General features: G+C 41.5%; 9 protein-coding genes across 17 annotated transcripts; 6 read left to right on the top strand and 3 right to left on the bottom strand.

Moving 5' to 3' along the window:
* The first annotated feature begins 3,243 nt into the window (after positions 1-3,243).
* Positions 3,244-5,897, top strand: socs1a (suppressor of cytokine signaling 1a). Its single transcript, XM_054760460.1, has 2 exons — positions 3,244-3,480; positions 4,762-5,897. Exon 2 carries the CDS (start codon positions 4,813-4,815, stop codon positions 5,431-5,433), a length of 621 nt encoding a protein of 206 aa, XP_054616435.1. The 5' UTR covers positions 3,244-3,480; positions 4,762-4,812; the 3' UTR covers positions 5,434-5,897.
* Positions 5,898-7,646: 1,749 nt separating this feature from the next.
* clec16a (C-type lectin domain containing 16A) lies at positions 7,647-43,475 on the bottom strand. 2 transcript variants are annotated; one of them, XM_054760414.1, is made up of 23 exons: positions 43,257-43,475; positions 42,716-42,844; positions 42,319-42,452; positions 41,190-41,338; positions 40,478-40,583; positions 36,897-37,020; positions 36,447-36,621; positions 36,306-36,356; positions 34,999-35,115; positions 28,457-28,700; positions 25,189-25,300; positions 25,014-25,114; positions 23,840-23,959; positions 23,634-23,743; positions 21,141-21,185; positions 18,082-18,132; positions 17,883-18,011; positions 17,661-17,781; positions 16,259-16,410; positions 14,815-15,019; positions 14,355-14,525; positions 14,138-14,275; positions 7,647-13,130 (listed from the first exon to the last, which is right to left on the bottom strand). In XM_054760414.1, exons 1-23 carry the CDS (start codon positions 43,328-43,330, stop codon positions 12,613-12,615), a joined length of 3,276 nt encoding a protein of 1,091 aa, XP_054616389.1. In that variant the 5' UTR covers positions 43,331-43,475; the 3' UTR covers positions 7,647-12,612. The 2 variants fall into 2 exon arrangements, with proteins under 2 accessions (XP_054616389.1, XP_054616387.1); XM_054760412.1 differs by having other exon boundaries at positions 28,391-28,700.
* A 239-nt stretch (positions 43,476-43,714) lies between these two features.
* dexi (Dexi homolog (mouse)) lies at positions 43,715-49,766 on the top strand. The gene is made up of 2 exons (XM_054760467.1): positions 43,715-44,535; positions 46,212-49,766. Exon 1 carries the CDS (start codon positions 44,181-44,183, stop codon positions 44,448-44,450), a length of 270 nt encoding a protein of 89 aa, XP_054616442.1. The 5' UTR covers positions 43,715-44,180; the 3' UTR covers positions 44,451-44,535; positions 46,212-49,766.
* ciita (class II, major histocompatibility complex, transactivator) lies at positions 48,726-64,175 on the bottom strand. 4 transcript variants are annotated; one of them, XM_054760397.1, is made up of 20 exons: positions 63,845-64,175; positions 61,756-61,818; positions 60,486-60,533; positions 60,313-60,375; positions 58,956-59,057; positions 57,948-57,995; positions 56,882-57,079; positions 55,581-55,631; positions 55,386-55,448; positions 55,076-55,308; positions 53,669-54,948; positions 52,291-52,785; positions 52,031-52,210; positions 51,886-51,957; positions 51,731-51,811; positions 51,580-51,663; positions 50,546-50,629; positions 50,360-50,443; positions 50,169-50,252; positions 48,726-49,206 (listed from the first exon to the last, which is right to left on the bottom strand). In XM_054760397.1, exons 2-20 carry the CDS (start codon positions 61,808-61,810, stop codon positions 49,131-49,133), a joined length of 3,381 nt encoding a protein of 1,126 aa, XP_054616372.1. In that variant the 5' UTR covers positions 61,811-61,818; positions 63,845-64,175; the 3' UTR covers positions 48,726-49,130. The 4 variants fall into 4 exon arrangements, 3 of the variants coding, with proteins under 3 accessions (XP_054616372.1, XP_054616374.1, XP_054616375.1); XM_054760399.1 differs by having other exon boundaries at positions 62,391-64,175; XR_008566815.1 differs by lacking the exon at positions 50,169-50,252 and having other exon boundaries at positions 50,299-50,443.
* Positions 64,176-64,378: 203 nt separating this feature from the next.
* On the bottom strand, positions 64,379-95,011 carry nubp1 (nucleotide binding protein 1 (MinD homolog, E. coli)). The gene is made up of 11 exons (XM_054760449.1): positions 94,975-95,011; positions 69,673-69,772; positions 69,039-69,143; positions 68,829-68,962; positions 68,611-68,679; positions 68,381-68,413; positions 68,074-68,164; positions 67,689-67,843; positions 66,338-66,448; positions 65,849-66,035; positions 64,379-65,339 (listed from the first exon to the last, which is right to left on the bottom strand). Exons 1-11 carry the CDS (start codon positions 95,005-95,007, stop codon positions 65,287-65,289), a joined length of 1,071 nt encoding a protein of 356 aa, XP_054616424.1. The 5' UTR covers positions 95,008-95,011; the 3' UTR covers positions 64,379-65,286.
* emp2 (epithelial membrane protein 2) lies at positions 84,620-98,955 on the top strand. Of its 2 annotated transcripts, none has more exons than XM_054760465.1 (5): positions 84,620-84,813; positions 94,716-94,926; positions 95,004-95,112; positions 95,185-95,325; positions 96,362-98,955. In XM_054760465.1, the coding sequence occupies exons 2-5, from the start codon at positions 94,849-94,851 to the stop codon at positions 96,529-96,531; spliced, it is 498 nt and encodes a 165-aa protein (XP_054616440.1). In that variant the 5' UTR covers positions 84,620-84,813; positions 94,716-94,848; the 3' UTR covers positions 96,532-98,955. The 2 variants fall into 2 exon arrangements, with proteins under 2 accessions (XP_054616440.1, XP_054616439.1); XM_054760464.1 differs by lacking the exon at positions 84,620-84,813 and adding an exon at positions 85,489-85,673 and having other exon boundaries at positions 96,362-98,954.
* Positions 98,956-99,795: 840 nt separating this feature from the next.
* Positions 99,796-104,655, top strand: atf7ip2 (activating transcription factor 7 interacting protein 2). Its single transcript, XM_054760452.1, has 12 exons — positions 99,796-99,880; positions 100,232-100,317; positions 100,393-100,524; positions 100,688-100,753; positions 100,839-100,870; positions 100,959-100,990; positions 101,077-101,123; positions 101,772-101,817; positions 101,890-101,939; positions 102,030-102,101; positions 102,175-102,362; positions 103,637-104,655. Exons 2-12 carry the CDS (start codon positions 100,246-100,248, stop codon positions 103,845-103,847), a joined length of 948 nt encoding a protein of 315 aa, XP_054616427.1. The 5' UTR covers positions 99,796-99,880; positions 100,232-100,245; the 3' UTR covers positions 103,848-104,655.
* Positions 104,656-104,862: 207 nt separating this feature from the next.
* Positions 104,863-111,520, top strand: LOC129171595 (E3 ubiquitin-protein ligase RBBP6-like). Of its 4 annotated transcripts, none has more exons than XM_054760423.1 (12): positions 104,863-105,144; positions 105,357-105,447; positions 105,558-105,597; positions 105,987-106,114; positions 107,024-107,193; positions 107,359-107,462; positions 107,548-107,703; positions 108,933-109,018; positions 109,103-109,212; positions 110,473-110,577; positions 110,807-111,036; positions 111,310-111,520. In XM_054760423.1, exons 1-12 carry the CDS (start codon positions 104,985-104,987, stop codon positions 111,478-111,480), a joined length of 1,551 nt encoding a protein of 516 aa, XP_054616398.1. In that variant the 5' UTR covers positions 104,863-104,984; the 3' UTR covers positions 111,481-111,520. The 4 variants fall into 4 exon arrangements, with proteins under 4 accessions (XP_054616398.1, XP_054616396.1, XP_054616400.1 ...); XM_054760421.1 differs by having other exon boundaries at positions 109,103-109,510; positions 111,310-111,463; XM_054760425.1 differs by lacking the exon at positions 109,103-109,212 and having other exon boundaries at positions 111,310-111,463.
* Positions 111,521-111,591: 71 nt separating this feature from the next.
* On the top strand, positions 111,592-116,780 carry LOC129171597 (zinc finger protein 12-like). The gene is made up of 3 exons (XM_054760428.1): positions 111,592-111,908; positions 112,184-112,540; positions 113,280-116,780. The coding sequence occupies exons 1-3, from the start codon at positions 111,737-111,739 to the stop codon at positions 114,245-114,247; spliced, it is 1,497 nt and encodes a 498-aa protein (XP_054616403.1). The 5' UTR covers positions 111,592-111,736; the 3' UTR covers positions 114,248-116,780.
* Positions 116,781-143,285: the final 26,505 nt, after the last annotated feature.

The raw sequence follows: 143,285 nt of genomic DNA on the forward strand, positions 1-143,285 counted from the left end.
ATTTGAATCCAACGTAGTCATAAAAAATGCATCCAGTTATCCTGCTCTTTCTATTCAAAGGGAAATTTGCGTGAAATATTTCGCTCCCTCTGCGAGCTGTGACACGAAACACGCGCAGCAAACTGAATGTGAAACTTTGAAACAGACGAGCACGCATCCTAAATCCGTGGTCGTCAGAAAGTAACCGAGTCGCAGTGACAAAGCCAAACACCGCAGAGTGAAAGCGGAGGCTTCCAGAGGCCACGCCCCCTCGCAACAGTCGTCCAAGTAAACAACGCATGAGGGACGGGGGGGGGGGGCATGCTAAAGAAATCTGACCAAAAGGGGATGCTGAAACTGGACAAACAGAACCCAATGATGAGCTGATGAGCGTACAGAATGCACCTCCAGACGCGGCTGACGTCAAACCCCGGGAGGAAGCATCGACGTGCGCGCAAATTTCCCTGCGGTGACGGTGCAGGTTTTGTTTGAAAAGCTCACCGAACTTCAAAGACTTCAAGGAAGAATTCCCATTTCCAAACCAGGAAATGCAAAACCTTTTCAGTTGGTCTTGACACACACGCGCCAGCACAAAGGTGCTTTGTTTGTCCTGCTGGTGGTCACATGACAAACAATAAACAGCGTATAAACTGTTAAACATGCAAACCACTTCCCACTCTGATTTTTTTACACTCTGATTTAAGTCATTTTCATTTATTTGTATTTTTTTTTCAAAACTTGTATTTCAGTCATTTTTATTTATTTATTTTTACAATCATTTTTAATTTTCACTTAAGTAATTTTTATTATTTTTCACACTCTGGATTTGTCATTTTTTATTTGTATTTATTTATATTATGTTTTACACTTTTATTTGTCATTTTTATTTTTTTTACACTTGTCATTTTTATAATCATTTTTAATTTGTATTATTTTTTGTACACCTTTATTTGTCATTTTTATTTTTATTTATTTGTATTTTTTAACATTTTTATTTCCATCATTTTTATTTTTATTAATTTTTGTTTACACTTCTGCCATTTTTATTATCATTTTTTATTTTTATTTTGACACTTTTAAAGTCATGTACTTATTTGTTTATTTATTGATATTTGTATAATTTAACACATGAACCAAGCAAATGCATTTGTTCATAAACATAATGACATGTCCAAAGTGCGTTTTAGAAGAATGAAGGCATGTTGTCAAGGAAATGAGGAAGAACTGCATGCACACAAACAATGCATGAAGTCAATTCAATCAAAATCAGATCTTTCATGGATGAACAATATTTTTTATGAGAAACGTTCTTTCGGTGAGAGTCGGGCCTTCTGGAGCGGATGAATGACGCCAATCGAGGTTCCACTGTATTACTCCTCTCACTGTGACTCGTGTTTCTGCTTAAGTCCCGCCTTCCAGTGCTGTCGTGGGCTCTTTTGTTCCTTGTGTCTCTTCTTCAACAGACTAATGAAACATTACTCCATCGCCATGACTGAAGCCTGCAAGCCGGCCCAGGCGGTGAAGCATAATAATGGGCTTGTTTCCTCGGCCAGGTCGTGGCCTTTGATGCAACCCGACGTCTTTCCATCTTCAGAGATGCTTAATGCGACGGGGGGCCGTGTGTGAACGCATTCAGCCCCCATTGACATTTTCTATTTTGTTTTCATTGGTTTGAAGTACACCCATATGTGCTTATGAGATCCAAATTCATCGTCCAATACAAGAGTTGTAGGAATGATTCTGCCTTTGCAAAGATAAAGATGCTGAGTTTTGATTGACATGAGTTTCTTTTCATCTGCAATGCTTGCTTCTGCCCTGCTGTGTTTCACTGATAGTCCACCGCACGCTGCTTCCACAAGCGCCTCACAAACAGACCAAGCACACAAAGTTTGTCTCGCTACGGCCGGGTCTCTCCCCGTTTCACAGAAATGAAACCTAAGGAATACACCATGCATGCTCACAAACACTGTGCACGCAATTGTGTACATGCAAAACACACGCTACACGGCAACGGCGGCCCCTGGCAGGCGTACAAGTCTCACTGTTTCTATTGAACTTTTATACATAGCAGAGCCGTCAAACTGGTTTTCCCTTCCTTGTGCTTCATGATGATGAAGAAAATAGCAGCTTGGCTTCACATATGCAGTGAATTATGGATCAACGAAGCCATAAAGTACATAAAAGCAAGTTTTCTAAAATGAGAACTCTCACAGACAGTTGTTATGGCCCTAGCAAAAGTAGGTGTGTCTGTGTGTGCATACTGTATGTGTCTGTGTGTTATTATGACTTTGGCCCCACTTGACACTCTTATTTTCTCAAACATGAAACTCTGCAAGCTTCATGTGGTCCTGGACCTAGACTAGAGCTGTCCTACCTAGTCTTTGAGCACAAACTGATGAAGCCATCCATTCAATGCCCTGACAATACGCCTTGAGATGACTTATAAATGTAAATAAAACTGGAGCGATGTGATCAAAATCATGTGTGAAAGTTATGTCATCTGAGCCTTGCAGAGTGTAGACTGCCAGATGATGCCAGTATTGGCCTCGAACATGCAGTGGGGCCTCGCGAGTCAGATGCGCACACCTGCAGTGGTATGCTCATGAAAGTCGACATTTCTCTGTTTCTATTTCATTTCTACAAATCTTAAATAATACTGAAACATACTGAAAAAAATCAAAGGCTGTGCAAGGCCACTTTTTTGATATTTTTACATTTTGTAAAAAGGCTATATATACACACACACACACATATGCACGTATATATAATAATAATTATTATTATTATTAGCAGTAGTAGTAGTTGTATTTTTTTAAAGACTTGCTTTGTGTTATTAATATTGGACACCACTGGCCTAGTTTGGGATTTTGATTCAAGATTGGAGCCTCATGCTGTTGCAATACAACAATACACCAGTATGGGGCGCACGTATCAGTCAAACGTTTGGACGTTTGGAGACACTTTAAGGTGTTATTGTATGAAACCGTGACCCCAAGTTTTTTGCTGCTCGTGTAAGGGACGATCGACCAAGATGAGGCTATTGCTAACTGAAAAGAAAAAAAGGTTAAAATACCTTATATTTCAATGATGTGTTATAACGTCAACGTGCAGGACTTGAACATACAAAAATACACCAGCGAAGACAAGCGAGTCATGTGTCAGAAAAAAAACAAAGAGGAATATTTATCAAGAGCGCGTCCATGATAAGAACGTATCACCTGTCCTAGGAGCGCGCAGCTGTCATGTGGTACTTGCGGTTGAAAGTATTCTTAGAACCAAGCCGCTTGATGCTAAATGAACAGTTTTAGTTTCGTTTCTCTGCATAAGTGGGCGGGGCTTAAGGACGCTTTAAAAGAACGTTCTGCTCCACAATGCGTTTATTAAAGGAGAGTGTGTCTACGGCTAGCACTCACGCACACGGAGGCTGACAGCTCCCTCTGCGCTGTGGACACTTTCACCTTCACTGGATTGCACATTTGGGATTAAACTGAAGCAAAAACGGTAAGACCTTTTCACACTGCAGGTTTTCACGGTGGCGGCGGGGCGAACTAGTTGGCGTCACGTGTTCACTTTGTCGCTTTTGTGAAACGGCTCAACGGTGAAATTAAGCCGCGTTGGCCTGCAGTATTCCAGCTGTTCAGTAAATTAGTTAGAATATGCGAGGGCACGTGCGGGAAAAGACGTGCACCCACTTTAATTTGCTGAGATGAGCCAACATTTGGAAGGGACTGTGACGCCACCATTTCCACTTATTTTTAACGTACTCAAGTTCAAAGCTCCAGACTGCAACACTCACACGTGCCAAAGTCAACATGGAAGGAGTTGCTTATCGCAATGGTAATAACGCTCAGTTTTGATTGACAGCTGTCACAGTGCGGCTGTTATACCATCAAAAAATACTTGAAACAACGTTTACTTTGATAAAGTACACTATACGGATTGGATGGAGGGCTGCAGTTGGCGATGATTTCTTTAGTTGATTAATCTGAAGCGTGTTGTTTACATTAATCAAGTAATTGGTTATGCCAGACCAGAGGTGTATCCAAAGTGTGGCCCGGTGGCCATTTGTGGGAAAAATGAGGAAAAATGTCTTCCATGGAGCATTAAGTTGAAATATTAAAGAATGATGTTATTTTTTTTTAACAAAACAATGAATAAATTCATAATTTTTTAGAAAATTAGGCTATGGAAAAAGTTGTTACAAGAATAAAGTCCTAATTACAATAATACATAAAAGAAACATCTGTAATTTTTACAAGAATAGTCACAATTTTATGAGGAAAAATGTGATTTGAGGAAAAATTAAGTGGTAATCTGTGAAACAAAACAAAATAAAGTTGTAGTTTTTGGAAAATGAGTTTGGGGAAAAGTTATAATAATATTGGAATAAAGTCCTAATATTACAAGAAGAAGGTTATTTAAGAAGTTGGGGGAAAAAGCTGCAAAAATGTGGAGGAAAAAAAGAGCGAAGATCATACTAATAATACGCTTTTTCACCGATACCTCAAAACTGAGATGCCGAGTTTTTCCTTGAAGTACTGCACATATAATTTCTTAACATAGATAACAGCAGTGGTTAGTGATTTGGTTTGCAACATATCAGAAACAAGGCGAAAATGTCCATCACTGTATCTGTAGGAGCATCACAAAAAAGCTTCCTAATGTTTGCAACATTTTAGGACGATGACTTCAAGTGAGGGTTAAAGAGAAAGTGTGCTTGTTTGTATAAGAGCTAAACATGGTGTGATTCCTGGCTTGTGACACTGACCTTCTTTCCTCTAGGGTGCCAGTGTGGTGGTCAGAAATGGGAGAGGGTTTGGGTCCTTCTGTAGGATGGTAGCCAACAGCGCAGAGGACAAGCATCACTTGTCAAGCTCCTCAAGCTCAGCATCACCAGACCCAGAACTGCTTCAGCACCAGGAGGATGCTCCAAACCCCAAGCAGAAGTCTGCATCCGTCACCTGCAAGTACCGCACCCACTTCCCCACGTTCAACTGCAAGGAGGACTGCAGCATCATCACGGACACGGCGTCCCAGCTGGAGCTCAGCGGCTTCTATTGGGGTCCTCTGGGCGTGGAGGAAGCCCACCGCATGCTGAGGGACGCCCCCGTGGGCAGCTACCTCATCCGGGACAGCCGACAAAAGGATGTGTTTTTCACGCTGTCCTATCACGCCAAGAGCGGGCCGGTCAGCGTGCGCATAGACTACAAGCGACAAAAGTTCTCACTGTCGGGCAACGAGCGCACTTTCCCCACACTCTTTGCCCTCTTGGAGCATTACATCAACGCCTCCAAAAGGCGCTTGAAGGCCCCCTACAGGAAATGGAAGCCCACGCTGCAGGAACTCTGCAGGAGGCGCGTCATGGAGCTCTGCGACGGAGGGGGGCAAGTCTCGGAGCTGCCACTCAGCAACGTGCTGCACGATTTCCTGATGGAGTTCCCTTACAAGTTATGACTTTATGTGTGATCAGTGTGACCTTAGGAGGCTGCCGCCTAGAGGCCCCGCATGGCATTGCACCATCCTCCTTTGGACACACAAACTGCCTTTCAACCTTGAGGAAACATAGAGACACAGAATTAATAAAGGACAACTTAACATATTGGCATACAGTGTCAGGTCTTGGAAGGACCTCAATAATAATAATCATCATAATAATGTGTGCCTTCTGCAGGACACAAAAAAAAGTGTGGTGGAAGGTGCGCTTAAAAGTGTTATTTATGTAGCCAGTTGCAATACTCTGAATTATTATTTGAATGTTTACATCGCATATGAATGTTTTCTGGTACTGCAGAAGTTCACTGCACTGTATCACAGAGGTAGCCCCTCTAATTTAACCGTCTCTGCTAGGCAGATACATTTATCAATAACTACTATTTTATATCTATATTTGTGTTTTTTATTAAAAAATATTCAAACTATTTACTTGCTCTGTACTCTTTTGTTTGTTTAGTTGCACACAAGGTTAAAATAGTGAGTCATCTATAAAGAGGACAAAGTCAAAGGTGGGTGGGGCTGCCTTGGTAGTAAAAGAACTATTACACACACAGACACACACACACTTACCAGAAACAGGCAGAGGTGACACATTGCGTGTGTGTGTGTAAACTGTTTTATGAATGAAATGAGAATGACATCTCAGAAGGAAGTGGGAAATGTTGGGGGCTTATGGACAGGCGACAGACAAGGTGCATTTTGAATAATGGACTTTTTCTATGTAGCGCACATTTCCTGTAAAAACGCTGACTTGAATACGACAAATCGGTGATTCTCAACATTTGGGTCACCTGGGCAAAAAAATATGTTGTAAAGAGCTGATATCTGTGAATGCACCTCGCGCTCCCGTCTGTGCTATTCGCTTGCTACGCCGCCACGAGGTGCATGCCTTCATTTTAAATGGGGTTTGGCAACAAAAAAAATAAACATTGGGTAAAAATTGACAGAACAAATGTATTTTTTGAAATGATCATGTAATCTAAATATATAAAATATTTTGAAAATAAAATAAATGCTATTAATATATAATGAAATACAGTAGTAAAAATAAAATATAATAAATCATAATTAAAAAGTGTCTTTTTGATGTGCGTTAGTTCCAGGCCACATAAAATCGTGGTGGGCCGAATCCGGTGCAGAGACTTCCAGGTACATTTGACACCTTTTCTCCTTAAAGTATAAGAAAATGGAAGCTCCAAAGTCAACCACAATCTGAAAACATTGGTCAGAACTAGAGCTGCAACAACTAAATTGATGAATCGATGATTCATCCATCTCTCCAGTCATTTTCTTCCGCTTTTCCAGGTCCGGGTCGTGGGGGCAGCAGTCTGAGTAGGGAAGTCCAGAACTCTTCCAGTTCTTCCAAGTTCCACTGGGAGGACACAGAGGTGTTCCCAGGTCAGCTGTGAGACATGACCCCTCCAGCGTGTCCTAGGTCTGCACCAGGGGCCCCTCACTAGGAAAACGTCCGGGGGGCATCCGGGCTAGATGCCCGAGTCACCTCAACTGGCTCCTCTCAATGGGAAGGAGCAGCGGCTCTGCTCTGAGCCTTTGATCTCGTTCTGTCGGTCACGCCCCAAAGCTTATGACCACAGGTGAGGGCTCTCTGCTGCAGGCCCTGCTATATGACCCTGTTAGGGTCTCCCAAGGCAGACGGGTTCTGGGTGACGGGCCAGACAAAGTGATTCAGAAGACCCTATGAGAAAAGACAAAAGGAGAGATCGCATCTAACCTGAACGTGGGACACTAGGGAATAACCCTGGCGCCAGCCCCGGGGAGAGGGGCTTGCGGGCCTTCACCCGTGGGGCCGCCTGACTGGAAGAAGCCACACGGGATCTCCCCCCTGTAGACCCACCGTCTGCGGGGGCAAGGGTCAGGTGCATTGCGTATTGGGTTGCGGTCGAGGGTGGACGTCTGGGCGACCTGGTCTTTGGTGGCCAAGTCTGGTTCTTGGGATGATTAATCGAGTATCCAATTAAATCGACAACTATTTTGGTATTTGAGTAATTGCTTTTTTGATTTGAAAATATAAATATGCGGACATTTTAAAACTTCTTTATTCATCCATGAAAGCAGACTGATTATCTTTGTGTTTTAGGCAAAACAAGATATTCACACACATCAGCTTTTACTTTTGGATAGAGATGCACACTTTCGCTTTTTTTCCTGCTTGTTGTAGACTGTTTGTCTTTGGTTGATATTGATTTGGTCCGTCAAGGGCCTAACCGATTACTACATTAATCAAAACAACAAGCTTTAGATTAATCGACTAAGAAAATAATTGTTATTTGCAGCCCTAGTCGGAACATTTGGGATATTCGACTTTGGAGGTTCCACTGTTTAATAACTTGGAATTCAACTTATTACAAAAATATGTCTGGCTCCTTATTTGTCCATAAATACCAAGAATGTTTCCGCTTTAAACGAGTCAATCTTTTAAAAGTACTTCAGCCTGAAATATACTCCAAAACACGCATTTTTCAATAGCGACACACGCCTATCATTTCTCTAGCAAGGCGGGCAGAAAAACCTTTGCAGAAGAAGGTGCAAGGTGAGACATTTTGCTGCATGCTTTGAATGGGAAAACACAGCACAACAGTATCTAGTGAACAAATATGAAAAATGAGGGTGAAAATATTAACAGAAAAGATTGCTTGAGTTTATGTTAAGATGAATACTGGATCCAAAGTTATTTTGAAAAGGACATTTTTTTCATTAGGAACAAGTGTGTCAGTTTTGTGTAGCTTGCAGCTTGTTCAAAATGGCTTGAAAGTAAAAAAAAAACAGTGAAAAGCACACAATGTCCCTGGGCTCTCCTGAAGGTTAACATGTGATCAGTAACTAGTGTTGAACAGTGTCACAGGCTGAGAGTTAAGTATTGACAACAGCACAAATGCGTAGCCTATCAAATGTTTTTGTCTTAGACTGAGAAGGACATCTTGGACGTGTATTGACGACAGTACAAATGCGTAGCCTATCAAATGCTTTTGTCTCAGATAGACTGAGAAGGACATCTTGAAGGACGTATCAGAGAAGGTCTTTCCGAAGGTTGTGGTGAAACAAGATAAGACAAGACATTCTGTGCGTTGGCAGCATTCAACTTGAAACTTGAAAGCCGGGCATTCACTATTTCCAGAATCTTTGGCCTTTCTTAGTCAAAGTTTATGATTGGTCTCTGACTCCCGGATTCTCTGTAAACTCACAAAGGAACTCAGAAGCTGATTCACCGAAGACCCTTATTAGTCACCATTTATTCTCCCGCAATGTCCAGTAAGTGGAATGTCCAGGATGGACGGGAAAGAAAACATCATTGAGGTCAAATCATTTGCCAAAAATGGGAAAGAGCAGAGGGCCGTAGTCCCTATCCAAAAGAGAAACCTCTTTGAAACATCAAAATGAAAGTAAAAGGTGTAAGGCGAGATCTTGGCTGCCAAACAATTTACAGTTTAAGACGAACCTCCCAGGTAATAAGGAAATCATGGAAACAGAAATCATCCATACCAGGATCAAACTGTCCCCATCATACAAACTACGTACATCTTCACGCTAATTTCCACTGCCAACTGGTTGTGATGAATCCTTCTATCAAGTACAGCCATCCCTCGTTTATCACGCTTAATCGGTTCCAGATCAGATACACTAAATGTATCTGGATTTATTGGTTATAACTAAATGTCGCATTTTAACACATGCTCTTCTCTGGGGGACTACTTTTCACTAAATCAGCTTTTAAAAAATTGTATTTTATTATTTACATTTATTATTTTATGTATTCTTTTAAATTATATTTCATTTGGCAAATCAACTTTAATGCACGCTTATTGAGACGGTCAGCCAACTTTCCTTTGGGTTACTTTCAACTGGAAGGCTTTGAGCTCAGACTTCAGAATCCCCAAGTGGGATATTTACTTGCAACTTTTAAGCAGCGTTCCAATGCACTTTTCCCAGTAGTACTTTGGATATGTACGACTTCCAGGTAGTCCAGAACGCAGTATTACTGCTTTGATTTCATGTACCTTCCCGTGTATAACGCATCCTTTTGAGTAAGTGAAAAACCCCCACAAAAAAGCCAAAGAAAAAGTGGCGCACACACACACACACACACACACACACACACACACAAAGTTAATCATTTGATGCTCAGTAAGATGATGACATCAAGCCTTTAAAGGGTATTTTCAGCCAAAAGTTTGGTCAATTATCTTGTGTTATCTCAAAATGAGTGATACATGAGGAAAAACTATGTTACGTTACGTAATTTGAGATTTTTTTTATTAATCTGTGACCTTAACAGTTTGGAATCTCATGGTGTCACCATCAGCACTGATATAGACACGCACACACACGCAGATGTGTCCGTACATAATGTGTCACCGGTGTACCAGGAACACCTTCGCACGTGCACACACCGACTTCCTCGAATACAGGAAGTGCAATACAATAAAAGAAACGTTACAAAATGCCACCATGTCCATTGACTGACATGAATCCATCATTACATACACAAACGGTCTCTGTGTTGTTAGGTAGAATAATTTATTGCGGCTCTTTATCTATTTCTCTGTTTCAAAGTCATTAACAATACTTACATGTTTAAAAGCCAGAAGCATTTACATCGCACGCACACACACACTACAATCAGAGACTAAATGACAGCAGCTCGCCATGGACATTTGTAAGTAGAGACATCTAAACGTGCCTCCAGACCCGTCTAGTCCTACCCCACCAATGCTCCTTCTGCCTGGTGCACTGAAGCGTATCCTCGCTATCATTCTGGAGTTATTTACAGCAGCGAAATGGGTACGGTGGGGTAAAGAGAGTATTGCTTTAAATGTCTCAGTTACCTAACTAGGTGGAGTATCAGGTGGCTGATGATGGCACGGGTTGGTTCTGCTTTTACAAAGAAAGTCGTAATCGTAAAGATGGCATTCGTATCGATGGAGTTAATGGAGCGAACGCTGCGATCGTGAGCGAGAAGTTGTGCGTTACATTCATATCTGACCTGGTTAGTTAGCACTTCCGTTTATTGCAGTGGAAAAGCTTGACGGAAAAGACACAAGCTACAGCGGAACCCCGGTTTAGCGGACAAAATGTACGCCAATATTTTGCCTCGATTTGCGTCCATTTTTCGGTTAGCACACAATATGTTGTGTTATGAATATGCTGCATGAGTCCAACCGTGTTCTTTATGTATTTTTACCACGAAACGCCTCTGTTAGCAGCTTGCTAATGCATGCAAACAGGAAGCAGAAGTCATCTCTGTCAGCCATCTATCGTCATCAGCGGTTGACTCATGATAACACATGTATGTGAGCACAGCACACATTTTTATAGTTTTAAATGCATAAAACAATTCTAAATGCATATGAATGAGGAATGAAAGGGATAAATCAACATTTAAGGTTACTTTTACCTTCCCTGAAGACGTGATTGTTGCCAAAGACACGATGTAGCGGCACGATCAACCACCTTCCTGTTTTGCCATGAGTTATTTTGGGCACGATTATTTTCTTAGTCGCTTATCTGAAGCTTGTTTTGAATAATTGAGTAATCCATTAGGCCCTAGATGGACCAACTCAACATGAACAGTAGTTTAGTATGCAACATAAAAAAGAATAGGTCTGCTTTCATGGATGACTAGGCAAATTGAAAAATATTCACATTTGAGAGGCTGAAATCAGAGGTAATTTACATTTTTACATCAAAACATTAATCGTATACCAAAATAGTTGTCGACTGATTCGATTTGTCAAATAAATGTTTTACCTCTAGAGTTATTACTTTAATTTAATAGTGTTTCTTCTTCTTTTTTTTTTTTTTTTTAATCAAAATGCCTGCATTTGCAACTTCCTTTGGCTCCATTTTGGGTTATTTTGCAGCCGGGCTCAAAGGAAAAGCAGGGACTTGAGTTGAGAAACACTAATGAATTCAAGAAATAACTCATTGCAAAACAGGAAGGTGGTGTCCGCTTTGATTGTGTCAATCACGTCTTCAACGACGATAAAAGTAACCTTAAATGTTAATTCAGCCCTTTCATTCATCATTTATATTCATTTAGAATTGTTTTATGCATGTTTAGAAAAAATTGATTGGGTTAGAGTACGCTTTGGTTAGAGTCGGACCTTCTGGACACTGACCAAGGTTCCACGGTATTTTGTTAAATAGTGGAGAGGATGACACCTGCTGTGATCAGGTCTCATCCTCTCAGTGTATTTCCAACCGAATTTGGGTTGGTGTAGTGAGCTTAAAATTCAACTCCACCCGGCTGGAAAGATTGGGCAACGTGAATGACTAACAATCTTCTACTGTAGTATGCGCTCCATGCGTGCTCTTTCGCACGACACTGATCACACTGCTGCTACTTGATCTTATCCCTGCAGGCTTCCAAACAACGCATGTGAGAAGGAAGCAACTGCAAGAAAAAAGAAAAACTAAAGATGTTTGATTACTTTTAACTACTGAGTCATAATACACTCAGGCAACTGTCTGTAAACGCCTCAAAAGGTCACGTTTACAGGCCACTCTAATGATTTGATCTTGTGATGATGTTCACACAAGGGAATACGTATTTGAAGCATACTTGTATCAGCAAAGCAATTTTAAAGCAGAAGAACAGGGCTCCCTACTGCAGGATTCCCTATATCCACATATGATGTATCACACATCCTCCTCAAAAACCAAATCTTTTGAGCCTGCACACACATAACTAGTGCATACAAAGTCTTGTGCAGCTGACAGTATGGGCGAGTGTGTGTGTGTGTGTGTGTGTGTGTGTGTGTGTGTTTGAGTGTTTTTAGCATCGTAGTGACTTACAGCACAAGTGGCAATGTGAACTTAAGACATAAAAAATAGAGATCTTTTAAAACATCACATCTGCAGTGTGACTCACTCAATAAAAAAATGCTGCTGGTTTGCCGATCCGAGGAGTGCTAAAAACGTTCCTGTATGTGTGACAGATGAACCCAAATGTGCTTTGAGACTTCCTTGAGTTCCATCACGGTGTGTAATGTCTCCTATTGTTCTTTGTGTGCAAACACACACACCTAAAAGGGGCCTTTAGAGGCGTCACACACACCCTGTAGCATGGAAACACCCTGCAGCCAAGCTGGGTGGGGAGTGTGAGGTTGGGGATGTGTGTTGTCAGTCCAGTTCAGGGGAATCTGGTGAGTCTGTGTGTTTCTCTACATCTTCTGTGTCATCTACAGCTTCCCTTTGAGGTGAGTTTCTCTCCACAGACTCTGGCTCATCTCCGCCCTGCGCATCCTCTGGTCCTTCATCAGTCGGTGTCACAAACTCCGCTGTTTCCTCTTTGACTGTTGCATCCTCCACTGGAGAGCCTTCCTCATCTCTTTGCTCTCCATCGCTCTCCTCGTCTAGTCTCTGGAGGAAGGAGAGCGTGGCGGGGAGGTGACTGGCACAGGGGTGGAGGTGTGGAGAGTCTGCAGGGGGTAGCAGTGTTAGCGACTCTACGCTCAGGGTGTCTGCGTTGCTGTCCGTGAGGAGGGAGATGGTGGGTTGGGAGGCCGGGGTGAGGCTCGGAGCCAGGGCCGGCGCTGAGCTTTGGGTGGAAGGAGCGGAGGTTACTTCCTCTACACCTCCCTCCGCCACTTCTCCACATGATGAAGCGAGAGGGGTGTGCTCCAAGAATGTGCCATCATCTTAAGAAACAAAATGAATACTTTTCTTTACTATTCTTTGTTTAGTTATTTTATCATTTCATTTTAGTTCAAGTGAATAAAAGCAGGCAAAAAACACTTCAATAAATGCTAGAGTACATTTAAAAATGCTTTGTAAAGATGATTTTTGCAATTTTATTGCATGCTACCAGCAGTGCATATATATATATATATATATATATAATTAAAAAAAATACAAATACACATAGAATCCCATAAATATAAACACAATTATATATCAAATGAAATATTATGTATTGTTTATACATTTATTTTAAATATAAAATAAAATAATACAAAATACAAATACACATGGCATCTCATAAATATAAACACATATATGTTATATATGTTTAAATATTACATATTATATAGGTGTGTGTGTTTATACACACACACACACACACACACACACAAACGTAAACATTATAAATAAATAATAGAGACAAAATTATATATTAAATATTATATAAACACATTTTTAAAATATAGAATAAATATAAAATACAAATACACATGGCATCCCATACATATGAACACAAATACAGTGTATATTATTCATTAAATATGATGTATTATGGGGTATGTAGTTTTTTTTTTTTTTTTAAATCAAAACGTTTTTTTAATGAAATAAATAAAAGTAAATGTAATTAATGCAAAAATATATATGTATTTTTTGTCCCTGTATAGTTTTAATATTTCTATTTCTTCTTTATTATTGCTGCTATTAATAGATAGTCGATTGACCTTCTGAAATGAGCTCTATTAATAAACAGCCCTGCGTAAAGTTTAGGAATTAATGTATCAGAGAACATTTTATATGAATAGGGTTCTAGTTTTGATACTTAAAAAGAAGGTTTAAAAGTTATGATCTTTGACCAAAGCGACGTTGGGAAATAATACGTGAGTAATATGTTTCCTACTCAGCCAACATGGGGAAGTAGATGGTGTTTGTACCTGCAAGGACTGTGTGCATATGACTGGCGTACCTGTGGGGCTCTGAGCTGAAATGGAGCTGGCGGTAACAGAGTCGCACCTTCCTGTGCTCCCACTTCCACTGGAGGGAGTAGACGGGGAGGACAGGGGGGAGGGACTGTGTTGCGACACACAATGTGCTACCGCAAAGCCTAGGGACGATGCGCGTATACATTAACACACAGACACATGAACATGTGACATTTTGGGTCATGGGAGGCTGACAATTACCTGGGACTTTATCAACTGAGGCAAAGACAGCTCTGCTGGCCGTGGGGTCACTGGGGGCTCGTCTCGACTGCTCATAAAAGCGGAAAGGGAGGCCGCTGGGGGAGGCATTGGCTGTCTGACCGAAACCCAGCACCTCCGTCGTACTTGGCTGAACAGGCAGGTCCAGCAGAGCTGAGTAAAGAAGCATGAGCGGGTGTAAAAGCTACAGCAAAGGAAAAGCATCCTTCTAGGCAAGTTGTAAACCGCTTGAGGCAAGAGGCAGGGTACACGCTAGACTGGTTGCGAGTCACATGAGGCTTTGGGGCCACAAAACCACCAGATTTGACAGAAAGCCAACAGTAGTTTTTGCTTTTGCTTTTATTTTTCTCAACCGATTTTAAATACGAGATTTAGATAAGTGATGCTTTCACTTTCTGTACAGCTCACCCTGTCAAACGCTTGATTGCCCGTGTATGCTCACCTGCAATCCTCTGCATTTTCATGCGTCTGGCTTGGATGCGACCTTTGGCCAGTCTCTGCTTGGCGATAATGCAGCGGATGTGGTCTGCAAAGATGAAGTTGGCCTGCAGGATCGGCAGCGGCTTGGCGTGAGGGTTGGAGCTGGGCTTATGTATGACGATGTTTAAAGCTCTGCTGTCATCTTCAACGCCAGACACCTGCATGTCCTGGAGTTGGGGGGGAGGGAAGGAAGATGAAGGAGTTTATCGGAACAGAGTAAAAGGTGCTTTGAGATGAAAGGGAAAGAGAAAGCATCGCTTGATCCAAGTGAAAGAGACCAACAAATCAACAATTTCCAACAAAATTTGAAACTAGCTGAAGCAATATCAGCAGAAATGACATGCGACTGCTGAAATGTTGAAATATCCGAGAAATGTGTTGAAATCTATTAATCGACTGATGAGCAACCCAGCAACCATCATGTTGGGAGGCGACCACTCTACGACCTGAGTCATGCTGCCTTACACACAATAAGCATGTAATGTTACATGTAAAATACATTTCCACCAATAGGGGGCGACATTGAAATTACCCATTCAGTTTCAATAGGGAAAAAAATGTCAGCTAACATATTGAATTTCGGAAAATGTGGGAATTTTTGGAAACGTCCTGCTAGATAACCGACATGTCCTGAATGTCGGATTGGAATGGTTTGAAGAGGAGGGGAAATGTGGGAGTAGTTAGTGGAATTTGAAATGCTGGAATGTAAAACTGGAGAATGATTGCTGAAATATATGTGTAGTTATCTTGACGATAACAAAAGGCCTGAAAGTTGAAGCAGCAACCATCAGGTTGGGAGACAACCAGTCAACCACCTGAGCCATGCCACCAGCGGAATCTTAGTCAATTGATGAAAAATGGTGTACAATTAAATTCATTTTCAAAATATACAAACTTTCAATAGATGGCCGATTTTGCAATCGACAGTGAGGGTTGAATACATTCACGTACAACTGTATTTCCTATGAATGCTGACTCATGCATTGCAAGTCACTGAGTTGAAATAGCAAATGAACCATTCAAGAAAACTGGGAGGAGCATTTGGATTACAAGGTCCTACATGGAAACATTCCAGTTCATAGTAAATTAAAAAAAAAACATGGCAAGTCACTTTTTCTTAAAAGTATTGATGAAAACGAGTGCGTAAGCTGACAAGAAAGCCGATGAACCAATTTATCAATAAATATAGATGAAAACATAAACATAGTTTATAAACTCTTGAAATGTTTGGGATTTTTTTTAATGGTCTGGGATGCAAGCACACATCACAGCATATCATAGCAGAAACCCTGCAAATGCCTAAAGCCCCCATTGGACAGTCTCAATGGACACTGCAGTGATACCATGGTATCATTGGTGCATCCTTTCTTATGATAAATGACACACACACACACAGTTTCTCCTACCTGCAAGAGGCCAGCAAACTTGACAACACCCCATCCAAGGCGTTTGGTTTCCGGTTCAACCAAACTCATCTGGTAGACGTCGACAGCAAGGAACCTTTGAGCCTGGCCGCCATCTTTGCTGACCACCATACACGCTATTAGGTCGCTGTTATCTGAAAAAAATGTGAATAGTGGCATCATCGTTGATAATTTCTGGTTAAAGAAACTTGACAAAAATTCTTGTGACCCTTGACACAATCAAACAATCAATAAATTGGGACTGGGAGAACAACTTTTGTTTCTTTGTTCATGGATGTTATTTTCCAGGGGCCTCAAGACTTATATGGATGCTTCAAAGCACAGTGACACAGCGGCATCCTCGACTACGCACACACGCGCTTACCAAGGACAAAACGTTTGTACTGCAATTACAAACAATGAGTTCTCATTTCAACACTCTCACTTCCTTTTACCAAAAAGCCTGCTGCTGCTCGGTAAACAGAGTGCAGCCGGTGATTACTCCACTCTGGTTTTGGTTACTAAGGCTCTAAATATAAAAGAGTAACTTCAGACTGACGTACTGCAGACTCACGCATGCCACTTCCTGTTTACATGGTTCCTTTAATTCTGGTACCCAAATAACTGGAATTTTCCCATCTTTATTTGTGACTAATGTAGCTTTTTGCTGCACAGTAAAAAGAGAGGCGACTTGGGCATCAATTGAAGCAGTGTCAGCTGAAAAGCAGCTGGAGCTGTAGAGATGCCAGAAGTCATACTGGTCAAAGCGAGGGAAAAGTTTGACAAACAAGGGGAAATAAACCTTCACCCATTTTCAGCTTCACTTAACTTCCAAAGAAGGGCGGAGTGCGTTGTTGGTGTGACTATCAGATGTTTCTATAATAGATGTGATTTTTGGACATGCTGAGTGATCACAGTCCCACTGGGCAGGGTTTCATCTGGAAATAAAGGTTGACAATGGAGGGACTGTAGAAAAACAGAAACTGAAAGTACCGTAAAGTAAACAATGGAAGGGCTGTGTTTCCTAAATGTGAGAAACAACAACTCCACGTGACTACTGTTTTAGTTGCGAAGAAAGTCAATGTGCACAGATCAATTCGAGTGAAAAGTGATGCAAACCAGCACTCGACCCTTTGAGAAAAACACCCTCCCTTTCAAGAAACCAACTTTATAAATGACAGTTGTGCAACAGTATTCCTTAAGTAAGTCTACTCGGCGAAAAATTCCAAACTGAACATGAACAAAAAATTGAGAATGAAAAATACTGGAAATTAAATCATTTATCGCCATTAATTGGTTCCAAACCTGACTGTGATAAGTGAATTTTTGCAAAATCAACAAATCAAAAATTTTTGTAGTTAGAGCAGAGAGAACTGGTTTACAATGTTCTGTTTGTGCGTCTTACTGAGGTCTAAGACGTCATCAGTCTTAATAAGATCCTCAGGTCTGGTCAGAGGCAGCTGCGTCTCTGGTTCTCCTTGAAGCTGCAGTGATAGCGATCGCAGCATGAAGAACACACGTATGGCCTGGAATGCAGAGGAGGGGAGAGAGTCCACACAAACACGGGAAACATTAACAACACATAGCATCCGAGTTGAGATCAAATCCGTTGGGTGAGTCAACGTACCCGGCGCGTCTTCTCCACATCGCCACAAGGTAGCCTCTTGACAAAGTCAATGCCAGTCAGAGGTGTGCCGGTGGGTGGCAGCAGTATGGAGGCATCCATCATTAAATACTCCACATTCAGCGGTTTACTCTGAAATGATCACCAGTTTAACATCAAACAAACATCTACCATTTTGCTTTGAACAGAAAGGCCAACTTACCGTCATGCTCCTGTATTCATCTTCAAACATGTCCAGAAAGATCTCCTCACCCTGCAGTACAAACATGTCTTTTGTCTTAATGCAGCAATGTACACACAGCATTCTATTTACCATTGGTGTTCAAAGGTCAGTCAATGTTTAGCATAAAGAAAGGTGATTTTTATATCAAGTTCACCCAAATAGGCTGAAGAGCAATTGCACATACTTTATGTTGAGTTATGCAAGTGATGATTAAGAAATGATGGACAATGTTGTGTTGTTCATTTTTTTTATTTTTTTTTTTAACAGTGTCACTACTATCTAACCTACTTACAAAACAAAGGAAGCCACTAATGTGCTGCACGTTAGGTTTACCACAACCATAATGTTTTCCTTTATGGGCTTCCATTAATATGATGCCCTATACACACAGTAATCCCTCGTTTATCACTGTTAATCAGTTCCAGACCCGACCGTTATAAGTGAATTTCTGCAAAGTAGGATTCCTTATTTATAAATAGAATATCTCATGGTCAAGAGCACAGAAAACCTGTTGAAAATCACCAAAATATGCTTAAAAAGGCATATTTTTAACCAATGTTAGGCAGTATTCAACCAGGAAACAGTGCTGATTTATTTATTAATATATTTTTGAAAAACGGTGATAGAGTGAAGCCACAAAATTCAAAGCGGCATAATAAAATCAAAACACGTAAAAACATACTGTAAGTACACATTGCACATAAACTACATATCAATAGAAAAGTCATACTGTACATGAATAAGAATTGCTGTGAATTTATTCAAATAAAAAGCAAGCACTAACTAACATAGGAGTCCGAAATGATGTCAGAGATACACAAGTTAAAATAGAGTATATACAGCATAAAATATAAAGTTTCATACATACATACATATAAATAGTTTCACGTTATATACATGTTAGGATGTGATATGCTCGGTATGATAGATCATAGATCATCTTCCGTTGCTTCTAAGCAGATAACAGCTATTGATTTACGTATATTTTAAATATTTTGCAATGCTTTTACGAGAACAAGGAAAAAATGCACAACCAAGAAGTATTTTTTAAATGTTATTGCCATGCATAGTAACCTTTATGAGCATAAACAAATGTTGGCGCACTCTGGCGGGGAGTGAGCACACTTGTTTGTGATGAAGGATTTATGATGCCTAAAATAACTGTGATTGAATCCACAACTGATATCCAACGTGAAGCAGAAAGCAAGCACAGAAGTGAAATTAAAGTCAGTGTGTGATTTTAGTAACGTACACTTTAAAGACAAACTCAACTTCACACTGATATACTGTGTGTGTGTGTGTGTGTGTGTGTGTGTGTGTATAATACACACACAGTATATATATATATATATATACACACACATACACATACATATATATATATACACATATACATATATACACACATACACATACATATATATATATATATATATACATACATACATACATATATACATAGATACACAGTATAGCAAAAGTCTTGTACACGTCAGATTTTGTATACCAAAATAATGTATGCCAGAAGTTATATTTTCCTTTGAAAACACAAACATCAGAAGATAACATCAGGGTGCCTTGGTAAGCAGAATGAATATTGTGTATGACTCCCACGAGCTTGGAGGACTCCATCCATACGTCTCAGCAATGACTCAAATAACATGTTGATAAAATCAGCTGGAATGGCAAAGAAAGCACCTTGCACAATTCCCAGATCCCAGACTTCAAGAAGATTCTTGGGTTTCATCTTCCAAACCTTCTCCTTCCTCTAACCCCAAACATGCTCAAGAATGTTCATGTCTGGTGTCTGGGCTGGCCACTTGTGGAACATCTTGAACTTCTTCGCTTCCAGAAACTTTGATTTGGAGGTTGGAGAATGAGAAGGCGTGCCATCCTGCCGAATAATTTACCCTCTGATTTGGAAGGTAATGGGCAGCATGTACTGTATTTTTTGATACTTCATGCTTTTGATGTTACCATCAAATCTGCAGATCTCTTTCACACCCCATACTTGATGTAACCCCAAGCCCTGATATTCCTCCACTAAACTTGACTGTTTTCTGGGTGAATCTTGGCCCCATGCAGGTTTCAACAGTATTTGCAATGATTGGAATGCATTTTTAATGAATGATTCATCAGAAAAATCAACCCTCTGCCACTTTCCCATTGTCCACCCTTTATGCAAGCTGCGGGCTTTGGCAGATGCAACATGATTGTTTCGGTGTCTCAAAATGACCTTGCAAATTACAAGAGAGGGTAAATTCTTCAGCAGGATGGCGCTCCTTCTCATACTTTAGCCTCCACATCAAAGTTCATGAAAGAGAAGTAGTTCAAGATGCTCCAGAAGTGGCCAGCCCAGACACCAGACATGAACATTATTGAGCATGTTTGGGGTTAGATGAAGGAGGAGGAGGTTTGGAAGATGAACCCAAAGAATTCATGAAGTCTGGGAGTTGCTTTCTTTGCCATTCCAGATGACTTTTTGTTATTTGAGTCATAGCTAAGACGTATGGTTGAAGTCCTCCAAGCTCATGGGAGTCATGCACAATATTAAGTCTTCTTACCAAGGCGCCCTGACTGTATGTTCTGATATTTTTGTAGCATGCTTGTGATTTCAAAGGAAAATTTAATTTCTATCAGACATTATTTTGGTGCGCGACGAGACTTTTGTTCAAGCAAAATCTCACCTTTCTGTTCTAATGAAATGATAAGTCAATGAAGGATGCAAGATTTTATTTTGCTATAAAAGACTTTGTCTTTCATATATATAAGCTATTGCTTAATCCAAATGAGCGACTAAAAGTAAAGTTGTTATTTACTGTTCCTACATCTTGGATAAGCGCTGTATACATAATATATGCAATACATTATTCCCTGGTGTATGGTTTTCTGTTCCAAGATTGTGGGAAGCTTTCCAGCATCTGACTGACTGCTTGCCATGCTCTTCAAACTTGCACTCTTTGTATGTTAGTGGTTTGTGAACGTACATACAGTATTGCATGTGTACTACTTTATGGAGTGTTACTATGCACACTCACCTTGTAGAATCGCCGCAGTAAATGCAGACTTTCTTCCCTTGCCCCCTGTGAGACACATGGAAAGAGGTTTCACATGGAGTAATACAATAGAATAGCAATAATTGAAACAGGATTCACCTGCTTTAATTTCAGCAAATCGCCATGCTTATGAACAGGATTTTGTTTTCTCCATTTTCTGTTACGCCCTTTACAGGCAGACAATGCACTTTTTCCGCGAATGGTTGATTGTGCACATTCACACACATCCCAGGACATATTGTCAGCGGTATTGTACTATAAAGTTTTATAACTAACTGACTATGCAGAGATGTGCAAAAGAAAGTGAAATCAAGTCAAGCCAGGAGAAGAAAAACAACCCAAATCATCCTTAAACAACACTGACTATAAATGAAAGCAATCACAATACAACAAAAGAAAAGAGGTGGTACCCTACCTCAAAATGAGAGAGAAAGTAATTAAAAAAAAAAACTGATGAGGAAGGATTTGAGAGAGCCAAGAAGATCAAAGTATGTTGGAAGGTTGGATAACTTCCTGCTTCTCAAGCCCAATAACAACACTGATAACGTATTTTTATCTGTTATTTTTTAAATGTTCATTTTACTGTTTACGACTGCAAAATATGGTTGTAAAAAAATAGCGCTGGCTTAGAAGTATAAACCAGTGCTCCAAGGTCAGCCCGTCTCTGGCAAACTGTTCGCATTTTTCAAACGCTGCAGCGATAGAAACAAGTCCTGAGCGTGGCTGACTTTTATATGTATTGAAGCTTGATGTTTTTTTTTCCCCCCTTCATCATGGAATGTTCCTCTTCCTCTGAAACGGGGAAGAAGACCTACATGATCGACACCGTGCTTGTTTACAAGTGAGCTCACGGGAAGTTACGACAGGCCGGTTTCAGCACGTCACAGAAAAGGAGCACTGGAATTGCCTAGCCTAACCCCTTGGAGACTATGTGTCTGTAAGTAATGTGCAACTGTAATTATATCATTGACAAATGTGGTATTTCAGAGAGCAATGTTGTTTAATTAGCCCACTAATTATGGCGAGCTTGGAAATTGTAGCTGCATCAGCCACTGACTAACTAAACACACTGATTTTCAGTCTAATTTTGGTCTATTTTCAGTCTAGTTTTGGTGTTAAACTATAGCTGTGTGATCCATTTCTAATAATAAATAATATCAATAGATTAGATTTTATATAGCACTTTTCAAGGAACCCAAAGCGCTTCACAACAAAGTGAACAATTTGTTCATTCACAAGCTGGAGGTGGTAATCTATATCTACATCGGATGCCCTGGGGTAGTCTGATGGAAACGTGGCTGCCAATTTGCGCCTTCCACCACCAAACATTCATAGACCAGTGTGGGCATTGTGGAGGCAAGGTGGGTGAAGTGTCTTGCCCGGGGACACAACACTGGATTGCTTTGAATTTATTTAAAAAAAAAAAAAAAAAAAAAAAAAAAAAGGCAAGCACTAATTCTAATACAGGGGTCGGACATTAGTCAGAGCTATACTAAGTTCACATGGAGTATATACAGCATAAAATATAAAATCATATACATACACATGTATGTATATATATTGATCTGTCCATTTTCTATGCCGCTTCTCCTCATTAGGGTCGCGTGGTATGCTGGAGCCCATCCCAGCTGACTTTGGGCGACAGGCGGGGTACACCCCGGACTGGTTGCTAGCCAATATGTATGTATATATAACGTGTACTGTAAAAGTCCTCCTGAGCCACTGCCGCCCAAACTGGGATGCGTCCAGGCGTCATGCCACGTATTAAGGGTCTTCTTCGACAACATTTTCATATTTATTAAACAGGTATGTTTTTTTTAATCCATATACTTCAAAAAATGACTTATTTCACCTTCTGTCGCTTTAGTTTGTGCTCTTATTGGTGTAGATATTGTCCCCTCGCTTTGGCTTTGTCTTCTTCTCTTGTGAATTTATGGTGGTTACGAGTGGAGCCATGACACTGTAAAGGATAACTTATAGTCCAGTGCAATCTTTTATGCGCTTATCCTCACTAAGGTCACGAGTACGCTACAGCCTATCTTAGCTGACTTCAGGCGGGAGGCGGGGTACACCTGGTGTACGCCAGCCAATTGCAGGGCACATATAGACAAACAACCTTTCACACTCACATTCATACCTATGGACAATTTAGAGTCGCCAATGAATCTAACATTAATGTTTTTGGAATGTGGGAGGAAACCTGGAGAACATGCAAACTCCACACAGAGATTCGAACCCAGATCTTCCCAATCTCCTGACTGTGTGGCCAGCATGCTAACCACTAGGCCACCGTGCGGGCCCCAGTGTGACTTCTATATGTTTTAATTCATTTATTCATTGTATGCCTCTTATCCCGGGTGAACTGGAGCCTACGTCAGCTGACTTTTAAGTCAGGATAACTGTCTGGACAGGTCACCAGTCCATCAGGGAAAGATTAGTGTTAATGTTACACATTGTGTGTTGTTTGAGTCATACCTCCAGGCAGGCCAGATGAACGTCTTTGATTATACACTGACTTCCAGACAACACAGCCTGTTTTAATAAAAGGCAGCTAAGCTCCAGGGTAGCAAGGCGGACCCTACCATCTAAAAACACAAGAAAAACACATAAATAAACCATGAATGCATGTATGATGCTAGGAAGGCATGTTTAAAGGTGGAAGTCCAGACAGCGGATATTACCAGGCTGTGCTGCCTGGCTCATTACTCTGATCAGCCTCTCTGCAAGCACCAAACTGTAGGAGCTTCGTTCCTGATCGGGGACCGGCAGCTGCAGCCTCTCTAGTAGATCACAGTTTATACCTGAACAAAGACATGCAGGATGTTCAGACAAGGAAAACATCTTAATAAGACATGCAGGGTGTTCAGACAAGGAAAACATCTTAATAAGGATGGCTGAACCCCCTTAAACTGCCTAAGAATCGTATCTTAACAAGGCATTTTGGACTGTTGTATGCTTGACGTGAGTAGATATCAGCTTTGTGATATAAGTGGAATGCTATACAATTACATTATTTTCCCCCATAGAATTCCATTATTCTCGTAAAATGGAAACTTTTTTCTCATTCAATTACGACTTTATTCTCTTAAAATTACAGCTGTTTTTTCCCCCATTTCTGCTGTTTTTTTTCCAACTATTCTACAGTCCCCTTAATTTCGTGTTAACTGTGACTTTATTGCCATAACATTTTTACTTTATTCTAGTAATAATCTTTCTCCCGAACATTACAACTTTATTATTTGTTTCTCATAATATTACATCTTCGAAAAAATATTTTTTTTTTGTGAACTCTATGCTTCTAAAATGTAATTATTTTACCTCATAATATTACAAGTTTATTCTCGTAAAATTGCAACTTTCTCGATTGAGTATGACTTTTTTTTCATAATATTTTTTTTTTTTTATTCTCGCAAAGTTTTTGCTGTTTTTTTTTTATTTCTACTGTTGCTTTTTTTTTTTTTTAAATAATTTTCAAAATATTTAAACTTTCTTCTTGTATTTTTCCTTCTCATATTATGACTTCCTGATAAAAAAAAATTTTTTAACTTTATATTCATTTGTAGTCATCATGAAATTAAAACTATTATTTTTCTTTGTTTGTTAATATTTTAAAAAATCATTAATATTTCAGCATTATGCAAGTAAAATTAGGCTATATTTCCTCATAATATTACAACATTCTTTTCGTGAAATTAGACTTTTTTTTCTAGTTAGATTACTTTCATCTCTCAATATTTTATTCTTGTCAAATTGCTGCCGTTTTTTTCTCCCCAATTTTTGCTGTTGTATTTTTTTGTTTGTTTTCTTGTTAAATGAAGAACATAATAAATGAATAAAAGGGAACAAAAGGACAACCTTTGCTATGTGAAACCGCATAGAGCAGGCAGAGGACAAACAGGGCATGGTAGTCATCATCGGTGCAGTCCAGGGCGCTGTACACCATGTCTAAGAACGGCCTGCGGGATGAGAGAAGATCAAATCAGATTTCTTTCCCTTTATTTCTTACCACCGTTGGTATGTGAACATGTACCTGCTTCTGTGTGTGTGCGAGCGGGTGGCTGCTGCGGTCTTCTCTTCATCCGTTATGTTCTGTTCGGTCAGCTCCGTCACCTTACACGTCTCCATCACCACCATCTCGATCTCTATGTGCGCAAACACAGACAAGTTGCATGCACGTGTGATATTGTCTTTACATACACGCCAAATTAAAGGTGATATTATATATCACCTTTATATAACACTTTCACTGATAACTTAGAAAATTAAAAAATTAATTAAGTTAGAAATTAAAATCTTTTTTTTTTTAAATGCTTTTAAAGGGTCCCTGACATGATTGATCACCTTTGCTTAAATATGTTATATAATGTTTGTAATTATGTTCTACATTGTTCAATTTTTGAAAGTGAATGTTACATTCGCAAAAATGACATTTACAGTTCAGGGCGCCAGCCATGACGAATTTGCTCTCGCTGTTCAGTCTCATTTCTGAAAGTGATGTCATTGGGGGGACGGGTGCACGACAAATATAACTTAAATCAGCCTATAAAGACCCCTTTAGGCTCATTAAGAAGCCCATTTAATACAACAATGGAAGGACAAGCAACTCCAGAGGAATTTACACTTCCCATTCTGTGTTTTGAAGGCAACCAATCAACCAATCTTCATCTCCCTGTCTTAAGGCTTACGTTCATGTTCTGCAGGTTCTCTATTTCATCTTCAGATGTTTCCCTCTTCTTTTCTCCCCAAAAACTATTGACACATGGCTCAAATGTTCGCTACAATCACTGTAAACATCCTCCGTCTCGTACGCCGCTATGTTTGTGTAGCTCAGTGATAGCACTCCGAACGCGTCACTTACGGAAATGAGACTGAACAGTGAGCGCTAGTTCGTCTTGGCTGGTGCCAGGAACTGTAAATGTTATTTTTGTGAATTTACTGTTCAATTTCAAAAATTGCACAATGTAGAACATATTTAAGCAAAGCTGATAAATCATATCAGGGACCGTTTAAAGCTCATATGGCTATGAATTGACAAGTCTTATACATAAAGATAATTTTCCACCATAAAAGGAATAATCCACATTCTGAAACTTGTATCACGTGTTGCTCTCAAAAAAGTATGTGTTGAAAAACATACGTTTCTGTAGAGAGACGCAAAAAAAAAGTCATCAGTCAAAGTGAAGGAGGACTCAGACTTGGATGAACAGTGGAACCTCGAAAGTCAGCCCATTGGGTGCACAAGTCAGAATTCAACCAACATTTTCAAGAAGAAGATTTTTCCACTTTTATACCACATTTCCAAAGTCGCACAAAACTTCTATAAACAGCCGTCATGTCACACAAGACAGCAGCGTACCCTCACAGTTCAGCAACCATTAAAAGATTAACGCAACTTGTGTGATTTGAGCAACAGTTATGAAAAATAACAGAAGAATATACACTACTCAGGTTACGACTAAGTTAACTAGAGCTGCAACAATTATTCTACGAATCAATGGTTAATCGCTTATCCAATTAAAGGACAACTATTAGTGTTTTGATTTAACACGTAAATATCCTCTGATTTCAGCCTCAAAAATGTGAATATTTTAGAATTTCCTTAGCCATCCATGAAGACACGACTATTATCTTTGTGTTTTAGGTAAAACAAGACATTCACACACAGTTTTGACTTTGGAAAACAGCGATGGACATTTTTGCCTCTTTTCTGATATGTTGCGGACCAAACTACTAACAGTTTGTGTTTGCTTCATATTGGTTTGCTATGTCGAGGGCAGGTGGGTGTAGGCCGGGGGGCTTTTGCGGCCTGCGGCACATTCTAAAAATATAATTTAACGACAACAAAAAAGTCAAAATATTAACAAAAAAAAGGTGTACTTTAATGAGAAAAAGTCATAATTTCACGAGAATAACGTTTCTATATTAGGAGGAAAAATAATGTCATTTAATTTAATAAAAAGTCGTAAGATTATGAAAAACAAACAAAAGAAAATTAAGTGGTAATTTTTGGAAAATTTGCTTGGAGAAAAACTTGAAATAGTAGGAAATTTAAAACGTAAAAATGTTATGAGACTAAAAGTAAAAATATTAAGAGTTAAAAAGTCTTCTAACGAGAAAAAACATTGCAATTGTAGCGAGAAAATATTAATAAATATTAAATAAATATTAAAGCACCAAATATTATTAGCAACAAACAAAACAAAGTTGTAATTTTTGGAAAATTTGCTTAAGGAAAAATTATGAGAATAAAGTAAAAAGTCATAATCAAGAAAATTTGCAAAGATTATTTCAGAAGAAAGTTGAAATATCACAACGCTCAGATGCAGTTTTTTCCTTTCATTTTTTAATTATTTTTTTTTTTTTTTAGTATGTGGGCCCTGCTGGAAAAAGTTTGGACACTCCTGGTTAATCAAAACAGCAAGCTTCAGACTGATTGACTAAGAAAATAATTGTTAGTTGCACCCTGATATTAACTGGGCTTACATTATTTGTACACTTTAAACTTTAAAAAGAAAAAAGCCTGTACTGGTAATGCAGGTTTCATGGTGGCTACAGTAGGACTTATTACTTTGTAAATCCATTATTTACGATGGAGTAAATTGTTTTGAAATCCAAACTAATCAGAGGTTGACTAGCATCCCAGCAGGAAATTGACTTGACCTTTAGAGTTTCCACTGTATTTGACTGCAAACACACAAACGAACAAACAAACACACACACACACACATACACACATAGACCCATGCACACAGAGCAAGAGTAAGAGACAGGCGGACAAGTGAGGAGCACAGGATGGATGATATGTCAGTGTGGAAATGGACAGCTGACTTCTAATGAAGGACATGATTTATGATAAGTGGTAGCCATGGGAACCAAAAGGAAAAAGTGCCAAAGAAGGGAGGCAGGAGGGCCTCATCTCAAAACTAGGCAAAGAGAATGTCTGAATGTCATATTTTTGTTGCAGGGGTTTTGTCCTTATACTGTATATGGAACTGCTGTATATGTACTGTATACTGTATATGGAACTGTTCACCACTGCTTCATCTGCTATCACTCATTGATGTGGCAGAAAAAGTCGACACAAGAGCACTCGTTTCTCTTTCTCGTTTGGAGACGAGGGCTGCTGCAAAGGTGGCTTTTGGATAACCAGGGTGGCACACCATGGCAGACTGCATCAGACTAATGGAGATTAACAAAGACAAAACAATCCTGCACTGCTGTCTCACACTCACCTTCCGCCGCATCCCCACTCGCTCTGCTTCCCTTAGAACTCCCACCTGCTCCTACAAGCTCTGTACCTTTTCCCTTCTCCCTGTCTCGGCCTCCCTCTCCTCCTTTGCTGTTATCGTCCCAGCCCTCCTCTCCACCTTCTCGACTGCCGCCGCCGCCTCCCCCAGCACCACCATCATCGTCCTCCTCGCCCAGATTCTTGTAGTTTGGCCTCTTTTGGGTCCTTTTGCGACCACGGTGGCGGGAAAGCTCCAGCGAGCGCTCCAAGGACTCTGGTGGCTTGGTGAAGCGACGCACCCCTCCTGAACTGGCCTGCGAGGGTAAGAGACATTGGAATTAGTACATTATCCTTAAATGAAAATAGCTGACGATATCTGGAGCTAGATGTTCTGTCATGTACTTCTGATGTAAGGTATGCATTAAAGTGCTCATGACACCATAACACAAACTCATTCAATACCAACGACGTATTTATACGTTTTTATAAACTTGAATGCCCGATCCCAAAGACGCACATATAGCCAAACAAGCATTCACACTGACATTCATACCTATGGACAATTTAGAGTCGCCAATTAACCTACCATGCCTGTTTTTGGAATGTGGGAGGAAACCGGAGTACCCGGAGAAAACCACCACACACACGGGGAGAACATGCAAACTCCATACAGAGATGCCCAACGGAGATTCGAACCCAGATCACAGAAACAATAAAACGTTGTTCGAGCTTTTCTCTCGTCAGAACGCACAGAAAAGGGAAAGAAATATGTGTTCATGTTTCACATGATTGCGGCTCAAGGGCAAAATAAAAAAAAAGTGCTGTTTTCTTTTAACATGTTCGACAGCAAGGAGGAAGAGAGAGAGCATGGAGGAGTGCATTGTGCAGAAGGTTACGCATTGTAGGCACATTTGAACGCATGCACACGCACACACGTGCGTGCACACGCACAGTTTAGTTCTAAATGTGAAAATTGTAAATAGTTCATGGTGTTATATTTGTAAATAAATTCTTATTTTGATGCAAAACAACCTTTGTGTTGTTTCTATTGTGGTGCAGTTGTTTAGATATTTGAGCTGTCACAAAAGCAAAACATTTGTGTCAAAGTGAAAGTTGTTTGATACTTGAAATGTATCTTTTCACAAAAATCTGTTTGTCCCTTTTTTTTGTTGGCAACTGATATTTCCCTGAAACTTACCTATGTTCTAATGCTGATTGCTAAGGAACGGAAAAAGGTAGAAACAAACTTTTTTTTCTGATGAAAGATGATAGTCTAATCTTTCTTTTAATAGGTTCCATGTTTATGTATAGACCAAGATAACAGCAATGCAAGACCACATTAACACTTACTCAGACACTCTCTTACAGTAAATTGCTACTGATGTGTCAGGTTGTTTGCAGTCAGTTAAAGCTTTCACGCGACATCAGTGATGCAGAGACACTGACCGGCAAACACTACACTCAACAACACGCACACACAAAGGAAACAGCTGGTATACCTAGATAAGAATTTGGTGAGAGGATATGACGTGTCTTACAGTAAAGTCAGTCATGCTGACATTAATAAAGCCAATTATTGCTTTATATACAGTATGTACTCTCAGTGGTCTTAAAATAATGTGATGTCAAAGGCAAGGCGATAGTGAGTGTGCATGTGATGAACCTGTCACTTCACATGCTCATCAATAAATGATATGCTGATCAAGCACAACCCCACAGTGACTGTCCTCAAAAAGTTAAAGAACCAAAAAGAGAATATTACTACATATGAGGAGAGAAGGGTTTAATCTTCACCTTCTAAGTACCATGATAGTGTCTGCCCTGTGCTGGCTTCTGTGGATAATGTTTTTATACTGATTAAGGTAGCTCAAACTGAAACTCAGATGGCCTATTTCACCCTACCTCTTTAGCGAACACAAACCACCGAGCACACATATACAAGAAATCATGCAGCACATAAAGACATGCATGTACAGTGTGCATGGGTGTGTGTGTGTGTTACACTTTCTCAGCATACACGTGCTGGAAGCAGTAGATTTCCGAATGCATTCAAACAAAAGATGAATATGTTGGCTTCATTTGTGTAGATTATCTTGAGGATGAGCTTCAAGTGCTGCTGGGAACCCAAGTACAGTCATCTCTCCTGGTCAACAGGTTCCAGACCCGACCATGATAAGTTAATTTCCACAAAGTAGGATTCAATATTAGTAAATGGAACATTTTTGTACTTAGAGAGCATAGAAAATAGGTTTAGACATGACATGAAATAACAGCCCTATAATCACATTTAGACTCCTATTATTGTTTGTTTATATCACATTGCTCAAGAGATGACCATGGCTTTAATCATTAGCAAGCTGACTAGTTTGCCTCCAATTTATTTACTGTATTCTAAACTTAAGTAAGGGTTTAAAACGGAGTGAGGAAGAAGGACAAAGAAGCCAAAACACTTCCACACTGAATGTGAGGAGAACTTCTTTTCAATCTATCATGTCGGACATGCCATGGCTGAATCCATGCAAGGTGACGGTAATCCGATGTCATGTCTCAATAATGGAACATTACTGACGCCTAGTGGCCAGAATACCACATATACCCATGTCTTTTAATATTTTCTGACTAATACGCGATAGTCAACCATGAAACAGCCGTCATTTATTAATTTATTTTTGATAAACCGCAAAGAGCAATAACTGCACCGCAATATTGTAAGGGATGGTATAGTGGAACCTTGGTTAGCATCCGCCCCGGTTAGCATGTTTGTCGGTTATCGTGAAAAATTTACGCCAAAATTTTTCCCTGTACATTCCCTGATTAGTGTACAACGTGGCCTGCATCTTCTGGAGTTATTAATGCACTGCATGAGGCCAACTTCTTCATGTATTTATTTTTTAATCACAAATGTCCTTGTTAGAATTTTGGTTTTTCCTGGAATCAGCTCCATATCCGATACCAATATCGAGTCGAGACACCCCTATCTGGAATGGACTGGTTCTACGGGAGATGCGAGCTGATACAATTCGCTACTCGTTCTATGTTGATATCAGAGCGACATCCCATCGCAACATCAGATCAGGACACTCTTTAGCAATCTGCTGATGTCTTGCATGTTCAAACCCCCTTTTTGTGACTTTTGAGAAATATTTTTGCTGACAATTGTAGCCAGGGTTGGAATCGTTCATCTTTACACCCTGTGCATCATAATACACCACAGATTAGCATGCTATTCAGATGCAGGGAAACCTACATGTAGGGTCATGGGTGAGCTGGGAGCTCAGTTTGGGAAATGGGACACCGGAGCAAGACACATTCATTGCCAATCTGCATGTCAATAAAAACTATGACAGGACTTATGTAAGTATTAGCACGTGATTCCAAACAACCCAGTATGTCTTTGTTGAAAGCGAGGTCATAGAGCCGATAACTGAAGTCGTAGGCTTTGAATGCTTCCGGAAGCAAGTGAAAGAGAGGCGTGAAACCTGTGGGATTGCACTGTAGTGGCTGCAACGTGCACATAAACCGCAGACTAGTATCTTTGAGAGGGTGCGTGGGCTACACCTGTTAGATGACTATGTTCTGGTAAACCGCTCACGCTCTTGTGTGGATGCTGAGAAATTAATGGAGGTCATGGTGCATTAGAGCCACACACTGCACAAGCACACACTAATCTCCTTCTGGGTACTGAGGCACACAACTAAAACATGGCACAGCCATATGTCTCAGTGCATGTTGACCGTCCGCTGCAAGCACATGTGTTCAAAGGCACAAGAGAAATTTCCAGGAAAGGCGTCTGGTGTGATACTAATTTCATCATGTGATCTAGTTTCTTGACGCATTGCAGGAAGTACAATGTGACCACCTGCACTGAAGCAGATCTCACACGTCTGCGAAGACCAAATCATCCTAATTTGGTCATTATGATGATCAATTAACAAAAGGATTCAAATTTAACATTAATCAAAATGTAACTGGTTCTAGTTGTGCAACTAGGTTATGTTTTTTTTTTGTGTGATCCTGCTCATTAGCCGCATGAACATACTAAAAACATCTCATTAATGTAACCCCAGGAAGGTAATGGCTCCAAGTTCAAAACCGTTTAATAAGGACAATTAGCATCTGTAAATTACATATGAAAATGCATTCTACATAGCAATAACATATAGTGACAGGAATTATCTGAACTAGCTGGTATATTATGTCGGGGAAAAGGTAATATTACCAATGATATAGGAACTACATGTACGTGTATACATATACAGTATATGCGTATGTATGTAAATATGAGTTCTGATGCAGTAGTAATATTAAACGAGGATAATTAATGAAAAAAAGTATAATAAAAATGATATAATAATAGGTAATGATAAATGTTATTTACCTTTGAAGAGGAGTCGCCGAGCATACGTCATTGTGGAGGAGTTGGAGGAGGAGATATTGAAAAAAAGGACAAGTCGTCGTCGTCGTTAGACTCTTCTAAAAGAGGTAGTGTTCTGTGGGTGGTGTAGAACTAAGCAGGCCTATTAACTCTTCATAAACTTTAATCAAACGCTCTGTCCGGGTTGTACAATTTAGCTTTCCATTTAGCTTTACACTGTATCTCCCCAGCGGCTAACTCTTCCTCTGTTGGTCTCATTAGCTCTAAGGCTGCATTAGCAGTGTCACAGTGCCCTGTACTGGTCAAGCATGTACAGTAGCAGTATAAACACTGATTGAGCGACTGACTACAAGGCAAAATAAAATAAAATATAGACCAGTCGGCTTGTGTTCGTATCTGCGAGTGTTCGCAAGTTGGGGACCTAATGTATATATATGTATTTCGGCTTAGGTACACATTAATGTCACACTGACCAGCTATGATTATCTTGTCTCTAAAACATGTCCTGCACATCCTTATCACTTTGAGTGTCTCGGCATGGGAGTCTGACCTTCACCGTCTCTGTCCCGCCTCTCATATTTGTGGTTTCCTATATTAACTACAGAGAATGAATAGTCCCCTTTCTGTCAAAAACTATTTATGGCACCTGTCGTGACTCATTTATGGCCCCCCTCATAAAACAATAAAACGAAATGTATTTCTTTGTATTGGTTTGCAGGATTTAATGCAAAAGAATGCACAGGCGGCATGCATATTGTGTACTAAACTAAAATGTTCCAATTAAAAAATGAAATTAAAAATTCTAAAACTAAAATTGAAAATACTTCAAATGTAAAAAAACAAGGAATAGAAATAAAAAATTAGAATTAAAAATAACATAACAGAAAATTATTAAAAAAATAACTGAAAATACACCAAAAAATGTTTTAGTATATGTATGTATTAATCAAATGTGGTTAAAAAGGACACATTGAAAAATAATATATACACCTAATACAAAACATCAAACCGGACACCTGCTGTTGCAGGCGAGACTATCGTCTTGACCAGCAATTGATAGGTCATATGACTTTGTCATGGGGTGACAAGACAATTGGCCCTTTGTGGACCCCCGACTGGGCCTGCGTCTGTTTTTTTAACAAATAGTTAATGGCTTCCTCCTCTTTTGATCTTATAGTTTTGTTTTTTATGGCTTCCTGAGTCTTTGATGTTATGGTTTAAATGGTTAAACTACATTTTTGACAACATGCATTGAGAGACACACCCACTCACACACGGTGAGACACACCCAGAAAGGATGTCTCCCTCCTTCCTTCCTCCTTTCAAGTACTGTGCAGTGCACTGATGAGGCCTTCAAGTGCACTGTTTGTTCCTGACTGTTGAAAGAAGTTATTTTGTGTGTTATTTTGTGTTCGGTTTGTGTCTGAACTTTTGGAATGGATCAATGACAAAAACGGATGTTCCAGTGTATGTTTGAAACTGTCCACAAACTTTTCAACTCTGCTGCTGCTGAATACAGACATACAATAGGTGTCTTAGACTCGTGTTTGTGTAGAGATGCTCTCTGTTGTGGTCAACCCGAACAGCAGTGTTATAACGCTTAGCGCCTCGCATTCACTGAAAAGGTAGGCTGCTTCTGAAAAAAGCAGTGCTAGCAGACGCAGGCAACGCAGAGGACCGCAAAGGTTCTCAGAAATTCTCTCTGTATACTTGGCTAACACCCACCCTACTACAAAAACAGATGGTCAAAACCAAAGAAAGCAGAGGTGGGAGGCTGGTGGGGTCTAAACTTGTAAATGACAAAAGAGGGGAATCAGTTAGCAAAGTTGAGCTTTGGCAGAGAGAAAGAAACATGAAGGAACCTAAGATTTGCATATTTCTGCATTGATTAGGAACTATGAATTAGGGAGAAAACCAGGACAGCACCCCCACCTACAATCTTATTACCAGCTTTGTTAGTGTGTATTAGTATATTTTAGTGGTTAATGCCCCTACCCACAACGTGAATTTCTCATGGAGATTAATAAACCATCTATCTATCAGATATCTTTGGAAGAAAGCAGGCGTTACGGCCACCTGGAGGACATATGTTCAGCCTTGCTAAAGGCTAAACTCTACTCAGTGCTGTTATTAATCACATGTCTGTAATTAGCTTATCTGTTTGGTTTAGACCATTTAGACTTTGCCGTGTGTATCCATGTGTCAACTATGTCTAAAAAATAATGCAGATGACCTACCGTGTTCTTGTGTGTGCTATGAAGGTCCGCCTGCGGGATGAAGACGGACAGGTCTCCGTTAAGGATTACGTCGGCCAGGGCGTTGACTAGGGGCTGATAGTGGATGATCAGAAACACCTGGAACATCAGAGTGTAAATAATGTGTTAATTCACCTGCCACCGTTATTGCGTGATACATTATTTTGTCTGTTAATAATTTGCAGCAAAATTTGTTCCCTGCATTTTAACCGACCAAGAGGAGCAGTGGGCAGATGTAGCGGCTGACAGCCAATCCTGATCCTGACTTTGGACAGTGCAACTTAGCAACTAATTGCCCTTAAATCACTGACAATTTGTCAGACAATTACAAAACTCTGAGGATATCTGTACTAGGGATGTCCTGCACGGGATGTCCAGGATGTCCTGTAATGTCCTATTTCCCACACGGTATATATTTAAAGTGAGGGACAATCTGGCCAAAAGAGGATGAAAAGCCAAGACATTTAAGTATAGGTTGTAAAACCGAGTATATATCGGAGAGTACAGGCAACAACAGCTGCCTGTCTGTGTCGGTGAAGTGCAGAGGCAACTGGGACCCAGTGGATCACCTCAGCTAGAGTTGCGGTGCGGTGTACCTATTTTTGAACACTTCACCTGAGTGCATAAAATAAAGCTGCGTGCTGCCAATGTTCAGTATGAAAACTGTTTTGCAGGATGCACTTCAGTACGGAACTTTACTAAAAATAAAATAATCATTACCCTGTTCAAACTCTGACTGTTGCCCTTGAACCTTCCTAAAACAAAACGCTGTAAACCAGGGGTGTCCAATGTGCAGGCCAGGGGGCCATTTTCAGCCCGCAGCTTGTTCTTTCCTCTTTATAATGAGATATATTATGAGATATTACACCAATTTGCTTTGTCACCTATAAAAAAAAAAAAGCTTATATAGCTCATAGTAAAATATACCACAACTGCATTTAGCGTCTTTAAAGTGGTCCCCACGTCCTTCAATATCTTTGGGGATTTAATTATTGGACAGTTACCTGCCATTAGATTGCAATTTCATTATTATGCTTCATTTAAAAAATAAAATAAATAATAACAATAATAAAGAGAGAATTTTGAGAGAAACTCTCTTTTTGCACAAAAATGTAGCAAAACCAGAGTGACTAGCCTAAATACAGAGGTATGGACTGTCCCGTGAGTTACCTGTACTGTTGCAACCCTAATCAAAGCATTTTGAGCAGAACCCATGGGGGCGCCAATGTCATTTACAATCCTACAACATGACTAAGTGCTGCGTGCGCACTCATGTTTGTGTTGCCTACTTGAGAGAGCAGGTAGAGGGACACCTGAGGGTTGATCTTTCGCTCTTCAGGCTGAAAAAAAAACAAACGAAAAAATCATCAATGGCGGTCACACATCTTTTTTTTTGTTTTGTCCAGAATAGCACTTGGGAACCAGCTTACTGTTTCATGGCTAACCAACGAGTACACATAAAGAGGTAAGAAGAGGCGGTTTAGGAGGTGGTCAGTCAAAACGTCATTGAGGAATTCACAGTTGATGATGAGGATGTCGTTCAGGTAGTGAAGGTGGTCAAGGTGCTCGGCTACCAAGTCACTTAACTTGCCTCGGTTCTTGTGCCTGAGAAATAGAGGAGCGCATTTTTTGTGTGTGTGGTGAAATGTACCAAGTATCTTTAAAATGCACAGATCATTTAAGAGTCATCTTATGTCATGTTCAGGGTGGTTCTGCTATAAAAAAAAGAAAAAAAAAAAGCAGCACAAGCAGCACAAATTGCAACATAACCTCACTGAAGTACTTCTAGATGATTAAAAACAAAGGGCAAGGCTGACCCCTACAGGCCAGTAGAAGACACATACAATATCTCAGCCATAAAAGAAGTACAGTCTGCTTACTCTTCGTCTGTCTGCACGCACTTGTCCAGTTCAATGACATGGCTGCCGATGAACCAGACCAGGTTGCTGAAATATGGCACTGCTGTCTTATCTCGGATGTAGTGCAGCATGTGCTGGTTGTCCACTGAAGAAAGGAGGGGGTTACGGAGACTGCTTGTTACCACCAGTGTCCACACATGCACACGTTTTCAACTTCGCACACGCACGCAAACACACACACACACACACACACACACACACACACACACACACACACACACACACACACACACACACAGTGCGGTAAAAAGGACAACAAACTCACAGTGACAAACGTAAAAAGCCCCCCAAAAAAGGCATCAAAATAACTACCGACTACCTATTTTGTAATGAATGTGTTGTTAGTTGGCTGCTTCACTACACATCTTAAAATAAAACCTAGAGCTCTGTCACCTATCAGTCAGCCAGCTACAAATGTGGGAGCTGTAAATTATATAATTTTGCTTTTCTTCAGTGAATAGGCTAACTCAGCACAATGTTGCTGTTAAAATGGGAGTGTAATGTTAGCACTCTAGCTCATAATAAAAAGGGGAAAAAAAGTGGATAAAGTGCACAATAGTGCTTCTTGGTGCCACACACACTGTTGGAGATGAGCGTGGACAAACACAGCTCACAAACACACAAAACGGCGTTAAAAGCACTTTCAAACTGTCTGAATTTCAGCATCAAAGCAAGATTTTGGGCAGCACACTTTGAAAACACCATTGAGGTTGAATAATAGTATAATGCGAGACCTTCAAGCAGCAAAGTGGTTGAGAAACTGAGAAATGAAGCACAAAGGAGAAACACTGCAATATTATCACCAGAGGAAGAACCAATATGTGGAGCAACTGAGGGGGGGAAAAAAAAGCCAGAGGAGCCACTGTTCCACCAACAACTGAAAAAACAAATTAGTAAGGACAGCATGCACATTTTTCTATATGAATGTAGGTGGGTGATGCCGAATGATTAACATACGTAGAGATTGCAAACACACAGTCACACATTTAAAAACACACACACACACACACACACACACATAAATGAATAAGACAGGGCTGGGTATTAATAAAACTGACCCGTGAGGTTTGACTTTTTGTTTTTAGAAAGCCATGCAATTCAGTATCATTTTTCGTGGGACAATTGTGACTTTATCGGCCAAAGCAAAACAAAGCTGGTTTCAGGAATACCCAGCCCGAGAATTAGACTGAATGAATGGAACCAACTTACATGAGACTGGAGGTAGGCAGATGGGGCGCGCAGAGGGAAGGGGGCGGGAGGGAAGGAGGAGAGAGACAAGGAAAGCAGGAGGAGGAGGTGTGGTTGTTGTGGAGGAAAAGGAGGGAAACAAACACACAGTGTTAATGTGGATACTGGGGTGGCTTCGAGGGGGTAGAGTTTGACAGGGACCCCATCAATTTGATTTGTTGAAACATAGAAAACCGCAAACAAGATCACATCTGGAAAAGGACCCTTTGTTATCGTAGCTTTCTTTGAATTGATGTCAATATTTTGAAAAGCTAAACAAAATCCTTTTCCCGGATGTCGTGTTGCAGAATTTATTCCAAGGAATTAACCAGAAGCATTAAAGCAGCGGAGTCCTACGGCCACTTTAATATTTTGGAAAGCAACACATGTAGATATGCTAAAGAAATGATATATACTGTATTTCATGAAAGAATGCATCTCAGTGATTGGTGAAAACGCAAAACGCTGCAATTTGGACAGCTCTGCATTAAAGATTCAAGATTCAAGATTCTCTGCAGTTTGTGTTTAACAGTACAATGATGAAAAAAATAAAAGTGTTACAAGCTTAAATTAGTATTTAGCAACAGTGTGCAATTTTTTTGCAACCATAAAAGGACAAGTACTGGATAAACCCACAATGCAATAAATGAGCACATTCTTGACTAGACCTTTGCCATAATACTGTTATGTACCTTGCATTACTACAATGTTGGGGGTGGGCGATAAATGCAGGTGTCGCGGCACAGTGCAAAGGGTTACATGCAGGACAAGACAGACCATTTCAGTGATATCAGGACAGCCATTGCTAATACTGTATATTGCAGTGCCTGTATATACTGTATATTGAGGCAATGGAATGTTATGCAAAGTGAGGAAATGTGAGGAAACAAGCCCAACCCTCTCAATGCACTGCCCATCTGAGGCAGCGAACAGGCAGAGAGAGTAGGGACGAGACTGTGAAGCTGACACGGCAGAAAGCAACACTTTTCCGTTGTTGGCACACTCGCAACATCACTGCTGCACTGTTGCACTCTCTAAATGAGTTTTGTCCCACAAACAATCCCACAAACGTGCTTTGCTTTTTTTTTCCAACACACAAGGTTATCAGTTATGCCAAAGCCGAAAAAGTTACAGCGACCACAGAAACAGAAATGCTAAATATTATGACGTTGTACAGTGCTACACACGCTTCTGTGTTGCCTATTTTGCTTTGCCTGTGTGAAGTGTCAAAGGGTTTAGTATTTTTATACAGCCGTCAACTTATTTTTACACTTGTACAACATTTAATGTTAATAACTGGCCTTATTTGTGCATAATACAACAATGTCTCATCATCAAGTTGATTCTATATTAATCCTATGATGAGCTTATCTTAATATATTTAAATCTAAAATAAAGTTGGGAAGAAAAGATGTGTCATACATTTGGGGGAAAAAAAAAAACTACTTAGTCGGGGTGCCACAAGATCTCGCGAGATTAAAACGTGACAAGATTTCTCGTTCGATCACGTGGGCCTGTAACAATAATAAATTAATCAATCACACAATAAATGAAAATGAGTGATAATTTTGCCGGCTTCAATATATCACCATGTGCATGCATGTCAGTTTTGTGGGTTCACTCATTGTGCACTGCTTTCAGCACCTTGGTGCGTTTCTTCCACAGAACAACAGCATGAACGGAGTGAGCCCTTTTGTCAGTCATACAGTCTCTTTGTCTCGGTGGGTGGAGGCGGGGCCGCTAGCATACACACAGAGTGCAGAAGAGTGTGATGTACTACAAATTCTATTAGTAGATTGCAACATGTGACATTTTTTTTCTATTTTTTCATTGTACTTTTCTTAAAAGTGAAGTTAAAATCTCATCTCGCACTCGTACTCACAGACCCAACCTCGTGTATCGTCTTGTCTCGTGACACCCCTACTAGTTAGTGCAGCAGTTAATATAGCATCGTATCGTTTGCATGTGCATGCAGTGTAGCCATAAGTAAAGTGAAATACTTCTACAAAAAGGTGCACAGTATCAATCAAAAGTGCAAATTTAGCGATAGTTGCATTTCCAAAAAGCAATTAAAATTGCATGTGCTGCAACAAGCTTTCACACAAAGCTCTACACTAGTGTGCAGATCTATTACATATTTGATATGACACTTTGTGTTGATAGCATTTTGGCAGAGGGTGCATGTGTGTTTACCTGGCAGTCATGCTCATGCATCATAAAAAGCATCAGGAAAACAAAGGGGGAAAAAAAATAACGTGTGCGGATGTTGTACGCATGTCTGCGTGTGTGTGCACGTGCGGGCTCTCGAAACTCACCTTTGTAGACGTTGAGCGTGATGGTGCGGACTGCGATGCGGACCATGCTTTCAGGGTGGTTGAAGAACTTAATGGCCTCAGTGTACAGGGCAAAGTCATTAGTGTGCTGAGTGTGGGAGACAGAGAGATGTGCCTGTTAGCAAGATACCAGAGACACACAAACGCACACACTGGACAGTATATTGGGCGGCGGTGGCTCGGGTGGGGTGGGGTGGAGCAGGTCATCCAGGGGCTGCAGGGTTTCCGGTTGGGCTCTCTCCCTCCACCCAGTCGCTGCTGTTGTGTTCTTGGGCAGGACGCGTCACCCACCTTGCCTCCAGTGCTGCCCACACTGGTCTATGAATGTAAATGAATGTTTGGTGGTGGTTGAAGAGGCCGTAGGCGCGAATTGGCAGCCACGTTTCCGTAATTCTACCCCAGGGCAGCTGTGTCTACAGATGTAGATTACCACCACGACGGTGTGAGTGAGGAGTGAATGAATAATAGGTTCACTTCACAGTGAAGCGCTTTGGGTACCTTGTAAAAAAGGTGCTCTAGAAAAATCTATCCATTATTATTGCTATTATTATTTATCACAATTTGAATAGTACGTAATAATGTGTCTCAAATAACGACTTCCCTTCATGTACAGCAGCAATAGCACCACAGGTTAAAGTTGTTTGTGGTAAACGAGGAACACCACAAGGCATCTCAAGAAGACGCCTGGCCTCACCTCGTTGTAGAAGAAATGCACGGTGTGATTGTTGAGCTTGAGTGACAGCGTCTTGAGGAAGGAGATGTAGTAGGCCATGATCTCCTCATCTGAAAAATCAAACTTGTGGACGATGATGGAGTTCACATGGTTGTTTGATAAAAGGTAATCTGCAGAGAGGAGGGGACACCTTTTTACCTTCAGCAAGCACTAAAAAGATTAGGTTTTAAGAACATTTCATTTGATTTTGGACAACTGATTTCGAAGAAAAAAAAAAAAAGGAGGTAACAGACAACTTCCACGAAGCAGGTTTCTTTATAAATCTAACATTTTCATAGAGCACAGAAACCCTGTTTACTCCTAAATGTGTTTTTTAACATTATTAGAGCCCTCTACACATGAAATAACATCCCATAGTCACCCTTACACTCATATTGCCCAATATAGTAGACATAATAAAAGAAAGTAAGACATAAATAGACTCGTGCTCGTGTGTGTCGCTGTAAATGTGTAGGGGAGCTGTGTGGGGGGTTGAGTTTTAGCTTGGCGTGGGTTACGGCCGCAACAGGAGCCTGTGTTTGGATTACTGTGCCTGTTGTGAGAGCATTCAAACCGGCAATAAAAGCCTGTTGTTTGGTGCTTGTGTGCCTCACCCAACATTACAAAAACATGACTGACACCTGGCGAGAAGTGTACAATGCTACATATGATCCCAGCATCTTTTAACGCGTCTTCTGAATGCCTTATATTTGTACTTCATTTAGTGATTTTGATGCTTAAAAATGCTTCATTTATGGAAAATGGCTTAAATATGCAGTCGTTTTCCACATGTAGTCGGCCGTTGTCAACCACAAAACAGCATGATTTGTTAATCAACATATTTTGAAAACCCAGAAGCAACAGAACCAATATTGTAATACCTGTACGGAGCAAACTGCTCAGTTGCTGCCATCTTGTAGAGTTAATAAACAAATAAAAAAAAACACTACATCAGGAGGTTGCCTACAACCACAGCTGTCAATGCCACTGTTTTCTACTTTTAGAGAAAACACACCCAGCAACTATCGGAAACTCTGTGGGTCATCGAATGGAGGAGTTAATTCAATATAAAATCATATATACTGTATGTATAAGTATGTCAAAAACTTACACAGAGACGTCTCATGGCTGATGTTCTCAAAGAGTATATTCAGGGTCTGAAGAAGCTGAACACACACATAGCGGCCGGACTTCTGTCGCAGGATGTTCAGGAAGAAGGCAAACATGTTCTTCTCCAGGAAGAAGCTGAACACATGAGGTTCACAAGCTAATCGTCAATATAAACAGGTTTTGGTGCTTGTATATTGTAGTAATCTGCTTGTCTGCTTGTTTAATTTGCCCACAACTCCAACAACTGTTATACACTTGTTACGACAAATGACAGTTAACACAAAGCGTATTCCAAAAATGTCATCAAAATAGCGCCAGTGCAGCGTAAGGCCATCAATGGATTAGATCATTTCAAAGTGAATTTCAGAAATGAAGGGCCTGCATTGATGTTGACCTACTCAAACACAGAGCTGTCATTCTGGTCCCCCCAGATGAGGATCTCTGTGATGGAGCGGATAGTCTCCACCAGGAGGTTGCGGTTGTGGTCTGTCACTGTGGTGTTTTTGGTCAAGACATGGTACATGTACCTAAAGACGACATGAATAAAATACATTAAAGTAAGGGCAAATCTTGAGGCCTTCAGCAAGCAAAAGACCACCACTGGCTTTTCCCAAACGACACACTTAAGCGAGGTCAAGGTTCAGTTCCAGCATATTGTGACAGCTATCAGGCAACTTATGTGTGCAAGTCTGCATTACAAATAACTGTAATCAATCAGTATTTAAAACACAACTCATGCTATTCTACGGTGGAAAACCAGAATACGATCAGATACACATACTAGACACCCGAAGACTTCTGGATGACGACACAGTGCCAGTTACTTTTTTTTAGACGATGTCAAATCAGTGAGCAATATTGCAAGTATGTCAAGAGGGTATCGTTATTGTTATCGTGTTTGCTAATGTTAGCATATATATGTTCATGCTAGCTACTCACTTTAAATGGTCCAAGGAATGGATATTTTTCGATTTCCCCTGTCCTCCAACCCAACTCCGTGACCTGCCAAACATGGCTGTGGTTGCAAGGGTGCTGATGCTTTGACGGGTCTATTATTTCGCTGATGTTAGTGGCGTCTGCATCTGTCCATTTCACCCACTTTTGGTGGGTAGCTACTTAGCACACAGACGGCGATAGGCTGCGACAGGAGGGAATGAAGAGTCGTTACGTAACTGCGGTCGTGTGTGGGCTTTCTAGGAGTTGTAGTTTTTGTATGGTGGTGTGTCTATAAAAGTTAACGTGTAAAAACTACACGTACGTCCTCGTGTTGTTGACGTATTTAGCACGTGACAAAGAACCAGCTGCAATGATGATTGACACATTACGCAACCAATCAGAGTGAAAGCTGTTGAACAGCGAGCCAATCGGGAGCCGAGAGCTCTGGCGTCACTTGCTGGGGTCCGCAATGTTTTGATGCAGTTGCTAAAAATGTTGACAACATACGTGCGGTGGTTAAAAAGAACGAGGACGTGTATTTTTTTGTGGGAAATGCTTGTTTTCACGGTTCGAATGGAGACAATACACATGTAATTACTGTATGTACTTTGTTCGTGTTTTTTTGCTGAGACTGTTTTTAATCTTCGGCCAGCTGGCATGGCTTGAATTCCGCTAAGAAGCAACGTGAAGCCATGCTAGCAAGGGAGCTAAGGCGATATCACGATAGTGTTTATTGGTAGCTATGATCGTGAGGCTTTTATACGCACACGCGTTTTATTGTCTTTATCCGTCGTGAATGTTCACATATCATAGTGCTTATCACTTTCCCCATTCGGGACGGACAAGATGGCCCTGACAGATTTGTGTGCAGATCAGTGACAACTTTAGTTGTGCACTGCAGCGCCTGAATCGTGGCTTTGTTTCTCTATGACCCACACCATTTATGCACAGCTAGATTCAGTGGAATCGCTTTTGGACGAGCACCCCTATATGTTTTATCTGGGCCTATTCTTTGTGAACGTTCTCATTCTCTACTATGCCTTCCTCATGGAGTACATCGTCCTGAATGTGGGGATAGTATTTCTGCCAGAGGATATGGATCAGGCCCTGGTGGACCTTGGGGTTCTCTCTGACCCGGCATCCCTCCCCTACGACGCGGACGCGGACCTGGATGTGTTTGAGGGCTACCTGGACTGATGAGGCGGGTGCTGATGAAGGTGATGAGGATGCAGAGGTCATGGACAAACTGGGCCTGCTTGGACCTTCAATGGAGAGGCAAAAGGTAATTTTTGCAGTCCAACTGAACTGAGATCCAGAATAGCATTTGTCATTTTTGTATGCATTAAATAGTCTTGGCTGAGAACGTTATGCTTGCTTATGTCAGAAAATGATTTTTGTTTTATGCAATGTCCTTTGAAGTGGACTACTCTTTTCACAAAACGTATATACAATTAATACTTTATCTACAGTACCTTTATCACAGTTAATTAGTTCCAGATGCGCGAATTAGGAGTTCTTATTTACAAGTGAAATATTTTCACAGTTAGAGCATAGAAAATCAATTCAAAATGTGTGTTTTTTTTTTTTACATTATTAGAGCCCTCTAGACATGAAATAACACCCCTATAGTCTACACTTGTATTATCCAATGTAGTGGACTTAAATGTGTAGGGGAGCTGAGTTGGGGGCAGACAGGAAGTGACGAGTTTTAGAGTTGAATTTTAGCTTGGCGTGGGTTACGGCTACAACAGTAGTCTGTTCATTTATTCATGTTCTATGCCACTTGTCAATGCTGGAGCCTATCCCAGCTGACTTTTGTTGACCATTCATGCTCTGATTCATACCTGTGGACATTTTAGTCGCCAGTTAACCTAACATGCATGTTTGTGGACCGTGGGAAGAAACCAGAGTACCCGGAAAAAACCCACGCACGCTCGGGGAGAACATGCACACTCCACACAGAGATGCCCAACGGAGATTCAAACCCAGACGGTGTGGCCAACATGCTAACCACTAGACCACAGTATCCCGTGTTAGGCGAGACAATTCAAACCTGCTTTAAAAAGCCCAAGTCTTTCGCTTGTGTGTCTCACCGAACATTACTGACACCTAGTGACCAGTGTAGAATACTACATGTCCTTGAATGCGTCTTCTGAAAGCCTTATACTTGTATATGTATTTTAGTTAATGTAGTCATGTTATGCTTTAAAATGCTTCATTTAGGGCGAAACAATACACAAAATTTGCTTAAATATGAATTTCCTGGACTAATAAGCCATTTTCAACCACAAAACGGCATTATTCATTAATTAATATATTTTTGAAAAAGAGTGAAGCCTCGGAATTTGAAGCGTGAACCCAAAACTACCTCAAACTATTGATTAGACACTTATTTTTAACCTTTAAAAACACAGTATGTGGGTAATTCTTGTGCCAATAAAACATGCTGGTCGATATGGCATGACAACACCCCAACAAATCACACATCTACAGTATATACTGTATATCTATATGTATATATACACTGCTCAAAAAAATGAGAGGAACACTTGGAAAACACATCAGATCTAAACTGGGGGAAAATGATGTTGAATATGTTTCCTGATAATAAGTGGGTGATGTATTAGTAACAAAATGATGCCACATCATTTGATAGAAATGAAAATGATCACCCTATAGAGGGGGGAAATCAAAGACACCCCAAAAATGAAAGTGAAAAAATGATGCAGCACACTGGTCCATTTTGCTAAAATGTCATTGTAGCAACTCAAAATGATTCTCAGTAGTTTGTGTGGCCCCCACGTGCTTGTACGCATGCCTGACAACATGAGTGTTCCTCTCATTTTTTTGAGCAGTGTATATAGCGTTGATAAAAATGTAAAAATGTCACCATGCACATCTATTTTATATTGTAATTATCTGTAACATTGTTGTTGTTGTTTTTTGACATGATGACAGGTTGTCTGGGTTGAAAAGAAACCAAAGAGCACCTGCTGGGCTTCTGTCCCCTGGGGAAGACTCACTCTACCAGCACCGGACGCTGCACCGCCGCTTCAGAGGCAGAGAGAGGGGAAAAAGGAGGCACTATATGCTGCAAACAGAAGAGCTCGCTGTGGATTAAAAGTGGTTTATCCAGAGATGAGAAGCATGCCCATTGCACCATCAGAGCCCGAAGCTGTTGAACAGCATCCACAGCGCAGCATGCCAAATTAGTTCACCCTTAATCGCTCACAGTGGAAGTTGATGTAACAGGAATGTGTTGCTGGCTCTCACGCTTTGAGAGGTGCGATTTAGTAAGTACAACGTGAGTTTATTCACTTCATAAGTCAAACATTTTGCTCCCTCTTAAAGTCCGCAGTGTATCTAACAGAGGCTGTTTGTACAAGACAGTCCAAACTCACTGCTTTCCAGGTTTTACACACAGAAAATGAAATGGCAATTCATTAGAGATGACCTGAAAAGGAAGCTGAAAAGAGCCACTTCAGTTCTGCATACTTGTTTTTATCATTTTCCACATGGAAGAGACTTGAAGAGGACTCACGTTGGCTGTATTGTATGTTATGTTTTGTTTTTGTAGCTCTGTCGTAAGAAATGTTTTTGGTTTTATGAGTTCATACTTTTGAAGCAATAACGAACTGGATTAAACAAAATGGCTGTTTAACATTGTCATGCTTGTGGGTGAGTGGGATAAAACAGTCTTTGATGTGGGGCAGGGGTGGGCAAACTGCGCCCGCGGGGTCCTTTTTAAACTGATAACATGGAAAGTGTAGGCGGCAACATGACTTTCAGTGCTGTTGTGGCACGCTTGAGTCGCCAAAATAGTCAGATGCAATCTTGTAGCTTGTTCAAAAAAACACACACGACGCACAAAATAACCTACCGACTGCGTACAAAGAAATGTCTACACACGATACCCATGCCCAAAAAAACACCCATATATCCCCGCTGCAGGGCATGCTGGGTACCTTGTGGTACTCTTTCTCCCAGCATTTTGCTGTGTTTGTTGTAGTTTTGCTTGTTTGCAAAATATGTTTAGAATATCCAGTTTTATTGTTCATATCTCATGTTGTTGCAGGTGGGCTACCCAGCATGCCTTGCGGGCGTTGGGCAATAACAGTTTTAAGTTACGCGTTATGTTTAGTGCTTGCTTGCTGATTCATGTGATGCGTTAACTTGCTGTGGATGTGTTGTTTTTTTGTTTCCTTGCACCATGAGCCAGTATGTTGTTCTGCTTGTGGCCCGCGAGTCAAAAACTTTGACCACCACTGACCTAAAGGGGTCTTTTTTTCTTTTTAATGTTAATGGCTCTCCTGGCCTGTTTATTTCAGGCGAGCACACTAAGCAGTGGATTTAAATGCCTTTCCACGTATACAGCTACTCCAAACAATACTACTAACCTGTAGTTCTCAAACTTTTTACCGCCTCAAAAAATATACTAGATGAAGCAATTTTAAGTTGAAATTATGTGTGAATGCTGAAACGTAGAATGAATGTCGAAATATCCTAGAAATGTGTTGAACTCTATTCACAGGATGATCCAACCAGAAACCAGCAGGTCGGGTTGACGAACGTTTCACGACCTGGACCGAGCCGCCGTGCACAGAAAAAGCAGAACGTTTCACGATGTTACAATTTCAACCAGTAGGGGGCGCCATTGCTGTTTTCATTTTCAAGGGTAGGGCTTAAAAGTGCCAAAATTAAATAAATACATCGTTAGAAAATTAAATATGTGATATTAATAATTAAATATATGATAATTAAATATGTTAATTAAAATTGGAATTAAATACATGTCTTATTAAATGGGTCATTAATTGATTAAAATACCAATTTTAGCTAAAAAACATTAGTTCACTAATTATTTCATGGTCCTTGTGTTGTATGGGAGGAAGCCGACGTCATTTTTTTATTTAAATACATAATCAGATGTTCTTGCATACCACAGTTTGAGAATAATGTCCTAAATATCAAGAGAAATAGGACTACTGCCGATGCTAAGTGTATCGCCATGCTAATTTTACCTTTACCTTGAAATGTGCTGTATGAAAGAAAAAGGTGTGTGAGACAATGGAATGTGTGGAAAACAAACGTTTCAGAAGCAAGCCCGCGTGGCTTTGGGTGCAGCCTCAGCTGCTTACTAACTTGCAAGTTCCTAGAAACCACGTGCTTTTTGTGGGTGTCATGCTACATTGTGTCCACCAGGGTGTGCTAATGCACCTTCAAAGCAGCATCATCGGCTGTCGTACGGAAGAGCAACAATTGCTGGCCATACTTCTCATTTTTCTATTCCCCGACCCTTACAGAAGAATAGGAGTATCACAAAAAAAGACTACAAGTTTAAGTTAAAGTGAATCAAATACACATAACTAAGCTAATAATAAATTAAACTTGTAACATTTTCAACTGATTTGGCACCGGCATGCAAAGTAGTACAAAACATGCCGCTAAGGAGAAGAGAAACTTATTGCGGAGGAAGTCAAAGGTTTTTAATAGACTGATAAAAAAACAAACAGACATGATATGTTGACAATATAAAACATTTACAGTCAAGTAAAACAATAGTGTCCAACAAAAGAGAAGACATGGTATAGTATTTGCAGTGTATTATATAGTGTATAGTCCTTTCGGGTCAGTTCTTTATTTCTCCAGTGTCAAACAATAGTGCAAATGTATTTCTACCTGGTTTGACCAAGTACAGTACACGTGCTATGTGGTGCTCTAAAGGAACACAGAGGAATTTTAGTAGCATCCCCTCTTTTGTCCTCTCATGGTCTATGTGGCCTGCACACATACTGTATATACTGTGTATATATATATATTATGACAAATGTAAGAGTGCACAGAGGGTGGTCCATGGACCTGAGGTTCTATCGCCCTTTAATCCCAACGTATCCTGGGGTCCTGCTGCTTAAGTCTCTCAAATACTCCAGATGGAATGCACTGGTTCCACATCCTAGGACGGGAGGAAAAAAGCAGCAAGGTGAGGAGAACTGGTGGAAGTTTTTGCAAAATGTTCTAGAAAAATATGATGAAAACTTGTGGTAGGAACCAGATGTGCCCCTGAGGCGAGATTTTATATGGCGCCCTCCTCCGTCATTTCCATACTCTTGTACGAAAGAACTTTAATTTGTATATCAGTGAACAAATGACAAATAAATACAAAAAAGGTGAATAATTATAATAGAAATTAATTGTAAATACAAGAATCAACATCAAGCAACTGCAATAACCACACAGTTTGTGCGCAATACTGCTATAAGCTAGATTTGCATGCAATTATACAAAAACTAAATGAAATATCTACTGTATATACTAAAGCTATTATGTACAAAAATGACGGGTGGAGACATATTGGTTAGCATTTTTAGTCATATAAATTGGCACATTTCTCATATTTAGAGTTTGTTTGTTTCTCATAATATTACAAGCAAATAAAACATTTAATATTTCCACCGTATGCTACTAAAATTACACTATTTTTCCTCAAATTTATTCTTTATTTATAAATTTATAAAGTGGTGACTTTTTTTCTTGTTCAAATAAAACTTTTTTCTATTAATATTTTGACTTTATTCTTGTAAAATTATTGCTGATTTTTCCATTTTTACTGTTTGTTTTTCATTCTTGTTAAATTATATTTGTAGAATGTGCTGGGGGACACTAAAAAGAAAAAAAAAAACAGTCACGGGCCGCAAATGACCCCCAGGTGACACTTTGGACACCCCTGATTTAAAAGATTACCCTCCTAAGTATGTTTTGCCCTTTTTTTTTTTTGCAGTTTTTGTAAAGCCATCACAGCGGGTGGCAGCAGGAAATGGAGTCAATGCAGTAAAAGTCATTTGGCTTTTGTTTTAGCCTGCTTGACTGTGCGCTCGAAAAAGGATGCATTTCCCTCAAATGTGACGTTTTCCTCACCTTAACGCCTTCATTTGTTTACAGTCCCTCAGGCTTGCTGCCAAGCGCTCTGCGCCGACGTCTGACAGCTTGTTATACTTCACGCTGGCAGCGAAACATCATTGTCATTTTTCAGTCAAATATTTCTCACCCGATTAATATCATCAATACAACTTATGAAGATATCCTTTTCCTTCTGCCACAAATCTTACTCGAGGTCCGTCAGTGAAGTCATGTCAGGGAGGACAACGGATAAGCTGCAGGCTCCTCTGTCAGAAATCACATTGCTGTAGAGGCTGGAGAGATAAAGGCAAAGAAAGGCAATTAGAACGAAACAACGTGTGTATGTTCTTTGTGTGTGTGTGTGTGTGTGTGTGTGTGTGCATGCAATTCCATACATTAAACAGTGCAGTTTGGGTAGATCCTTCAGTGTGGTCACCAGTTTCCTCACCCCCTTGTCCCCTATATCATTCTGTGACAGACTAAACCACAAAGCACAAAAAGAAGTGAAATGTGTTGAGTCCAAAAGGCGCATACAATGGAAACTTGGTTAGCGTCATGAATCCGTTCCAGCAGGTCCGACTCTAACCCAAACATACGCCAAGCGAATCAAGTTTTCCCCTAAGAAATAATGTAGATCCAATTCATCCGTTCCACTGCAGCCGTCTCTCATTTATAGCGGTTAATCGGGTCCACGCCCGACCGCAATAAATGAATTTACACGATATAGGATTCAATGTTAGGAAATAGAATATTAGAGCCGTGTAGACATGAAATAACACGCCTCTACACTCCTATTATTCTGTTTCCACCACATTGCTCAACTCTCAGAGAGAATTGTATGAGTCCCCCACGGCTGTCTTGCTAGTACCGGATCTTGCTAGTACTTACATAAATGTCAGTGTAAATCCATGGAAACGTTCCCATGCCGCTGTTTTTTTCTTCACATCTCCATTTCCTTTTTTAGAAATGTCAAATAGCGCCGGGAAATCTGACACGGCAAGTATAGCGCACTGATTAGCATCCTGTCTGCTCATTGGTCAATCAATGAAACTCCCGTTGATTGGTCCTCGTCAGCGATGAAAAGTTTAGCAAGCCAGCATGTGCACGATGACACGCACGAACTTGGCGTGTCGCTTGGCTGGACGGCGACACGCGATAATCGCTCTATCGCGCAGGTTCCATTGAAAATGAATGGAGTAGAGGCGATGTCGCCTCCCGTGTGTGGTGCCCATTATGCTGTAGGGACACAAGGCAGCCATGAGCTAGCAAGCGAGCCTCAGATTTATTTCTTCTAAACTTAAGAAGCCAAAACCATACCACTTCCACACAGGATGGGAAGAGAAATTCTTTCACTCTATCCTGCCATGGCCGACTTCATGACTTCATGCAGTGTTACGGTCATGTCATGTAAGCATTTACGTTTACTCACTTGAGTATCTCTAGAAAGCAGAGGGAGGCAAAAGTATCAGCCAGCCGCTCAGCTCCTTCGTCTCCGATCCTGTTGCCCTCTAAACTGAAAGGGAATGGCATCACCATCACGTATGCACTAAGATAAAACCACATGTGAAGCTGAGTATTACTCCAGGTGCTGGAGGTCACGTAAATCTGGTAGAAACTCCCAAAGCCTGGGGACAGCCAGGGGCCAACGCTCTGGACCCAGCCTAGAAAGAACAAGAAGATGCCTATTCATGACATCATCACTTCCTGACACAACACAACTGTGCTAGCGACTCACTCAAACTCTAGTTTGTGTAGCCCCGTGATGGCTGGGACTCCCTCTTCCAAGATGGGATCAGGGTCTCTGAGACTAGAGACAGGAGACATGTGAATTCCTTGTCGGTGTCACGGCGTACTGAATGGATCCACGCGTGGTCAGTTACCAGTCTGACAGCCTCCTGTGCAGATGGACGTTCACCAGCTTTGCCAAGTGGTCTATTTGACACACTTGCATGACTTTTAGAGGGTGGACCTGGAACTTAGTCACCATCTCTTTTAGGAGCCCCCTTTCACCGCTCTGCTCTAACTGCTCCCACAGGGCAATGACATCAGCTATGCAGGCCCTGAACAAAAACACACAACTTTCACGGTCATCTGCGTCTAACTTGTCAGGAATGTTGTGTTTTTTTGGATCAACCAATACCTGTAAGTGCGGCAGATGCCAAGACTCACGAGGGACCTCAGTCCCGAGATCTGGATTCCGGTGTTCTGCAGATCTAAAGAAAAAGGTTCGGCCTTTTCGAGAATCTTCTGCACAACAAAGGCGTCCAGCGGGCTGAGTGGAACACTGTGAAATGCGAGCACCTTAGGAGGTTTATGAGTGACCACCTGTGCCTCTCCGCTGTCACTACTCCTGTTGCCATGTGCGAAACCAGACTCAAAAAGATAGTGGCATGCCTCCAGGGCCTGTCCTGGGGCCAGGGCAGCAAGGGAAAACCTCTTTAGATGGTTGGTCACAAAATCACGCTTTTGGGGCTTTATGTCGAGATGAAGCCTACGATGCTGGGTTCTGTGAAGGAACATGATGCCGACCACGAACCGTTGAGTTAGTTCTTGCACCTCTATTTGGAGACGACGACGTCCCTTTGGACGAGACTGGATGAGGAGGTTCTGGATGAAGTGATTGTATTCAAAATTTCTGGGGAAAGACAAATGCGAGTTCACTCAGAGATTCTAAAACTGAAAGTGTTAGTGAAAGGGGACATACTATACATTTTTACTACAACATTGGCTCAACCCCAGTTCACCCCAGTGACATGCAGTCAGGGAGGCAGGTGAGGCCGAGACTGTAATTTTTTGGAGGGGTTGGAGTTGTGAGTTGTGTTGATAAACAAGTCTTCCAACTAACAACCACGGCTTCGGAATGGCCTCAGTTGGAAAAGGGTGGATTGCACCCTCCGGGTTGGGAGTGAGACCTTGCCCCAGGTGGAGGAGTTCTCAGGGTGTTGTTCACGAGTGAGGGAAGGTTGGCGCGTCTGCGTCTGCAGTAATGCGGTCGCCGTACTGGATCGTCGTGGTGAAGAGAGAGCTGAGCCGGAAGGCAAAGCTCTCAATTTACCGTTTGATCTATGTTCCCACCCTCACCTATGGTCATGAGCTTAGGGTTGTGACCGAAAGGACGTGATTGCGGATACGAGTGGCCGAAATGAGTTTCCTCCGTAGGATGGCTGGACTCACTCTATCTCATAGGGAGGGGCTCAGAGTAGAGCCACTGCTCCTTCACATCGAGAAGAGCCAGTTGAGGTGGCCTGGGCATCTAGTCCAGATGCCTCTTGGATGCCTCACTGCTAAGGTGTTCCGGGAATCCCCAACCGGGAGGAGGCCTTGGAGCAGACCAAGGACACACTGAAGGGATTATGTCTTACAGCTGACCTGGGACCGCCTTGGTGTCCCCCTGGTGAAACTGCAAGAGGTGGCCGGAACCAAGAAGTCTGGGCTTCCCTACTGAGACTGCTGCCCCCGCCACCCAGACCCGGACAAGTGGAAGCCAATGGATGGATGGATGGATAAACAAGTCTTACCTTGAAAGGGACATATGGACTCCCGCTAGGTAACACTGTAGGAAGGGGTTGGCCCAAAGCAAGATGTGGTCACTCTTCAAATCATTTTTCTCTCTCTGCCCACACACATGCTTTTTCCTTCGTTTTGCATCTTCTCTTTCCACCTCTCCTTCCTCTGCTTCTACTCCTCTTCCCCTTTCACCACTTGAGTAGGCTGGTCTTGCTCTCACTTGGTACGCAAGGAAAAGTCCCCACTTGAGCCCAAACGTCTTGAGTTGCGAACGCAAGCTTACTTCTTCCGGGAGGATGGAAGAGCTGGCCTTGACTCCTTTGCAGGCCAAATAGCTTAACTGAGAAAGCAACTCTCTTTCCTCCGGTCCAACAACAAGAATTTTCCTCTTAGCAGGTTTTTTACACCATTTTCTCTTCATTGTTCTTTTTCCTTTTCTCACCTGAGCTCTGTTTGAGACTTGCATCAGGTCTTCCTCTGAAGATCGGAGCAGCACTTGACTTTGATCTTTTGCCTGAGTACATGAGCCCCAGTTGTCACTTTGCATTTTAATACAAAGCACTTGATGGCAGAGCTCAGTTAAAGTTTTCGGAAGGTCCTCTGAACCGTTGGAGTGTTCCAAAACCAAGCACACCAGTCGACAGAGTCCTGGATTCCAACAAAGGTGACGGAGGTAGCTGCACTCGTGTAAGCACTTGATAGCATATTCTCTGACATTAGGTGCAGAAAAGTACTTGAGGAAATAGTCCTCTATAGAAGTTAGAGTAAAGCCGCTAATCTCCAAAAGACTGTCCAATCGCTGCACTATTTGGGAGGCTGTGCCTCGTGGTCTGGCAGAGAGCAGAAGAGTGCATCCTTTGAGAACGGTCCTTTGTAGGATGACAGAGTACAGCTGGCTAACCGTACAGGACTTGCCCTTAGTTTCTTTCTCCACCACAGCGTAGTCCTTTTCTTGGCCTTGAAATAGAATGTCATAGTCCCGAAGTTCATCAAATCCATCAAAAATGATGAGCACACGTTTGGGGGTTGCAAGAATTCGAGTGTAGACTTCCTGAGCATTGATGCCAGAAGGGACAAAGGAGGAGAGGTCGAGTAGAAGAGTCTGAAGACTGTAGGAAGCCTCTGTTAAACTGACAGCTTTGCCATTCAGCAAAAATAGAAAGTCAAATTGCGGGAGGCGGTCCCTTGACCAGTCTTGACATAGCTTTCTGATCAGGGTGGTTTTGCCCATGCCTGCGTTGCCAAGCAGCAGTATGTATTGTTTGGGTTCTCCATCGGCGTTCTCAAATATCTATAAAGAAGACACAGACATTTGTTCATAGCATTTGGCAATATTGCAAGTATTGTAAGTATTCTGCATCATCATGATTGCTTAACGTAGTGTACTTTAAGCTGTCAAAGTTAAGAGGAACGTATACCTCGCTCAATTTGAGCACTCTTTTTTGTCGGTCAATATCTCCCATGGCCTCCAGTTGTTTGTTTATGCACATGCTGTTTTTGTTCTTCCTTTTCTTTTTCTGCGAGTGAAAGCGCTCCCGCCGGATCAGTTGAGCGTCCACGTAATGAGAGGTCAAACTCAGCCCTGGCTCCATCTCCTCACAGGTCTGATTCATGTAGGCTTTGGCGGACTCAATGTACTCCTTTACGCTCTCTGAGGATGAAAACAGAACTGCTTCTCAGTCTTTGTTTTCTGCATATTTCCAGTCTAGATTAAAAAAAAAAACTTACGTGGAATATTTATCGTGGAGGGAGACTGTTGAACTTTGGTTGATTCGTTACTAGGAGCCATCTCTGAAACGTAGGCATGGTATTTACAGTATATGATGTGGATCAAATTGATTCAGTTAGAGTAGGTTTCGTTTTGAGTCAGACCTCCTGGAACGGATTCATGTTGCTAACTGTAACTGTAACTGTTTTACCCACCTTGGGGGAAGGGTGGCTGCTTTAGTTGACATGCCGGTTGTGAAGGAGGTACTGCAGCCGCAGGGGAAAGGTTCATAGCAACAAACGAAAAGAACATAAGGAAACCACCAACTCGCAGTGAGGTCAGACGTGCTAACCACATTCACCACTGTGCCGCCCAAAATACAAAATGTGATAGAAATCCCATTTTACTCGAATACACCGTGTTCAAGTTGAAATTGTTGTGTTTGCCCTGATGATGCCATATTTGCGTATGCACAATACCCAAGCCATACAACTGTGGTTCAACTACAGAGTTTATGTCAGGGGTGTCCAACTTGTGGCCCGCGAGACATTCTAAAAATAAAACAAGAAAAATCAGCAGTAAATTTACATGAAGAAAGTCAAAATATAAAAAAAAAATGTTGTAATCGAATGAGAAAAAGATGTAATTTTATGAGAATAACGCTGTAATATTATGAGGAAAAATAACATCATTTTAGTGGCATAAAGCTGAAATATATATATTTAAAAAAAAGACTATAGTTTAGTTTAAGGTTTTAGTCCGAATATTATGAAAACCAAATCAAACAAAATAAAGTTGTCATTTTTAAAAATTAGGTTGGGGAAAAATGTACAATGTTGTGGGAATAAAGTACAAATATTACGAGAAAAAAAATGTACAAGAAGAAAGTTGAAATAGTTGGAAAGTTGAAAAAACAAAAAAAACAACAGCAGAAATGGAAAAATTCATCATTCAGTCATTTTACAAGAATAAAGTCAACGTATTGAAGAACAAAAAGGCATATTCTAACAAGAAAAAAGTTGCAATTTTCCCTCCATAAACTCGTATTATGAGGAAAAATAATGTCATGTTAGTATCATAGAGCTGATATATAAAAAAAAAAAGTTTAGTTTTTTAAAAATAAAATGGTAATATTATGAGAAACAAACAAAACAAAATAAAGTTGTCATTTTTGGAAACTTAGTTTGGGGAAAAAAGATATTATACTGTGGGCATAACGTAATGATATAATAGAAAATTAATGAAGATTTTTTTTTTTTTTTTTAAGTTCAAATATTTTGGAAAAAAACCAGCAAAAACGGGAAAAAAAAGAGCAAAGACCAAAGTTCATACTAACAATAGGATTTTTCACCTTTCATTTTTCAGTATGTGGCCCTCGCTGGAAAAGGTTTGGACACCCTGCTTTCTCTAATGTCAATTCTACTTCATCTAAGTAAACACCAACTTATTTAGTGTGCTCTACAGAGTGTAAGGTAGGGCAGTAGCATTAGGAGTAAACCCCTGGAAACTAACTCACCTAAAATGTACGAAGGAGCAGCAGCAGAGGGAAGAGGAAGCCTGAGTACTGGATGGATCTTCAGTCTCTGAAAATGATAAACTGGAGTGTCTGGGAATGTGATGCATGCGACCGAGGTATTGAGAGGAAAGACATTCGTTGGAGGTGTAGAAAGAAGTGTTGGCTCTCCCCGACTCTGCACCGATCCTGTGTCAGCGCCTACAAAAGCCACATGCACATTTTGTCATTTTTATGGACACAGCGGGAGACAAAAAAAAAAAGTGAGCATTTCATGTCACAAGCAAGACGAGGCTGCCTGGATGCTTTTGGGGGGTGGGGGGTGTTTTAAAAGTGTGCATAAGACCAGAAATAGTCACTACATTTGTCAGAAGTCGCTTTTTCTAGAGGCATATGAAAACTCGCTAAATGTCGGTGGCAACGCTGATCCCTCCTGCTACGTCTTCTTATTCTCTGGCAGACCAGGTGCGTATGAGGTGTGTTACGAAGTTACGATGCCATCTACTGTGCGGAGTTGGAACGGCAACCTACATTCACAGACAGTCCCATTATAATGTGTTTATGAGCGAGGGCAAACAGGTGGCGCCATATCTATTTGTGGCTGCCGCAGATAAATAAATGCGATTCATACAGTCATGGCTCAGATCGTGCCTCCAAAAGGCAGCACGTTTGCAGGACAAGTTGGGCCACCCCGTCTGTGTCGGTGATGCTTATCCCGAACAGCAACATGGGGAAAAACATGACAAATGTCGGCTTCTACAGTCTATGTAAAAGGGGCTTTTGTAGGAGTGTAACGGTGCAGATTTCTGGGTACGGAATATTTGGTAGTTCCCACACTGATCACACTGAGTGAGGAACAGGAAGTGTAACGGCCGAGCAAAACAGTCACGTGATTCCGTAAACAGTGCAACCCAGCCTTTGGCTCCCGGAAGCGGCTAGGGATAGTGCCAAGGCAATGGTGTACAGGCTGGAACTATGAATGCTGCCCTCAAGGCAAGAAAGAACTTTATACGATGAAATGAAATCGCAGACAGTGTAAATACAGAAAAGAAAAGTCTTTAATTTTTACCTTCAGTTTTTGTTCTGGAATTCTGGCGTGCTGCGTTTGATCGTGAAGCTGGTGAGAAAATAGAAATATTGAATATATCCTTAATACTGATATCAAGTTAGTAGAACTTTGGGGCTGACAGGCAATTCATTTGTACAGCTGCAATAATTAATCAATGATTAATCGATTAGCCCATTAATCGACAACTATTTTGGTATTTGACTAATTGTTTTTTTATTTAAAAATGTAAATATCCTATGATTTCAGTGTTAATATATTTAAATGTTTAAATGATATTAAATATATTTAAATTATAAAATATTCTGTATTGCAATAAAATGTACATTTTGATCTTCGGTTTATATTGACTTTATATTGAGTCCGTCTAGGAGAGGGGTGTTCAAAGTGCAGCCGGAGGGCCATTTAGGTTTTGTTTTCTTTTTTTTACTTGCCCTTGGCACATTAAAACAAGAAAAAAAACATGGGAGGAAAGAGCAGTAATTTTACAAGAATAAAGACGAAATATTAAGAGAGTAAAGTCATAATATTAAAAGAAAAAAAAACAGCATAAAGTTGAAATATTATGGGAAAAAAAAAGAATCCTAATATGAGTAACAAAAATCAAGAATAAAGTTGCACATTTTTAAAAATTTGGTTGGGAAAAAAAAAAACTAAGTCAAAAGTTTATGAGAGCAAAGTAATAATATGATGACAAAAATGTACAAGAGGAAAAAAAAAATAAAAAATTGAAAAACCAGCAAAATGTAAGGAGAAAAGGTTCATACTAATAATACGCTTTGTCACCAATAAGACAGAGCTGAGATGCTGGCAAGTATAGAAAACGTCTCTTGTATCTACATGGGATCCTTTCATTTTTCAATATGCGGCCCTCAGTGGAAGAAGTTTGGACACCCCTGGTCTAAGGCTTAAGTGATTACTTGATTAATCAAAACAAGCTACAGATTAATCGACTAAGAAAATATTCGTTAGTTGCAGCCCTAGTCATTTGTTTAAGCAAGTCAGTGTTACCTCCTGGTCCTTTTTGACGATTATTCCTTGTGGTTGGTTTAATTTTTCCTCCGTCCTGGTTGCTGTCTGGCTTGGGTAGCTCAGTTGGCATTGGAGTGTCACCTGTACGCATAAAGGTAAGTTGTGCATCAGTATCAGTAATGGCCATGCTAATTATTTCATTCATTTTGGACACGCATACAAGTTACATTGGAATACATCACATCTTACAATTCACAGCTCTACATTTCCAGAAAGGCGTAGGAAGAAGCAATGCTTATTTAATCCTACCGCCCCCAATCACATCCACATCAATTGCAATACATTACTTTGTAATACAATACATTAATTTGCAATTGTAATTGCAATACATTTGTTCACTTCCCGTGTTCCAAATGTACTCGTTGCTGGTACAAAGTACATGAGAAAATGATTACCGCTAGATAATGTACAATACGGTTAAATGGCAGTCAAGGTTCTTGTCTTCGTAAATAAATGATAGTCGTAATAAATTGTCATAATAAATAATAAATATACAATAATAGTGAAAATAGAAAGTATAATAATGGTGCTGTAGCGGAATTAGTTGGGGTGTCACCAGACACTCCGTTCACGAGATTTGGCCTACAAAGACAAGACAAGACAAGATTTTCACATTACTTTTAAGAAAAGTACAATAAAAACATATATTGCAATAATTTAATTTCTACCAAATTACCCTGCAAGGCTACACGCTTCTGCACTCTGTGTGTATGCTAGCAGCCCCGCCTCCACCCACCTAGACAAAGAGACTGTACGACTGACAAAAGGGCTCATTCTGTTCATGCCGTTGTTCCATGAAACAAACGCGCCAAGGTGCTGAAACAAGTGCACAGAGTGAACCCTCTTCCTGCCTGTTTGGAGGCGAGAGACGAGGAAAACAGACACGCATGCACATGGCAATTTATTGAGGCCGGCAAGATTATGGAGTTGATTTTCATTTACTGTGTGATTAATTTATTTATTTATGATTGTTCCAGACCTAGTACCCACGTCAAAGTTTTTTTTTCCAAATGAGAAATATTCTTGTCACGTTCTAATAAAGATTTCGTGCAACAAGATCTTGTGACACCCCTGATAATCGGTTCTTGTTTCTTGACGTCATTCAGACCTCTGACAGAGGTAACACCCTCTCAGGATAAGATTCTTGATCAACAAACAAATTCATGATGTGGGCGTGACACAGCTGCAATAAAGTAGCTGCGCAGCAATAGAAGTCACATGGTTCCCATTTCATTTTCACTACACTAAAAAAACAGTATCAAATGTTTTCTGTTTTTTTTTTAAATATGTCTATATATTTTTTCCACATAATATTTGCATAAAAGGACATTCTTACTGAAGTTGCTGAGCTCTTCGCCAAAATTCAGCAGGTGATCATCACCAAAGAGGCTGCCTGTATCTAGAGGAGCATAAAGCAGGTCACCAGTGTGTTCATGCAGCATCTCATAAAGCACATTTTTCCGTTTCCGTTCATGTTTTAACATTCTATGGCATGTGGTAGCAACCTACCAACTGTTGTCACCAGGTAGTCGTCGTTCATGAACTCTGACAAATCATCTGAAATGAGAATAATCAAGACGAAAGAGTTGGACCTCTAGGTTGGACTACATGAAGCTACAACAACAGAGGACGACTCTTTCATTTGAACACGATGGGGATCTGTGAGTCAGCAGCGGTCAAATGATGATTCATCACAGTTTGCAGTTAATTCATTGCAATTAATTATGACTGATAACCATTTGCAACCTCCTGATCAGAAATTTAAGACTAGTTGAAAAATTGCAAGAATTTACATTTTGCACTGTTGGATGTGAAAGGGTCGCGCAGTGGCCGAGTGGTTAGCATGTTGGCCACACAGTCAGGAGATCGGGAAGACCTGGGTATGAATCTCTGCTTGAGTATCTCTGTGTGGAGTGACGCCCCTGCACAACATGAAGCTCCACTCTTCCGTTGACGGAAAAAGCAGCCCAGATCATGATGCGCCTCCTCCACTGTGCCGTGTGGAAAACATCTCAGGTGGGATCTCCTTGTCATGCCAGTAACGTTGGAAGCCATCAAGGTTCCATTTTTTCTCTTCAGAGAATAAAACTTTCTCCACATGTCAATGTCCCATGTTTGGTGCTCTTGTACAAATTCCAAACAGGCAACTTTGTGTCATTAAAGGAGATGAGGCATTTGAAGATGTTTCTTTATTTTTGGACCGCACTCGGCACCTGTAACAACCTTCATGTGGGCCGACAGACAGCCAATCAGATCCTCTGGCTCATGGCTGGTGACATTTTTTAGGTGGACCACTTGACTTTTTTTGTTCCATAACCTTCAGGATCTTTTAAGAAGTTTCAAATGACTTACTGCGTCCAACCTCAGCAGCGAGAGCGCGCTGCGAGAGGTCTTGCTTATGCAGGTCAACAACCCCACTGCGCTCAAAGAGAGAAAGCTATTTTGCCTTGGCCTTCAAGAGATCATGACCGTGTGAATAACTGACAGAAAATGACACTGAATCCACATTTGGCTTTTAAAGGCTGTTGGTCTTACACTTTTGATTTGCTGATGAACAACCTATTTCACTTTAATGCTTATTTGCAATAAATTGCTTATTCAAAGCATTTTTTCGACTCACTCCCATTTCTTTCTGCATTTTGAAGCTCTATTTAGAACCACCTTAAGATCCAACAGTGCAAAACGTAAATTCTTGCAATTTCTCAACATTTTTTTTAAAATCAGGAGCGTATATATTAACAGTGGAGGTGTACACAAATACTGTAAGCAAAATAGAAACCTGGCAACTCTCCATAGTCATCACCGAAAAAGGGATCCTGATCCATTTCCTGCATCTTGGAACCTGTTGAGAACACTAAGATTTAATAGTGTAAAACTGCAACAAGATGTACTCTCTTCCTGTCTGAGGTGCAGTGCAGTCTGCTTAGCAAGTGCTATGATTTTCCAGTGATGCCATAACATTTGCTAGATATACTGTATGATTATGATGATTGTGAAGTGACACATTAGTAAGAATGCACACTGCTTTGTGGTAACAGTTTGACAAAGACCTTCTCAGTTCCAGAATGACCTCCACCCCCAGTGCACAAGGGGCCCGTGCTTGAATGACTTTGGTGTTGAACGTCAGACGCTGGCCTCAAACCCACAAATCGGCATATGGTGCCGTTTTACATACAGTATTTAAGCAAATTCCGTTTTTTGCAGCGTGATAACCAATTTTCTTGTCATAGAACGAATAAAAACGGCGTGACTGTTTTACAACATTTCGAGCATATTCCAGTAAACATTACATTGACTTTAATTAAATAAAGCTCCACACGTCTTAGCTAACGAAGATATTTTGAAGATATACTTGCACTTTTAGATAAACACAACCACAAGGCTGATCCGAAGCAGCATCAAAACAAAACTTACCTGGTAGCCTCGGTTCGCCGCTGTTCTGTATCGCACCGCAATTCTTTTTCTTTTTTCTTATGTATTCCACACGTAAAAAATATATATTCTCGATTAAACGTGAGCTGTCTCATGTCCTTTAGTGAACCGCAGTGGCTCCATGAGGCTGATTCTCCAACACACTTTTACTTTCTGTTTTGGTACAGAAATGAAAGCAGCTCGGCTTTAATTATTTCTGGACAGATTTGACAGTTTCTCAAAAAATAACCTGAGCATCCATTTCAAAGAAGTGTCTTTTCAAAGAACAAAATACGTTAACCTTGAGGAGTGAGTGTAAAGCTTGGAAAGAAGTCACCACACAGCCATTGTTCTAAATAGCTGGCAACACAAGTGAGTCCACCTCACAGTGACCACGTCCAAAGTGTCGGTATTTACTGTGAGTTATCCAACACAACCTTAAACCTCCTGGGTATGGAATTCAGCAGAACTGCACAGGTTGTTACTGGAATCTTCTTCTATGATGGATCTAGTGGGTGTTGATGCACGCTGTGCTCCTCCACCTTCCGCTTGAGGATCCACGCCTTCACCTCCCTCAGCAAAGCACTACACATCTTGGATGTTGTTTGGGCTCAAAACCTGGCGTCCCGGTTTCCAAAGGGAAGGAGATCGCTTCAGAAATGTCACAGTAAGTGTTGGAATCCATGCCTCCATCAATGAATCGTGGCTCCCCTTTGACAGCAGCACTCATGCAGCCCCAGCACCATTCTTGGCTGAAGTGCTGCCAGCTACTTCAACAAAACTGTGTGTGTCATTTTCCGTGGAGAGCAAATCAATACTGCTACAAAAGCTGTACATTGACTACTCTCAAGTACAGCATATTCCAGTTTCTTCTGTTGTCTACACGCTGCTGAAAAACCATCAGTACTACCAAGACACGGTTTGCTATGAGATCAAATACTTATTTTCCTGAATTCATTTACAGTATAAGCTATTTGATATTTCTTCTCTCTTTCGTCTCATTTACATTAGAAGAAAGCAAGGCAGAGGTTTTGGGACAGACTCCAAATGAAATTAGCGTGCAGGCGTACTTGATCAGACGTTTTATCAGAAACTTCATTCTAAGGTGTGCCGCACCGGTGATGGAATCTGAAGTGGAAAGCACCTGCTGATCCACTCTTAGTCATCCCAACATCCTATTTGTTTGACCACCCATTGAATAAAAACCTACTAACATGTTTTTTCAGGAATTTGAGAGCACTGCATGCATGATTAAAATGTGTCATGGTTCCAAATGTAGCACACATCGAGACAATTATTCCTTACACTACTATTTCCACATGAAAAGCTTTTCATGTTAAGAACTCTCCCAATGTAAAGCCCCTCAGTGTTCACGCAACCATTTTATTATTATTTTTCTTTTTGGTATTTTCGCTGCCAAACACAAGCTCCATAATCATTTATTTTCTACCGCTTACCTGTTCTTCAGAGTCACGGGTGCGACGAAGCCGATCCCAGCTGCCTTCAGATGAGAGGCGGGAGTGCGCTCTGCACTGGTTGCCAGTCAGTCGCAGGGAACAAACAGGCAACCAACCATCCACATATCTAATTAACCAGCCTCCACATCTCACGCGCATGTTTTTGGACTGCGGGAGGAAACCATGTGGAGAACATGTAAACTCCACTACAGCTGCAACAATTAATCAACAGGGGTGTCAACAAATGAGGAAATACTACGAGAACGAGACATGACCAGATTTGACCATATTACACCCTTCGGCACTCTGCGTGTATGCTCGCAGCCCCACCTCCACCCACCGAGATTAAGAGACTGTATGACTGACAAAAGGGCTCACGTCGTTCATGCCGTTGTTCTGTAGAACAAACTCGCTGAACCAATGCAGAGTGAACTCACTTCCTGCTTGTTTGGAGGTGGGAGACGAGGAAAACACTCGCATGCACATGCCAATATATTGAAGCCAGCAAAATTATTGATTCACTTTTATTTGTGTGATTAATTCATTTATTTCTGAACGTGAAATCTTGTCACCTTGTAGTCTCACGAGATCTTGTGACACGACGACCCAATCCATCGACAACTATTTTGATATCAATTAATCTTTTTGTAATTGTAAAGTGTAAATATCCTCTGATTTCAGCCTCTCAAATGTGATTATTTTTTAATTCCCTTAGTCATCCATGGAAGCAGGCCTATTATGTTTGTCTTTTAGGCAAAACAAGATATTCACACACATCAGCTTTGACTTTGAAAAACTGGCATTTTTGTTTTACCACTGTTTTGATATGCTGCAAACTGCTAACTGTTTGTGTTTGGTCCAAGTCAGGATTCAAACGCAGAATCTTTGAATGTGAAGCAGACATGCTAGCCAAACGCTCCACATTATTCTAAAAAGTTGGGGCACATTTCAATTCAAGTGTGGACTGAGCATTTTAACCTATTGCTTTTATGTGTTACGATCGGCCAATTATTCTGATGCACTGGGTGTACTAAATGATAATTCTATCATCACGGTAAAAATGTTTCCCATCCAATGGTTGATTTGAAAATAGTAATGAAACCCAATGACTGAAAACAAGGAATTAAGGCAACATATACTGTATGTCAAGTCATTTTTACACCTGATGTTCAGTGTTGAAAGCAACATTGGTACTAAAGCATATGCTGTGTGTCTTGAAAAACATCACACATGTTCATACAGTAAGAAAGCCATGTCCCAATGTTAAGTTCTACTCATTGTTCAGGTTTTCCTGTATTCCAAAGTGTTTTCAAACGAATCGTAACGTGATCATTTATATGGAAAGTCACATTTTTAAATGTCTTTCCAGTGTGCGTATCTAGCGTTTATGAAATACTGTGATGTCTTAGCTTTGGTCCAACAGGGCTGCCACAACTGTGGGCTCAACCAGTGTTCTCCTCGTCTGTGGTATGTTTGGAACAGTAGTCCTTGACACCTGGTAGAGAGACATAAGATGATTATATTTTGTGTCTAAACCATATTTAAATTGATCTTTTAATTAATAATTTTTTATAATTATGTTAATGTATTTTTTTTATTGCAGTTGGTCCTTACAAACAGCAGAATGCTCCTTTTTAGAGAAACATATTGCTTTTTTTTTTTTTTAAATGACAACACTAGCCAGTTGATGATACGGTATAGCAGATCCTCGCATTGACATTTTAAATAAAATAATGCTGAAGCTTTGCTGCAAATGTGGCCCCCTGAACAACTGAGTCGAGCATCCCCGCCATACAGTATAGTATGCAATTACTTTTATCTGTTATTGTAAGTATGACCAGTGAATTGTGATATGAACCTGTTTCTTCTGCTTTCCTTCCTTGTGACTTCTTCTTTCACTGTCTATGTGGCTGAAATTGTGCCATAAAGAAACCATTTTGTCTCATAAAAAGAGACGTTGGCTTTAGTATATGCAGTTGCAAAGACAGTGCAGTATAAAGTCACCTTGCACAATCCTCTGGTAGGCTTCAGCCGCAGGGGAGTCGGGTACTTGGTTGAGGAATGACCTGCCCTCATCACAGCTTTTTGCTATCCTTGGGTCGAGTGGCACCTTGCCCAGCAGGGGCAGGTTCAGGTCTGCACACATTTTTTCAGCGCCCCCGCTGGTGGGAGGAAAGATCTGCGATGTGTTCTGAAAGACAGGAGATTACAGTACAACACTGTATGTGTCTGTGGTAGAGCTTGCATTGCTCTGTTTGAGAAAAGGCAACAGTTAAATATTATATTGCACTTCTTGCTAATGTAAAAATCATAAGCTACATAATGCATTATCAATTGAGACAGTTCTTTACCAGCTAAAAGAAGATGGACGACTGGGATAAAATCTGCAGGCCATGTTAATAAGCGTACGATTGTGCTCACTCACAAGCCTGTTGGTGTTTGGTGTGTATACAAATATGTTTGTTTGCGGTCATGTGTGCATTGGTCAGTGACCTTGCATTTGGGACACACAAAGCCGCTCATGTTTTCCACCACTCCGATGATGGGCAGTTTGACCTTCTGACAGAAGCGAATCTCCTTTCGGACATCTTGCAAGGACACTTCCTAGACAGAGAGAGACAGGTCACTTTAAAAAAAAAAAAACAATTTGTGTGTTTTCTTTTGCTTTGGTGGCAGCATAGAAAAAAAATGGAGAAGTGATTCTCAGGCAGTCAGAAACCATTCCACCAATGACAGAATCTGCTATATTATATACTAATGCAACATCCATAGAGTCATTTAAATATGGTTGGTTGCATCTACTTGATAGCACAGATGACTGATTGAGGAAGCATTCAGAATGTATTTTTTTTTTGGTTACGTCAAATAAAAATGAAATAACTGGTGCTTCTTTGTTGTGTATCGGCCAGTAAATAACTTGTTTCCTTATATTGGCACAAATAACTGGATGCAACATGTTTACAAATTGTATCCTGCAAAAAGTAAAGATGCCATTTCACATTGAAACATGATTAGTGCTATAGCACATTGATTGAGGGTTTATGGTGGAATACCACCCCCTGCTGGTAAACCCTTCGTCCATGCCAGTTGCATTAAGAAGACGGTAAATAACATGATCAAAAACAGGCTCTGTTTAAAAACTTGGTGTTAAATATTTTACACTGTATTTCCACCGGCTCCAAATAGACACCATACCTCCAATTAAACGCTGGGTTTGTTATCTACCAGAACAAATGCCCACCTGACCTCAAATAATGTGTGTGAATATCTTGTTTGCCTGTAAAGATAACAGATTGCCTTTCATGGATGTCTCAGGAAATGAAATAATATTCGCATTTGAGAGGCTGAAATCACAGCCATTTTTACATAATGAATGGAAAAAACATATTTGACAGCAAGGAGGAAGTGGAAGAACGTGGAAGAGTGTAGGGAAATTTTAACGCATGCACGTGCACACACACAGACACATACGCTGATATTTTCCTGAAACTTACCTATGTTCTACTGCAGATTACTAAAGAATGGAAAAATACACATTTTTTCCCCTGATGAAATCAAGCTTTCTTTTGGTAGGTTTATATAAGCATAGAACACAATATTCTGTGTGCTTTGAAAGATCAGTCAAAACTGTCTAAAATGGCCGGTACTGGAGGGGTTGTCTTTTGAAAAATGTCTGGGATTGAATGACTTCATTGAATAATTGTACGGCCCAGGAAATACAGTATCACTATAATTTCATCATTAACAGAATATTAGATTTAGAATTCTGACTGTATATCAGTTCCAATCCCAAAGTTATTATAAAAATATCCTGCGTCGTGCTGTTATGTCCTTGTGTGGGTACCTGTGGGGTGGTGATGATGACGGCCCCATCAACATGGGTGGAGCTTAGGTACTGCACAATTGACAGGTGCTCGTCAGATGTGCCAGGGGGTGTGTCAACTATGAGGTAATCCAGGTCCCCCCAATCCACATCCCTCAGAAACTGCTTGATCATTCCTGAAAGGACAAATACAATCCACAGACTAAAAAGCACTCGTCTAGTCACGACACTGACAAACTGTCATGCCCGAGTTTGCCCTTAACAAGGTCCTTGGTGAAACTTTGCTTATTGAATAAATGTGCATGAAGCAGAATCCCCAATTCAATCCAATTTTGAGTGAGTCCAAAATTTCATTCGACGACAAACATTCATTGCAAAGCTTTGCAGCTTAGACCGTGTCATGTACCATTTTTCTTGGGACCCCTCCAGATCACAGCATCATCCGGACTACCCAGCAGGAAGCCAATTGACATGACAGCCAGGTTGTCATCCACATACTGAAAAAGGAAGAAACATTACATTTTATTTGTTTATCACTCCATTAGGCACAGATATTCTAATAAAATCCAAAATACAAGATGCCAGACACTGTCAGAGAGGTAATAATTCACATCATTTGTATTTATCTCATTAGGCAGTGTAGGAACACCTAGTAAAACACCCAAATATGGGTACTTTCCTGACAAATCGTAGCATCTTTTAAACTGACTCACCACAGGGGACCAGCCTGAGCCGCTCTGATGTACCTGTTGCACAAGGAAATAAATTATTCACATGCTGAAATGGCAAAAATAAATGTTTCCCTGTGCTTCTAATGGAATGATGATCATTTTCATCAACAGAAATAACAGAACCATACAAATTGAAACACAGAGCTGTGTCAAAGCAACAAAATGGATAGTGTATATCTGTGTTTATGACAAATTTCCTTTCCATAACTTACTTGCTCTCCCTCCAGCCCCATCATTCTAGGAATGGACGGACCACAGATGTCTATATCCAACAGGGCAACCTAAAATTGAATGAGACCAAAAAAGCAATCAATTGGGAGAAAGACAAGGGGGTAATATCAGCACACAGATTAGATGAGTCACACATTGCTTGCATGCTCACTTTGGTTACAGCGATAGCATGTTCATAAAAGAAAACCAAAAATATGACCTCCTTGGTGATGTCACTTGCTAAGGCGTGAGCCAGGTGAGCACTGAACGTACTCTTCCCCACGCCCCCTTTTCCAGACAGCACAAGGATCTTGTGTTTGACCGTAGACAGCTTTGCTCCGATTTCCTTAATGGCTGCACAGGATGTATAAAGACAAGACAGGATGCTTATGTGTTCACAAAACATTGATCAATTATTTAAGTACTGTACCTGGGTCTGGGGCCTTAGTGGCTCCAGAAGCACACAGTTTTTGGTTGGGGCAGCCTTGGCATGATGAAGACTTTCCTGCCTGTTCACTCCTTGTACCTGGACAGTCTGAGGTGCAATTCCAGCCTTATTACCAACGATTTCATTTCTTAAACAATACAGAATTCGAGGCAAAAAAAGCATTAATTTGCTGTTAGAATGAAGGCAGGCAGGCAGGCAGGCAGGCAGGCAGGCAGGCAGTGGGAGCTATGTGGGTGTTAAAGATGTAGTTAAATACCGTTATACGGTAACACAGGGGTGCTTATCAAACAACACTGCCTTGAGTTGATGATGCTGCGTCACTATGACTCAACAACTTTTCTGTGTTGTATCAATTCATTCAACACAGCCCCACTTACAAAGTTAATATAACCCGAATAGCTGCCCGAAAATACTTCATTAAAACTCAAGTTCAAACGATTGAAGTCACTTAAAATTTACAGGAAAAGATGGGGGTAAACTGTGACGCAGTAGACAAAGCAAATATTGACATACCGTTTGACAAGTCATAAAATTATTCTTGAAACGCAAAGTTGAACACGACTATTTGCTTGTTAAAAAAAAAAATCAGTGTTAATTTGTAAATTTAAAAACTCACGCTCAGGTGCATTCTCTGGTACGTCGTCCATTTTGTGTCCGACTATCAAAGTCGTCCCCTTCGAAGGTTCCGGATGTCGATTGTCCACGTGAGGTCTGTCCTACGAATATAAACAGTATTATAATTCACTTTAACTGGGATTATTGATTTTTAATGTAGATATGTAAATCTGTTTGGTTTTAATGTCTCTAATATATCAGTGCAATTTCAAACAGGGGTTTTAGACTCCTGGACATTTGTAAAGCAGGACTAGCGTGGTATATAATAAAGGGGTATGCTTAATGACAGTGTTGTTTGAGTCAATTGTCTTCAATCAATTTAATTCATAATAATAAAAATTATAATATAATATATTATTATTATTATATAATAATAATTTTAAAAAGTACAGTAGCTGAACACTATCAACGAGAACGCTGTTCGCCGTTATGTCCAGTAGGAAGTGCTGTTTATACATTTATACCTGGAAAAAACACGCATGCGCATTTGCTCACAGACATGTGGCGAAAGTGCAAGTTCAATTTCATTTTTAATTTCCCTGCTGATAATGAACATATTTGCAGACTGATGTATCTCAAATACAGCAGGCGTTTTAATGACCTGTGAGACAGCTGACATGTAATACTGATTATTATTGTGTCAGCAATGTGATATTATTAGTAAACATGTGATGTAATATCAGGTGTGTCAGGTTTGTGCAATTTTATCCCCTCACTATTTACGTTTGTGTGGTCAAGTGCCCTTATATGTGTGTGTGAGAGCATGTCTGGATGTGTTTGTGTGCATTTGCGCGCGTGTGTGCGTGTATGTGTAAAACATCTACCCATCCCCCACCTGTTGGTCCTTGAGTGTGTTATGGGATATTTTGCTTGTGTTGGTAATAAGCAAAGCTTTTTCACACGGTACCATTTAATTTATGTACTCTAGTTCTTACACCCACACAACAAATTATCCTTGCCAGCTTTACACTCTAGAACTTTGATCACAACCCAATCCGCTCACCCCGTGAACCAGTTAGTCAATTACTCAGCAGCACATACTGTACGCCAGCCAATTTGTTATTGTCTGCTACCAAATTGGGGATTGCACTGCTGCCAGTGGATGCATCCTGCTGGGCCTGTTTGGTCTGATCATCTCATTATCAAGGTGGTTTTCACCAGCTTGGCTTTATTTTTCAGTGCAACTTCCTGTATCTGTTTCTTTCTTTCTTTCTTTTTTTTTATTGAACTTGACTTTTTTTTTGGTGCTTTGACTGCTCCAGGCTCCTGTTGCATTTGAAGATAGTCTGACACCAACCGACATGAAACAACAATTGCGTGAGATAAAAATAGATATAAGAGCGTACATAGATAGACATGTACAGAGATGTAAACACAAGGGTGCAGAGTTGAGAGGGCCAGAGGTGTCATTAGGTGTGTAAGTCGTCCCTCCAGGCTACATAGAAATCCAAACAGCAGTGGGACTGTTGTTTGGGGGGATTATATTTCAGAAACTTTGTTTAACTAATGAGAGAATCTTCTTAATAAAGATAACACCATACTGTTGTGATACGTAACTATGACTATGCATGAATGCACTGGAATTGAACTTTTCATGAAGTTGCTTGAAATGTGACAAATCTATATTAGTGAGGTACGGAACTAGTAAACCCCCCCTCCCCCGCGCCCCAAAGGGCTCCCTTTCGGGGGATTTTACACGTGCTGTGTTGACACTACAATGCACACACCTTCAAGACACCCTACGGTAGTGTGTATGCTTCAATACTCAGAGACTGTGTGGTAGTTATCATTTTAGACGGTATATTGATATGATGGATGCATTATGCTGTGCACCGTATAATCTAGTAAAATATACAATATCTACATCAACATTTTGTCTACAATTACCTTCAAATTCATAGTTGGTTGACGCTATCTGAAAGGTATTACATTACTTTTTCATAAATAAAATATATTCATAGAGCATAAAAAACCTGTTTACGGCCTTCTAAATATGTTTTCTTAACATTATTAGAGCTGTCTCGACGTGAAATAACACCCCTTTAGTCACCTTTACACTTGTATTACCCAATAGAGTAGACATAATAACTCATACTCGTGTGTGTGGCAAGGGGAGATGAGTGGGGGGGCGGACAGGAAGTGACGTCAGGAGTTTTAGCTCGGCGTGGGTTGTGGTCGCAACAGCAGCACCTGGTTTATTGTGCCTGTTGTGAGATCATTCGAACCATCAGGTCTGGCGTCTGTGTGACTCACCGAACATTACAGGAACATTACTGGCACCTAGTGAGCAGTGTAGGATACTACAAATCATCACAACATCTTCGTATGAGTCTTCTGAATGCCTTCCGTTTGTATTTAGACATTTTTATGCTTGGAAATTCTTTAGGCAAATAATATGAAAACATTGCTTAAATATGCATTTGGAAAAAATGTGGTACAATTAAGCCGCAAAATTGAAACTGTGAAGGCATGAGGGATTACTGTACTTCAGGATTGTTTAAATATTTCTGTTTGTGTAGAACACGAGTCACTTTTTACAGTATCTGTGCTCTCAAGACGGCCCATAAATCTTAAAAACATTTAATTCTGACAGATTAAATATATCTTTTTTAAGTATTAGTAGGTGTACAAGCACAAGTAAACAATTAGTATGTTCTTTCTTGATGTAGAATATACAGTATGTGTAACGCGCCAAGTCCGCCTCTGCGTCGAGACCGCTAAACATTGAGCTAAAAGCTGTCAGCTTGATGTCCAGCGCGACAGGGAGCGAAGTTTGTGAGGAAGCGAGTGAGGAGTGAGGAAGAAGCAGATCGCATTTAATCCTACTCCTTCTCCAATTGATGTACCTACACTTTGACTTGCGTTGCTATCGTGGCTTTAAATACTGTGAGTGTCCCAAAGTTCAGCCGAGCTGCTCATGCAGTCAATGAAGACACATTCTGTCCATTCAGCAAGAGGACCACAGTCGCACATCCTATTGGACTCAGGACAGACTTTGGTCACAGGGTTACTCAGCAAAAAAGTTAAGCCTTGGCTTCACGAGCACACACAGGCCTTAGCACTCTGTAAGCCTTAACAGGGAGACTTTGTGGGTCTATTTTCTTTATGGCTGGCTGGAGATGATGACAATCAACTGAAGAAAAAAAGAGGAAATAAGGGGGATGGAAGAAAATGGACATTTCCTCGTGCCGTAAGTATGTTTGCCCTACGATTGGCATTTAGTCCATGGTGTACACCGCTGTATCAATCCTGATATTGATCTTGAAAATAAAGTACACTCCTCACAGTTCAAGGCATGCTCTGTGGGAGGAGGGGGTCGGTGGACAGTGTAGTCGGCACCCCTGGGTCCATGTCTCTGAGGGTTTTCATGGACAACAGTGTGGGCTACTGGACCGAGAAGGTCTCAATCAATCAGTATTCATTTGTATAGCGCGTTACTCACAGCCAAACAGTTTACAAAGCGCTTGACACAATGCAATAAATCACACAGTCATGAAAAACAAAATAAGATATGTATACACAACAGCACAGACAACATAATTCTAAACACAAACTATGTGTCAAAGCCAGTTTGAATAGGTGATAGTTCAGTTCAACAGCGTAGACCAGGTGGAAGAGAGAGCCAGAGCCAAGGAGCAGACACAGCGAATGGGTGATCTCCCCCTGGCTTATATGCGGACCTGGGGACCACTAGAGTGCCCGGACTGGCTGGTAAACAGTCAGCAGGTCGGATAGGTAGGATGAAGCAAGACCACTACTGGCCTTATCGTCTGACTACCGACCCCAGACATCCAGGGCCTGAGGGGAGCATCCCAGGGAACCCCTGGTTGGGGATCGGGCAAGAAGGGATGCTGAGGCTTCTCCTTGTCCTGTGGGGGTTTGGTCTCTGGCTGGATCTCCATCCAGGTTGCATGTTTAATCTCGGGGTTGTCTGGCCTCACTGTTTCTGCTCCTCGGGGTTGACATTGCTCAACCAAAATGATGAATCTGTGATTTGTTATAAAATTTCTAAAACCAAACGTAAATACAGTGGAACCTTGGTTAGCGTACATCCTGGTTAACGTGTTTTTTTTTTGTTAACATCGCATATTTTGCATGTTTTTATAGTTTTATATGAATGAAACAATACTAAATGCATATAAATGATGAATAAAAGGGATAAATGCACATTTAATAGACGTGATTGTTGCCAAAGACACATGTAGCAGCAAGATCAACATGGACACCACCTTCCTGATTTGCCATGAGTTATTTCTTTAATTCAATATTCGAAATTCTGGCACTTGCAACTTGCTGTGGCTCCATTTTGGGTTATTTTGCAGCTGTGATCAAAAGAAAAGCAGAGACATCATGGCAAAACACAAAGGTGGTCTTTGGTGGCCACATCGTGTCTTTGGCAACAATCACGTCTTCAATGAAGGTAAAAGTTACCTGAAATGTTCATTTATCCCTTCATTCATCATTTATATGCATTCTGAATTGCTTTATGCATGTAAAACTATAATTGTAAAACTGTAAAAACATGTTTTGTGTTAACAATGTTGGCTTTCTGGAACGGACTAATTGGATTTACATTGATATCGTGAGAGCAAATCATGGCTTATACAACGACTTATTATGTCCATCCTTCTCCATCCAACATTCAAAGCCCTCCATCCATTTCTCCTGCTCTCACTATTCCACTCATGAAATTCCCAGCTGCCCCAGTCATGTGGGGTCGCAGCCTTCGAGATAATTTTAACTGTTTTTAACTGCACCTTGTTGCCGGAGTGCAAGCTGTAAAGGGCGGCAAATGGGAGACCAATTAATGCGTGTGAATGTCCCCATATTTTTGTCCACTGAACATGAGCTTGGCTGGTTCCTCCACACCATCCAGGTGAACGCCGTGTCTCTCCAGTGCATTTGAGCACCAGACACCATGTGCGCCAACATGCCTGCAACCCATGTGGAAAAATAAATGTAGACGCTTCTGTCAGTTATTTTTGGTCAAGCAGCTGCTAAAGAAATCCTGGACATCATGCTGTCTTCATGTTCCCTTCTAAGAGCTTACAACTCCTGTCTTTTTCTTCAGCATCATGTCACATCTCCCAATGCTGTTGTATTCACACAAAAGGATCCAGACACATTCCTTCATCAATGAATCAATCAAGGGTTGGACTGGTGCTTCCAACGTTGTGGGGAAGACTGGTTTTCTGAACAGAGTCTTTAAAGGTCTCTAGAGGACACTATTCTAACGTTATAAGAGTTTAAAGTCTCAGAGGTCCCACAATAGCGTGCTTGAAGTGTTTTGCTCAAATGTCTGGAGCTGATTGATGGACAGTGGGCAGAGCTACAGGCTTTATTTTAAGATGTGTAGTGAAGCCTGTTTTTTTTTTTTTTTTTAACCCAGCCATCCTCTGTGAAGTGGTGGGCATATAGATTGGGCTGCCTTACCTACTGTAGCTAGGGGTGGGTCACAGGTGATCTCATGTCCGTGAGAAAGGAGGTTTTTCGTACATAACGTCATGGAAAACCCGCAACTTCCTATCCGACCATTTGATCGCCACTTCTCTCAAACAAGTGCAGGAGATGATAGATTTGTCCTCGCATTTGGTGGTTAAAAACAGACTCTAGGGACACATATGACTCTTAACGTTAAAAGAATCCATCCATCTTCTTCATATCTGAGGTTGGGTCGTGGGGGCAGCACTGGTCATCCGTCACAACAGGTCGTACGGGCTCCTATGGCCGGTCTACCTGCGAAAAACCCCCGCAAGAAATGGTCGGAGGGAGCACGTGTGACGTGCAGATTTTCGAGCTGTAGACTGGCCGCAGACAGGCGGCAGAGGTTCTTTGCCATTTCAAACAAACTCTACGGGTGTTTACGTTTTTTTCAGGTTGCAAGACAAACTTACGCACTTCGTACGTCTTTGTGCGTCGTCCTTACAGCCAACATGTGTCACCACAACTATGTTCTCCACGGAACAAAAAAAACCTCTTTTTTGTTGTACGTCTGGTTGTGAGCGAGGCTGAAGAGGAAAAGCCCGGGCTTCCCTCTCCCCGGTTGCTATGGCAAGGACCCCTGGGCTGCTCAGAGACATAGTCTCTCCAACGTGTCCCTGGTCTTCCCCGAGGCCTCCTACCGGTCATACGTGCCCGAGCCACCTCATCTGGCTCCTCTCAATGTGAAGGAGCAGCGGTTCTACTTTGAGTTTCTCCCGGATGACAGAGCTTTTCACCCTTTCTCTAAAAGAGAGCCCTGCTGCCCTACGGAGAAAACTAATTTAGGGTACGGTAGGAACGTAGATCGACTGGTAAACTGAGAGCTTTGCCAACCTCTTCACTGCGACGGATCGATGCAGAGTCCGCATCACTGCAGACGCCGCATCAATCCTCCCGTCGACCTTGTGTTCCATGCAGATGACAACAGGATCTTGCAAAAGAACTGGAGAGAATGTGACATCTGTGAGCTCCTCCTACTGTTCAGGGGTGCGAACGTGATGCCACTTGAAGCTGGTAATAAGGATAGTGTCCTGACACGACCTCTGACCCATTGACACCGTCACATGTACCTTCACACCTCAAGCGTCGGCATGAAGGGCCTACATGTATCGTACGTGTCAACTATTATGTGTTGGCTCTCTCTCTCTCTCTCAATATGTGTGTGTGTGTGTGTGTGTGTGTGTGTGTGTGTGTGTGTGTGTGTGTGTGCTGTGGCAGTTGGGATGACAATGAAAATTAGCTCGGTTGTAAGGAAGGGAAGCTTTTGTCTGCATGTACTCTGTTTGTGTCAAGGAAGGAAGATGGGCCAGGCTTGCGGACTATTTGTGGTCATACTGCGGCAGTTACAAGGACACACATCCATACTGTACACAGCACACACGGGTCTGAAGTCAAGCTTGTTTAAGCAACAAAGCAGTCCCATCATCCTCAGTGCCAGAGGCCACAAAACCCCTCACCACCACTCTCACCAACAGGTTGAACCTCTCTGCCACAGATCAGGTGTCACCCACTATACGTCACTATTGATGCATATCATTTACCCGCTATTGTTATACATGTGCAGGTGAAAACAAGAAGGTGCACACGCCCACACCCAATCATCTTAAGGTGCTTTAGTTCCTTTTTTAGACTTTTATACTCTGCTTTATTTTCCAAACTAGATGAAGCAATTTCGGTAGGAAATGCGTTTGAATGCTGACATGTAGAAGTATCCTAGAAATGTGCTGAAATTCACCGGCCGAGGATCGAACCAGCAACCATCAGCTTGGGAGACAACCACTCTGAGCCATGTCACCGTGCACAAAATAAGCAGAATGTCACATGTAGCGTTCAATGTAAAATAAATTTCCACCAATAAGGGGCAACATTGAAACGATCTCTTCATTTTGATGTCGCAGAAAATACCGATTATGGGAATTTGCTGCATGATCAGCTCTGCTTATCATCAGCATCATCATCATCATCATCATCACATGAACAAGGCATTCAACTATATTGAAAAACGTAACGGGACACCTGGCCATTACTTTTACAGGAAATGAAAATGCAAGGAAATATGAAACAGGTGCAGCCGTCACAGTTGACATTCCGTGGGAATTCCTGTCCATTCACCCAGAAGAACACTGGTGAGGTCAGATGTTCCTGATGTCGGACCTCTTCTAGTGTTCGATGGGCAATTTAAATACAAAGCATGGGCATCTGAGGCATTTTTAAGTCTGGGAAACTGTACATCCTTATGAAACTTTCAACCAACAGCAATTAGTGCCTTCTGTTGCTTAGGAGTTCTTTTCATGTACAGCGAGCCTCCTGCATGGCCGTTAAACTTCATCTCCAGCAGTTAAAACATCTGGAAACGTGCCACACGAGCACACTCTGAAGCAAACACATCTACGGGCAGACAGGAAGCAGCCCCCACCTCCTCTGTTCCTGTTTCTCAGCGCGCGTGTGTGTGTGTGTGTGTGTTTGTGTGCATGTGAGTGGAGAGGCCGGCTACTGCAACAATCAGCAGGAGGCAGATTAAACGACATGGCCGAGCAAACAATGCAGAAAGAAAGGCTAGTTAGAAGAGAACCGGTGCAATATTAGTAGAGATGACAAAAACGTAGATAATTATGACAAAGAAGAAGTCAACAAGTCAGACAAAGTATGATTGTGGAACAATGCTGGCAGTCAAACTGTTTCCTAGAACGCTTCCTCTCTCCTTTCCTTTCCTCTGTCCCATGTTGAGGGGAACATAGAGATAAATCTAAAAATACTGCCTGGATTTACAAGCGTTCAGCATGCTTGAAAATGCAAGCATTAAAAGTATGATTGTGAAATGTAATACCTTGTCATGAATATTTATCCATATTTAGATACCAAACCAGAAACTGGACAGCTAGCCATGGCCCGGGATTGGAAGATGCAAGTTGATATTGGCAAGCAACTAATCTTTCCCCCAGAGATTGCAACCACCTCCCTCAGGCCAGACTTGGTGCTATGGTTCCCTTCACTAAAGGTGGTCTACATCATAGAGCTCACGGTCCCATGGGAGGATTCCACCGAAGAGGCCTACGAACGCTAGAAACTGCGCTCCTCAGATCTGGCAACAGATGCACAGCAACGAGAATGGAAGGCCAAGGCCTATCCAGCTAAGTAGGATGCAGAGGTTTTGTGGCTTCTTCTACCATCAGGCTTATGAAAGACCTTGGCATTCATGGACAGACTCTGCGACAGACAATAAGATCAGTCTCTGAAGCGGCCGAAAGAAGCAGCCAGTGTCTGTGAACCAAGCGCAAGGGCACTTCCTGGGCTCAAAGCAGAGGGGGGCACACACCTGGGACGCCAGGTGTTGCCGATGAGCTCTCTGGAGGTGTCATGGGCCTATCAGTGGGCCTGTCATCCAAACAACAAATGAAGGAGGATACCCATCTGACGACCCTAAATAGGTTTTAAACCCACCCTTCCTTCCTGCCCTTACTCAAGGGTGGGGTGTGGGGGGGTCGTTATTGGACTGCACTCTGGACAGCCTTGCTTAGACTGCTCAAAAATCCCACCGCGTTCAAAGAGGGAAAGCTTTTTTGCCTTTGTCATCAAGAGATCATGACAGTGTGAATACCTGACAGAAAATAACATCCCATCCACATCTTTGCCAAGATGGTCTTAAACTTTGGATCAGTTGATGTTTCACTTGAATGCTTGTTTGCAATAAATTGCTTCCTCAAAACATTTTTTTTGTCTCACTCCCATTTTCTCTTTGCATTTTGAAACTCTACGTAGAACGTCCTTAAGATCCAACAGCGCAAAATGTCAATTCTTGCTATTTTGATCCGGATTGATCAGGAGTGTATAAAGTTCTTAGAATAGCTGCACCCGGAGTCAAGGCATTATTTCATGCTAACACAATGCTAACAGGGACGTTAAATGTGGTAAAAATACGTTACAAACACAGTTGGATTGACATCGTGCATTAATAACACAGCAAGGCGTGCGCCATGTTGTAGGGCCAACCGGACAATGTACACAAAATGTACACTAAAAACACGCTAACAGAGTTTCCACTGTATTTGTTAATTATGATGTGTTACCGTCTGCAGAGAAGCTGACCCCCACTTAATAATGGCATGAATGAACACTCAATGAACAAATAGAGAAGATATGCTAAAATATTTGTATTGTCACCATTCAAAACTTGATCAGTCAGTTTAAGATAAAAGAGCATCCGCACATACTACTAATTTCCATTATACAGGACTTGCATCCTCACATTTTCATCCATTTGCCTAAGCAATGCAACAGGACGAGGAGGAGCAAAAGATAGCCATGGCTGCAGGAGTAAACTACATTTCAACTGTCAGAAGTGATGAGAAAGATTTTGTAAGGAAACCGTCTCATCAAAGATTGTCCCTCACACAAATTATAAAGTGGAGCTGCAGTGATGATTGTTCTCAGTTCAACGCAGGCGCTGCCTTGGAAAATGCCCCGCTATGTGCAAACATTGTCGATTTATTTGTTCCAATTCTCTGCAACACTGTGATAACGTGGCATATACGTAGCGCACCGACGTTGAATAGTCAATAAAATATTAACAATGAAGCAACACCTCACCGGGGTCAGGGAAAGATTTTTTAAAACGGACTTGACCCGTGGCTGGAAACAGGACTTGACCATCGTTTCCTATGGCAGCCATCACGGCCATGTCGATGTTCTTGTAAAATATCACATCATCTTGCTTCTCACTTTACACACTACGAAACACATTTGGCATCTGCACATTCATATAGTTTTTTTTTTAACGTTTGTAAACAATGCCTTATAAAACCATTTGGTCACATGGGCTGGGAAACTTGTACATGCACACGCACATTATAGTGTACATTAAGTGCAACATGTTATGTTTGCCTCAAACAGGGAATGTACAGTATATCATCATATCATATGGAATATTTTATTCAGCATTCATTTTGTGAAGTGAAATAAAGCAATACTTGCAAATGAAGATGAAAAAATGTCAGTTAAACACATTTGTTTTTGTATGTTATTCGAATTTAAAGGAAATTGTCAACCCCTTTGTAACCCTAGTCCCATTATTCTATATGGTATGTTTCCATAGTGAGATACAATGGAATCTCAGTTAGCGTACTTTGCGTGTTTTTTGGTAAACATAGACAATTTTGCCTCGGTTTGCGTACATTTTCTGGTTAGCAAACAATATGCCGCAAGTTTTGTGGTGTTATTAATACACTGGGTGAGACCAACTCTATTTTCATCACTAAACGTCCTTGTTAGCAGCCTATTAGTTTGCTAATTCATGGAAACAGGAATCAGAAGTCAGCTCTGTCGCTTGTCTATGATATCATCAGCAGCTGCCTCTGTAGTTCTTTGCTAACTAACACAGTTACGCCACAAGCCTCAAAAATGTGAACACAAAACATGTTTTTAGTTTTAGAATTGGTGGAAACTTGGTTAGTGTGTGCCTTGGTTAGCGTAATTTTTCGATTAACGTTGAACATTTTGCCTGGGTTTGTGTACATTGCATTATGGCGCGCATCATGATGTTATTAAATACACTGTGTGATTCCAACTGTGTTAGTAATGTACTTGTATGATCGCAAAACGTCCTTGTTAGCAGCATATGAGCTTGCTAATACATGGAAACAGGAAGCGGAGGTCAGCTCAGTCGCCAGTCTATGATGTCATCAGCAGCTGACTCGAGTTCTTTGCTAACTAACACAGTTATGCCACAAATGTCAAAAACTTTAACACAAAATACATTTGTATAGTTTTGCAATTATAGTTTTACATGCATAAAATAATTCTAAATACAATATAAACAATGAATATGAATGAATTGTACATTCATAAAAACTAATGCACTGCAGAACAATCAGCAATGATGGGGTCCTACTAAAAGTCCTTCTGAAAGCTGGATTACACCCCAGACTGCTCGCTAGTCAATCACTGGGCTGACACAAACCATTTACACTCACATTCAGTCCATTTATTGTCTCCATTATACTTAACTTGCATATTTTTGGACTCTGTGACGATGCTAAGGCAACAGGGGAACGTGCAAACTCCACTCTGGAAGGCCCAAGCAAGTTTGCACCCAGACGGAACGATCCAATTTTTGCTACGCGAGTGTTTCTGACCTAATCTTGTTCACGTGTGTGTCTGTGTGTCAATTTCTCAAGACAGTGAACACATTGTGTTACGTTGCAGTCACTGACGAACTATTCCTCTCCTGTGTGACTGCCTCACAGACCATGTGTGTACGTATGTTAACTTGTCATTGTGTGCGTGTGTGCGTGCACTGCAAGTATTCACGTGCAAACATTCCGAATGCAAATTGCGGCCTATGGCAACCTGCTGCTCTTACACAGAAACATGCATTTGAAAAGAATCCAATCAATTCTGTCTGCCCAAGAACATCCGTTATATTACTTTTGCTTGTTACTTTGTTAGTTTTCAAATGCTGTGGGGGAGGAGATGATGCAGAAAAATGTACAGCATCCATTAGATGAAAATGGTGCCCTCTTTGCAGCGACTGTATTTTATGGACTAAGTCACACCCAACCGTGATAGGGGAATTTCCACAGTTGGATTCCTTATTCATAAATGGAGTATTTTGGTAGTTAGAGCATAAAAAACCTATATACAACCCTCTAAATCCACATTTTAACATTATTAGAGCCCTGTAGACATGTAACAACACCCCTATAGTCGCCTTTACGCTCATATTACCCAATATAGTAGACATAATAAGAGAAAATAAGACATTTAAGACACAAATAAGACTGGGCCTCGTGTGTGTTACTGTAAATATGTTCCTGCACTAGGAGAGCTGAGTGGGGGGCCGGACAGGAAGTGACTTCGGGGCTTCAGAGTTGAGTTTTTACTTGGTGTGGGTTACAGCCGCAACAGCAGCACTTGTGTTTATTCTGGATGTTTATGAGGGATTATTGGGCCTGTTGTGAGCTTATTCAAACCTGCAACAAAAGCCTGTTGTTCTGGCGCTCAAGATTGGTGCTTGCGTGTCTCACCGAACATTACAGTAACATTACTGACACCTAGTGACCAGGGTAGAACACTACACACCATCACAACGTCTTTGAATGCGTCTTCTGAATGCCTTATATTTGTATTTTAGTTCATTTAGCCGTTTTTTTGCTTAAAATTTAGGCAAAAAAAAACATACAATTTGCTTAAATATGCATATTTTTGACTAATAATAGGCCATATTCAACCCCAAAACAGCATGATTTATTAATTCATGTTTTTGAAGAACTGTGATAGAGTGAAGCCGCACAATTCGAACCGCAACGTGTGGAGGAACGGCTGTATATAATTAATCATGTTTTTAAATGTTAATTCTCACAGACTGACATGAACCAATGAGTGAACATTACCGTCCACAGCTGCAAGAGGGCGCTCTAGGCTTGGAGGATGTAGAATTCAGTGGATTCAGTGATGTGGAATGAGATCGGGAGTTTGGTGAACTTACCGGTAACTTGCTTGTTGGATTCGCTGGCTTGTTGTGTTAATTTAGCCTTTTCAGCCTCCCAGGTATGTTCCAGGTATGCTATTGTGTAGCTGAACAACTGTTAATGTGTTACGTTAACATACCGGACGTGTGCCTTTCCAGATTAAATGTCTGTTCTTGGTCTTGAGTTTTGTCAAATCAATTTGAGTCAATCCCCTGGGACATCTTCGCTAATCAGTTGATCTTGCTTATTACATGTGGCTCTCAAGTATGCTGATGTACTGCTGTGTGACTTGCATTCATTCCTGCATTACAGTCCCGTGTTGCGCTTGCCCAGAAATGCAAAGAATTATTTGCAGCGTAACAATCCTCAACAATGCCCTCCTCTTCTCCTCCCCACGGCCGCCCCGGCTAACCATGTCCTTATGACTCCACACATAAATCCCCCCGCATCACAATGCATACTTTTAGTCAAGTATGCAACTGGACGGGGCGTCTTGGATTAATGTTGAGGTTGTATTCCAGTGTTGATTGTTCAGTTATCGATTATTTGCATATAACAGCTCTCAATGGCACACTCGCTCCACCCCGGCGCTGATATGCCTCAAGAGATGGGTGTGTCATTGAATAAACACCAACTTTTCAAACCCCCGCAGGTAAATGAATACAGCAATTATTCATCGTCACATGAAATACTTCAATAGTCCACATGCTTAAATGTATTATTCCCTCACACGATGACCTGTGACACGCTGAAGTGCGGCCAAAGAGGTGTGCTGCGGGAACACCCATCGCCGTGAAACGGTGCACATGAGGAGCACAAGAAAGAAACGCAAATAGAGCAGCAAAGGGTGACACAAACGCAGGAAAATGTCAACATCAGCACTTAAAATTTTGAAAATGTACGAAAAGTGCTACTTTGTGACACATATGGGTTTTGCCATGCATTTAAATACACCAATGAACGGAAATACAATTTCCTTCATTTATCCGTCTATGGTTGTAGACAACCACACTTTGCATTTCAGCTATGGTGTCCTTTGTTGTAGACAACCACTGGACGGCTTCTGGATTTTTCACATAATTTTCACACAAATTTCGCGGCCTCTCTCTATCACGGTTCTTCAAAGACATATGAATGAATAAATCATGCTGTTTAATTGTTGAATACACACTATAAGGAGTCAAAATTGATTTTTTTCTTGGCTAAATGAACTAAAATACAAATAAGGCATTCAGAAGACCCATTCAAAAACATTGCGATGATATGTAGTATTCTACACTGGTCACTAGGTGTCAGTAATGTTACTGTAATGCTGGCTGAGGCACACAAGCACCAGACAGGTTACCGGAACAACAGGATTTTACAACAACAGGTTTGAATGATCTCACAACAGTCACAATAATCCTTAACACGGGTTACTGTTGCGGCCGTAACCCACACCAAGCTAAAACTCAACTCTGAAACCCCGATGTCACTTCCTGTCCCACACCAGAACACATTTACAGCAACACACACGAGCACGAGTCTTAGATATCTTGTGTCTACTTTACTGGTAATAAGAGTGTATAATTGGTGATTATAAGGGTGTTATTTCATGTCCAGAGGGCTCTAATAATGTTTAAAAACGTATTTAGAAGGTTGTAAACAGGTTTTCAATGCTCTAACTACGAAATTATTCCATTTATAAATAAGGAATCCTACTTCACTTATCACGGTATGGTCTGGAACTAATTAATTGTGATAAAGGAGGGATTACCATATCGTGGTTAATTGGTTTCACACCCGACGTGATAAGTGAATTTCTGCAAAGTAGTATTCAGTGTTAATAAATGGAATATTTTCATAATTAGAGAGTAGAAAACCTGCTGTTTATAACTTTCTAAATACAAGTTTTTTTTAAACATTATTAGAGCTGTGTAGACATGAAACACCACCCCACTCTTTGTTTACATCACATTGCGCAGGCTATGGGATCACTGCAGGGACATAACAGACGGCCGGCGCTAGCATAGCAAGCTACCGAGCTAACTAGATAGCCTCTCCAGTTTACTTATTCTAACCCTCAGAAAGTGTTTCAAAACGGGGTGGGGAAACAGTGCAAAGAAGCCAAAAACGTACCACTTCCACACAGAATGAGAGGAGAACTTTTTTCCGCTGGATTTCAGCCATGGCATTTCGGCTCGGCAGCGTGGAAGGTAATGTGATCTAACGTCATGACTCATAACATTACTGATGCCTAGTGACCACAATAGTACTTAGAACTTGCCTTTCAATATGTGTTGACTACTAATATGCCATAGTCAACCACAAAACAGTGATCATTTATTATTATTTTTGTTTAAATGTGATATCGTGAGGCAGCGATATTCGAACTGAGATTTAGCGAGGTTGGACTGTACAGTATATCTACTTGTCTGTCTGTCTATCAATCAATCTAGCCATGATTGTAGACAAGCGCTACACAACGCAACAACAACTTCTGGGCTTTCTATGCATTTCAACTTGCTCGGAGATGAACACGCTTTTACATCCAGCCATCCATTGTGTCTCTTGTTGCAGACAATCACAATGGAACCCACCAAAGTACTTCAACCACAAAAATGTTGCATCTTTTTAATTTCCTCTTCCCCAGCCTCTCACGCTGATTTGTTTGGTTTTCAACTTTCTTTGATAGCAGGCTGCCTTTTTAAAGGCCTCTTCAGGTTCCCTTGATGATTTTTCTACCCCCTTTCCGCTTGTCACCACTCTTGTGGCACCCCTTCTCACACACACACACACACACACACACGCACACACACACACACACGCGCGCGCGCGCGCGCACATATTGTCCCAAAGCCACACCCAGGCCCAGTTCTAGCCTTCCCACGCGCGTTCACGACAGCAGCCGGGCCAGTGTGCGAGCGAGTGTGCGTTTTTAACTTTTTCTGTGTGTTGCTGCGGTTGAGTCGCGTCAAGAGGCTTGTTCTTGCCATACTTGCCGACTTGAGTATTTACAAGACTGTGCCGCTTGGTGCTGCGCTGTTTTGTGTGCATTCCTTTGGGTCCAAGCTCGGTGAGTCAACGTGTGCATGGAGGTTTTCTTTTATATGTTATACATGTTTTCTATATGTCACGTTCATGCACATTATTCTTGGCGCAAAATCGCAGCGGGTATATGTTATTAGGTAAGCACGAATCGTGTCGGACAGTGTGGTACTTGATTTCATTACACTTTGTCTTCTTTTCGTGTATTTGTTACGCACAGCAAAGTTTTTGATGAAAGGGGCGTAGTCAGCCGTTCGTGCGCGCGCGTGCGCAACCGAATGAATGAATATTTTTTTTTAAGTTAAAACGTTTTTAACCCGGACATGTCTCTTGTTCTTATCCATCTGAAATAAGATATTACATTTACACAGTTCTTCAGTTGTTTACATTCCAATCTGCGTTTTGTATGCTTCCATATGGCAAATAGAGCACGTGACACTTTGTTGTTAGTTTAACTTGTCTGTTAAAAAAACATCATAATTTTACATTTGTTGCGAGTTTTTGCATTCGTATGGGATAACAAAAACAGTTAGATAATATTCACACACCAATTTGTCACACGCCTACGCGTATTATGCTATAACGAAACCGCGCCCTCCAGTGGCAAAAATCAAATATGCAGGCTGATGGTGGATGTGTTCGATGAAAAATAATGTAATTGTAATGTGATGCTATGTATTTATGTGCTGTGTATAAAACAAAGACAGGCACAATGTCTAACCGAGGGTTTTATTCAGATGACCGCCGACGTTCTGAAAGCTTAACATGAAGGAAGGCCGACTACCAACAACACACTTACGGCCTTCACAATAAAAGCACTTCTGCGTTACATCTTCTGTGGCTGAACTGAACCAAAGTCACAGAAAAGTTGCTTCCAACAAGTACGAAATGAATATAGACTCACTATTGGTACGAGCCAATAGTTGTTAGAACAAAAGATTATAACATAGTTGTTTGATGTGTGGGTGAAAGGCAGTGTGCTAGCATAAATTAACTTTAAAACGTGTTTAAATTGTATTATTGGATTTAATTGAAAAAAAATATTTATTATGTTAAACATAAATAATATCCATAATACTATTATATTTTGAATGTCATTAATTATATAAAAAAGAATGGACCTATACATCATTTGCTGCTGAATAAATGGATGAGATCATGTGTGTTTTAACGCACATGTATGATCTATAATAACATAAAGTGTGCAGACTGTATAATTTCCTAAACTGGCCTTCCTCAAGAAAACTTCAAAGTTGTATTCTGCAACATCAGCTCCTCTCTGCTTCCTGTTTGCCAGCAAGCCAAAGTCCCAGTGTTAGATTTTTCAATATTTTCTGTCATCATGAACGCAGCAGGAGCAGATAGTTGGCTGATATGTGATGAGGTATTTTCAAAGGTGCTGACGGACGAAACAGATTGAAAAAAACAACATGAGAAGTGTGCATAGAGATGCAAGCATCAATGGAAGTGTTTTTTTTTGGTCCACATCTGATATTCCCTCACCTTTCTCTGCCATGTGGCAGCCATTACTCAGGGCTGTCACTTTGGGAATGTGTGTGAAATACATGTGTTGACTCACACTAACAACATGTCAATGTCCAACATGAAAGAATACCTATGCCAGGGGGAAGTCTTTCAACCCTGCAGGAAAAACAGTTGTATGCACGTGTTTAAGCGGGCATTTGTCCATTTTTACAAGATCCTAATTAGTGTACACTACACACACACACATACACACACACACACACAACACTTACTCCTACTGTTAACTTACATTCAACTCAGGTTGCACTGTTTTGTCTGCCTTGTTGTCGTATTAAGTCATTCAAGAGGGTGCTCAAAATTGTCACAATTTAGAGATTATTGCATTTTAAAATCACCAGCTTGACTTAATGTTTTCTCTTTGCTGGGATATTTTTATAATTTCCTGTTGCCCAACAGGGGGCATGATGCCTGAAGACATGCACAGCACATATGACCTGTGTACTGCGTATGCACAAGGTATTATACTCTCAAAGTTGGCTTGAATAGGTCATAAATGTTTTGAGAGGCATGTGCTGCAGTTTTTCAAACTGGGAGTCGAGTGTGATTTGTCCTGAATGCAGGCCTTCATCACAATGTTTTGCCATGAAGTTCTTTCTTGAATTCGGTGGTGTTTCTTGCTTCAAGTAATCTACTTTTCTTTTGATCACGGCTACAAAATAACCCAAAATGGAGCGTGTTAATAACACGACAAGACGCACGCAATATTGTACGCTAACCGGAAAACCAAAGCAAAATTTTGGCCAACATTTGACCAAAAAATACACTAACCGATGTTCCGGTTTAGTTTTAACATGCAGTGGTGAACTTCTGTTTAAACTGTTAGCTGAAACATTGCCTGTCCACTTAAGAAAGGAACAAAGACAGTCACTTCACATTATTTCCCATGGGAAAAATTCTTCGGAAATGCCTACCACGCTGTGCTGGACTTTGGAGGCTCCACTTGACCTTGAATGCCCTCATACGCCACAATAATAGAAACACTGGAAACAAACCAGTTCACAAACTGACTTCATTTGTCTTAAGAATCAAAAAGCAAACATGGCTGAAAGCACGCCAACACCTGATCTTGTCTTCATGAAAGAAAAGTTGTATCTGAAACAACTGAAACGTCGCTGCTGAGGTTGACCAATGAAGGAGCATCATAGGCTGCGACTGTGTAACTGCTGGTCTAAGCCAGTGGTTCTCAATTATTTTCTGTCATGCCCCCACTGGGGGACTGAAATATTTTCACCCCCTCCCCATCCGACTTGAAACACGATTGAGAAACTGATATCTATTTATTTATCTGTACTGTACAGACTGGACTCGAATAAAAAGCATATTTTATAGTCAAACTGCTTGCTGAGTATGACAAATTAATGTTGGCAGGTCTGCAGGAATATTAAAAGTCCTCCCGGCCTCTCATGTTCCCCCTTACAGTAAATCCGCCACCCCCGGGGGGTCCGCCCCACGATTTGAGAAGCATTAGGTTGTCTTTTGTTCATTTTTATTTTCTGCCTAAATTGTGCTGTGGGGAAAATGTCCTAACTGAGAAAGAGAATGCCTGAAATAAAGACTAGAGCGATTGAGTCAGATAACATAGAAAGTGAAAAGCAGTCTGTAAGAGCAGCTTCCTGACAGAAATTCTTGAATGACATCCTAAAAGATGCCAACTGTGACCAGGTGCTTTGTGTGTCGGGAGAGGAGCTACATCTAAAGAAGGTGCTACCTTATACGCTTGCGTGCCAGCATGTTCCCAGGACCCCCGACTGGTTCTTACTAGGAGACAGACCCATAGGGCTCCTCAAATGCTTGTCACACCTGCCGTACAGACAACCTCCTGCTTGGAAGTTCATCAAGTTACCGCACCTGCGAATATTCACATTCATCCAGGTCATCGCATTCTCGGGGCACTGAATGGACAGCAAACGGACTGTTCAGGTTGTCTTAGAAGACGTTTCGCCTCTCATCCGAGGAGGGTTCATCGGTTCATGCTAAAATACTAGGTGGGACACACACCAGTCAGACTAGATAGGACAGCTCAAGTCTTTGAGGATGAACCGATGATGCCCGCTCGGGTGAGAAGCGAAACGCCTTCTAGGACAACTGTCCATTTACGACAGATTCAATGCCCTAAGAATGAAGTTACAGTATTTTCCGGACTATAAGGGCCCTGTTCACACGGGAAGGCGCCTGGTCATTTGTTTTTCTTGGTGGATTGAAAAAAAATGGTGTCCACACCATGTTGGATCAGTAAATAATCCCGTCCACACGGGAACGGACCACTGGGTGAAAACAATGTCATACAAAAGGCACACCGGCATGTGGCGTTGTAAACAGACATGCGGACAGAAGAAATAAATATCTAAATAAATGTGACTTATGGTCCAGTGTGACTTATATATATACAGTATATATTTGTGCACTCCAGTTTGGAGTGACTTACAGTCTGGAAAATATGCTGCATGTCATATGTAATGTGTTAAGATATACTGTAAGTATTTAAAGCTTAGAACGAGTTCTAAAAATAATACATATCACATTTTTGCATCACAATAGTATATCGCTTATCTTAAGAGTCTGACCTCGATGGAAAGTGTATGGAAATATTTTTGCAACTGTTCAATGTAAATAGGTGGAAGGTTGACAATATAAAGTGTGTGTGTTTGCGCTTCCATAAACAAAGCTTTGTTCAGTCTGTGACTCCATGACAGGGAAGACATGCTTTTTGTGTGTTTTCACTAAAAATAGACCTTGCACTGTGATTGCTGTGTATACACATGCACACACGCGTGCACACACACACACCTACACAGCATGATGCCACTGCCCTGACCACCCACACACACACACACACACACACACACACACACACACACACACACAATTAAGCAAAGTGGGGTTGGGGCAGACCCCTAAGTTGCCTTAAGTCTTCATCTTCAAAATACTTTTTTCCAAAAATTGTTATTTTTACAATTTTATTTCTGATTATTGCACTCATTACTTAATGGAGTTGTCTTACTAGAAATACTACAATATAAAGTTCAACTGGTGCAGCCAAATAGTATCCCTGGGCAAGAAACAAAGCACTGAACGTCTGCTGGTAGTAGATCCTTCCAAAAGGTTCCGAGGGGAAGCTTTAATACGTTTAGTCACATTTTTCAGCCGTGCAACTTCATTGGGAGCCAGAGGGCTACACTGCAGGATTTCATGACCTTTCTTCTTCTCTAGTCATCACTTTTCATTCGCTTTGCCAAAAGCCAGCAAGAGAGGAGCTGAGCAGAGAGCGCGACAGTGAGAGAGAGAGAGAGACGGGGGAGTGAGTTTCAGAGGCCCAGTTAAGTCTGTGGCTTTGTGTTTTATGAAAGAAAAGGACATTAAATGTCAGCATTTTCCAACCAGACACACACACAGAAGCACAGAGTCCCCTAGCCTCCTATTACAAGGGTGAGTGGAAAGGAGGAATGGTTGTATTTGGTGGCTACCATCCGATAGGACACATTTAATGCTAAAGACGTGAGAAGTTTAACATAAGGGCAAATAAAACGGGCACAAAGTACACATTTTAGCAACTGGTGGCTGTAGGATTGTGTCTAAATGAGTTAACGAAGGCCGTTATTTGCCTGCTGATTGACACGGCACAGCTGCTGCTTTGTGAACACACGTCTACTGTGACAGATACACCATGAGATTTGTGAAGACAATGTAATGCATGCCAGACCAGAGAGTGCAAATGTATGTGGCATGTGGACACGACTGTGTGTGTGTGTGTGTGTGTGTGTGTGTGTGTGTGTGTGTGTGTGTGTGTGTGTGTGCAGCTGTTGGCTGGTGTCTGAGGTGAGCATTAGAGCAGTCACACTTTAAAATAAATGCTAAGTGATAGTCGAGAAAGAGAGCGGCGTATAAATTAGAGCTGTCAAATGATTACAATTTTTCATCATGATTAATCACCATTTTTACTTTAGAGTAGAACCTCGGTTGGTGTACGCCTTGGTTAGTGTGTTTTTCGGTTAACGGAGAAAATTTTTGCCTCGGTTTGCATACATTATCCGGTTAGCGTACAATATGGCGCACGTCTTGTCATGTTATTACTACACTGCATGAGTGCAACTGTCTTTTTGACAGACATTTGTATCACAAAACGCACTTGTTAGCACTTTGCTAACAAACGAAGGTTATTGATGTTGCCTGTCTATGACGTCATCAGCGGTTGACTGTAGTTCTTTGCTAACACAGTAACACCACAACTCACAAAAATGTTGACACACAACACATTTTTATAGTTTTACAAGTACAACAATTTTAAATGCATATAAATGAGGAATGAAAGGGATACATGAACGTTTAAGGTTACTTTTACCTTCAGTGAAGACGCGATTGTTGCCAAACACACGACGTTGCAGCGAGATCAACACGGACACCACCTTCCTGTTTTGCCATGAGTTACAGTATTTCTTGAATTCAGCAGTGTTTCTCACCTTCTTTATCGAAGTGCTGGCACTCCGTTTTGGGTTATTTTGCAGCCGGGATCAAAAGAAAAGCAGAGACTTGAGGTGAGAAACACAACAGAGATCAAGAAATAACTCATGGCAATACAGGAAGGTGGTGTCCATGTTGATCTCGCTGCAGCGTCATGTCTTGGGCAACAATCGCGTCTCCATTGAAGGTAAAAGTAACATTAAAGGTTCAAGTATACCATTCATTCATCATTTATATGCATTTAGAATTGTTTTATGCATGTAAAACTCTAAAACTGTGTTTTTTGTTAACATTTTTGGCTTTCAAGAGCAAACTAATTGGATTTACATGATACCTTATGGGAAAAAAAATGATTCGGTTGGAATACTAAACGTATTAGGTTAGAGCTGCAGCTTCTAGAACAGATTCATGACACTAACCGAGGTTTTACTGGATTTGTCTGTAAAATAAACCACAATGGCATTATTAAATCTTACCCCACCTAGTGGTAAAGTTGCTAAAACGTAGTTCAGAAACGTCAACACTGAAGAAGGAGTTACCAGCAGCCCATAATCCTGTAGCCAGCATATCCTTGTGGCATACAATAAACCAGGGGTTGTGTGAGGCGCAGCAAGGAACACTGAATAGAGTTGCAGTTCAAAAAAAATTGGGGGAGAGCATAAAGCTCTACAAAATATGCTCTGTCAATGTAGCTTTTCGGAGGAGTAGGGGAGGCTTGTTGTGCAACCTCGTGAACAAACCCCGCAATAAACCATATCTACCTGAGAATAAATCCAATCTTACTGGCAGTGGCTTCTACTAATGGAAGCAAGTTCAACACAAAGGGGAATGTAGTTCATAGAATTTTACATGCAGTGGATATAAAAACAGGCTTTCATGTCAGCTGCCTGAAACATAATTACTCCAACAAGCTTCTACATTGTGGCTTTCCAGAGCTTTTATCTTTTATTTACTGCATGTGTGTGTTTTCCTCCCTTTCTGCGTTTCCCATTGGGGTTCCCTTGCTTCTCGTCTGTCAGCTTTAAGTGGATAGTCAATGGTTGTAGTTTGCAGCGGAGTAGAACTGCACTACATCGCACTTAGAGGTATGTGGAATATTTTGGTTAGCTGAACGAGAGGGGCAAAATATGTGTTTTATGTCGACTTAGCAGGTGGAAATATACACAACCCAAAGTACATGATGCCGTCATGAATTGGCTTGCTGGTGTCCATGGAAGCGTTGTAAGAGAGCAGTGCCCCATTCACTGGCTCAAAATATATGTTATTAGAATTATTAACTACCAGTCAAAAGTTTGGAGACACTTTCTCATGCTATTCAATGAGAAAGTGTCTCTAAACTTTTTCCACATCCATGTTCATTGCCGTGAGATACTCTTCATCACAGTTTGGGTTCAAACAATGTGAAATGATGACTGATGAGGCGCATTTAGCAAAAGCAGTTGAAGTTTACATTCCAGTCTCAACCCTCAGCCCCCGTGTCACATGATTCAAAGCCCGTGCACGCCATCATTTCATGATTTACCCTCTATTTTCCTGTCCTCTCCACCTCAAACCGGGCCGGCCTATCTGCTGGCGACACCCCCACAGCCACATGCGCTCACACAAATTGCGGCCCGCTTCCTGCCGGCGGGAGGAGTCTGTTTTTACTACCACTCAATTTTGGCAGGGAGGGCTAATTCCTTGGCTGTCTGGCTTATGTGTATGTGTGTGCACTCGCATGTGTTTTTAAACGTATGCGCCTCTCTGTCTGCTCAGCTCCTTTTAATGTTCGCATTGGGTGGAAGTTACCAGAAATCCAAATCATGTGTGTGCATTTCGGCAAATGTGCCGTCTTGTGTTGAAGGGTTAAATGAGAATCGCTCGATGGATCGACACACCGAGCAAAAATGCAACCGTGAGGGTTTTTTTTCCAATGTAGTCTTTTTTAGGGTCATGCACATTTACTTGTGTTGCTAAAGCATGAAATTAGCATAAACAGCAGAGAGGTGAATCTGCCGAAACCAACTAGAAGATTAATGCTACAGTAATCCCTTGCCACACTCAAAAATATATCAATATATATCAATATATCAATCGTGCCGTTTTGTGGTTGAATACGGCCTATTTTTAGGACAAAAATATGCACATTTAAGCACATTTTTTTGCCTAAAGGAAGCATTTTCAAGCATAAAAATGGCTAAACTAACAAAAATACAAATATAAGGCATTCAGAAGACTCAAAGACGTTGTGATGATATGAAGTATTCTACACTGGTCAGGAAGTTCTATACAGATAGAAGTAAAAAAAGAACAAGAAGAAGGAACTCTCCCATTACCAACATGTGTGAGTCTATATTATGTCCTATTTATGTCTTATCTGTCTGATTTCTCTTATTATGTCCACTATATTGAGTTATATGAGCATAAAGGTGACTATAGGGGTGTTACTTCATGCCTGGAGGGCTCTAATCATGTTAAAAACCCTATTTAGAAGGTCGTAAACTGGTCTCTATACTCATGGGTGTCCAAACTTTTTCTAGCGAGGGCCGCACACTGAAAATCAAAAGATGCGCTGGGTCGCTTTGATATTGTTATGGATTTTAAAACATTTGTAAAAAGGCTAAAATAAGCTGTATATATTTAAAGACAAAGCTTTGTTTTAGAATCAGTTATTAGTATCAACATTCCAGCTTCTTCTCTTTACACTTTGCCTTTTTGCTCTATTTGTCCCTTTTTTTCCTGGTTCACTTTTATTTCTGCAAGGCACGTGGGCCAATAAAAAAAAACAAGCTGCAGGCCGAAAATGGCCCCCAGCCGCACTTGGGACACACCTGAGGCTAACGAACATAAGCGGCACTATCACAAGCCTAGAGTGCCCCCTCATGGCTGCCGACGGTATCGTTCACTCCTGGGTTCATGTCAGCCGGTATGAATTAACATGATATCTATTTATAAGTCGCAGGACCCGGTAACGGATTAAAAAGTGCGTGGCATGATTAATATTTGATTTGTTGGAAACTCAGTGTGCAATGATCCTAACTTGCGCGGCAGCCAAGCGATTCGTCTTTACATGTCATTTCTGCTCCAGACGTGAGAGGCCCTGATCCAGCCTGACGAGCAGCAGAAACACGCAAAAGGAAACGCCACCAGCGACGCCACAGCAGACCAACTTTCTTGACATTTATCTTCAGCAACCAGTTAAGCAGACAGCGGGGGCAGCCATGCTGATCATCTTACTCCTCATCATCCTATTCCATGTGGCTGCAGCCGTCCTGCTCTTTGTTGCAACCATACACAACGTGAGTACCGGCTCACTTCTTCTTGTTTTGACAACATTGCAAACATACCTTCAAGAGAGAACGCTTCTGTGCTCCAGGCATGGTGGGTGGTGTCGCCGCCTGGACGGGACGTCATCTACTCGGACCTGTGGTACTCCTGCAATGCCACCTGTTACCCCGTGGAGAAGAGCCATACGCCTGACGCAGGTGAGGCACAGTGGGCGGATGTGACGCGGGCATAATCGTGTAAAACCGACGCCCTCCTCTCCCTCTCCTCAGCCTACCTGCAGACAGTCCAGGCCACCATGATCCTGGCCACCATTTTATGCTGCATCAGCTTCTTTGTCTTCATTCTTCAGCTCTTCAGGCTCAAGCAAGGAGAGAGATTCATCTTCACTGCTATTATTCAGATATTGGCCTGTGAGTGACACACACACGCACACACACACACACACACACACACACACACACACACACACACACACACACACTCAAAGAAATTGCCCCCGAACATGAGTGTGAGTGGTCAACATCCGGCAGTTACCTACCTCTGCATGCGCTTGAAAAACGTTGGATGAAATGCTGGCTGAGCAGTTTGCTCCTAACTGGTGTGACAACAGTGGTTCTGTTGCTGCTGTGTTGTGCAACAATACTTGCTCATAAATGACCTGGTGGTCAGAGAGAGCTACATTTTCCTTTCCACTTTCTCATGCACTCCAAATGATGATTAAAGTTAAAAATGAAGTTGATGTATGTAATGAGTTGTCAACATTTTGGAAATAACAGCCCCCTCGCAGCTGCCAATTAACCCCCATCCCTTTTTGTGGTTTAGGTAAACAAAACCACCCCGGCTAGAGATGGAACCCGTGCTGGTGTCTTTATGGGCCTGCAAAGCAAAGCAAAGCAAAGCAAAGCTCATTTTATTATTCCTCATACTTACGATTTATTATTCTACCTTATTGTGGTCGTAGCTAGTGCTATTTATGCTATGTAACATTTTGTGTCACCATGGTAACGGAATTGACAAAGTTGAGAACGGGCCACTTGATTAGGACCCCCCCCCCCCCCCCCCCCCCCCCCCCCCCCTTAGCCCATACAATGTGAAGAACCCCAACACGTGTGATATCACTGGCCAGGTCTGTGCTACTTTTGTGTGACGGCAGCGACTTAATTGACAAACAAAGTGGAAAACGGGCCACTTGATTAGGAACCCCTCCTTCAGCCCATATCGCCATATCGTGCGAAGAATACTTATATTTGGTAACATTCTGTGTAATCATGGCGACGTCATTGGCGACCAAAAGCAACTGGCAGGTCCATAAAAAAAGAAAAAAAAGTTGCTGAACTGTTGTAGTAATATACTTGTACTATTCGGGTATATTATTGTCATGATTGTCTGGACCAACAGATCCCTTGTCTAAATCCCGCCCCCTTCCTTGTCCTCTCCTCCCTTCAGCTCTGTGTGTGATGATCGCGGCGTCCATTTACACGGCTGAGAACAAGTCCTTCCATGTGACCAGTCTCCACGACGGCTCTTACGGATCCTCCTACATTTTGGCCTGGGTCAGCTTCCCAATGACTCTAATCAGTGGCGTCATGTATCTGGTGCTCAGGAAACGCAAGTAGGCGTCACGGCGTCGGCACACGGGCGTACGTACCACTCGGATGTAGGTTATCGAGGAAAACAAATGTGCAGTATGTTCACGTTGCAGTATCGCTAGCGTAATACCACGCATCCTGTATCACAAAAAAGTACAATGAATCTCACTGGGTGGATTTATAGCTACGAAAACATCGTTCAGGATACATTTTTATTGTATGAACTGTTGTGTCAATTTGCAATTCAGGTTTGGCAAGTGTCATGTGATTTCCCCAGCTAGAAGTATTGCTCCGCCAAAGGCCAATTTGCATAAAATCTAGGTGAACGTCGACTCCATGAGCTGTTCTACACAGCTATGAAAAGAGGACTAACAACAACCGGGTGCTAATCTGACCTTTTAGTTTACTAGTTACTAGCCACAGTCATGTGACCTGCTTCCCAAAGTATACTTACGGCACACTGTCTGATCAATTTGTACATTTCTGGAATATATGGTTTAAAATCCACTGGAACCTTGGTTAGCGTCCTTCATCCGGCCAAAACGTACTCTAACCAAAAGTTTCCCGCAATCAATGAATCCGCTCTAGAAAGCCAAAAATGTTAACACAAAACATGTTTTTAAACTTTTACAATGATAGTTTTACATGCAGAAAACACTTGGACATGCATATTAAGGACGAATGCCAGCGATAAATGAACATTTCACGTCACAGCTATGAGTTATTGAATTCAACAGTGTTTCTCACTTGCTTTATCAAAATCCTGGCACTTGCAACTTTTCTTAAGTTCTGTTGTGGGTTATTTTGCAGCCGTGATCAAAAGGAAAGCAGAGACTTGTGGCGTAACGGTGTTGGCTAGCGAAGAACTACAGAGCCACCCGCTGATGACATCATAGACAGCCATGGAGGTGGTTTCAGTTTCCCGTTTCCATGTATTAGCAAGCTAATAGGCTGCCAACAAGAATGTTTTTACTTAAAAATACACGGTTGTACTCAGGCAGTGCATTAATAACACAAAAATATCGTACGCAAAGCCAATTTTTTTGGTACATTTTTTTATGTTAACCTAAAATCATGCTGACCGAGGTTCCACTGTATTACTGTACAAAGATAATAGCATGCTAACACAGACGTTTTGTGATAAAAAAATACATTAACGCAAAACGAGGCAAAATTTTGGTGTAAATTTTTTATGTTAACCAAAAAACACGCTAACCGGGCCGTATGCGGTATGAGGTTGTACTGTGTTAGCAAGCTAATATCATGCTAACAAGGACATTTTGTGATAAAAATGCAGTGTTTTAATAACAATACACGACGCTGCGCCATATTGTAGGCTAACCGGAAAATATACACAAATAAGTCAAAATGTTGGTATAGATTTTTGATGTTAACTGAAAAACTCGCTAACTGGGCCGTACGCTAACTGAGGTGCCACTGTATTAGCAAGCTAATGGCCTGCTAACAAGGATGTTTTGTGATTAAAAATTCATGAAGGAAACAGTTGAACTCATGCAGTGTATTAATATCGTCATATTGTATGCCAACATTTTTTGTCGTTAACCAAAAAACACCAACCGTGGTCCCACTGTATTCCAGTAAAAAAAACAAAAAAAACAAAAAAAAAACACACACACACACACACGTTGGTTTTGTCTCACTGGGTCCACACCTTTTTTCCTGAGAAGCTATTAACAAATGAACCATTTTGTACATATATATTTGCTGTGTATGTGTAGCATAGTTATTCTAAGACTGAAGTACTAATGTCTTTAATAACGAGTAGTAAAGCGTATGTTAACCATAGCATAGAGGAAGTCTAGCGATATGATTTGTAGGATTTGGACATGTTGTCTGTGACTGCGTCTGTTTTAACGGTGAACACGTAAAGCGATGATGTGCTGTGATATTTGGGATTTAAACATGCAAACTTGAAATAGGAATGTGTGCTTATTATTATTATTTTTTTGTCACTGTTATATATTATTTTGTCCTCAACCAGAAGTAAAGTGACACAAAATCTATTTATTAAGACAATTGTAGCACATATTAACATGACATTATTCTATGTGCATGTGTCTCTGATGATATGTGTGCCATTGCATTGTGCCTCCCGACAGTACCATCGATATTTGCTTACAATGTAGCACTAATTTTTTAAATCTTTTTCTTGGTGTGGTTTTAACATAGAATCTTTTTTTTTTTTTAATTTGGAAACAATGTACAACAATGTAGTAATGTGCAGAGTTCAGCTACATGATCAGTGATGCACTGGCTTGTTTTGTCACGATTCTATTTCTTTCAAACCTGATAACTCTCTAGCCTGACTCCAATAAAGATTCAGGGAAATGGATGGAAGGGCTTGGCTCTGCTATGTCGAGATGCTACTTGGAACATGATCAAAGTAACATTTTGGGCATGATGGTTTTTTTTTGTTTGTTTGGTTTTTTTTTTTTTTACAAATTGTATACTTTATGAAGCTGTTCTCCACAGATTTGCTTATTTAATATTCTTTAATAAGCCTAAGAACTGTTGTTCTTGTCTTTTTCCCATCTTAACTTACTTCTGGTACTGTTTTTTAATTAACTAGATGGTTAAAGTACTCCAAAGTTTTTTTCAATTAATAATGAGATCATATAAAATGAATTTCTGTTTTTATTTAAAAAAAAACATTTTAATAAAAAAATCTAAATTTTTAAAATGTTTTATACTGTTAAATTAATTTCTGAAACATGTTTGCATTTCTAATATTGCCTTTTAACTGCAACTCACTAGCTAATAATAACAGAATAGGTTCTGTTTTGGCATTTTAAAATTAATCCAATCATGTTTATTTTATTATTTTTTAATGCTCACATTTATTTAAAAACAGTCAAATTGTGTATTTTATGGTCAATTAAGTGGTACATAATTTTCTTCTGTGGTATGGCTTCCTTTTTCCATATACTAGTTTGTTCGACTTTGTCCTCTAGCGACATCAAGTGGACTAGCAGTGAACTACGCCACTGGGTAGCGCTTAAAGTTCGACTGCACAAACTCCCACTAGCATCTATCTGCTCAGGAGCAACAACTCGATCTGATTTGCACGAGCATACTTGTATTGAACAGTAAAATGCATTTGCTTTATTTGTGCCAAATGTTTCATTGCATTATCATGTACAGATGCATCGATATTACAAAAAACATAGTATATACAGCATATGCAATTGGATAGTGTAGAATCCCGATTCACGACCCTCACCGAATGGTGGCAGTATTTCCCGCTGAACGTTGCGTGCCAATCGCCAATCAAGCGAGGAAGCAGAAGGACAACCAACGAAGGAGAAGGTGGCCCCACCCGAGCAAAACAAAGGTGTCTTGTACGAGGTTTTTAAAGGTATTAGTTACGCTTTTTTAAATTCAGTTTCGTATAGATTTATTTACTTATTTGTTGTATTTGATTTAGCTATCTTTTAGGACCCCCTGCCGACATCAGGCTAACTTATTAAATCAGACTTTTGACTTCATAGCGCGTTGGCTGTTTGAAGTTAGTTTTTGCATTGTGGTAAAACGGTTAGTAGTAACTGTCGTTGTTACTCTCAATTTATAGGATGGTATCTTGACAGCATCCCCATGGCAACAATAATGTACAGTAGCTGATGCCCCACTGTGACTTGTTGTTGGTGTTTCCAGCCTTAAGTGCGACACATTTCCCTTGGTCAACGTGAACCCTCCATATTTGTCTCAGTTTGTTTTTAAAGAATGAAGCGGTTGCTCCCCGAGTCTGATGAGTCTGGGAACTGGAAAAAAAAGTTGAAATTCTCACAATCCGAAGTAAGCGACACCACGGTAATCAACGCTGAACGCTTTTGTACGCTTTTAAAATGCATCGTATGTGTGTTTCTTTAGCTGCAGGCAATGATCGAGCAGGAAGTGCAAAAGGCAGTAAGAGTGCGGAACTCCAGGCTTCAGTTTTTAACAGAAACCATTCAACTACTTCAACATGACATCCATTATGAGAGCACCATCCGAAAACTTGAGGTCGGTACAACTCGCGGTGATGTCCGCCTTAACAGTGACTACTGACATTTCCAGCAGATTTTATTGGCTCAATTATTGTTTGTTTAGTTGTGGCACATCACATGTATTTTTTGTTTATGTATTTAGATCTATGCATGCTTTGTCTGTTTCTTTTGGTCCGCAGGCACGTATTGACACTATTACAAAGAGAGCAAAAGCAGCACTTGCCGCCATGAAGTCAGAGAAACAGGTTTGAAAACCCCTGAATCACACGCACGCCCACCTCAATATATGTTTTCCATATATGACAAACCTACGAATCTCCACACTTTCAGAGTGCTTCTTTTGTCGATGGGGAAGTTATCAAGTAAGTCGACTTCAACAACAGTTATGTCAATTTTGTGTTGAAATGGTTTCAAGTTAACCGTGAAACAATGTCGTGTTCTACTGTGCAGCTTAGACTCTGACGAGGAGAGCATGCCAGAGGGTAAGAGCCTGTTATTATTATAATAACAGCTGTCATTGCTGGAATTTTGTTTGATACCTAGTCATTGAAACTTTGACTGTCAACAGAAATAAAGCACAACAAAACCAAGAAGAACTGTCTCATAGAAATCATGGTAAGTCTTGACACAAGTCGTGACACTGAGGAGTACAGTAACCCCTTGTTTCTCGCGGTTAATCAGTTCCAAACCCAACGGTGATAAGTACATTTTCGCAAAGTAGGATTCTTTAATTAGAAATCAAATATTTTCCTAGTTAGAGCATAGAAAACCTGTTTACGACCATCTAAATAACATGATTAGCGCACTCTAGACATGAAATAACACTCATAGTCACCTTTATACTCATATTACGCAATATAGTAGACATGATAACAGAAAATAAGACACATGTTAGCATTGGAAGAGTTCCTTGTTCTTCATTTTTTACTGTACATTACTTCCTGCGCTGGCTATTGTCTCAGTGTAATATTTACGTCTTTGAATGAGTCTTCTGAATGCCTTGTATTTGTAGTTTAGTTCATTTAGCCATTTTTATACAGGGATATGCTTAAAAAAAATACATGAAATTTGCTTAAATATGCATATTTTTGGCCTTTTAATTGGCCGTATTCAAACACAAAACAACATGCTTTACGAAGGAACATATTTTTGAACAACTGTGGTAATGAAGCCATGAAATTCGTAGCATGACAACACACCCACATTTTTGATACTGCACATTGCAGTGCAAAGTCATCTGTATAAACTCCTCCTCCTTTTCAGGAAACCACCAAATCGTCTTTACAGAGGATGCACGCAGAAAATCAAGGTGTGTGTTTTTTTTATGCATCAAAGTGAATGTATGCACATGTTTTTCTGACCTCTGCTTCTGTCTATCCAGCTATAATGAGCGCCATGGCAGACTTAAGTAAGAGTACTCCCGTGAGTGAGGTAGGATGCTTTACATGCTATTGTCAAGTGTGTGGCAACTCTGTCTTCCAGCTAACATTCATTCCTGTGTCCCTCTGTGTGAAACCACAGATGAAGCAAATGAAAGCACAACCTATTTCGCATTCCAAGAGCAACAGCGTCCAACACACATCCTCACACCAGGTCAGACACTAAATAACCAACCTTTAGCCGTATTTATCATCTCACCGCGCCCGTTTGATTTTCCTCTCCAAAGGACGAGCCTCCGTATCCTCCCCTGCCTTTGAACCCTTTCCCCTCCGTCCTGAACATGGAGGCTGCGTCCTACAACATCCCCGGAAAAATGACTGTCCACTTGGCTCTCATCAAGCAGCCTGCCAGCCTGTCGGTGATGTGGAATGGAGACGAGAAGGACACCTCTCTGCCACCAATGGAAAGCTACAGGTAAAAATATTGTTCCAAGTGCTCAACAAAGAGTCAAATAATCTTACATCTATTCATTTCAGACCTTGTTTAATGATAAAATCCCCAAAAAGCCATTACACTCACTGTTTGAATTGGAAATCTGCTGTGCAACAACTAGGGCTGTAAAAAAATAGTGTTTATTTAATTAATTACATGCATTTTTTTTTTTTTAGCGTAAGCCAGACCTCTCTCTTATGATGGAGTCAAGTAAAGCCCCCCCATTATTATTAGTTATATATAGTTACCTTTACGCTCGTATTGCCCAATATCGGAGGCATAAGCCATTGAAGACTTAAATAGACTCACGCTTGAGGGTGTTGCTGTCAATGTGTTCCGGTGCAAGGGGAGCTGAGTAGGGGGAAGTCAGGAAGTAGCGTCGGGGGTTCATAGTCGAGTTTTACCATGGCGTGGGTTACGGCCGAAACAGAAGGGATTATTGTGCCTGTTGTGAGATCATTCAAACCCGCAATAAAGGCCTGTTGTTCCGGTGATCAACTCTGCTGCTTGTGTGTCTCACTGAACTTTACAGTAACATTACCGACACCTAGTGACCAGTGTAGAATACTTCATATCATCATGTCTTTGATTAGAGTCTTCTGCCTTGCATTTGTGTTTTAGTGCATTTAGCCATTTGTATGCTTGAAAATACTTCATTTAGACCAAAAATACGTAACATTCGCTTACGTATGCATATGTTTGACTGCTACTAATGGGCAGTGTTCAACCACGAAACAACATGTTTGAAAAACTGTGACGGCTAAGCTGCGACGTTCAAAGCACGAAGTGGCGAGGCATTACTGTACAGCCGTTTGACATAAAAAAGGAGAAGAGAGAATAAATAAAAACAGTAAACCATGCGCACTTGACAAAACCATGAATATGGGAGACAAAGTGCCTGTTATAACTTGGTCAAACTTTGCCCTGCTCATCTTTTGTTTACTTCATTTCAATGGCAGCCCTTTGTGGTGGAAAACTGAACAGCAAAATTAAGTAAATAAATACATTTGCTCCTTGCTTGTGCAAAAAAAATAAATATTTGCTGCTTGCTTGTTGCTACAACTCACATTCTGAAGCCTTCTTTGCACTATGACCTTGTTACTTGTTGAATAATGAGGGACAACATGTTTAAATCATCTGTTTTTATGTATACCTCAACTGAAACAACTAAAATGGACAACCTTATGTGTGTGAGTTCATGGAAATATATCATTGCTCACATCTCCTTTGTCTCTCTCTCTGTGTGCACATTCCAGTATCCTGCTAACAATGGAAAAGGTCAAGGGAAGTAGGGTCTTCCCAGCTTGGAGAACGTTGGGGACGGTGCTTGCTAAACCTCTGCCGATGTGCGTGTCCATCACCAAATACAATCCAGGGCACAAGCTGTGTGTTGCTGTGGTGGGCAAAGACATTTATGGCCGCTATGGACCCTACAGTGATGTGGTGTCTGCAGTCATACCCGAGTAGAACCAGAAAGAGAGGAGGTTGTTTGGGTTAAGGGTCTACAGTCGTCCCTCGCCACGTCACGGTTTGAATTTCGCGGCTTCACTCTTATCAGTTTTTAAATTTATACAAATTAATAAATAGCTGTTTTGTGGTTGACGACGGTCAAAAATATGCATGTTTAAGCAAAATGTATGTTTTTTTGGCCTAAATTAAGTATTTTTGTGCAGAAAAATGAGAAAATGAACTAGAATACAAATAAGACATTTAGAAAATGCATTGAAAGACATGTGGTATGTAGTATTCTACGCTGGTCACTAGGTGTCAGCAATATCACATTGGTGAGACAATAGCCACTGCAGGAAGTACCCCTAGTAGTAGTAAAAAGAAACAAACACTTCTGTCATATTTTCTTTTTTTTAATACCATATTGGTAATATGAGTGTAAAGGTGACTATAGGGGTGCTATTTCACAGCTGGAGGTCTCTTGTTAGTGTTAAAACCCATATGTAGAATGTTGTAAACACATTTTCTATGCTATTAACTATAACTGAAAATATACAATTTATAAGTAAGAAATCCTACTTCGTGGTCAGGCCTGGAACCAAATAACCACCATCAACGAGGAATGTCTGTACTCTGAAATGCCTCTGTGACTACATTACAGTATTTGTACAGTATTTGTGTGTCTGTTGTACATACAAAGTTATTTTTAAATGAATAAAATGATTTTAAAAAAATGAAGGTCATGTTGTACAAGTAAATGTTGCATTGTTAAAAATTTAATAGAATTTACCTAAAAAAACTGACAATTGGCCTATTTACTGTTTTATTGTTATGAACACATTACTTACTATTGAGCTTCTGACAATATAAAGAGATAACTATACCATAATATGACTTAGTGTCCTTGCTTTTGATATGATTCGAAGCGAAAATGTTGTCATTTAGCAACATTATGCTTGTCCCTGAGTCGCGTGCGGTGCCGGTTGGTCACGTGTTAACTATGACGTCACATAGGCATCCCCGGCAGGTGCCTGTCGTTCATGTTGACGTCACTGTAAAAAAATATTCACATCGTTCGCCAAGTAACAAGTTATTAGCGCTAACGCGAAAAGATGACCTATAACGGATGCCACTTTAGCAAGTTTGAGTTCCACGATGTCTCATGTGCATTACAAGTTTTTTTCAAGAACCAACTCGGTAACGGCGATTTTTACCGAGCCGCTCATCACCGTGAAAGAGCTAAAGAGGCACATAATGGCCAAGGAGAGGCTACGCTTCTCCAACCTGCTCATCTCAAACGCCCAGACCAACGAAGGTAATATGAGAAGAACTGTTAACTGTTAAGTCCAACTTTACAAATGTGTTAATAAAATCTAACTTGAAAAGCCCCAAACAATACAGTAGTGAAGTATAAAACACACCATTAGGAGTGTATTATCAGTGTAGATATCCTTTGTTTTCCCCCCCGCCCCCCCAAAAAAAACAGAAATATTTTTTTAATAATCAAAACTTTACATTGCCATTCAGAGTACACAGATGATGATGTCGTCATCCCCAGAGGGGTATCTGTCATTGTCAAAAGGGTCCCTGGCAGCGGACTCATGACCCACAAAAACATGTAAGTGTACTAAAAGTGTTATGAAAGCTTGCTCACCATGCTAACAACATGATTCCAAATTAATTGTCAATTAAAATTCATCCAAATGTTGTTTGTGCCATACGTTGCAGTGACCAATCAGACAACTACGCTTCAAGGAAAGTGAAAACAGTACGTCACTCGACCAAAACCATCTACACTTTGTTGCCCCCCACGGCGTCCCTAAGCGCAATGTCACGTCGGTAACAGATGCCCACATGAGAAAGGACTGAAAATATGAATAATAATTCGCATGGGATGTTTCATACATTGTTTTCCTGATGTAATGGTGATGTAATGTGCAACCAACAACACTGCAGCTCTGGTTATAGCTTTTGGTCTAGAGGTGATGCTGACGTGAGGCAGCTGACATAATGATAGCTGGGTGATACAAATTCACATTTGATGGTTGGGGAGGCACTCCACAGACCCAAATGTGTCTATACAGGCAATTAAAAAGTCTTTTTTTTTAAATAATATGTGCCCATTAAAGCACAGCGCTGAGTGTGTACAATTAATAGGAGGCCCCTGTGGCGATGAAGAAGAGCACGGGCATCCCTTGTTCCTTCATGCTGCAAGTAGACGACCCCAACGTGAAGGGAGCCATGATGACTACTTGTGGACATTATGCAATTCCAGCAATAGATGCGTGAGTGCAAACTGGAAAGTTGGTGGTTTCTTTTCAGGAGTTTTCAAAGTGTGGCCCAGTGAGCCCCCCCTTAGAGAACTTAAAAGGGCTCCTCTATACCCTATTTTGTTGTTCCTGCTCAGAAGCTTCTAAGTATGTTTTCCTTATTTTTTTCCAAGCTGCCCCATCTTCCCTGAAGTCTTCTGGCGCGTCACACTTTGAAATCGAAGCCATTCAAAAATGATAAAAATGTATTTTTTGTTTAATCATGAATTGCTTCAGATTAAAATTTAATCAAAAAGTAATGGTGGCAACTAATTTATTTCATCAATTACTTCAAAATGTGCATTCACGAACACTCCAAACAACAACAAAAACGTCTTTATTATGTGCGCATGTGTGGTCTAAAACGGAAAGACAAAGAAAAAGAAGTGGACATTGTTAGCACGCCCTTTGTACCCCTTACTGCAGAAGTGCATTTAGTATCTCGCTCGGAAATCACATCAAATACACTCAAAACATTCAAATTCCACATAAATTACGTGGTGTCTTTGAACGCAACCCCACACTGACCATAATACACAGCAAATAGATTTTCACACGTGGTATCTTTTAGCTTGATTGAAATGTTCTCTTCATTTGAAGCGGTCAGTACATGCAAATATATACAAACTTGTCCTGTCGTTTACCTTTCTGTTAATACAGTACGGTAAAAATGAACATTTGAGTTCCAATTGGTGTTTAATCATGATTAACTGATTAGAAAACTGAATTTTAATGATTCCACAGCCCTATTAAAACCTCTTTTATATACTCATATACATATACTCAAGTTGAGTATACATATTTGTGTAAATAAGTACATTTTGTTCAGTATCGGCCATGCAGAACCAACCATGTATACGAACCAACAATATTGTCTATTCACAGTCAGGCGTATGCCGCCACCAAGAAGGCGGGGTCTTTAGGTGCAAAGAAGGAACCCAAGCCAGAGCACAGGGAAGATCCTGTGCCTGTGGAACTCCAGTGTCTGATCTGTCATGACCTGCTTGTTGATGCTGCCATCATTCCGTGCTGTGGAAACAGTTACTGTGACGACTGTGAGTGTCTGCTGTCAAGTCAGTCAGTCAATGCTCGGCACATTTTTTTTTTTTTATTCACAAACTGAAAAATGTGTGTCCTGTTAAACCTGTACTACCAAATGGTGCAGGGATTGTTCTGCAGTCTCATGCAATCCTGTGTACATGTTTTTCTCTTTTGTGCAGGTATTCGCACTACCTTGCTGGAGTCAGAAGGACACATCTGTCCCACTTGTAACCAATCTGATGTCTCCCCTGACACACTGATAGCCAATAAATTCCTCCGACAGGTAACCTAGAACTACGAGAAAAAGATTTCTGCATCCATACCTGCTTACTTAGTCTCTGTTATTTTTTCAACTTTGGCTAACATAGGCCGTGGGTCATTTCAAGGACAAGAAAAACATCACCAGGACTGCAATAAGGAAGTCGGACAGCGCCTTGCCACTCGCTGCAGTGCCGGCACCAAGCCTTGGACTGCCTACCCCTCCTCCTTTGAACAGCCAACACCAGAAAACCCTCAACCAACCGGTCTACGTCTTTATGACGTGTTTCATCTAGTTTAGAACTTGTGGACTACCCAGCAAGTTGTTGGAGTCTAAGATGTTATTTTGTGGGCTTGTCTGTTTATTATTTTTACAGTATCTCACAAAAGTAAGTATACCCCTCACATTTCTTCAAGTAGTTTATTAGATCTTTTCATGCGAGAACAACACCTATATACAATGCAAAGTAGTCTGTGTACAGCTTGGATAATACGGAAAATCTGCAGTAATGGTACAGTAATCCAACAGAGATAAGTGAATTTTCCTTATTTTTAAAGCCTTATTAATAAATCAAATACTTTTGTAGTTACAGCATAGAAAACTTGCTTACAACCTTCTAAATACAGTTTGTAACATGATTAGAGCCCTCTAGACATGACACAACACCCCTATAGTCAGCTTTACACTTGTATTGCCCAATACAGTAGACATAAAGAGAAAATAAGACAGAAATAAGACATAATATTGACTCACACAAGTTAGCCTTGACAGATTGTCACCGAGTACACCGAGGTGATTGTCTCATCAATGTAACATTACTGACACCTGGTGACCAGTGTAGAATACTTCATATTATCACAACGTTTTATGCCTTATATTTGTATTTCATTTGCAGTAGCCATTTACAGGTGTATATGCTTCAAAATGCTTAATTTAGTCAAAAGGTACATAAAAATTGGCTTAAATGTGCATATTTTTTTACAAATAAGCCACATTCAACCACAAAACAGCATGATTTATTAATAAGAAATACATTAAGTAATAAATATACTCCTTTAAAATTATTTTTAATGAATAATTTTTCCTCCCTGGTGTCATGTGACTCAAATTTATCGCTGTCCCTCTCTCATACGGGTCACTGGAAGCTCAGCATGGCACGTCACGGCAAAGAACTCTTTGAGAATGTAAAAAAAAAAAATAAAATAAAATTGTTGCCCTTCATAAAGACGTTCTAGGCTAGAAGACTTTACACTGACTACTTTACATTGTATCCAAGTGTCACATGAAAAGTTATTATAAAATATTAACAGAAACGTGAGGGGTGTCCTCACATCTGTGAGATAGCGCACAATGCCAGTCAAAAGTTTGTAGACACTACACCATGTTATTGTATGAGAATGTGTCTTCAAACGTTTGACTGGTAGTGTATGTACAACTCCAGTGTCCTGTCTTGTTGTGTTTTTTCTATTATCTTGTGTCATGTGCCCTCTTTAGAACGCTGGCTCACATTGCCCACAGGCATTGTTCCTCTCCGAGGCTCATACCGCTTTCAGACTGCCAAGCCACCAGTTAGCTTGCGTGTAAGTATGCAGAATGACTGCCAGAACCTTCCGTCCAGAGCATTTAGTCCATTCAGTGTCAAACTTCCTGTATCTTCCCCGCAGCTCCAACTCGTGCATTCAAGCAGGAGCTTTCTCAAAAGTCAACCAGCATCCTCCCTATCATCACGTACCGGGTTTCTCTGGGCCCTATTACCAATTTCCATTACCCTCGGGTCAGCAGCCTCTCCACACTCACCCTCCTGGGTCCCTCGTGACCCATATCCCTTCCCTCCACTCACCTTTTTCCCCACCACGATCCACTGGAGGTTCCTCTGAATCCCAGCAGCTCTCTCCACACTTTCCTTCATCGCCATCTCTGTCCCCGTACCCCTACGCTCGACCAACAGCCCTGCCTAATTGGACTCACCCAAACCCTCACGATGCTCCCATCCCTCCTCTTTTCACCTCTTACTCCATCCCTCCCCTCATCCAGAAGGAATGGTTCCACCACCACAGACAGAGCAGGGAAAGGTGAATTGATTTCTCATGAAGCAGACACTCTTAAACTGACATGGGGCAGCGCTACACGAGATTGTACTACAAAGTAGTCATTTCATTCAGTTGTCAAGCCACAGTGTCCATCAGTTGAGAGGAGTTCATACAGAATTATGCAAGTTGTTTAGTGCATTGGTGGGAAATTGGAAGCAAAGAAACAGTCATGTCGTTTTTCTGGTATGCGTTTGATGCCCTCACTACTTCGCGCTCCGGATTTCGCAGCTTTACTCGCACAGTTTCTCAAAAATATATGAGTAAATCATGCTGTTTTATTGTTGAATACGGCCTATTATTAATCGTCAAACGTGCACATTTGACGTATTTTATACCTTAATTGGGCACTTTCAAACAAAACTGAATGGCTGAATGGACTAAAGTACAAATGTAAAGCATTCAAAGACGTAGTAGTCTATACATTGGTCACTAGGTGTCAGTAACGTTACGCTACTGGTTAGTGAAGCACACGAGCATACGACTTGATTGCCCGAACAACAGGCTTTTATTGCAGGTTTGAATGACCTCACAACAGGCACAACAATCCCTAACACGGCCTACTGTTGCGGCCGGAACCCACGCCAAGATAAACTCAACTCTGAACCCCCGTCACTTCCTGTCACCCCCCCCCCCACTCAGCTCTCTTAGCACCGGAACACATAAACAGCAACACAGTTTTATTTATGCCTTATTTTGTCTCATACTACTGTATATTATGGTAATAGGAGTGTAAAGGTGACTATAGGGCTGTTATGTCATGTCTAGAGGGCTCTAATAATGTTAAAACCCGTATTTAGAAAGTTGTAAACAGGTTTTCTATGTTCTAACTACGAAAATGTTCCATTTATAAAGAAGGAATCCTACTTTGTGGAAATGTACTTATCACGGTCGAGGTCTGGAACCAATGAACCACTTTTCTGCTTTTGTCTGCCTGTGACCCTCAGGGCTTCTCATTCGCAATCCGTCTACAAACGGTCCTTTCCTTGCCAATCCAAAACGTGTCACTCTCCAAGTCAGTGCAGACGTTCAAGCTGCAGATTTCGTTACAGGTATTTTGTGCCCCTTGTTTTCGTAAAGTTTGATTTGCTTTTAGTGCATTGGACAAACGTCTTACACTGTACTGCGTAAGTATAAGTTATAGTTAATAGACACTAATAAACAGTGACAGGAGTTCAAAGTACTTCAATTATAACTGTGTCCAGACACCAAATCACTTATAATATACCATTGCAATAAAATACACTTAGTTTTTGGTTGTGCTGTATTTTGTTCCTGCAGGTCAAGATCCCCTTCCTCCTGTCCCACAGTCCCATACACCTCCCACTCCTCAATTTGCAATCATAAGCCATCGCACTCTCCCGCCCAGTTGTTGTCATCTCACCATCAACAAGTACATTCCCATCGCAAGTCCAAAGCAGGTCACGCAAAAAAACACCTGGACCTTACTGCCAAAAATAGGAAGAGAGAGAGAAAGCGGACTCATAAAACACGCCAAAAAACATATGCAGGTATCCAATGCATGGTGTTGAATGGGAATGATAGACGTTTCTATTAAATGCACACATTTGACATTACAAAACATACAGGGGCAGGCATACACATACAAAGTGTAATCATATAAATAATATATTATGCATGAAATTCACTGAGAATTTAGAGTGAAGTTCAAAATGATTTCATGTTCCAACGGGATTTTTCATTCACTCACCTTATCTTGTTATTTCCTTGTTACATCAGCGAGAATATGTCAATAAATTGTCCCTCTCTCTGCGCCCCCCCAGGAGAACAATCAAGATGATCATCCCAAGCTTTCCAGTGGCTGTTCACTGCCCTTGATTTCAATTCGTTTTTTCCTGTTTTGTGTTGAAAGTTGTCAGTCGAGGCATGTTGGAATTAAAGTTCTTAAACACACCAAAAGTAGCATAATAAGGGAGGACAGGCTTTCGAATTAAAATATTTGATTGACTGAAATATTTATTTGTCTTTTACAATTCTGTACCGAAACTATCTTGAGCGCTTTGCAGTGACGTGAAAACCTATTGTAATTCACGCTCATAAACAGAGGGTGGCGGTATTTCACCCAACAGCACGGCCAGAAGAAGAAGAAGATGATGATGATGACGACAGCGGAAGTTGGCTCCAAAAGGAGGCGTCGACGTAAACGGCATTGATTGAGTGTACACGTTACCATCATGTTATAAAGCAACAATGTCGTCGTATCAGTACATTAGACATTTTGTCAACGAACGACTAGCTGCCGCCGCAGAAGAGATTGCGGGAGTCTTTATAAATACTATCGTCGAGTATGAGGAGGAGATTGGTCGCCAGCGTCGGCTTTTGGATTCCATTCGCACACCCCGAATAAAGCTGCAGCTATTAGGTCAGTAAATCATGAAAATGTGCTGTTTATTAAGGACGTTGGATATGTCTGCTCTATCGAGAACACGTGTCATTTCATTGTAAGTGCGGATGCTGCGACGTCACGGCAGTGAATAAACAGCATTGCAGCTCATTTGGATGAAGCTTTTGTCAATGTTGACATTATATTACTTATAGAAACATAGACCACGCTTAGTAAGCGATATGGTGGTCATTGGGTCTCCAACACACACACTCACTGATTCTATTACCGTCTCATGTTTTTTGTTCCATTAGACCGCGAAGAGCAAGGCCAGCAGCAGGAAGTTCTTACTGGGTTGGACCAGGAAGAACCTCCCCAAATTAAAGAGGAACCCTGCACCAGTCGAGATGGAGGGGAGGTGGAACTGAAGCAGGAGCGGGATACCTTCCCACTGATTTGTCAAGGAAGTTGTGACAGAGACAATCCGACTCTGGACCGTAGCCCCGGTGAGAGTCGGAGTCGTGCAGAAGAATCGGACTCTGAAAATGAGCCCCGTTTACACAGCTCGGAGGTTGACGGGAGTCGAGATGACAAAGCCGCTGGTTGTGGCGAGTCGGGATGGAGGACACATGAAGAGGCAAAACTAAAGCGCAACAAAACCAACAGTCTTGGTAAATCTGCACAAACTGATCACTGAAGTGATACATTTTGTAATCCCTTGCCACTGAAACATACTCATTTGTTTATTTTCAATGCCGCTTAATCCTCATTAGTGTCGCGGTTGTATGCTGGAGCCTATCCCAGCTGACTTTGGGCGAGGGGCGGGGTACATCCTGGGCTGGTCACCGCTCCACACAGAGATGCCCAACAGAGATTCATCATGATGGCAAATTTGACCTATTTTCTGCCTACATTGAGCATTTTCAAGCACAAAAATGGCTAAATGAACAAAAATACAAATATAAGGCAGGGATGTCCAAACTTTTTCCACCGAGGACCACAGACTGAAAAATGAAAGGCTGCAAGGGCCACTGTGATATTTCAACGTTTGTAGTTACTAAGACGTTGTATATACACACACACAGTATATTTCAGGAAAAAACAGTGAAAAATAAGTGAAAAAGCATATTAGTATGAACTTCGGTCTTTGCTCGTTTTTCCCTATTTTTGCTGTTGTTTTCTTCATAATGTTTATCTCATAATATAGTGACTTTATTCCTGTAATGTGATAACTTTTCCCCAACTTAACAACTTTATTTTGTTTCTCATAATATTACAACTTGGGAAAAACTTTTCTTTCTTCTTTCCACCCCCCAATCAGCTCCGCATTCACCACTTGTAATAAAACAATAATTGTCATTCTCAGGACATCAATAAAGAGTAACAACTTTGCCTTTTTTGTCCCTTAAGACCTCCAAGAGCAAGACATCTCCAAGCCTCAGGAGTTTCTCACGAGGTGCGAGTGGTCCAATGTGGACCAAGAGGACGCAGCGCCTCCACAGATTAAAGAGGAACCCTCCACCAGTCATGATGGAGAGCAGCCGGAAATGGAAAACTTGATGTACTTTCCCGTTTGTCGGGAAAGTTCCCATGCGGAGGATGGGATTTTGGACAACGCCACAAACGCAGATAACAAATTAAAACACAGCAGTTACAGTCCGTACGCACATACGAGAATCCGCAAAGGGGAGAAGCGGTGTGTTTGTAGCCTGTGTGGGAAAAGATTTTACAATAAAACAACACTCAGGCTACACATAATGAGCCACACCGGCGAGAAGCCGTACGCTTGCGACATCTGCGGGAATAGATTCACGGTGATCGCCATGTTAAACCGACACATGAAGATCCACACTGGCGAGAAACCGTACCCCTGCGGCCACTGCGAGAAGAGATTCAGTGACAAGACGGCGCTGAGGGTGCACATGAGGACCCACACGGGCGAGAAGCCGTACCCTTGCGACATGTGCGAGAAAAGACTGAGCAGCGCCACGGCCCTCAAGGTCCACATGCGGACTCACACGGGGGAGAAACCGTTCTGCTGCAACACCTGCGGGGGCACCTTCCGAGCCAAGACGGCGCTGAAAAGCCACATGAGGATCCACACGGGCGATAAGCCGTACACCTGCGACTTCTGCGACAAGAGGCTGAGCAGCACGACGGCGCTGAAGGTTCACTTGAGGACTCACACGGGGGAGAAGCCGTACCCTTGCGGCATGTGTGAGAAGCGACTGAGCAGCACCACCGCCCTCAAGATTCACATGAGGACTCACACGGGAGAGAAACCCTTCTCGTGCAACACGTGCGGGAGTCGATTTAGAGCAAAGGCGACGTTAAAAATACATATGAGGATCCACACTGGTGAGGCCACGCCCCTGTGACCTCTCAGAGTACCTCTCGCCATTCCACCACACTTGAAATACAAATAATCCATTAAATAGTCTTTTACTGTCTCTACATTTTAGCAACACAAGTTAGCACCAGCCATCCCTCCTTTACTGCAGTTAATGGGTTCCACACCAGACTGTGAGACGTGAATTTCCTTATTAAAATGGAATATTTTTGTAGTTAGAGCATAGAAAACCTCTTTATGACCGTCTAAATATGTTTTCCTAACATTAGAGCCCTCTACACATGAAATAACACCCCTATAGTCACCAATATAGTGGAAATTATAAAAGAAAAAAAGACCACGCACGTTGGGAGAGTTCCTTCTGTGCTTCTGGGTTGAGTGCAGTACTTCCTGCCGGGGCTCTTGTCTCATCAATGTAACATTACTGACACCTGTTATCATGTCTTTGAATGTGTCTTCTGAATGCCTTACATTTGTATACAATTTATTTAGCCATTTTTATGCTTGATTTAGGCCAGCAAATCTGCGAAAGGTGAGGGAACACGGTACACGGTACATGAAGCTGGACATAGTAAAGATTAAAATCATGCTATTGAACTTTCTTCATGGTCTTATGCTGCTTATGAAAGCCTATAAAGTGAACCAACAGTGGCTGTCTAACCTCGGCATCAGCAATAGTGTGTGTCTCCCCATGCAAGACAAGAGGGGGCCCAGTCTAATAGCACAGTCAGAGAACGATGGCCCCCGTAACACCACTCAAAAGCGTCATCTGCATTGACACACAAACACACCGCGGCCTAATTAGAGCGGACAGGGCTTATGAGTGAGGAAGATGGGTGCAAAAAAAAAAAAAAAAAAATAGTGCAGAGTAGCCAAATAGAAAAAGCAGAGGTGGAGCAGCAAGAGCGATTAGGGAACAAATGCACTCGCTCTTTAAAGTTTTAAAGTGAAGTGCTGGCAGAATGGTGGCCTGCTTCTCGAGTCCCCTCCCTCCTGTAAAATGGATGATGTCCAAGGAATGTTATTACACTTCTCACCGATGTGCGCTCTAAGAGGTTTAGGCATGTCATCTTAATCTTGTTCGTCCTGGTGCTGAACTTTGCACTCTACAACTCATAAAACGAATCTGAAACTTTTACAAATCCATTATTAGATCAAAAATGAGTGTAAATAAAGGAAAGCCATGCCTCTGTTATGGGGCAGATGGAGCTCTTTTATTACTTTTATAACTTTATCCTGACCTGAACACATCAATATAAGCGCAACTGCAACACCATATATTTGTATCGCCAACTCCTAAACGCGTCCTAGTCTGTTCGTCTTGGGAAGAACACTTCCTCATTCTTGGAAGGTGCATTGAAGCACACTCCGAACATCACAATGACATCTTAATTACGCGCGCGCGCCTGTGTGGTGTAAATAAACACAAATACAAAAGAAGAACAATATTTTACGCGGACGTAGCACTCATAAGCATTTAAGTATGATTGGAAATCCCTGAAAATGCACTTAAAACGTGAATTGTACATCACGGGGTGTCTTTGAATGCAAACTCATTGCTCATAATACCGCAGTTAAAGTGTGATTCAAATGTTCTGCTATGAGTCACTTGATTCAGATCTTCAATTCATTTGGAGCCGTTAAATCTCCGTCAAATGTTTCGTTCGAAAGTGCCTCCGCAGGTTATGTTTGAAACGGCACAGACAAAATCCACACAAACCCTAGCAATCTGCATTCTACCTCCTCGCCACTAGAGGGTGACATTTAACAGCCTGTCGACATTGCAGGCATGCTGTAAGATTACGTTTTGGTTCAAATAAACAATTTGAAAGACTTGCATATTGATCAGGAGAAAACATGTTAACAAACAGTGTTCCTCCCACTTCCTTCTTGACATAAAACTAAATTAGATACCTTGAATGTGAAATTCTCACGACTGACAATATCCTTAATATGTCTGATGTGAAAGGCACCCAAATACACACGCACAGTGCACAAACAGACGCACTAAATGGAGCTAAACATCCTCTTAGAGACGACAGGCTTAAACCTTTTTACGCATGAGTCACCTCCTGTTTGGAGTTATGCAAATGACTTATTCATAGCCACATCTTGGCTCACTTTTGCCAACCATATGCTGCAAAGGTCAGAGAGTATCAACTGTCCAGAAGTTTTGGAAGGTTCAGGGATCGCCAAAGTCATTGAGATGAATCCTCTTGGGAACTCACACCGAGCGTCACAAAGAGAGTGTCGCGGCCGTAATCGTCATGCAGGTTTTGACGGTAAACATTTAGCCTGACGTCACCAGAATCTTACGTTTACATCTACTGTACCAGAGTAACACTTTCAAACATTTCACTATTTATTTGCGTGTTTTTTTAAACACTTACTCCACAGAAGCACACGACTCAAGAGTGCAGGCGGTGTCCCAATACTTTTGTCCAGCTTACCCGTGCACATTGACACTTGATATCACAAGGCAGAGCATTTTACTATCAATATCATAGAATAGACTTTACCGTCACCGGTGCAGGAACCACGAGAAGCAGTTCAGCTTATGTTTCCACCAGCATGACAATTAAGAATGATATTTATTTACTTTGTTATTTATTTGATTTTTGTGTGTGTTTTTATATTTTGAGCATTGGTTAACTTATTTTTCAATAGTTGTTTTTTTAAATATATTTACAATTTTTATATCTCATTATTTACTGCAAATGCTATTTATAACGTATTTATTTATGTTATTTTTTTGTTTTTGTTGAGATTTTGTTTTGACAGGGAATAAAAATGGTTGTGAAAAGAGCTGGAAAACGAGTTGTGACACGTAAGCTTGATAACACAGTCCCATATTCCCCTTTATTAAGTTGTCTCTTTTAAATTTTAAAACGTACGGGCTAGTGTGTGTGTGTGTGTGTGTGTGTGTGTGTGTGTGTGTGTGTGTGTGAGATGGTTTTAGAGGGACGGCCACAGGAGCCGCTCGCAGACGAATTAGCAGCACATCAATCTTTCATGCCTCGTGTTTTTCCAGTTGCATCCATCGCTCTCGTCCTGGTTGCATTTGATGCCACTACTTGTGCCACGTCTCGCACAGCACACACCGACACAAACAAGCACCCTCTCCTTCCATATTCTTTTTTATCCTTCCGTAGTGGTCTCCCTCATCCTTTTCATGCCCGACTTGTGCGGCATGGGACTTGAGGAGCAAGCGCAAGCACATGGAACAACATCGTTGCTCTCGATGGCGGATCAAACAGCAGTCGTGTAAGATGAAGGTCAAGTTGCGTAGATCAAGTTTACATGTGTTGCTTTAAGAATGAGAGATGTGCTACGGCAGCCGAACACGGATCGACAGTGACACGGCTCATGCAGACACGCACTCCCCCCATCATCATGAGACTTTCCATCCATCATTTTCTATATTTTCTATTAAAGATATTTTTATGCTGTGCTGAATGAATGAATGAATGAATGAATGAACTTGACTGCCAAAATGGAGGATTATATATCCAAGCTCACCAGAATGTGATCAGCGTTTTACAACAAAGCATCAGAGCTCATCCCGGAGAAGGAAGGGGTAAAAGGTAAGGACACGAATGTTTTTCAGTTAATAAAACAAAATGTGTTTTTATCGATGGATATAATTTAACCATTGATATTCCTTACTTCATAACCAAGTATTTAATGGGGTGTCAGAATTTTTTGTGTGTGGAAGTTAAACATTGTGTCTGAATGTGCATCATAAAAGCCTGATGTCAACATCCCAAGGAATTCACCCTCTGCGGTCAGCCTGAGGGTAACGTTCTGCTCGTCCAACATCCCAGTCATTCACAGATGTATGAAATGAACATCTGTCCATCCATACAAGCTTTGCTTCTTGGACATGTGGAACTGAACTGCACTGCGTACATGTTCAAAACCAATGAAACCATAACCATAACGCTACACTGTAAGAAACCTCCTGAAGATTCCCTGCGTTACCAACAGAAATAAAAATACTGCATACGGTCTGTCTGAGGAATGTGTACTGTAAAAGTGCGTGTGCACGTCGGCGCACTGGAGTTTGATGTTTCCTTTCTTTTCCGTCATGAATATTTGATTGAGCTCACCATCCCCAGAAGCTTCCATCCAAATGAAAGCTAAAATAACAGCAACCACAAGAACATGCAGCTTCTAACAGAGGTGCTGTGTTGAGCATCGGCCGTGCGTGTGCGGGAGATGTTAGATGTGTGTGCGCGTCTTAAAATGTCAAGCATATAGGATGGGTAGACAGAGGTGTTACGTTGCATGTCATCCCTCCTTCACCGCGGTTGACTGGTTCCAGACCTGACCGTGAACTCGTGATGCCCCTGCGAGTTCGAGCATAGAAAACATGTTTACGACCTTCGAAATACGGGTTTTAACATTAGTAGAGCCCTCTAGGCATGAAAAACCCCCCCATAGTCACCTTTGAATTCCCATTACCCAATATAGTGCACATAAGAGTAAATAAGACAGAAATAAGTGTGTTTCGATATAAATGCACGGGAACCGAGTGAAAGGCGGACAGGAAGTGACATCAGTGGTTCAGAGTTGAGTTTCATTAGGGATTTTTGTTGCGAGATCATTCGAATCTGCAATAAATTCCGGTGATCAAGTCCGGTGCTCGTGTGTCTCACCGAACATTCCGGTCACGTTGCTGACACCTAGTGACCAGTGTTATCACAGCGTCTTCTGAATGCCTTATAGTTCTATTTTAGTTCATTTAGCCATTTTTATGCTCGAAAAAGCTTAATTTATGCAAAAATTAGCTTCAATATGCATAGTTTGGACAAATAATCGTCCGTGTTTCGCCAAGAAAGAGCATGATTATTAATATATTTTGGATCAATGGAGAGTGAAGCAGCGAAATTCGAAGCGGCAAAAGGATTACTGTAGATTGAAACTTCTGACAAATGGAGACCATCAAATCACAGAATGTTGCGCTCCAATCTTTTTGGTCACCCGGAATTTGTGACGAATGCCAATTGAAGGCTTGGCGTTGAAGCCAGCGTGAGTCAGAGCAGAGCGTGAAATGCGAGGTTCCACGTCGGGGGGGACCGGCGTCCTCGTTCACTTGGTGTTTTTTGCAGTATGACTCATTTCTATAAATGAGATATTCACGGTCCCCCTTAGGCGCTCGCAGGGAGGCGGGGGGGAACTGTATCGTGAACCCATAAAAATGAGCATGCAAACTTGAAGGGCATTATATTAAAGCGGGCACTCTAAATCGATTGTTTTGCGCCTTTGGGAAGCGTAAAAGCAAACATGAACATGGCATCAAACGACATCCCCATGCGTATTAGATTAGCCAGGGTGATTTGAATATGCTGAGTCTGTGCGTGTGTACTCGCTGTGCTGTCCTAGTTTTGCCTTGCACTGTTTGAGGTCAAATAAGGAGCAAACATTCCGCATCAAGGAAAGAAGAATCGTAGCCACGGGCACGCCAGCCCACTCACACACACACACACACACACACACACACACACAATTAATTCATGGACTAAAATCAGATTGGCCACGCTGTCAGGACACGTTTACATGGACGCCATTGAACCAGCGTCATTGTCCACACAGTCAATGACAGTCGCTAAACTGACAGGCGGGTGGGAAACGATTTCCATAAAAGAAACCAAGTATTTATTCCATCCAAGGCCACACTTGGAAACACATGACGTCTAGAGCGGTGTAGATGTCACTTGAAAAGAACACACAAAGGGGGGGGTCACAACCCACTGTGGACAGGTCAGTGTATGATGACACAGCCAAGATGGACACGACTGCCAGCAGGTTTACACACACACACACACATATATATAGATATATATATATATAGCAAGGGACTATCAGACATCATGGGACCTGACGTAGGCCGGAGGTTTTCGTCTGATTGGCTGTCACACGCACTCTGGTTGTCATGACAACCACTGTCCCTGCGGGACACCGGTGGCCCGAGCGCGGCATGGGACCGAGCTGTGACACTGATGAAGGAGCTGGAAACTTTCAGAAGCTGCGTTTTTTTCCAACATATTTTATTCTCTGATTTTATTGGTTTGTCGCAGCTTTTAATCATGTTTTGGGTAAATCCATGATCAAGACTGGACACCCTGCGGGACCAGGACTCATTATTTCAACACACAGGAGAGTCAGCGGCGCAAAATGATGCTTTTAGGGAATATTTTGATCATCAAGCAGTGCCGCTACATACTGTACTGCATATGTGTGCATCTTTCTACACGTTCACTGACGTTTTTTTAAAGCAGACTTTTCAGTTGATCTTGTTTTGTTTTACGTCTCATGCTGTCAAACATTGAGAGATGAATTATGATCTGTAATTAATTGATCTAATTAATATCTTTTTGAATCTCACCTAAAAATGGCTGAGATTGCTGAATGCTGAGAAATGGCGACATTATTGTGGCAGATGAAAAGACTGGGTTCGCAGTGTGGCAGGCTAAACTTGAGCTGCTTCGGTGGTAAGCAAACGTCTTACAAAGAAGGCACATCACTCGACCTTGCAATGGTGCCGACGAGCCGTTTTTGAAATGTACATTTCACGTTCATTGGACCGACCAGTCTCACACGTCTCCTCGCCGCTACTCACCTTGCCCTACCAACTACAATGGGACCCTATCACCTTAAGTGAAACAAGCCCAAACGCAATGACAGCCAATCAGTGTCCACTTCAGGGTGTGGCTGACCTTTGTTATCCATTTGCAATAACTCAAGCACAAGAAGCCCAAAGCATAAAAACTGATAGAGAAATTGTAAAGTTAGAGATTAAAAATGAGATTAACACGATTTAAAAAAAATGATGCACGAAATATGAGTGTAATTAATCGCAACTAATGCACAAATTTGACACCCAGTGTTATTGCATCTCATGATGCTTGAGGTAGCTGTCAATTGATGCAGATTAATCCATCATTATTTATGTGATGAAAAATTCATCCATCTGCCTTGCAGAATGACTCAAAATCCCTCAAATGTCCCGCTTTTGTCCAAGTAGTGGACAAACTGCCCCTCTCGGATAAGAACAAGTGGGTTTGTCTCCTCGCTGGCTGAAAAAGCAGTGGATCCACATTCATGTGGACAAATGCTTGCTTAAAAGAAGAATTTGTTAACATGATGTTGGAGGTGTTCAATAAACACATCACGTGCATACAGTAATCCCTCGTTTATCGCTGTTATTTGGTTCAGACCAGACCGTGATACGTGAATTTCCACAAAGTAGGATTTCGGATTTAGAAAATAGAATATCTTTGTACTTAGAGCATAGAAAACCTGCTTACGACCTTCTAAATACGCTTTTGAACATTAGAGCTCCCGAGGCATGACATAACACCCCTATAGTCACCTCTACGCTTGCATTACACAATATACTAGACATAGTAAGAGCAAATAAGGCATAGTAATAAGACCTGTGCTTGTGTGTGTTGCTACAAACGTTTTCACTAGGGGAGCAGAGTGAGTGGTGGACAGGAAGTGACGTCGGGGGTTCAGGGTTGAGTTTTATCTTGCCATGGCTTCTGGCCGCTACAGTAGCCTGCGTTTCTATGAGGGATTATTGTGCCTGTTGTCAGACATGGAGCCTGCAGTAAAAGGTGCTTGTGTGTCTCAGCAGACATTCCAGCGAACAGTCCTGACACAGTGACCAGTGTAGAAGACTACATGCTTGAAAATGCTTCATTTAGGCAAAGCATATGTAACATTAGCTTAAACGTGCATGTTTGGGCTAATAATAGGCCAAATGCAACCACGAAAAAGCATGATTTATCAATTCATATCTTTTAGAAAAACCAAGATAGAGTGAAGCCGTGAAGTGGCGGGGGACGACTGAACACCGCATATTCCCTTCAGTCGAAATTAATCCACAGCAACCCCGTGATTAATCTGATTAAAAACATGAATCATTTGTGTTATTAAGGATTGTTGTTTTCTGTACTGCTCGTCCGTGATCTCTGAGTACACTTTTGTTTTTGCTCCCGTCTTTCATCTACTTTTTTCATGCAGCTTTAAACCGTACGTAACAGGCTTATGCCTCGGTCTAAAGCGGTGTTTGTGAGTGCTTCTCTTTTGCCAGGATAATCCTTCCACCTCACAGGTGTGGCATACCCAAGTGCTGTTTAGACAGCATGATTATTAGGCTGGCCACAATAAAAGGCCACCCCAAATTGTGCAGTTTAATCACACAGCACGGCGCCACAGATGTCGCAATATGGCAAAATAGCACATTTTGGAGCGGGCCTTTTATTGTGGCCAGCCTAAGGCACAGCTGTGCAATAATCATGCGGTCTCTCAGTCGAGCGCAGAGCTCTGCCAAGGCGAAAATAAAATTGCGGTTTGCATATCGCTCTAGCAAGCCCTGAGGGGGTTATGAAATAAGCAAACATTATTCAGACTAAAAGCTACGACAACAAACTACCTGGAAGAGTTCTGAGGTGCTGCTGACGCAGAAACCCCCCAAAAGTAACGGTTGAATTTACTGCGGGCGCCGCGTAGCCGCTATACGCGTAGCCTCCGTGTTGTGGTCATAGCTGGCAGCGCTTTAGAACCGCACCGCACTATTCTGAGAGCTATTTCGAAGATTTGACCCCACTTGTTTAGTTGTTTGTTGCCAAATGTGTCACATGCTCCCATCTGTGTCGTATCCTCAACGTGTCAGACCGCTATTGATCTATGCTGCTCCATGAACAAACCCATTTGCACATCAGCACGGCGTGACATGATTTATTATGACTTTGCAGGACTCCTGTTGGGTTTTTATGGCGGCGTGTCGGCTGCAACATCACTCGGAGGTAAGAAGGATGTAAAGAACATTCAGTATCACTGCTAATTACAAATGCCCTATTTCACCTAATGTGTGCCAGTGTTTACATAATGCGTGTACACATTGTCTTCTCTCGTTTCTTTCCATTCGGCTGGAAATAGTCCCATTAAAAGGTGATTGTGTTGCCTCAGTGTTATTCTCCAGCTTGGATAATGAAGCCGCAGGAGAGGCACATTCCAGCAGAATTAAACAGTCTCTCTCAGACACAAACACACAAGTTAAATCATTTGACATCTGACCCCGCTCTGTCGTGATGAGAACATGCTCACAAATAGCAGCAATTTACAGCAAGAGTGGACCGTGCATCACCAAGATGAATGACTTTACGACTTTTGGTTCCCTCAGTCTCACCTCCTTTCTGTCCGCTTTGTCGTCGCACTGATTGTCTCCTATTGTCTTTGCAAGTGTTCGATATTATACAGTCTCATAGCTCAGTGCATTGGCAGCCGAATAACGTCTCATAGGTGCCTTCAGGACACACACACACACACACACACACACTCACATAGCACAATCGGAGTTGCACAACATTTAGATTTCAATCATGAAAAAAAATTGCGGCCCTGGACCACGGCATGTTCTAATAATAGAATTTCACAAGAAAACTAAAAAAAAAACCAGCAAAAATGGAAAAATCTGCAGTAATTTTACAAAAATAAACTAAAAATACTAAGAAAAAAAAAAGCTGTAATTTTATGAGAATAATGTCGGAATATTATGAGGAATCATTTTAGTGCATAAAGCTGAGCTATGAAAGACAAGGCCTCCCGGACGCCTCCCTGGTGAGGTGTTCCAGGCATGCCCAGCCGGAAGAAGGCCCCGGGGCAGGCCTAGGACGCGCTGGAGGGATTATGGCTCACAGCTGGCCGGGGGACGCCACGAAAAGAAAATTTACAAGAAAAACGTTGAAGTAGTTGGAAAATTAAAAATAAAATAACAGCGGCAGAAATGGAAAAAACAGCCGTGATTTGATGAAAATAAAGTCAAAATATTAAAAGACAAAAAAGTCCAATTTTAGGGAGAAAAAAATTTGTATTATGAGGAAAAATAATGTCACTTTTGTCACATTGAGTTGAAATGTTCAAGAAAAAATATGTTGTTTTTTTTTAAGTCATAACATGATGAAAAACATTTTTGGAATATTAGCTGGGGGAGAAAGTATTATTATTATTAGTAGTAGTAGTATTATTAGAAATATTATGGGAATAAAGTCATAATATTACAAACACTTACAAACAATATTACAAACAAGATTATTGAAGAAGAAAGTTGAAATAATTGAAAAAAACAGCAACAATGGGGGAAAAAGAGCCAATAGCAAAGTTAATACTAAGAGGTTTTTTCCACCTTATAATCAGAAAGCTGAGATGCAGTTTTTTTCCTTGCAATATACGAAATACAAGTTGTTAGCACATCGACACGTGTTGCTTTATCCTTTCATTTTTCCGCTGTGTGGCCCTCGCTGGAAAAAGTTTGGACACCCCTGATTTAAGTGGCGACTAAGTGGGATCACAATTAGCGTCCATAAGAAGGAACGGCCGCACTGAACTCACATTTCTTCCATTAGCGTCTGTCTTCTCCTTCCACCTTCACAAAGCGTCGGACGGCTGCTGAGTGAACACTTTTCTTCACCGTATTGTGATTTGTGTAAAATCAGATTTGTCCTCGCCCAGTGCGTACAACACGGCACGCACACACCGCCTTGAAAGAACACCTTCCCGTTCCGAAGAAGCAGCAGCTCAGCTGGCACTGTGCTTTACGTTCCTCCCTTGAAACAAGTTCAGTACATGCAAGAGAAGGGCCACAGATGCTGGCCTCTCACAATATCTTCAAGCAGGCCAGCCTGGGGGTTATTTACACACGTTCATCAGCTGGGGGATTAACAGTGCTCCTAATATGACAACATGAACACTCGGGAAGTGTGCCAATGCTTAAACATTTGTCACCTGTGACGTTAATGAGTGAACAGCTCCAACCCAGGATCATAACAGCTTCAAGGTGATAACGTTTCAGACGCTTTTTTTTTTTCTTTTTTTCCTGGCTCCTTGGGAGAAACATGCAACAAAATGTTACATAAGCACAACAAATGCCAACCTGATCTAATGAGATTGGACAGAGATATTAGCATCTGAACATGCTAAATGGCATTTTTCATCCCAGATGTCTGGATCACATTCAGTCTGCACATTTACTTGACAGCGCAGCTTGCGAGCCCTCATACGCATACAGTAGCACATTTACTTCATTGAAATCACATGCACATGTTCTACTATCTTTATCTGTGCATTTGTTCCTATTTTTAAAAGGGTAATTTAATGGATTGGGGGATTTTTACGACAGTGGCTGGAGAGTGCAATGAGGAAATGACAAATCTGCAGCTATGACCAAAAAGATGAGTTAACCTCGCCGTCCGTCTGGGCGTTGAAATACCGTAATCCACCACTTCACACTCACATTCACAGTTTCACTCTATTAGGGTTTTTCCTCAAATATTTTAATGAATAAACCATGCTGGTGTTTTTCTTTGCCTAAATAAAGCATTTTCAAGCTTAAAAATGGCTAAATGACGTAAAATACAAATAGATGCATTCAGAAGACGCATTCAAAGACTTTGTGATTTGTAGTATTCTGCATTGCTCACTAGGTGTCAGTAATGTTACTGTAATGTTCAGCGGGACACACAAGCACCAGACAACAGGGTTTTATTGCAGGTTTGAGTGATCTCACAACAGCGCAATCATCCCCAACACGGGCTACGGTTGCGGCCATGAACCACACCACGCTAAACCTCAACTCTGTACCCCCAACGTCACTTCCTGTCCTCCCCCAGGGATTGTAGTTCACGTCTGGAGGGCTCTAATAATATTAAAAAGCATATTTAGAAGGTCATAAACAGGTTTTCTATGCTCTATCTAGGAAAATAATCCATTTATAAATAAGGAATCCTATTTTGCTGAAATTCACTTATCACGGCGGTGTCTGGAACCAATTAAGCGTGATAAACAAGGGATTACTGTTCTGCCTTTTTTTGTTGCATCTTTTGTCATGTGTTTCCTGAAAAGTTCATTTGTTTTGACTTTTCTGAAATGTAAATTTGGCTCACCGTTTCTTCATGTGCTTTCCGAAATGTTCGATGCTTCTGACTTTTGATCATCTTTTTGAAGTGTTTTGTACTTCTCGCCCACCGTATTTTCCAAAGCATCCACCTAGCATGACAAAGCAAAGGGAAGACCAAAAACAAGACTATTTCCAAGAAAAACCAACCGAGCACGCTCATAAACATCCGAGCTCCTCGGTGGAAGTCGTCATATGCTGCCTGACAACTAGCATGTTTAGCGACTATTAATCACAGCGCACACTTAACTTGAGCTTTCCCCGTACAGAAGAGAAATCTGCTTCATCTGTCAGTCCTTTCTTGTGACATCTCCCCGTTTCTGACACTGGCGTCTGAGCAGCATCTTGGCTGACAGAACAAGACCTTATGAGACAGCAGAAGCAATTCCGCCTGAGCCGCTTGATGCAAAAAAACAAACACGTACACCACATGCCAAAATAAATACAAATCCACGGCGACGGTTAGCACAGATGGCTGGAGGAGCACGTATTAAAGAACCAAGAGCGCAAGATCAGGGAACCAAGGGGGAAATAAGGACTTTGACTCTTCATTGGTCATACGGGATGAGTGTTAGCCTGGCGTGCGTTGTTCATTAAACACAGTAAAAATGGGCATATTTCACACATAGTTGCTAGTGGTGATTAATCATGATTAATTCATTTAAGAACTGTGATTAATCTGATTATAGTTTTTAACCATTTGACAGCCCTAACATTTTAAAATGTACATCTTATGGAAAAGGGGCATAAGGGTGGAAAAAAGTGCTACATTTGAACTCCTAAGGCGTTTCTGGGCGATCTTGACAAATGAGAAGGTGAAGCTCTTTCGTGGTTGAATACAGCCTACGATTAGTCAAGCATGCATATTTAACCTAATTGTAAAGATCTTATACCGAAATTAAGCTTTTTTCCAGGCTAAAAATGGCTAAATGAAGTAAAATAAAAATATATAAGACATTCAAATGACGCATTCAAAGACGTTGTGATGATATGTAGCATTCTACACTGGCCACTAGGTGTCAGTAATGTTACTGTAACGTTCGGTGAGGCTTGATCACCGGAACAACAGGCTTTTATTGCAGGTTTGAATGATCTCACAACAGCCACAATAATCCCTAACACGGGCGACTGTTGCGGCCGTAACCCACGCCAAGCTAAAAGTCACTTCCTGTCTGCGCCACTGGAACAGCAGCAGTCTTTTTTTATGCCTTAAATGGCTCATTTTCAGTTGTCATGCCCGCTATGTTGGGTAATACGTGTGTGAAGGTGACTATAGGGGTGTTATGTCATGCCTAGAGAGCTCTAATAATGTTAAAAACTGTGTTTAGAAGGTTGTAAACGTGTTTTCTATGCTCCAATTACAAAACTATTCCATTTGTAAATACAGAATCCTGCTTAGCGGAAATTAATTTATCTGGAACCGATTAACAGATAAAAAGGTAGGAAGTGCTCAATGACGGGTCGTCTTGTTGCGTCATGGCACTACGCCGCCTCCAGTGGAAATAAAAGCAAACAAAGACGCAAAGAACCTCTGAGGGACGGCCGATGAGGCGACTGTTGATATTATTTCTTGATTATGGAAACAACCACTGTGCAGTAATGCTGGTGAGTAAGCATGCGGCTACTATAACGTACAATGCTCTCCTTGTTTAGTCATCTCATTTCACTGAGGGTGGGCATTTTTTCCAGAGGTGTGAGGACGAGAAAGAATGCAATGGATGTGAAAGAAAGAAAGGGGGCGTCAGTCTTTGGGAGATTTACTGTACGGGGGACATTTAAGACGCTCCTGCACAGAACCATGCAAAAACAACCAACTTGGGAAATTGTTGTACTTCCTAAAAGTGTGTGTGCGTGTGTGTGTGTGTGTGTGTGTGTGTGCGCGCGTGCGTGCGTGTGTGTGTGTGTGTGTTCCATCCTGCAGTGTTGGATGAAATCTGATGGACAAGATAGCGGAGGCGATGGGAGAAGGAGATGTATCAGGATGTGAATACTAATAGTGTTCTTGCTGAGGCATTCTGGGATCTCCAGATCTCCCCCCCCCCCCTTTCCTTCCTCACCCCTTGTCCCCTTTCTCACTCACTCTCACTCTTTTCCTGGTCTCCTTAATTCCCTCCTTCATGCCTCTGCTGCTCCCGTTTCTGTTATCTCTCTGCGGAAACAAACACATTAGCAGGGATCAGGGAGGGAATCACGTCATCTCGGAGTTCTCTGCCCCCTGCTGTTGCCCAGCGGAGCGTCACGCGCTGCAGCATTAGTGTGTACGGGTGCTGCGCCTTTTGGTGTTAACACATGATTAAGCATGTGCATGTTTATTCGGGCCCAAAATGCAGAAGTTACAAATGAAAGTGTGTGTGTGTGTGTGTGTGTGTGTGTGTGTGTGTGTGTGTGTGTGTGTGTGCCCCGAGAGGACGCTGTACAACACTCTCCCATGCTGCAGGCATTGAGCAGTGAGAGTGTGGGGTGGGGGGGTGGTGGTGGTAGTGGTGGTGGTGGGGGTGGGGGGGATGTGCTTGCCACTGCAGTAAATGAGGGAAAAAAGAGGGGGGGGGGAAAGTAGACGTGCTGTAAAAGTTGCTGAGGCAAACAAAAGAAAGGAGGGAGACAGGAAGAGTCTCTTATCCTTAATTAGACTTTCCACCCCCCCCCCCCCCCCACCCCCCCATTTTTGTGGAAAACTAAAGATTGAACTTTTTTTCTTGGTCTTTTCCAAACATTTCCTGGATCCCGTCCGCTCCCATCACACGTCTCTTCCAGTCAACCCATTGCCCACTTCATTAGGTACACCCAGCACAGTACAAGAACCCCGCCCCCGCCAAGACAAAATGGCTCAGCACTGATTGCCAGCGTCAGAGAGACGTGTGATTTATTAGCGTGGTGGCTGCAGTGCGTCCTACCAACGGTTTCCACGCTATCACGCGCTGCACTTTTTCTGGATGCGTATTTCATCTCATTCCATTCTTCAGGTGTCGCTCCCGCCCACGTCAGAGCTACACGGCTTTTCAAAAATCACATGACTTCATAAATCATCTGTTTGGTGGTTGGATACAGACTACTATTAGCCAAAACATTTGCACATTTAAGCTAACTTTACATACTTGATACCTAAATGAAGCATTTTTCTAGGCTAAAAACGGCAAAATGAAGTAAAATACAAGTACAATGCAATCAAAAGGCGCATTCAAAGACATTGTGAGGATATGTAGTAGTCTACACTGGCCACTAGGTGTCAGTAATGTTACTGTAACGTTCAGTGAGACACACAAGCTTTTATTGCAGGTTTAATGATGTCACAACAGGCACAATAATCCCTGCCAAGGGCTTCTGCTGCGGCCGTAACCCACGCCAAGCTAAAACTCAACTCTGAACCCCCGCCGTCACTTCCTGTCCGTGCCACCGGAACACATGTACAGCAACACACACGAGCATGAGTGTTTTTATGCCTTAAATGGCTTATTTTCTGTTGTTATGCCCACTTTATTGGGTAATAGGAGTGTAAAGGTGACTATAGGGGTGTTATGTCATGCCTAGAGAGCTCTAATAATGTTAAAGACTGTATTTAGAAGGCTGTAAACGGGTTTTCTATGCTCCAATTACAAAACTATTCCATTTGTAAAAAAGGAATCCTACTTGGCGGAAATTGTATTATCTGGAACCGATTAGCCGCAAAAACAAACCAAAAAACCCAACCTTGTAGGGCAGATCCCTGCTTTCCTCCGGGTTTAACGTTCACGACCACCCGCGACTGGCGAAAAAACGTGTATATGTACGCACATAAAACTGCTGTTTTTGACACACAGCTCGCTGACCTGCTAGCTTGACATTGTCAACATTAAAGTGACTCACTCTTTTGGGTCCAGAACCCTCCCCATCTCTCTTCATTTGCCATTGCTCACTCACACAATCCAGATGTGAGCCCTAAATATGCACCACTTATTAAATGATAAAGATGGAAAAAAATTGATTTTTTTTTTTAAATCCGAAAACAATAAGCCAAAGCAAACGCGCCGCAGTTGCTGTGATACGAAAGTGAAATTTGTATGCAACAACCAGGCCTGAAAACCTGCAGTAGAGTGGAAACAAGATTAAATAAGATTGTTGTTACAGGAATTACACCAGGCAAGCAGTATGGATTATGTCAGTGCTTCTCAAATAGTGAGGCGGGCCCCCCTGGGGGGTTGGGGGTGGCGCTGTGAACTGCCCGGGGGCTGCGTGAGAGGCAGGGCGGACTTTCAATATCAGTGCAGACCTGCCAACATGTATGAATTTGTGGTACTCTTGAAAAAGCTTGTATGCTTCACTGCTCTAAAGCTGGGGTGGGGGGTGGCGCAAACATATTTCTGTCCCCCAGTGGGGCCATGACAGGAATTAATTGAGAACCACTGGATTACGTAGACACGGCTTGGAGAAAGCCTCCGACAGCTCGCCGGCGCAGGTGGCCCCACAGCAGGTGTAGCGTGGTGGTCCTTTCGCATGTAAACTATAATTATTCTCTATAAAACACATTTTTGCTAATATTTTTGGATGTCTCCAACAGATTCATTGGATTGTCATTGTTTCCTTTGGGGTTCGTTTTTTGTCCACCCTTTTGGAACAAATTAATAACGAAAACCGGGGCACGACTGCATGTGCCCTGCGATCGACAGGCGACGAGTCCAGCGTGTATACCCGCCACTCGCCCAAAATGAGCTGGGATAGGCTCCAGCTCACCTGTGACCGTACTGAGAACGAGCATGGACGCATGGACGGATGGATGGAAGTCCTCAGCTCACCCTCGTCCGTGTATTTGTCCACTCGTGGATTTACTTTGTCAATTAATCACCATGACAACCAATGTAGCGGAGTGGAAAAGTTGGGGCGAGGCCAACTCGGCCCCCACAGAGAGATTTCTTTGTCAGACAATTCATTTCGTCTCATTAGTGGCACGTTGTTGTAATCCTACTATTAGCCAAGTCTGCTAACCTTTGTGGGATTTTTTTTGCTTTTTTTGCCCAAAACTGACTAACGCCATACCTGGCTAGCGAGAAAGAGATAAAGGCGGTGGCGCTCCAGACAGAAAGAATAAACAGACAACATGGCAGCCACAGACGGGAGAGGGGGTGTGAGTTAGTGAGTTGTCAAGTGGAATATGCCCGCCAGCGCTGGGGGCCTTTGTCAAGTTCTCATTTTTGAAAGCGCAAATTGAGCTCTTCCCAACAATTACCGTACATCCATCAGTAGCGTGCCAGTCGCTCTTTGTGCGAGCACGAGAGCTTTCATTAACTTCACATTTGGTCGTCTGCACCGTGTGTCACCATCACGCCGTCACAGCGCTTATTGAGTCCACCTGCCAGGGTTCTTTTCCTCGGACTCGCAGTCGACTATCACCGGGACATGCGTGATGCGCTCGACTGTGTACAGTAAACTGATTTCATGTCTAAACCAAACTGTCACTCCCCCCCCGCAGGCCCAAAGGAGACAAGTGTGAGGAAATAACGCACATGCAACAATGCTCACGCAGGCTCTACAAACATTCCTCAAAACGCCAACAGCAGGTTAACACGTCGTTGTGAGGTTTATGCTGCCTTCAAGACCGCTGGGAAATTGGAAATGCCACTCGGATATTTTTGAAATTTTGCCCATCAACCCCAATCCTTATGTGAGACATGAACACACGTCTTTGTCTTGTCTGTGCGTTCTAAAGATATAAAAAGAGGTAAAAAGAGAGCTCATTACTGCACATATCCTGCCTATATTTGCTCCATTTACATATAGAGTCACGTGCACATTAACCAAGCCACAGCAACATGGTTATTAGTGTTATTACTAACATTGTTACGCTGATGGAACTACGTTACTGACACGTAGCCACGCCACAACGGCTAGCTACTCGCCGGCTCGGACCGCTACCAAAAAGGTAACGCTACATATTGGACCTGCCGCCTCTGCCGCTGCGTTTTTGAGTTTGGAAAAGTTAACGCCAGCTGTAGGCGCCCGTTTCTATGTTGCTATGTGAAATCAATGCGCCCAGGAAGGAAGTTCCGGTAATGCTAAAAAGGGACCAAAATACGTGAAAATACTGTAAGTACTAAATGTTACCATGAATGTACCTGGAAGTACATGGTCGCAGCACGGATATACAAGCATTAAACCTGATTGGAGGTGTTTTAGTGGCCGTCTTTGTAGGTGTGCAGTAATGAGCTCTCTTTATCTGTTTTTATATCTTTAGAACGCACAGGAAAGACAAACACGTGTGTTCATGGCTCACATAAGGATTGTGGATGATGGCAACATTCCAACAAAAGCGCACTTTTCCTTTAAAAGGGGTCCGATTGGAAGACAAAACGTTCCAATGATTTTGAGGAATGAAATTCATCTTTTCACCTCAAGGGAGTTTTGTGTTGTCTGCCACTTCTCAAGGGTTGAATAAAAGATTAATGATTAGGCCATCAATATTTATTGATTCATCAAGAGGCCCCCATTTCAAGGTCAATGACAGTTTAATCCCCCCCTCCCTGGATCAAAAACTTCTGTTCCATTACCTAAACATGCACACACACACACACGCACACGCACGCACGCATTTACGACGCATAAAGATTCTGAACCAGATATGTATCCTCTTTTTCCTGACACACAATTTAAATCAAATGTGGTCGTGTAGGAAGTTGGAAGCAGACCTCCATGACAGGCGTGGGCAAACTTTCTGACTCGTGGGCCTCATTGGGTTTAAAAATGTGCTGTAAAACAGCCTCAAGATGTTTAAAGTACTCCTGAAAAAGGCATCCATGCACACGCAGCAGATTGTGACACTCCGATAGCTGAAATAAGACAAATACTTCCATGTGGGTTGTTCCAATTATATAGGCGTTCTGTTTTATGTACAGTATATATATGTTGGACAGGTTAAATGTGTTCAAAAACGTAACGGGTCGCGGCCCGTAGTTAACCCACGTGTGCTCTATGACCTGTACATCTATTTGACTATTTGTGGAAAAGCAACTGTGACTACTGGATGTTCAAAGAAACCATCCATCCATCCATCCATCCATCCATCCATCTTCAACACCGCTTCTCCTCTTTAGGGTCGCGGGGCATGCTGGAGCCTATCCCAGCTGACTTGGGGCGAGAGGCGGGGTACACCCTGGACCCTGGACTGGTGGCCAGGCAGTGGCACATATAGGGGCACATATAGACAAACAAGCATTCACACTCACATTCATACCTTTGGACAACTTAGAGTCGCCAATGAAGCGAACATGCATGTTTTTTTTGGATGTGGGAGGAAGCCGGAGTACCCGGAGAAAACCCACACACACACGGGGAGAACATGCAAACTCCACACAGAAATGCCCAAGGGAGAATCAAACCCACGTCTTCCCGATCTCCAGACCGTTACTGTGTGGCCAACATGCTAACCGCTAGACCACATATACATGAATGAATGAATGAATGAATGAATGAATGAATGAATGTGAGTACTTTGTGTCCACAAAGTGACACAACGTGCACAAAATTAGAACTTTTGTCTCAGATGTAAAGTCACACAAGACACACACACACAAACAGAAGACATGTCTCCACCTCCATCTTGAATTTTGGATGAAATTTGCATTTGCCCTTGAGGCTGCCTCCACACCCTGTTAATATTCTCCCCGCCATTAAGATGTTATTGCATTCCCCAAATCTCCCCCTCCGCCCCACTCGACATCCCAGCGTTGCCCTCCTCCTTATTTAAATAAGTGTTTCAGGTAATAACTCTGGGTTCTGCCTAGACCGGCTCTTTTTGTCATCAGAGTGTAATTACCTGGGCTCAGATGAGAGCCTGTTTTGTGCGTTGTACATTTTGTGTGTATGCGAGGCTTTATTGCTCCCAGCACTAATTACATGCTCTTGCTCCACTGGTGGCCTTGTTGGGGATACTTTCCATTCTGATTAGCTTGGACATTGGTCAGCTATAGCAGAACGTCAGGCTGACACGCTGTCCCACGCTTATTTACAGTCCCGCCGCAAAGTAACCGACAGCCTAGACGGAGGGAGTAATAATCATGGTCGGAGAAGAAGGCGGATATAATTGACCCAACCCGTGGAAGGAAATTATTCACCGTCTTCTTTCTTGCTCCCTCTGCCCCATCCCCCATTCTTCAGAACAGCCAATCCAGCACTTTCCGGCTGTTAGCTAAAGTTTAGCACAAGCTCTCTCTATACCTGCAAAGTTTGACCTCAGGGACCACAGCTCGAGTTGACGGAAAAATGCACTTCTGCATTCCTGGGCCGAGTATACTCGGCCCCCGAAGTCTGGTTAAGCGTAAACGTTCGTAAGTGGGAAGTGTGATTCGAAAGGATCTCGGAGTGGTTCGGTTGTTTGATCCAGTCTGCCTTTGCTTTGACACCACCCGTCTCCCACATACGATTCTGTCCCCTTTCATTCCTTTCCCAAGACACTCAATAATTTGGCCTGCCTGCGATTATTCTCATCCACCAAGGTCGCTGTATTCTCAGGGCATTGAATCGATTTGGAATCGATCTCAAACTGGACTGTTCAGGTTGTCTCACAAGACGTTTCAATCAGTTCATGCTCAATGACTAGGCGGGACAAACACTCGTTGGACCAGGTAGGGCGGCCCGAGTCTGAGAAGTTGGTGCAGGATCCCAAGTACAGCACTTATCCTCTGAAAAGGTAGAGGCATGAACAGACAGGAACAGTTTCGCTCTTTTGTGGCTTTGTGGTGTCGTTCGGTTCTGCCAGCCAACGACAGTCGTTTGGGTGGTATCACCCTCAGATGAAACGAAAAAGAAACCAAGGTGGCTGTGCCTTGTTCATTTGTTAGAGGCTAAATGTCTGAGTCTCTTAGGAAGGGATGAAAGGACAGCCTTGTATGTGGGGGGAGAGATGTTGTACACCCCTGAGAGAGGGTTTCTCATATTTAACACTCCCCGTTCAAACCACCTGTCTGCTAACGACTGCCGTTGGCTGATGAAGGCCCCGCTTCATTGCGCCTTAACGTTGTTTTGGACCACGACCGTCCTTGTTTCGGTGCCTCCACCTTAGAGGATAAATACTTGGAATCCTACACCAACCCCCCAGTCTTTGAGCACGAGAACTGATGAGAAGCAAAACGCCTCCTGAACCGTCCAGTTGCACTCGATTCAATGCCTGACAAACAAGGACTTGGATTCCAGGCCAGTAGTTGTGTCATGTTTTTTTAATGACATAATGGCTCGATTACAAAACCGAAAGTGTCCTATTTCTAATTTGAGACATACGATTATGCTCCAAGCGTCGTTAACTGACCTTCTGTCTTTGCCAACCATTTTGGCCAATACTTTCATTTAGCACCGTTTTATCCTGTTGCTTCTCTGCAGCGTCATTCAGTTGATATAAAAATGTGTACAAATTCATCAGCTATAAACAAGGCAAGCTGTTGCTATTAAAGGCCGCGATACAATCCAATATGGCTTCTTCTTAGAGGAAGCATACAATGACCTCCTTCAATCGCCCACTGAGACGCCATCGACGTACAAACACCCACACAAATAAAACAAAGAGGACTTTGTTCAATGTCCTTTATACACAAATTTTCCCAATCAGACCCGTTTGTTGCTCACCATTGGTGTGCGTCTCTCTCGTCCGTGTGTGTCAGCCTCGCGTGGTGTTGACACCAGATGGGCCGAGACAGACTGAGAAAGGATGTGATGAAAGTGGGATGTGATGAAAGCTGATTGAGCTCATTTACAGACCACTTAGTGGAGATCTGCCAAGATTTCCTCCTGTCAATATTTGCTTGAGTGTGTGAGACATTTGACAATATGCTCCAAGTATTGAACTGAATATCAATGCTTCTCAACCCTGACTAGGTTTGTTTGTGATGCCTAAAATAGTCATGTATTAACTTTTATTTAAAAAAAAAAAGTTGTAGAGGTGAGACTGCGTTCATTGATGGCGCTAACGGTATGAAAAAAAACTAATTTGCTGTTCGTTTTTGTTTGATTTCCTTAAAAGGTCCCATATAATAGTATTTTTCAACAACTTTTAATAAGTCTCAGAGTCCCCCAACAGTGTGTTTGGAGTGCGATGCACAAAATCAAACACTGATGCTGGAATGTACTGCTTTTAGTAAGGCCTGCTGGGAACACGCGCATTTACGTGTCTGCTGCTTTAATTCAAATGAGCTGTGTCTGTCCACACCTCTTCCTGACAGAGTGTGGCTCCTTTACCCACTTTTTACATACGCACTGTAACGCTGCACCATGTCAGCGATGCCACACATCACATACAACAATGTCACAAACTAACCAGCTGTGGCAGGACACAATGTTAGCAACACTGGCATAGCTACAGTATGTGAGCTACTGTGTTAACATGACACATTTTAACAGCAACATCATGCTAGGTTAGCCTACCCAGAAGAAAAACAACATGATAAAAACAGCTAGGGTTGTCCCGATCCAATATCGATATGTACGACAGAGTGCTAGGGCCACATTGAACAAAAAATTACATTTGTGATTTCGGGAAGTCGTAATGCGTAAATTTACAACTTTATTCTCATAAAAAGTAATATTACAAGAATAAAGTTGTACATTTATTCTTGGGAATTTATGACTTTATTCCAATTTATTCTCGTAAATTTCAGACGTTTTTGAAAAAACTACGCTACTTTATTCTCAAAATGCAATACTCTGTCGTAAATATCAGATATCGGTCTGAGAGCAGCAAGTATCGGCCTGGATCTAAAATCTCCAATCTTTCCGATACAAGCAGTCCATTCGAGACTTAGCAAGGACCTACAAAAAACACAACCAGGGAAGTTCAACACGACCAACTCCATCACGCATCAGAAGGAGCACCACAAAAACAGCATGAGGATCCTTGCAAAACAACCCCTCCCCCCAAAACAACCAATGCCGCCCAAAACATCCGCAAACTTGATTAAGCCTTTTCTAACATTCCACACTACTCGATAAGTAATGAAAGTATGTAGGATCCTTGCTGATATCAGATCGGATTGATATCGGTATCGGCCGATACTCAATGCTGCAATATCGGTGTCGTATCGGAAGTGGAAAAAGTTAGATTGGGACACCCCTATAAACAGCTTCCCCGTCTGCAGCTGACAGACAGGCAGAGTTTGGGCTTTATTTTAAGATGTGTAGCGAAGCCTGTTTTTTTTATTTTTTTTTTTACAACATCGTGATGAAACCGAAACCAGGAAAATGCAACAAAATGGAGAGCATACACGCGAATTGGAGAGTCAAATTGCATGTTGAGTACTATAAATGTGTACATGTTGGCAGGTCTGCTCTATCATGGAAAGTACTCCCCCGTATATGAGAAGCCCTGCCTTAGGTGGACATAAACAGGCTGTCCAGACATACTTTACTTCTTTAAAATCAATCAAAAGTACATTTTCCAAAATAGGGGAAGTGAAAAGTGAGAAGTCCAGGGTAACAGAAAGTAATGTTCTACTGTGGCTGAACCATGTTGTGTTTACAAACTCCATCGCTTTATTGCCCGTGCAGTATTTCTGTTATGTTCATGGAAGTCGTATTGACGGTTATGAATCGCCGCGCGTTAATTTAACACCCAGCTTGGCGCTTGGCAGTTGTGCGGATCGTATAGAAGCTTACTAAAGAGTTGGGGAGTGAAATGAAGGTTTAATTGTGCAAACCGCAGGTAATGTTGCATCATCGGCATACATAAAACCTTTGGGGGGGGCGCACTTAGCGTTTTATTATGATTTCATTTCATTATCTATTATTATTTACATTTTCTTCTAACGTCATGGAACGCTGTCAAAGCGTTTAAGAGCCCAACACGGAAACACCCACTGTGACGCTCATAAGTGCACCGTTTCACACCAGACCTGCTAGAAAGAAGCTCCTCTTCAGTGGATGGAATACACCTACAAGCAAGTCTCAAGATTTATTTTTTTTAAAGACAAAAAATGTGGTTTTTATTGTGGGCCTGCCAGGCAAGCGCAGCCCTTGCTATGATTCCTCATACCGGAATTTCTGGACTATAGAGCGCTCCGGTATATAAGCCACACCCACTATATTTAAAGAGAAAAGACAGCTTTGTACCTTCAGTATATGGGCTGCACTGCTCTACGTCGTAACACGGCATATTTAGTACACAGAAATCATTTACACAGAGATATTTTTGAAACTTTTGATTAAATAAATGCTTTTCCCCCCCAAACAATGGCGAACAGTGCGTGTAATAAGGCTAGTTAAACAGTAGCCTACCAGAGAAGTCATTTTATGGTTTCAAACTCATTTGACTGCATTCGGTAATAAAGCATCGTGATAATATCTACATAATAATACGAGCACCCTGGAAGTGCCTCTATTCCCTCGTGTGCTTTATAGAGTTTGTGTTGGTGTCGCATCTGTTCATTTAACAAAAATAAAGCGACGGTGTCGTTGGATGTATGCATATGCTGCATCACTGCACATCTTCCGTCATTGACTGAATACATGCATTCGCATTTTAAACAGTGATCCTGTCCCATCAAGATGCATCTTTTATTGTCCATGCAGCCTTACATGTCCACATGTATGCCTGTGTGTTTTAGGAAAGTATGTAAGATTGTTTCACTGCAGGGAAAACCTTGTTCTGGTGCACACACACACACACACACACACACACACACACACACACACATCACATATACACAAAGTGTGGAAAGGGTAAAGAGTTTCTGCACTAGTGAGCAGAGAGGACACGCTGTGCATGAAACATGTTTGTTCTGTAATGCAGGACTCAATTTGGGACATTGTGTTAATTTGTGATATGTAGAGTATGTGTTTATTCCAGAGGGGCACTCTTGTCATGTCAGGTTGAAAATGTAACACTTCTCTCTGGTGTGCAGACCTTTACATCACCTCACTCTCGTCTGTGTGTGTGTGTGCGTGTGTGTGCGTGTGTGTGCGTGTGTGTGCTTGTGTGTGCTTACTGCGTACCTCTGAGCCGAGCAGACGCGGAGCTGGAGACCCACTAATGGCTTCTGAGGACAATCCAGAGGCAACTAGGCCTCGTCTGTAGTTCGCGGCCTTGTGCCTGAAGAAAGCAGAAACTCACAAGTAAATTATTCATTCTTGAAAGCGTGTCAATATTTTATGTCAGATTTAATTGTATTTAATTTCTTCTCCAAATGAAGCATCCCAAAATGCATTGCTTGACAAACTGGAGGCAATATTTTGGCCTCTGTTGCAAACAAAATAGAAATAAACAAAAAGTCAGTTCTTCACAGCTGAGAGAAGCGCTGGCTCCCTCTCGCTGCTCTGACACAGGCATGATTATTTTAGGGGCACAATGTGGGCAAACAAATGAGAAAAGCGTGTATTTGCTGGTCTTGTAATGTTAGTGACGTACTTGTACACACAAGCTTTTACTCGACTTGCGGTTGAAATCCTCCCTGGAAAAAGTTTGTTCGGAACAAGTGAGCTATAAAAGTAGAAGAATATATAAAAATATATGAGGAGGTGCACCCAAGCGAGCGTAAAGAACTCTCAGACTCTTCCATTTCACTTCCCAAATTTGACTGATTTGGAAGTTTTCCGGTGCTTGAGTGTGCTGTTAGTCTGCCTACTGAGGTGATGTGTGTTTTATCAGCTATGCTGTGTGCACAATGCAGCAAGGCGCAAGACCAAGAGATGCGGGGCTCCATGGCCGTGCTTTGCAATACGGTTGACACGGGGCATGTATTTTTATACAACATATGTAGCTGGTTAATCTTGTTAGGTTGCTGGCGCTGTATTTACAATATTGTGCAAAATTAAGTAATTCGTCTGTCTTGAAGTGAATTTATCCCGTTAGTACGGCAAGATAAACATATGCATGTGTCTGAATTTTGAGATTAAATGTATTTTTTTCAGAAAAATTAACTGTTGAGACAACAAGTAAGCCCATAATGTTAAAAATGAAACAGTGGTTGTAATATAAAATACACTAATCCCTTGTTTATAGTGGTTAATTGGTACCCAACCCGACCGTGATAAGTGAATTTACACGAAATAGAATTCCTATTTATAGAAGGAAGTATTGAAGACCTGCTTTCAACTTTCTAAATACGGGTTTTAACATTATTAGAGCCTTCCAGACATGAAATAGCACCCCTATAGTCACCGTCCCACTTCTATTACCGAAAATAGTAGACATAATACGAGAAAGTAAGACATAAATAAGTTTGTTCCCTCGGGAAGCAGAGTGGTGGGTGGACAGGAAGTGACGTCGAGGGTTCAGAGTTGAGTTTTAGCTTGGCCGCAACAGTAGCCTGTGTTAGGGACTATTGCGCCTCCTTCAAGCCTGCAATAAAAGCTTCTTGTTCCAGCGATCAAGCCTGTAAAGCTGGGGTCACCAACGTGGTGCCCGCGGGCACCAGGTAGCCCCAACGACCACATGAGGTGCCCGCAAGCCTGCTTTTCATTCAGGTGTTCAGTTAATAATGAAAGAACAGTAGAAAGAAATGCATTCTGAAATACAACATGTGAGTTGTGGACACCAGCATTTCGTTCATGTTCTGGTAAAACAAGCATATTCGCTTTGTTTGGGTTTAAAATAAGCTCTGAAAATAAATGTTACAAAAATGAGTAGCTCTTGGCCATTTTCATTTTGTAAAAATGGGCTCTCAAGGAAAAACGATGGTGACCCCTGCTGTAAAGTAACATTACTGACACCTAGTGACCAGTGTAGAATACTACACATCATTCACTGCGTCTTTGAATGAGTCTTCTTTGGATGTTACTTCTTTTACTGTAGCTATGTTTATTCTTGAAACTATACGTGCAAACTATCTTCCCTCTGGTACTTTGTTGTAAAAGCCTGCTTACCGTCTGTTGAGCTTGGATATATAATACTCCATCTTAACTGTCATATTCATTTTTTATTCATGGCACAGGTTTGATATGTTTTGATATGCAAGGTTTTGCTAATGCCAACATCACCACCACAGCCTAAAGCCAAGTAGAATTGTGCTGTTGCACATTAGAAACGTAATCAATGAGTGATGTTCATGAAAGAGACATTACCTGACTCCTTCCACTAATATTATGCTGCTTAGACACGACTAATGGCGACACTTTCAATTGCATTAACTCATCAGCGGGCTCATGAATTAGAGAAAGGAGTGTGATGGCAGAGTGAGTTTGGCAGACGTTTGCCCTCTTGAACCAGTGAAGCTAACTCAATGTCAAACTGAGCAGCCGTTTCTCTCCTCCTTTGCTGCAGGCGACAGTCTATTCATCTTCATCAGGCGCTTTGGTTTCAGGTTCAGTCAACATCTGCTCTGCTGAAGATGCTGAGCCTGGATCAGTGCGCAATAGAACCCCTCCTGACCTTTTGGTGGGGGGAGATCAATACGCTTTCATAATAGTCAAGCGTGTCCATTGCGGGTCATATATCCCTGCGGTGACCTGTGCCCTGTCAGCCGCAATAAAAGAGATCATCCACTTCCAGGAAACCTTTGAATTCATTCAGGGGTTTCTGCCTTCTCTCGACAACCGACCGTGCAGATGATGCGCTGGCTAGGTGCATCTTTCAAAGAATATCCTGCAAAAGTTCAATTTCTTCAGGCTAAGAAACCCAGAATGCTCCTCTCTCCAATACGCCTCACGCACGTATGCAACATACAGGTACTCATCACGAAGCAACGACAATGGAATCAAAGTCACCATGGAGAACGCATGTAGAAGTTTCACTTTTGTGTCTCTTTGAGGAATTCAAGGACCGTCAAACAAAGTGGGAAAGTGCAACGCCCGACGAAAAAACCTTAGACATAAACCTGTAAAAATGGTGAACTTATAAAATAGCGGTACATGTATGCTGTACATTTTATTTCTATTATCACGAACACTAATCCTTTGTTGATCGCCGCCAACTGGTTCCAGACCTGACCGTGATAAATGAATTTCCGTGAAGTAGGATTCCTGATAAGTGAAATATTTTCATAGAGTACAGAAAACCTGTTTGACCTTCTAAATGTGGTTTTAACATTAGAGCCCTCTAGACATGAAATAACACCCCTAGAGTCACTTTAACACGCCAATATAGTAAACATTAGACATTTAAGTCATAAATAAAATGTTCGCTTGTGTTGCTGTAAATATGTCGGTGTGGGTTACGGCTGCAACGGTAGCTCGTGTTAGGGATTATTATGCCTCTTGTGAGAGCATTCAAACCTGCAATAAAAGCCTGTTGTTCCGCTGATCAAGTCTGATGCTTGTGTGTCTCACCCAGCATTACAGTAACATTACTGACACCTAGAGACCAGTGTAGAATACTACTTCTGAAACCCTTATTTTGTATTTTACTTCATTTCGCCATTTTGAAAATGCTTTATTTCGGTAAAAAGTACATCAAATGTGCTGAAATATGCATATTGACATAGTAGACCATATTCAACCATGAAACAGCAGGATTGATCAATTATTGTGTTTAAAAAAAACCTGATAGAGTGAAGCGATGAAATTTGAAGCGCTAAGTGGCGAGGAACTACTGTATTTCGAAATTATGGGACTAGTCACAAGCTATAAACATAACAATTAGGAATTTTTTGAAATATTTTGCTCTGTGCGTAGTAAATCTATATGATGAATGTCTCTTTTGAATTATAGCAATATATTTTCCAAATGCACCATTTTCTAGTTTATCGGTACGCTCGTATGCTTTACTACAATATCAAAATATAACTCAAATATATATTTGTAGAACTGTTACGAGGTCTACACTCACTGCACACATGAAGTACACCATCTACCACCTACGGTCCTAGGATGTTTCTTATTGTGGCTCTAGGTTTACGATAGGTTGTTCTTCCGTAAGGTAACCAGAATACGAGAAACACTGGTCAAGAGATGAGGGGGTGGGCTGAGCTGGGAGTGACAAATCACAGTGTGAGCAGTAGAGGGCACTAGTTGTGTGAAGAGGAGGAGAAGCACTGCAGTAACTGCTTGAATGTGACCCCCGAACACATGACACTGACAGGCAGATGAACTAGCTGCTGGGAATGTAAATAGTTCATAGCCGTTATATACAGTTAAGTCCAAATGAGCCTGTTAATGCTGGTAACTTTCCACCTTTTTTCTGTCACTTAATCATCTGATAAGGGGATTTGGTGACGACAAT

The sequence above is a fragment of the Dunckerocampus dactyliophorus genome, chromosome 18 (genome assembly GCF_027744805.1).
Source record: "Dunckerocampus dactyliophorus isolate RoL2022-P2 chromosome 18, RoL_Ddac_1.1, whole genome shotgun sequence".
NCBI classification, from domain to species: domain Eukaryota; kingdom Metazoa; phylum Chordata; class Actinopteri; order Syngnathiformes; family Syngnathidae; genus Dunckerocampus; species Dunckerocampus dactyliophorus.

What these genes read in the sequence shown, in the direction of transcription:
- socs1a (XM_054760460.1), top strand. Translation starts at nt 4,813, where the DNA reads ATGGTAGCCAACAGCGCAGAGGACAAGCATCACTTGTCAAGCTCCTCA.
- nubp1 (XM_054760449.1), bottom strand. Translation starts at nt 95,007, where the DNA reads ATGCCTGGAGCACAGAAGCGTTCTCTCTTGAAG. An exon ending in ACCAGAGAATGCACCTGAGC is followed by an intron (nt 69,144 to 69,672) that starts GTGAGTTTTTAA and finishes ATTGCACCTCAG; the next exon opens with ACTGTCCAGGTACAAGGAGT. An exon ending in TTGTGTGTCCCAAATGCAAG is followed by an intron (nt 66,036 to 66,337) that starts GTCACTGACCAA and finishes CCTGTCTTTCAG; the next exon opens with AACACATCGCAGATCTTTCC.
- clec16a (XM_054760412.1), bottom strand. Translation starts at nt 43,330, where the DNA reads ATGTTTGGCAGGTCACGGAGTTGGGTTGGAGGACAGGGGAAATCGAAA. An exon ending in CATTCCTTGGACCATTTAAA is followed by an intron (nt 42,845 to 43,256) that starts GTGAGTAGCTAG and finishes TGTCGTCTTTAG; the next exon opens with GTACATGTACCATGTCTTGA. An exon ending in GAAAATGCAGAGGATTGCAG is followed by an intron (nt 14,526 to 14,814) that starts GTGAGCATACAC and finishes TTCTTTACTCAG; the next exon opens with CTCTGCTGGACCTGCCTGTT.
- ciita (XM_054760397.1), bottom strand. Translation starts at nt 61,810, where the DNA reads ATGCAGGAAATGGATCAGGATCCCTTTTTCGGTGATGACTATGGAGAG. An exon ending in TGCTTTCTAGAGATACTCAA is followed by an intron (nt 50,630 to 51,579) that starts GTGAGTAAACGT and finishes TTTGTGGTTTAG; the next exon opens with TCTGTCACAGAATGATATAG. An exon ending in ACTTCACTGACGGACCTCGA is followed by an intron (nt 50,253 to 50,359) that starts GTAAGATTTGTG and finishes TTTCGCTGCCAG; the next exon opens with CGTGAAGTATAACAAGCTGT.
- dexi (XM_054760467.1), top strand. Translation starts at nt 44,181, where the DNA reads ATGACCCACACCATTTATGCACAGCTAGATTCAGTGGAATCGCTTTTG.
- emp2 (XM_054760465.1), top strand. Translation starts at nt 94,849, where the DNA reads ATGCTGATCATCTTACTCCTCATCATCCTATTCCATGTGGCTGCAGCC. An exon ending in TTGTTGCAACCATACACAAC is followed by an intron (nt 94,927 to 95,003) that starts GTGAGTACCGGC and finishes TCTGTGCTCCAG; the next exon opens with GCATGGTGGGTGGTGTCGCC. An exon ending in TATTATTCAGATATTGGCCT is followed by an intron (nt 95,326 to 96,361) that starts GTGAGTGACACA and finishes TCCTCCCTTCAG; the next exon opens with CTCTGTGTGTGATGATCGCG.
- atf7ip2 (XM_054760452.1), top strand. Translation starts at nt 100,246, where the DNA reads ATGAAGCGGTTGCTCCCCGAGTCTGATGAGTCTGGGAACTGGAAAAAA. An exon ending in TGAAATTCTCACAATCCGAA is followed by an intron (nt 100,318 to 100,392) that starts GTAAGCGACACC and finishes GTGTTTCTTTAG; the next exon opens with CTGCAGGCAATGATCGAGCA. An exon ending in CCACCAATGGAAAGCTACAG is followed by an intron (nt 102,363 to 103,636) that starts GTAAAAATATTG and finishes TGCACATTCCAG; the next exon opens with TATCCTGCTAACAATGGAAA.
- LOC129171597 (XM_054760428.1), top strand. Translation starts at nt 111,737, where the DNA reads ATGTCGTCGTATCAGTACATTAGACATTTTGTCAACGAACGACTAGCT. An exon ending in AATAAAGCTGCAGCTATTAG is followed by an intron (nt 111,909 to 112,183) that starts GTCAGTAAATCA and finishes TTGTTCCATTAG; the next exon opens with ACCGCGAAGAGCAAGGCCAG. An exon ending in CAACAAAACCAACAGTCTTG is followed by an intron (nt 112,541 to 113,279) that starts GTAAATCTGCAC and finishes TTGTCCCTTAAG; the next exon opens with ACCTCCAAGAGCAAGACATC.
- LOC129171595 (XM_054760421.1), top strand. Translation starts at nt 104,985, where the DNA reads ATGTCTCATGTGCATTACAAGTTTTTTTCAAGAACCAACTCGGTAACG. An exon ending in GCAATTCCAGCAATAGATGC is followed by an intron (nt 106,115 to 107,023) that starts GTGAGTGCAAAC and finishes GTCTATTCACAG; the next exon opens with TCAGGCGTATGCCGCCACCA. An exon ending in AAACAGTTACTGTGACGACT is followed by an intron (nt 107,194 to 107,358) that starts GTGAGTGTCTGC and finishes TCTTTTGTGCAG; the next exon opens with GTATTCGCACTACCTTGCTG.